Source organism: Centropristis striata, chromosome 11 (assembly GCF_030273125.1).
Source record: "Centropristis striata isolate RG_2023a ecotype Rhode Island chromosome 11, C.striata_1.0, whole genome shotgun sequence".
NCBI lineage: Eukaryota > Metazoa > Chordata > Actinopteri > Perciformes > Serranidae > Centropristis > Centropristis striata.
This window is the reverse complement of record NC_081527.1, coordinates 11,034,589-11,166,713: the sequence shown is the minus strand read 5'-3', so window position 1 is coordinate 11,166,713 and position 132,125 is coordinate 11,034,589. Positions and strand designations below refer to the sequence as shown.

At 37.7% G+C, this 132,125-nt stretch overlaps 9 protein-coding genes across 11 annotated transcripts; 4 read left to right on the top strand and 5 right to left on the bottom strand.

Annotated features, from left to right (window-relative positions):
• The first annotated feature begins 3,661 nt into the window (after nt 1-3,661).
• Nucleotides 3,662-8,785, top strand: imp3 (IMP U3 small nucleolar ribonucleoprotein 3). The gene is made up of 7 exons (XM_059344522.1): nt 3,662-3,956; nt 5,334-5,441; nt 6,966-7,040; nt 7,152-7,231; nt 7,341-7,392; nt 7,634-7,706; nt 7,843-8,785. Exons 1-7 carry the CDS (start codon nt 3,820-3,822, stop codon nt 7,867-7,869), a joined length of 552 nt encoding a protein of 183 aa, XP_059200505.1. The 5' UTR covers nt 3,662-3,819; the 3' UTR covers nt 7,870-8,785.
• Nucleotides 8,786-18,978: 10,193 nt separating this feature from the next.
• On the bottom strand, nt 18,979-26,544 carry LOC131980529 (Y+L amino acid transporter 2-like). Its single transcript, XM_059344783.1, has 9 exons — nt 26,034-26,544; nt 23,881-24,006; nt 23,656-23,800; nt 21,936-22,059; nt 21,724-21,827; nt 21,544-21,640; nt 20,698-20,847; nt 19,549-19,732; nt 18,979-19,434 (listed from the first exon to the last, which is right to left on the bottom strand). Exons 1-9 carry the CDS (start codon nt 26,542-26,544, stop codon nt 19,340-19,342), a joined length of 1,536 nt encoding a protein of 511 aa, XP_059200766.1. The 3' UTR covers nt 18,979-19,339.
• Nucleotides 26,545-28,636: 2,092 nt separating this feature from the next.
• Nucleotides 28,637-42,370, bottom strand: LOC131980528 (receptor-interacting serine/threonine-protein kinase 2-like). Its single transcript, XM_059344782.1, has 11 exons — nt 41,824-42,370; nt 40,070-40,223; nt 39,526-39,681; nt 38,668-38,825; nt 37,348-37,397; nt 36,701-36,862; nt 36,019-36,104; nt 33,979-34,080; nt 32,204-32,306; nt 31,734-31,922; nt 28,637-31,649 (listed from the first exon to the last, which is right to left on the bottom strand). Exons 1-11 carry the CDS (start codon nt 42,066-42,068, stop codon nt 31,267-31,269), a joined length of 1,788 nt encoding a protein of 595 aa, XP_059200765.1. The 5' UTR covers nt 42,069-42,370; the 3' UTR covers nt 28,637-31,266.
• Nucleotides 42,371-43,427: 1,057 nt separating this feature from the next.
• LOC131980518 (sorting nexin-16-like) lies at nt 43,428-49,027 on the top strand. 3 transcript variants are annotated; one of them, XM_059344767.1, is made up of 8 exons: nt 43,428-43,559; nt 43,635-43,970; nt 45,035-45,121; nt 45,370-45,518; nt 45,610-45,679; nt 45,771-45,907; nt 46,828-46,984; nt 47,624-49,027. In XM_059344767.1, the coding sequence occupies exons 1-7, from the start codon at nt 43,452-43,454 to the stop codon at nt 46,976-46,978; spliced, it is 1,038 nt and encodes a 345-aa protein (XP_059200750.1). In that variant the 5' UTR covers nt 43,428-43,451; the 3' UTR covers nt 46,979-46,984; nt 47,624-49,027. The 3 variants fall into 3 exon arrangements, with proteins under 3 accessions (XP_059200750.1, XP_059200749.1, XP_059200748.1); XM_059344766.1 differs by having other exon boundaries at nt 47,129-49,027; XM_059344765.1 differs by having other exon boundaries at nt 46,828-49,027.
• An 11,812-nt stretch (nt 49,028-60,839) lies between these two features.
• LOC131981094 (agouti-signaling protein-like) lies at nt 60,840-78,705 on the top strand. The gene is made up of 3 exons (XM_059345393.1): nt 60,840-61,122; nt 77,192-77,265; nt 77,525-78,705. Exons 1-3 carry the CDS (start codon nt 61,014-61,016, stop codon nt 77,690-77,692), a joined length of 351 nt encoding a protein of 116 aa, XP_059201376.1. The 5' UTR covers nt 60,840-61,013; the 3' UTR covers nt 77,693-78,705.
• A 1,412-nt stretch (nt 78,706-80,117) lies between these two features.
• On the top strand, nt 80,118-89,957 carry LOC131979751 (V-type proton ATPase subunit d 1-like). The gene is made up of 8 exons (XM_059343762.1): nt 80,118-80,238; nt 82,476-82,647; nt 85,001-85,179; nt 86,705-86,784; nt 87,015-87,092; nt 87,184-87,360; nt 87,468-87,545; nt 89,646-89,957. Exons 1-8 carry the CDS (start codon nt 80,118-80,120, stop codon nt 89,808-89,810), a joined length of 1,050 nt encoding a protein of 349 aa, XP_059199745.1. The 3' UTR covers nt 89,811-89,957.
• Nucleotides 89,827-101,095, bottom strand: LOC131979750 (uncharacterized). Its single transcript, XM_059343761.1, has 13 exons — nt 101,036-101,095; nt 100,767-100,957; nt 100,583-100,675; nt 99,498-99,702; nt 96,005-96,192; nt 95,150-95,247; nt 94,300-94,484; nt 93,079-93,278; nt 91,853-92,021; nt 91,638-91,756; nt 90,918-91,043; nt 90,377-90,503; nt 89,827-90,283 (listed from the first exon to the last, which is right to left on the bottom strand). The coding sequence occupies exons 1-13, from the start codon at nt 101,040-101,042 to the stop codon at nt 90,273-90,275; spliced, it is 1,719 nt and encodes a 572-aa protein (XP_059199744.1). The 5' UTR covers nt 101,043-101,095; the 3' UTR covers nt 89,827-90,272.
• Nucleotides 101,096-102,362: 1,267 nt separating this feature from the next.
• LOC131980237 (uncharacterized) lies at nt 102,363-124,526 on the bottom strand. The gene is made up of 22 exons (XM_059344448.1): nt 124,379-124,526; nt 123,809-124,032; nt 122,780-122,944; nt 121,767-121,844; nt 119,297-119,683; nt 118,188-118,541; nt 117,311-117,646; nt 117,094-117,225; nt 116,462-116,614; nt 116,183-116,299; nt 115,136-115,309; nt 113,266-113,470; nt 110,786-110,940; nt 110,598-110,710; nt 109,623-109,704; nt 108,146-108,283; nt 106,482-106,644; nt 105,468-105,583; nt 105,208-105,354; nt 104,063-104,176; nt 102,830-102,988; nt 102,363-102,551 (listed from the first exon to the last, which is right to left on the bottom strand). The coding sequence occupies exons 1-22, from the start codon at nt 124,524-124,526 to the stop codon at nt 102,363-102,365; spliced, it is 3,849 nt and encodes a 1,282-aa protein (XP_059200431.1).
• On the bottom strand, nt 124,514-128,122 carry LOC131981085 (uncharacterized). The gene is made up of 9 exons (XM_059345384.1): nt 127,989-128,122; nt 127,743-127,902; nt 127,539-127,622; nt 127,044-127,181; nt 126,758-126,874; nt 126,593-126,685; nt 126,165-126,385; nt 125,422-125,615; nt 124,514-124,613 (listed from the first exon to the last, which is right to left on the bottom strand). Exons 1-9 carry the CDS (start codon nt 128,099-128,101, stop codon nt 124,534-124,536), a joined length of 1,200 nt encoding a protein of 399 aa, XP_059201367.1. The 5' UTR covers nt 128,102-128,122; the 3' UTR covers nt 124,514-124,533.
• Between the last annotated feature and the right edge of the window lie 4,003 nt (nt 128,123-132,125).

The following is a 132,125-nucleotide window of genomic DNA, read 5'->3' as shown; positions in this document are numbered from 1 at the left end:
GTTTGGACAAATATAATGATAACAACAAAAAAGGCTTGTAAGAGTTTGATTTAAGAGATGATATCTAGCCATTTTCCATGGTTTTCTTGATAATGATTTTGGTTATTATCCAGAAAACCATGAAAAATGTCTAGATATCAGCTTTTAAAATAAACTATTTTTTGTTGTTATCATTATTTGTCCAAATAAATGTTGCACCAGGCATTAAAATGAACAAGAAATTGAAGGAAAAGGGTGCTCTAATATTTTTTTCCATGACTGTATTTACCTTCAGTTAAATGGGACAGGAGCCCAGATGTGGTAAACTTTAAACTCATAATTGGAAGATCTGAAAATGCAAATAAATGTAAAACAGGTCATATCAGCACAAGCTGTTCAAAAGAGCACCATAGAGCAGTGGTGGAAAGTATATGTATCCAAACTGTAGTTTAAAATGGTAAAAATCTGTTCCAGATCACAAATACTGGAAACAGCTGCTGACATTGTGATTTTTTCTAACAGCTCCTAGAAATAAAGTCCAACACTTCTTTTTTGTTGCAAATGTGTTGTTGTCCACATTATGACTTAAAGCTCCTCAACACCACAGAAGAACAACATCCCAGCTAGGCAAGAATCCTTGGCTTTCTTTTTACTTTTTTACCCTTTTATTTTTCTTTTCTATCTCTAACTCTGTTTTAAGATTGAGTTTTTATTACTATTTTATTGTTTTACTGTTTTTGGTATTTTATTGTTTTCATTGTTTTTATTTATACCCATTTGTGTATGATTTATTCTATTTTAATAACTGTACAGCACTTTGGTCAACTGAGGTTGTTTTTAAATGTGCTCTATAAATAAACTTTGACTTGACTTTGACTTGACATACAAGGAGCATGTGAATGCACCATTGGCCTTGGTGGAAGTCCTAGCTCTCTGAATGACTGATGTTTAGTCTTGTTATACATTGATAGATCCAAGAACATTCACATGAATACAGTCCAGTAAGTTTATGAAACTGCAGTGGTAGAATGTAACTAAGTACATTTACTCAAGTACTGTACTTAAGTACAATTTTGAGGTGCTTTACTTGAATATTTCCATTTTATGTAACTTTTTACTTCTACTCCATTATATTTTGAGGCAAATATTGTACTTTTTACTCCACTACATTTAGCTGACAGCTTTAGTTACTCTTCAGGTTGAGATTTTTTTTAATTAAACCTTATATTAACAGTGTATTAAGTAGTTAAAATGAGCATTACCTTTACGAAACTAAAACACTGCTTACATAAATGCATCACTACAAATAATATTCTAAAATACAGTCCATTCTGCATAACGAGTACTTTTACTTTTGATACTTTAAGTACATTTTGATGCTGATAGATTTGTACTCTTACTAAAGTACATTTTGAATGCAGGACTTTTACTTGTAGTGGAGTAATTTCACAGTGTGTTATTAGTACTTTTGCTTAAGTAAAGGATCTGAATACTTTTTCCACCACTGTGAAACTGAAGTATGGAATGATCTTTAGAGACTTTTAAGCTTTAATCACATAGAAGCTTTGGCAGACATCAGTATACTCTTAAGCAGACACCATTTGTTAAAAGTCTAAAAACATTATATTATGTCCTATCACAAATAAAGAGCATGGTGGTTCTATTTACGCTCTGAATACCAAAAGTGATTGATTTTCACAGAAGTTTTCCTGGAGGATTTGTTACTCAGCCCTGTTGCAAATCCTGAATCATGGTAGCACATTTTACAAAGCTGATGTAGTATCAGATAACATGCAGAGGGCGGGGCCAGGATTAGGTATCAAAACACTATTGTGACAGACAGGAGAAACTGTTCATGTCTAAACTATCACGCTGACATTTTTTGGCATGTTCTCTGAATAAACTGTGTAATAAGAAAACCATCTAAGCCAGCTGCCTACTGCTGGTGACGTGGATCTGTACAGTTCTGATTGGGCTGCAAATCCTCCGAAATCTCATTTGTTTTACTGGGAGTTGACTTGAACAAATATTGATAAACAAAACCTCATCAGGATGTGGATCCTTCTCAAGCCACAGTGGGAACTCCTTCTCACTTTTCCTTCTGGATGAATGAATTAAAGTTTAAACAGTTTGCCTCTAAACCCACATATCTATTTAAATGCTCATCTGAAAGTTATTAGTTACTTTCTATAGCTATTAATAAAGTCGAATTTATTCGAACTGTCTGAAGAAGAAGAAGAAGAAGAAGAAGAAGAAGAAGAAGAAGAAGAACAAGAACAAGAACAAGAACAAGAACAAGAACAAGGAGAAAAAGCTGGATGTTACACACTAACAAATCTATAACAGATGTATCTGCAGACAGGAGAAGATAATAAATCTGCTTCTGGGTAGTCTAACTTCTCCCTCCATGGCTGAAAGAGCTCCTTCTTCCCAAACTCTCCATCATACGGTGACTTACCTGTCAGACTGCAGCTCAGCTGAGGACGTGGATGAAAGTGTGCGGATAGTTTTTCGCTGGTCGTCCCCTCCTCTCTGCTCTCCTCTACACACTCACTGTACCAGTCGTAAAGTGAATCCGATCGCTTCTTGTAGCCGATCTGTGGCCAGCACACAGACAACTCTCTGCCAGCTGTAAGATGGAAAAAGTTGCGGTACACACTGAGTTTACTGCAGCAGGGTCTTGCCCTCTCTGAGCTGAATGAATGAAGACGTGCGACCACAAATTCCTAATGTTTGGTGACTCCTGCTGGAGAGAGTAAATACTATGGTTATACAGTAAAATAAATAAATAAATGCATGAATAAATGAATAAAACCATGCATTTTTGAAAACCTATGTAAAAAAAGAAGAAGAAAAAGAGTAAATGCGCACAGTATTAAAATACCGCAAATGTAATAACTGTTTTGACATAAATATTTTTAATTATTATTATTAATGTTATTCTATTTTCAACTTTTTTTAATTATTATTTTGTTTTTTACTATTCTTATTTGGGTTTTATTTTTCTTTCTAATTTTACGATGATTATGGCGTTCTATTCCTGTTTTTATATTCATTTTATGTCAATTTTTATACTGAAACAAAAAAACAAATAATGTAATCTAAAAAACCCCCAAATGATGTCATCTAAATAAGAATGTAAACCCTGATAGCATGTAAAAGAAATAAAAGACCCCACAGAAGACAGGATAAGATAATTCGGTCGTCTATTACATTATAAATATTGCTCATTAGAGTATTTTGTATTGCACAGATATTTCTAGATTGTTGTATATCGTTGTATGTTGCAATATTGAGAATAAATAAAACATATACATTTATGTAAACGCAAAGATAGGGCCAATCCTTTATTTTATCCTTTATGATTTATTAGGGCCACATTTAGAGGAAAAAAATAGTGACGAGTTTTTAAAGTCGTACATTTTGAATAAATTGCGAGAATTAGGCCTACGTCGTAAATATTGAATTAATTACGAGAATAAAGTCGTAAATATCGCAAATATTTAATAAATTCGAGGAGGAGAGTTGTTAAAATGAGGACCGTGGAGCCATATTTCAATATATTTACGACTTCAATGTCGATATTATTACTTTTTTTTCCTAAATGCAACCATTATTAATGCATAAATTTGTCCGTATAATTCTCATTTCATGTCTCAGTGAGTGTGTATGTGCTGTTTAGCGCTGACAGGGGGCGCTGTAGCCCTCGTTAACTTGACGTTCGACTTTAATTATTTCCCCGAAGAAGAAGAACACGTGTTTCCTGTGTTTCCCTTCGTCCTACATGGGAACGAGTTCTTTCTGTAAATAACTAGTTTTCAGCAAGCGAAACGTGTAAAAATGGTTCGTAAATTAAAGCACCATGAACAGAAATTGTTGAAGAAGGTGGACTTCATTAACTGGGAGGTGGACAACAACCTACACGAGGTCAAAGTGCTGCGGAAATATCGCATCGAAAAGAGAGAAGACTACACCAAGTAAGCTACAACATCTGTAAAATCATTGTTCTGCTGTCTTTAAACGAGTGTTGTAGTCAAATTAGGATGGGAACACTGTTCATTTTGTTGTTTGGAAATGTATTTCGAACATATAAACAGAGATATGGTCATAGAAACAAGTTATATTTACAGAAAATGATAAACATCAAGCAAAATAGAATGTCAGCCTTGGTGTACATGTTCGAAAAAAGGATCTCAAACTTATTAATTGATATTTAACCACCTATACACCACTTATATTTATTCCCTAAACAATTTGTATAAATATAATAGCTATTGATTGAGTCTTTTTTATGTTTGTTTTTTGTTGTTTATTTTTTCTCCTGTTTTTTATATTCCTATCATTTATTAATTTTGCTTGTATTCATGTATTTATTTTTAATCTTGCACTGATAAGAGTGCATATATTTTTTTCTATTCTATTTTATTCTCTATTATCTTTTATCTTTCACATAAAAATATAAATTCACTACTTATAGTTGTATCCTTATCAAAAATGAAAAAAATATGAATCAAAACAATACAATGCATCAGTTGTAAATGGATTTTAGTCACCATACAGTTTTATTACTTATATGTTTATCTTAAACATATTATCTAGTTATCTTTTGTAGATGAGTATGCTATTATTTATAATATGCCACTCAAATATGTTATATAATATACAATTTAAGTATAATATACAACAAGAAATATACTTTTTAAATATTAAAACTCTTTCTCTTGTTATTTGACTTTGAAGCTTAACATTTAAGACGGCTAACACTACATGAAATTGCCAAATACTAGGTATCATAAGCATGGAAAGATTATTTACAGTCTTGTTTTCATCTTATAATTTAAGTGAAGCTCCTTTTTATATATTGTTTGTCAAATTCTACTGGCTTTATGGGAAGCAGCTGACCAGTGAATAGTATAAATGTAGAAAAAACAATTATTATTTTTTCATAGCAGTGTATAGTAGGGCTGCAACTAACCATTATTTTCATTATCGATTAATCTGTCAATTATTTAAACGATTAATCGATTCGTTGTTTGGTCAATAAAATGTATAAAAATATCAATCAGTGTTTCCCAAACCACAAGATGACATCCTCTCCAATCTCTTGTTTTGTCCACAAACCAAAGAGAGATTCAGTTTATTGTCATAAAGGAACTAAGAAACCAGAAATATTCACATTGAAGAAGCTGAAATTAGAGAATTTGGACTTAATGTCTTTAAAAAACTGCTCAAACCGATTATTCGATTATCAAAATAGTTGACGATTAATTTAATAATCGATTATTGTTCGATTAACCGAATAATTGTTGCAGCTCTAGTGTATAGTGATATTATTCATGTGTCCTGTGTCTCAGGTACAACAAGCTGAGTCGTAACATCAGAGACCTCGCCCAGAAGATCAGAGACCTGGATGAGAAAGACGGCTTCAGAGCTCAGAGCACACATCAACTTGTGGAGAAACTGTGAGTTCACCAGTGTGATGTTGTTTGATTTAACACAATCAACTGTTTCCTTTGGGCCATGCTGTAATCAAAATATTTTCAACGCTTTACCTTAATGTCAGACCGCCTTTACCTATAGGGAACTGAAGCCATTATACACTCACCGGCTACTTTATTATCTAGCACGGTGTACCTAATAAAGTGGCAGAGTGGTCTTCTGCTTCCAGGTTGGACGTGTTGTGCATTCAGAGCAAGGTTATTATAGTGAACGAAAACTAAAAAAATAACAAACACGAGAATTGAAAAAATATTTTTGTTAACTGAAATTAAAAAAAATAAAAAGTTTAAAAACAACTATTACAATGGTTACAAAACTAAAATTATAGTGAAAACGTCGCATCCAACAATTTCCCCATTACAAAAAAACTAACTCTAAAACTAATGCAAAACTAAGCATTTTCAAAAAAAATAAAAACTAGCAAACTCACTCTAAAACTAATTAAAACTAACTGAATTTGAGAACAAAAATTCACAACATAAATAAAACTAATGAAAAATCAGAGATGCTCTTCTGCATACCTTGGTTGTAACAAGTGGTTATTTAAGTTACTGTTTCCTTTCTATCATCTCCATCCAGCATCAAAACCCTAGAGAACATCCCAGTAGATCAGCAGTTTGTGAAATCTTCTTCCCCATTCTGATGCTCAGTTTGACCTTCAGCAGCTCGTCTTCACCACGTCTACTAGAGGTGTGAATCACCAGAGGCCCCACAATACGATTTTATCCCGATACTTGAGTCATGATATATTATTGCAATTTTAAGCATTTTGCGATATGGTGAGTATTGCCATACAATATATTGCAACTTAACTGTTTAACTGCATTTCGTGTCCACAAAATTAAATTCAGTCAAAAATTACTTTGTCAAATAAGAGACAATTCTCAGTCTATTCATCTCATTTCAGTCTTTTTATTTCTCCACAATGAGAGTCAAACCCACAGACTGACCAACAAAGTATTCAGTCAAACTGAACTGAACTGATATCAAACATGTATGGACGACAACAACTGCAGTATTTTCTCAAACTTTCCTCAACTTTAAGCTTTACTGCTCTGTATTTTTTTTAATGAAACATAAAGCCGAACTTTGCAGCGTTATTTTGACAACTTCCCGACACGATATCCTGACAAACATGGATACACCTATAGGTTCATTAGATCTTTTAGTTTCATATGATACCGAGATATCCTAGTATGTTCCTAAAGGTGAGCTCTCTACAGCCACTGCCATGTGATTGGCTGACTAGATATTTGTGTTAACAAGCAGTTGGAAAAGTGTCCTTTATAAAGTGGCTGGTGAGTGTATTCATCTACCAGACTCCATTGACAAAACAGTACATTTGCCTGAAAGAACACAAGAATAGCTACTTGACATGCACCAGGCTCAATATACCTCACAATATCATCCTGTACTGACATAAAATGATGTTTGTTTTAGTTTGTTGTTCTGGTCCCATTAATATTTTCTTTTTTTCTTTGCAACAGGTACAGTATCGGTCTGATACCCACCAAACAGAATCTGGCCCTCACAGAGAAAGTAACAGCTTCTTCATTCTGCAGGTAAATCATCCCACAAACATGTTGCACTCTACTACTACTGAGTCCTTGGATGCAGTAATATATCACTCGTCTGTTTTTGTGTCAATAAATCCACCTGTGTGACTCCTGCAGGAGGCGGCTGCCCACCATCATGTTGAGCCTCCGTATGGCTCAGAACCTGAAGACGGCCATCACCTTTATTGAACAAGGACGTATCCTTCAAGTTCTGTGTCTTGAGTTTCCTGTCAGAGATTGGTCAGTTTTGTCTACTTCCAAGTTTAGATATTTTGTTTTGCAGTGTCGTCCTTGACTCAGTCTCAGATGTGCGTGTTGGCCCAGAAGTCGTCACAGACCCAGCATTTCTCGTCACAAGGTCAGTGTCCACATTTTGTTTTGTCTCCTCATTATTCTGGCATTTAGCAAATATAAATATATTTGGTAATCCTAACTGACCTAAAACAGGAAAAGTTTAGTCTGATTTAAAATCAGACTAAACTAAAAAAAAAGGTTTTGTCTTTTTATACAGTATATGTTAACTTCTGGCTTCAACTGTGTGTGTGAAAAAAGTGTCTCAAATGATAAAATATTGACACTATTACTGTGACTTTTTCCAGAAATATGGAAGATTTTGTCACTTGGGTGGACTCCTCCAAGATCAAGCAGCACGTCATGAATTATAATGACGAGGTGAGGGACTTGTATCCATATCTGTTTTGTTTCTATGTCAATGACCGTCTGGTGAATCAGAATCTGAAAACCTTTGAAACTGAGGATTGTTTTGGGCCAAAGCCTAATACTGATACAACTCCTGTGTCTTTTTCAGAGGGACGACTTTGATCTGTTCGCATAAGCCACTTGTCCACTATCCATCCACTACCCTGGAGGCCAGGAAAGGGACAAGAACTCTGCTCACGTAACAACCCAGGAGTCCAAAGTTTAAATATCCTATAAACTTGGACATTGTGGGAAGAAAATCAGCGCTGTCACCTCCTCAACATCTCTCTTTTGAGGTCAAAATTTGCAACTCAAATCTGCTCTATTGACGGTTGGCTGTCTAGTGGTATCTGGATTCATGTGAGACTGTCAGTAGCGGTGTTTTCCATTCAAATGTTTGCTTGAGAACTGAAGGGAAACATGACTACCACCTGCTCCTCCAACAGCAGCACGAGAGCACAGAGCCTCGGTTGTTTCCTCCTCCTGTGTCATCGCCCCGTGGAGGTGACTGCGTCTTCTCCTGTAGCTCAATGTTGTTCGCTCTGCATAATGTGTTCTTTGTGTGAACATGAAGGTGTGCACTCTATGTATGTATGTGACTGTGGAAATACTGGTTTGTAAGTGTGTAAATACCGTGAAGAGTAAATTAATATCAAAGGGATAGTTTAGTGTATTACTACAGTAATACAGCATGCCCCCAGTTCAGTTTTATCCACCTGTGCTCTCTTTAAAGCCACCAGACTCCACTGACAAAAACATTCATTTTACCAAACCGAACACAGGAGATGCTGGTCTGCTGCTGCCTCGTTCGATTAGTTTGTTTGTGTTATTGTATAACTGCGGTGAATCTGAACTAAAAACACCAAATTCACACAATCAAAACCTCATAAAACCCCATTCTCACTTGTTAAACTATCCCTTTGACATCATTTGTGTCATTAATGCATCTGAAAAATAAAGAAATTAGAAACTGCAATTTGATAAATATTTAACATTTTCAACACGACTTTGTAACAATGTAAACTTTGAACAATAAACATTCTTTTATTACATTTTTAAGAATGTTCTCTTTACCAGACCTCTGCATACTCATACATGGTTTCTACTCCATTTCCAGTTTTAAATTATCAAAACCCTGCTCTTTTTTATTTTTTGTAATTCAAATTTGACTGTTTTTAAAAAATATATTTTCCATTAATGAACGAGCGAAAGTGTAATAGTAAAACAACAACAGGACCAAACAAAAAACAAGAAATTAAAAAGGCAGGAAACATAACAGACATTGAAATAGACAACTAAAATTGGTTTCAAACACCCTGCTCTTAATATTCCAGTAAACAGAGACACTTGAACTCCTCATGAAGCCTCAATACATAGATAAGTGTCATTACAGACTCATGGCTCAGGTTACACTGTGTAGGTGGCAGAAGTCAAAGCTGGATAGTAATAACAGCAGGATTTCTTTCTAAAATTATTTATTTTTTATATGGAATTTATATTTCCCATTAATGCAAGACTTCATTATTTGATGTACTAGCGCGCCCTCGTGTGGCGGTTGCAGTATAACAGTGTATAAAGTAACTTTGAGACATCAGCTTGTTTCTATTGCTTCCTGACCATCTCTGAATATAACAGCTGGAAATGGAAAGAGCTGTAAAATAAAGGTGACATTATGAAATAAATAATTGTGGATTCATGCAAATAAAATCCCCTGGAGTAATAAAAAAGTAGGCATCTGAGAAACGTCTTTTTTCATACTTTTTATTTTTTTCAATTTATATATCCCTATTTACATTGTACCCTACTGGGCAGTACATAGCCCAGAGGTTAATGTATTTTGATATGTGATCCAAACTTTACTAACCACGCACATTCTTGTTAACTGACCATTACAACTAATAAACAAGTTGTAGTTTTATTAACATGAAGCGCAGCTGTCTACCAAATGTCCAATATACTAAAAAGAAACAAAATCATGTTCATTGTTTTTTGGAGGCGATTATTTTAACAGGGTGACGATGTTGATTTTGTCAAAAAAGGCCAAATTTTAAAATGCCTAAAAAGGCTAGAAATGGCCCAATTATAGTCTGTTCAAAAATAGCAGAAAAAGCACCATATTATGGAAAGTTGGTGGTTCAATCCCTGACCATGGCATCTCCTATTATTGCGTTCATCGATTCTGAAACATGGCAGCCTACATCCACTCAAAAAAAGTTGTACTATAATATGTTGATATTTGTCAGAATCGGTCAAATTTTAAAATGCCAGAACATGCTTAGTATGGGTCGATTTTAGTCTGTTGTTACATGTAGTAGTATAGTTTGTCCAAAAATAATGGAAAAACACCATATTATGGGATGTCCAAAAAATGACCCTCACTAAAAAAGTAATACTATCACAAGAAAAGGGACAGACATGAGGTTGCAGAGCAGTGACCTTTGACCCTTGAACACCAACATTTAATCAGTTTCTTACCAAGGTTATAATAGTTTGGGATTTTTCATTAGTTTTGGTTTTTGTGATTTTTTGTTTTTAAATTCGATTTTTAAATGCTTAGTTTTAGTTTAGTTTCTATTAGTTTTAGTGTTAGTTTTAGTTTTTTTTTGTAATGGGGTATCTGTTGATACATGTAGTGGTATAGTTTGTCAAAAAATAATGGAAAAACACCTTATTATGGGATGTCCAAAAATGACCCTCACAAAAAAAGTCATATTATATACGTAGTAGTCAATTTTTGTCAAAAAATTGTCAAATTTTAAAATGCCTAAAAATGCTTCAAATGGGTCAATTATAGTCTGTTGATACATGTAGTAGTACTGTATAGTTTGTAGAAAGATGACCCCCTCAAAAAAAAAGTCATATAGTCTGTCGGCTGTGGATACATTGGTAGTTCGGTCGTCCATTGATTGGAAGGTCTGTGGTGAACATAAACTCCTGCTTCTTTGATTATCTAGCTGTTCTCCATTTACTTTTGTTTTGTCTCAACATCACACTTCTCAGACATGTTTGTTCACGTCACCATGGATACAAAGGAGTCTTTTGTCTGGACTCAGTCACAGTATCGTGTCATGCTCTGTGACAAATGCTGTTTGTGTTGCGCTGAATTTGTGTCATGGTATTAAAACAACAACACAAACTGATTGTAGTCACTGTGAGAACAAATCATATCCAGTGGATAACAAAACAGAACACTTCTGGAATTTACCGTGACAATTTGTAATTGACATGAATCTAGACCAGTGTTAGGGAGGAAGCGACAGCACAAGAACTTTCATGATTAAGATTTAATGGTATAATGTGTAAAAATATTTGTTTTCAAATGTCTAAAAAATACGGAACCAGTTCATCCTGAGTGCAAATTGATGTTTGTGCCAAATTTAGAGTAATTCCCTCCAGGCATTCCTGAGGTATCGCATTCACAGAAATCAGACAGACTTGAGGTCAAAGTGCCACCAAAATCGAATCAGTTAATTTTTGTATCCATGTCGACATTTGTGCCATATTTGAAGAAATTCCTTCTAGGCGTTGCTGAGTTTTTGCATTCACAAGAAAAGGGAGGGACATGAGGTCGCAGAGCAGTGACCTTTGACCCTTGAACACCAATATTTAATCAGTTTATTACCAAGATTATAGTTTAGTTTTAGTTTTAATCTGGTTGTGATTTTTTGTTTTCAAATTCAATTAGTTTTACTTGAGTGAGTTAGCTTGTTTTTTTTTTTTTTTTTTAATGCTTAGTTTTAGTTTAGTTTCTATTAGTTTTAGTCTTAGTTTTAGTTTTTTTGTAATGGGGTATTTGTTGGATGCGAGATTGGTTGGAGATGATAGAAAGGAAACAGTAACTCAAATAACCACTCGTTACAACCAAGGTAACCCACTAGTTAGGGCCCAAGCAGGCAACGACCTGCGAGGCAACGACCTGCGAGGCAACGACCTGCGAGGTCCCTACAATATTTTTTTATTAAATTATTATATTGAATTATTATTATTATTTTATTTTTTTTATTTTATTGAAAAAAAAGTTTTTATTTAAATGTTTTTTATTGTTTTTAAAAAAATTTTTTTTAATTTTTTAATTTTTTTTTAATTTTTATTTATTTTTTTTTTTCCTGCGCTTCTGCGCATGCGCGACCTTTCAGCGCTTCTGCGCATGCGCGGCCTTGCGGTGCTTTTGCGCATGCGCTGAAAAGCCGCGCATGCGCAGAAGCGCCACGGGGCCGCGCATGCGCCGAACAGTTGGAAGGCCACGCATACGCAGAAGCACAGAAAAGCCGCGCATGCGCAGAAGCGCCACGGGGCGTCAATTTATAAAAATGACCTGAAAAGTAACTTAAGCTGTCAACTAAATGTAAAATGAGTAAAAAGTACAATATATGCCTCAAAATGTAGTGGAGTAGAAGTATAAAGTTACATAAAACTTATACATATAACTTATATATATCAGTTAAGAGTCCTCCTTCAGACACTGTATGAGGATTGAAGGGATAGTTTGTGCATTATTATACAAAACCCTCCTGAGGATAACCCTTTAAGGTTTTATTGATCTAAGTGGCACTGTGGTGGCAGTTTAATTTCATACGGCAGCATGCCCCGACACGCGTGTACTGCGAGGGCCTGTTCAGTACTGCTTGCAGTCCTAGTTTTATTTATGTTGTGAATTTTTGTTCTCAAATTCAGTTAGTTTTAATTAGTTTTAGAGTGAGTTTGCTAGTTTTTATTTTTTTGAAAATGCTTAAAACTAATGCTAACGCTTTGCATTAGTTTTAGAGTTAGTTTTTTTGTAATGGGGAAATTGTTGGAATGCGAGATTCAAAAAGGTCACAATAAATCTTCTCTTTATTTCCTTTTATTATCCATCTCAGCCCCAATTAGGTTATTAACTCTCTTGCAGCTCCAGGTGTTTAGAATTTTGGTTTGAGTGAAGTGCTGAACTTTTTGAAGGCAATCGACTCACATAGTCGTGTAACGTCCCAGTCTCAATAAACAGATTCAGTAATGTGTTCCTGCATGTTCACTAACCACCATTCCCATTTCATGTAACTTTATACTTTTACTTCACTACATTTAGAGGCAAATATTGTACTTTTACTCCACTACATTTACAGTAGCTGACGGCTTTAGTTACTTTACAGGTCAAGATTTAACATGAAATATATAATCAATTTAAATTGATCTTGACTTTTTTTTTTTAATTGAAAACAGTATATTAAGTAATTAAATGAGCCCTGTCTTTACAAAATTAGAACACTGCTTACATAAAAGCATCAATACAAATAATGTAATGATACATTTAGAATATATAAAACAATCTGAGGGCCATTCTGCATTACAAGTACTTTTGATACTATAAGTACATTTTGATGCTGATACATTTGTACTTTTACTTCAGTAAGTTTTGAATGCAGGACTTTTACTTGTAGTGGAGTAATTTCACAGTGTGGTATTTTACTTCAGTAAGGGATCTGAATACTTTTTCCACCACTAAACATATGACATAAATCTAAAAGTTTGTTATTCAGGCTTATGGTTACACAATGCAAAGTTTAAGGAGTCTAATTATTATAAAAAGTTTCTTCTGCTATATCTTCAGTTTTCTCTCTCTCTCTCTCTCTCTCTCTCTCTCTCTCTCTCTCATGCTGTGGTCCTTGCAAATCAATGCTTCACTGTCCCCTTTTTCATCGTTTCCCACATGACCTGTGTGCTGCTCTTTTAAGCCCTCGGGACCGAACGGGACGACACTCAGAAGACGCGCACACACTTGACCACACACTTGACCACACAGGCCTGATCTACCTGCTCAGCATGGACCTCAGACTCTTGTTTCTAGCCTCTGCTCTGCTCCTGGGGGCCACACTCACCATCTCACTGGCAGACCGCAACTCGCAGTGCAAAATTAAATGGTAATGTTTTTGTTTTTTCAGTATTTGTGGATTGTATTCATTGAAATTGGTTAAATGTGGTTAATGTGCATTTAAGGTATCCTTTAGTGAATTATTTTCTCTATTTAATTTGATTATTTAAGTCCAGAGTGCAGCTGTTAATGTTCACAGGACAGATGTGCATCATGTGACCAGTTAGACATACATTCTGTTTTATGTTGGTGTTTTGGTTGCATGAAATCCCCTATGTGACAGGGTCAAATGTGTGTTAGACATGGACTACAGGACTCACAAGACTCACATTAGTCACGTTTCTGCAAAGAAATATAAAGTTTTGATGATTATCTCAATGTAAAGTTATTTTTTTATTGATTTTTTTTAACACTGCACAAGCCTTTAACTGAGTATAACAAATCTAACGCTCGCTGTTCTGCAGGTTGTTTGGCATCTCATGCGACATTGTCACTGACAAGCTGGTGAGCCAGATCAAAGCCTGGCAGATCAGTCAGAGCTGTCAGTATAAAGGGGAGCGATGCTCGTACGAGGTCAGAATCATCTCAGTCTCAACTACTGCTCAAGTATAAAACACAAGTTATTCATGTGAAAAGAAGCCACATTTTCAAATAACATTTAAATGTGAATCAGAGTGATTGAAAACAGCAGATGGATGTAAATTATATTAGAAATAAACGTGAAAAAATGTTGATTATTCTAAATTCATGCCTTTGTCCACTTTCTGTAGAAGGTGGTTAAATTTATCCTTTCATATATGCCAAATAGCAGAAATGTATGTAGAGTCATGGAAAAGATTATTAGACCATCTTTTTCTTCAGTTTCTTGTTCATTTTAATGTCTGGTTCAACAAAAGGTACATTTGTTTTTGACAAATATAATAATGACAACAACAAAAATAGCTCATAAGTTTAATTTAAGAGCTGATATCAAGACATTGTTTTCCTGATAATGATTTTGGTTATCATCAAGAAAATCATGGAAAATGTCGAGATATCACCTCTTCAATTAAACTCTTATCAGCTATTTTTGTTGTTATTATATTTGTCCAAACAAATGTACCTTTTGTCTTACCAGGCATTACAATGAACAAGAAAGTGAAGAAAACAAGGGTCTAATAATTTTTTGCATGACTGTTTTTAATGTATATAATGTGCATAGAATATATGTATATTCTTTTTTTTAATATTCTTATTCTGTCTTCTATATCTATGTGTTTGTATCTTGAGCTGCTGCGACAATTAAACTCCCCCACTGCAGGATTAATAAAGTCATATCTTATCTTATCTTATGATCATGCAACAAATATGGAAAATATTTACTTTAAAATGTTCTGCAGCTCGTGTCGGCAGCTCCTTACGTGATCATAGCTACGCACACGTCTCCAGCAACCAAAATAGCCAGCGACCTCCAGTTTCTTCTTGAGCAGTCCACCGTCTGCAAAGTTACTGTAAGTGCCTGATTTTTAAAAACTGTGTCTTCAGTTTAAAGCTGCTTCCTCTTCCTCCTCAGCTCTACTTTGTTCAACACCACAGGATTGGGTTTAATTCAGATGAATACCACATTTCATAATGATAAATATTTGATTTAATAGTGCAAACGTAAACATGTAATGCTCTGGGTTCAGATATTTTAATAAGGCATCTTGTGGCTTTGATGAAATGTTGAAACGAGAAGAGAGAAAATGTGTGTGATGTTGTGACACAGTGAGTATTTTTCTGACTTTAAAGCTACTCGAAGGAAAATTAAAGAGTTCAGCCGACTTCTAAGCTACAGATAGTGACTTTCCTGACATATTGTTTCAGGGAGAGGCTGTATCTGAGTTCATCAAAAATCCAGCTGATAACAGCACAAACTACTGCAGCCTGCAGAACCTGATGGACGGTAAATATTTCATCTGATACAACAAGAGTGGATTTTATTGTATCTTCTCACCAGTAGTGGAAAAAGTATTTTCTACCTCTTAAGTACACTGTAAAAAAATATGTTTAATTCACGGTAAAATACCAGCAGGTGTGGTTGTCAGAACTACACCATAAAAAGTATAGTAAATGGGTTTTTTACTGTCAATTTAAATATAAATATCAGCAAAAACTGTAATTTAAAACTGAGTAGTCGCTTTATTTTTAGGGTAAAATTGTGTCCTTGTGACAATATGGTATTTCTCCTTTCATTTTAAATGAAACAAAATTGTGCGTTTTCTACAGTTTAAAAAAATTGTACTATTCCTTGATTTACAGTAATTAAAAGTGTATATTACGGTGATATTCATTTTTTAATTTTACGCTCTATTTCTGATGCAATTTGACTGTGTTTTACTGTAATTTCTTCAAATTTTTTTTTACAGTGTAAACATACTAATACCACACTGTGAACTTTAGATTTATGTCACATGTTCAGTGGTGGAAAAAGTATTCAGATCTTTTACTTAAGTAAAAGTACTAATACCACACTGTGAAATTACTCTGCTACAAGTAAAAGTCCTGAATTCAACACTTACTGAAGTAAAAGTACAAAAGTATCAGCATCAAAATGTACTTAAAGTATCAAAAGTAAAGGTACTCGCTATGCAGAATGGACCCACTCAGACTGTTTTTTAAATTCTAAATACATTATACATTATTTGCATTGATGCATTTATGTAAGCAGTGTTTTAATTTTGCTAAGATAGGGCTCATTTTAACATCTTAATTTTATGAGGTTTCAGTAATAAAAACAAGTCTAATCACTTTAAATTGATCATGTTTTTATGTTAAATCTTGCCCTGAAAAGTTGCTAAAGCTATCGGATAAATTAAGTGGAGTAAAAAAAATACAATATTTGCCTGAAAATGTATTGGAGTAGAAGTATAAAGTTACATTAAATGGACATACTTAAGAAAAATACAAGTACCTCAAAATTGTACTTAAGTACAGTACTTGAGTAAATGTACTTAGTACATATATGTACTTATATTCCACCACAACTTCTCACTACATTCATTAATTCACCCCCTCAGTGTTTCTGTCCAAAAGGAACAATGATAATGAGCCTGTGTGTTCTTCTGTGTGCAGGAAGTGATCTGATCAGTGCTGAGGGATACAAACAGTTCAGCAACAAGTGGATCTGTCCTGGGTTCGACACTGTCAACTGCACCTTATCTTAGGTGGAGCTCTCCCTCGCTTCAAATGTCATTTCATGTGTGGAATAATTTCAAGACACGATTCTTGATAAATAATTGCAAAATTTCCTCTGAAACCAGTTGTTTGTTTTACATGAATGCAAAGATGTGAAATTGCAGGATGATTTAACAGCTGATTCCCCTGAACATTGTTTAAATGCCTCATTTGATTGGCATATTGTTGTTTTTTTTCCTTCTAAATCAATTCAATTAAAGACAAAATAATACAGCTTTTGGTGTGTTTTACTGTTCTTACATAGTGTAACATATACATGATGCATGCTTTAAGGAGAGAAAAAATGCTTTTGAAGAAGAGGAGAGCCTAGATTCTGAGAGTGTTTCAAGTTCAAAGTGTATTCAATTAATTTGGCACTTAAACATGTCAAAAGTTGTCAAGAAAATTAAAGATATTATTTATTTAAATCCAACTGATTTAACTATTTTCAACCCAACTATAACATTTGAGCAGGAAGTTTGAGCTTCTATCTAAATGTTATCTGGCTGTTTTCTAATGAACATGTTATAAATGGTACACATTGGTCAATTATCATTTCACATCTTGACCTGCAGTGTCTCTTTAACCTGCACCGCCTACAGGCAAGTAACAGCAACAGCATGATGTGCACCATCTCTTGCAGCCTTATTTATACAGGCTATGTTTGTAACTCTGCTCTCCTGGAGGAGGCTCAGGTTGGCTGACAGTCATGAAGCAGCTCCCCCTTGTGGAGAAACCGCAGCCTGCTAAAGGTGAATGTTACTCAAGCTACAATAAAGCCTTGTGTTGCAATTTTGGCAGTCATTTTGTTTTTGGAGGGCCTGATGTGACCATATTTGGATAAGAGGATGGATCTGGTGAGGTGACATATGTCAGGTCAAGATGGCAGAGAAAATGCTTTGTTAACAACCAAAGCTAGTGCTAGCTAACTATCTTGGTTATTTGTAATACACAATACATGTTATATTCATTGGTATGCTAATTAAGGCAAGCTGAAAACACAATGTACTTACCTGAAAATATGAACAGCCGACTCCTTAGAGTGTATTTTAGCACAACCAAATGCTGAATATGACTTTTTAGGTGACCAGAAAGATACAATTACACAAACAAACCTCATGAATCGAAAATACACAGTAAGAAGGGTCAACATTCTGAGATTGACACACAAAAGTCCACTGCTATGCTGTTCAAAAAAACGGGGTCAAAGTTATGAGACTAAAACTGGTAAAAATCCTTTAAAAAAAACAAAACTTTTTTGACACGTTGCCGTGGATACACATTGCTTTTCTTCTCTCCTGATGACGGCTCGCCTTGTTAGCCACCTGTCAATCAAAGGTAGCCACGCCCCAAATCATATGATTCTTTATCTTCTATTTTCTTGTAAATGGGGCCATTATTTACACAATTAACATCATATTGTCTTGAAGATTTTTGACTAGTGAGTGAGACCATAGTATTGTCCTTAAAAAAAAATCTGAGGTAATAAATCAAGTGAGAATTTTTCTCATTTTGCACTGAGATTGATGGACCAAAATCCTTCTGCAGCCGCCGTCACCGCCCCCTGTTGGAATTTTGGAAGAATGCAGCTGAAGGCACTTCCAGGTTTGCCTCACTACTCAGACCCGGAGGTTACTGCCTTCGCATACTCTGCTTAGTTCATTTTAACTCTTCTTACTTCTATTCAATCAGACTTTTTTTTTTGCAGTCGCCTCCTACTGGCCATTACAAAGAATGCAAGTTTAATCGCAATTCCGCATTGGCATTATTTTCAGACCCAGAGGACTCCCTTTAGCTACAACACAGTTGCATGAATCTTAACGTATGAAATCCTCATTGAAATACTTGAAAATTTTAACCCAACCAAGTGTTACTGGAGGATATTATATGACTTTTACTTTTTCAAAATGTTTCATTTTTATGTTGCAAATCAAGGTCAATTGAGTTGTTGTTGCTGTAATTATTATTATTATTATTATACTCATTGGTCACATGCCATGGTGTCACTATCAGTGACTTCGCTGAATAGCTGGGAGAAATCCATGTGGCTCTATATTAATAATAATTCCAGAATATTGGTTGAAATTGACATTTTTATGGTTATTTACATTAGCACAGTTATTTACATATGAATAAGTAATCAAACTAAGAAAATATCCCTGGATAGATTGATAAAACTCCAGTCACAAAAGCATTATTCAGTGTATATTTAAGACAGAAAGTATTCAGTTTACATCTTCCCACAAGTCTAAGAAGTAAAATGTGAGCTCCATATTTCTTCCACAGTTTCATGAGGGCCTCATAGAAAATATATTCCTGGATCTCTGTAGAAAAGTGAGGTGCCTTTTCAGAAGAAAGCAACAGTTCATAGTCTCTCAAGAATGCTCTTTCGTGGAGAGTCATTTGAGATGTCAGGCCTTTTTTTAACTTGACCTGAGAGAAGTAATCCTCACGAATGTTGCAGGCGAACGTCTGTCCATGCAGGGCCTTGTTTCTCAGCGTTCAGGGAGTGATGAACACGTGGACAAGACTGAAAAAAACTAAACGACGGATTGACAGCAGCTCACTGCGTTTTACTGGCAGCTTGTGCTTCTGTCTCAGTGTCGAATTCAGTCAGACAGCAGTAGAGCAGCATCTGGGCGTATCTGGTGACAAAGGCTGGAGGAGGGGAGAAGTAAATCAACTTAATAATGTCATGCTTCATGTGCAGTCATTTTAACACATATCCTAAAATATGACATTTTCTGTAGGCGGATATTGCCAAAAACTTACCGTTTAGCTTGTGTATGAATTTGGGCCTCCTCTCGTCAGGCAGGTAAATGGCCACATAGTAGACGGGAACCCCAGACAGTGCAATGCCAATGCCTATGAGAGAATTGATGGTGTCTCCGTACAGAGGGACGATGACTAAGAAGAGGCTACACAGACAGTAGATGAAGGGGAAGAACAAGGTCAACTGTGGAGAGAAAAAGATGGGGATGTGGTTAGTTTGTTAACTGATGTCAGAGTAAAGTTTCAACACAATACATAAACTGTTGTAATGTTCATAAAAGTAGGCACAGCATGACAGACCCACTAAACTTTTTCCTCAGCGCCTTACAGTCAATGTTTGTTTATTTCACACAAAGGGTAACTGAGTTTAGGTCCAACAAGTTGCATTTTTACCCTGAAATGTGTACATTTTTAATAATAATTTGCCTCAGGTCTGCGATATATGTATTTTTACATTTTTTTATATACTGAAACATTGTACAGCCCAGGTACACACTGGGCCAAAATAAACTTAAATGTATTAATACTACCATTCTATGTTCCTTTCAAAGCTACCAGACTCCATTCACAGAAACAATAATATCTCCTTGCAGAAAATACACCTCGCTTGTAAAATACACTGACTTTGGATAAGTTTATGTTGTTATATTTATATTATATATTGTTATTGTTACCTATTTTGTTCATTGTTTTTCTTATATTATCCTATTTGTGATTGTTTTTGCAATTGTTTTGGAGGCTTTAAAGCAATCTGGAACCAGAATTTCCTTCGGGATAATAAAGTTCCATCTTATCTTATCTTATCTTATCTTATCTTATCTTATCTTATCTTATCTTATCTTATCTTATCTTATCTTATCTTATCTTGTCTCATCTTATACAACCTCTCTTCAAAAAATCCCACCTATCCCTTTAAGTCTTTTATTCCATCATGCTTCTTGCAAAATACTCCACCCTGCGGTCCATTGAATAACCACGTTGTGAGTAAAACCTTTATATATTGAATCCGAATGTAAGTGCATATGTATCTGCAAGTGATACATGTGGGGTACAAAGTGAAATATTTACAGAAATAATCACTCAACAGAGGCTTTTCCACATGCATGTAATTATATTCAATATGATCTGAACTAAGAAAAGAAGCAGCACCTTCACAGGCCTGTGTCTGTCCGGCTGAGTGATGCGCAGGTAGATGAGGCCGGCCACAGACAGACCCACGTAGAGCCAGTAACTGAAGCTGAAGTAGTTGATGAGCTGGAAGACGTCCTCCACACACAGGAAGATCAGACCCATTAACCCCTGCAGAACATGATATAATATATATTTATGTTCCAGATGTGAACAGTTTTTGTCCTTAACAGCCATGGTGGAAGAAGTATTCAGATCCTTTACTTAAAAGTACTAATACCACTCTGTGAAATTACTCCACTACAAGTAAAAGTCCTGCATTCAAAAACTTACTGAAGTAAAAGTAAAAAAGTATCAGCAACGAAATGCATTTTAAGTATCAAAAGTAAAAGTACTCATTATGCAGAACGGTCCCACTAAGATTGTTTTATTATTCTAAATATATTATTAAATTATTTTTATTGATGCATTTATGAAAGCAGTGTTTTAATTTTGGAAATAAAGGGCTCATTTTAACTACTTAATATGCTGTTATGAGGTTTAATAAAATAAAACAAAAGCCTAATCACTTCAAATTGATCATGTTTTTATGTTAAGTCTCGACCTGAAAAGTAACTAAAGCTGTCAGCTAAATGTAGTGGAGTAAAAAGTATAATATTTACCTGAAAATGTAGTGGAGTAGATGTATAAAGTAAAGTAACATTAAATGGAAATACTCAAGTAAAGTACAAGAACCTCAAAATTATACTTAAGTACAGCATTTGAGTAAATGTACTTAGTTACTTTCCATCACTGCTTAAGTGGCATGAATGTGTATGCATTTGAGGAATCTGATGTTCATTTGTATTTAAGGTTAATGATCCTCACATTGAACAGCAGTGCAGGTATGGGCGTGTAGCGCTGCAGGTGAATCAGACTCAGACTGTTGGGGAGGTGGCCCTCTCTGGCTCCAACGAAAAACAACCTGCATAGTCAACAAAGAAGGAAAGTTATTTTTAAAACTCTCATCAAGATATGAGCCTAAAGTCAGTGTTTGTTCCTGATTACCGTGAGGCAGCAATGATAGAAGCGTTGAGTCCTCCGTAGCAGGACATGGCCACTGAAATAGGAACGATCCACTTGAACGGCCCCAGGACTGCACTCCCAAATGTCTGCAGGGTATTTACAGTTTCAGAAATCAGAACAGATTGTCCTGTGCAAACCTTTCAGGACTATATTTAGCAGCAGAACGATTAATGTCTTTTAGGTTTGCCTATTACCACAGCAACGGCATCACTGGCCAGCAGAGACGGCATGTCCAGAACCACATAGTACGCCACATTGGTCAGCAAGTAGATGATGGTCACTATGGGCATGGAAATGGCAATGGCCAGGGGCAGATTCCTACAATGACAACAACAACAACAACAACACTGGAAAGCTGCAGTAAACACATTACAGATGGTTCATGTTGAGAGATGTGATCTAGCTCAATTCACCTAAACAACACAACAAAACAGGATGAAAATCAATAAGCTGCAGAATCGCATCTCGCTGTGCTACAAAATGTAAGTAATCTAAAAAAAAAAACAACAAGCCTCAAATCTTGACTTTGAAACTTGAGATCTCGACTTTAAAACTCGAGATCTCTCTACGTACGAGATAAACTTTGACGCTTATTTAGGCTGTTTTGAGGAAAGTGCCTGACGCATGATACAAAGAGAAGTGAAAGTTCAGTAAAATGCAGCATAAACAAAATGTTTTACCTTATTAGTAAAATACAAATGTCTGTAAAACATAATTGGACTGTGCATAGGTGCCGACGTGGGTTAAAGAGTGTAGATAAAAGGTCTGATGGAATCATGTTGTGAAGAGACTGCGTGTTCCACATGACTACTTAACATTCACGTCGGATGGGTGATTGTGATCATGGTTTCTGCAGGCAGACCTCAAAGAGACATTAAAAAAATAATAATACTCGAAATCTTGACTTTGAAACTCCAGATCTCAAGTTTTAAAGTCAAGATTTCAAGGTTTTTTTTTTCTCATGTCACTTCGGGGTCTCCATAGAAAAGAGCATGATGACCTGCAAAAACTCATATTTAGGCCACTTAGCAGCAGAAATCAGCTGTAAACACAAAACTAACATATCAAGCAGTTAGCACATTTGTGCCCTCTTGACAAATGTAAGTCCATTGTTCACTGTCTTTTAGCTTTGTTTTTGTCTCCTGCAACTCCTGAAGAACATATCTTAAAGAACCAGTGTGTAGGATTTAGGGATATCTATTGCAGTGTTTCCTCAAGGATTTTTTTCAGCTGCGGGGGTAAAGGGTTATTTGTCCCCTGGATGGTGTGAGCGTGTAAACATCAATCAGCAATTTAGAAAGTTTAAAAAATGGCACTCGACTGCAAAAGGCTTTAGAACCAGTGTTTCCCACAGGATTTTCCACAGGACATGCTCCCCCGGAGAATTTTTTTGCCCTAAAAGCCTAAATTTGGTGGCCTTAATTGGTTGGTGATTAATGAATAAGGAGAATAAGGATTCTTCTATGTTTTATTCAAGGCATCATATTTTGACAGTCTTCTTGTAAATTATGTGGTGGACTCTGTTAACACATCCATGTGCTCTTATTTTGAAAGCTACATGGGTCTAACACGTTCTTACCGTAACACTTAGTAAATACAAGCACCTGGAAAACAAGTGGAGGCTGACTGACCGCAGTGTGCTTTGTTCTCTTCCAGCGGGTCGCCACTGAATATATGAATAAATGAATATAGCGGAAACCCTGTATTGAATATAATAATATTCAGAGCTATGTTTCCATTGGTTTAAAATCACCTGAACCTGAAGAATTGTTTTGTTTTCAGAAGCTTAGAATGAGCCCTTTGTAGTCATTTGATCCACTGTTATATGGTGGTATATGGTGTAGCAGCTTTATTCAACAAAGACAAATGTTTGGCTAATACTATAATTTGTATGTATGTGAATGTGTGCTTTACCTCTCTGGGTTCTGAATCTCCTCAGTGACAAAGTTGAGTGTGTCCCAACCGGAGTAGGAGAACAGAGCGGAGTAGAGGGCCAAAGCAATGGATCCAGGATCTGTGGAGGACCCCTCAAAGGGACTCTCAAAGCTCTTTGTTTCTCCTGCACAAATAGAAGTCAAAGCTTAAAGCACATATTTGTCTCATTTGCACTGATACATTCATACTGTTATGTTATCTTACCTGCAGAAATTTTCATTAATCCTACAACGATGATGAGGCAGAGGGCCATCAGTTTGGTGTAAGTGAAAATATCCTGGACCAAAGTCCCCCACTTCACATAGGCACAGTTAATGAAGATGAGCATACCTGGACAAATCAGACAAATAAGGCAATAAATGAAAATTAATTGTTCTCATTTGATTTATAACTATACTATATTATTATTATTATCATTATTATTATTAATAAACATTCTCATAGTTATTTTATGGTCTTAATCGCTTGTTTCAAGTCACCATCTAAACAGGATGATGTTTCTTTTGTAAATTATGGTCCATTTAGTGTAAAATGAATGAAGCAGAGTATGCATGATAGTGAACTTTTGTGTGTCGATCACAGAACTTTGACCTCTTACAGTGTATTTTCAGTTCATGAAGTTTATTTGTGTTTTGTTTGTGTAACTGTAGCTTTGTGGTCACCTACAAAGTCATATTTAGCACTTGGTTGTGCTAAAAGACAATATAATATAGTCATGTAATCTATAATAATGATATATATAAATGGCTACAAAGCTATTTATCTAATGGGAGCCTGTCATCTCTCGGCCTCATGCCCCATGTCGCTGACGTGCAATATGTGAGCCACAGTCTGCAGGAGGGGACAGAAACAGAACTCAGTTCTGAGTAGAGCGGCTCATGACTCATGGTGTTGATGCTCTCTCACCCAAATACCAATTCTGCTAACTATATTCTCTACAGCACAAAGCTGGGCTGTAAGCACACTGGTATGTTTTACAGACAGACAGTCTAACTATAGCTGATGCCAGTTGCAGGGTTATTGAGTTTGGTATGTGGGTGAATGTATAAATGTGGCATAATAGCACCCCACCAATTCTTTTCGCCTTTGTCATTCTTGATTAAAACTGGAGCTATTGTTATCTTTTTAAAACTCCTGGGTAATAATATCTACACTAATGAGTACATTGTGTTTTCTGTGACTGCTTCACAATAAAAGCCATTTGTTTTACTAACTGAATTTATTGTGAAGAAAAGGAAATGTTGGATTTGCATATAACTGAAATACTAAAACTAAACAAAAAGGTTTTATTCCAACTTTATGGGTGACCATAAAGGGTGGGTGTGGGGGGTGGGGGGAGTCACAAATTTATGAGATTAAAATTGGCAAGTGATTAACTGAATCAAATTATACGTTGCAATCAGATTTAGCAATAAGGAAATACTTGTGCTTTTAGCCCAGAATCACCATATTATCATAAGTATCTGCACTTTGAAGCGACATTGCTGTGAATTTGGCCTATTCAGAAGAAAGCCCCGAACTAATTTGGATGAAGTGATAGCTTTCCTGCATCAGGAACTAAAACGCAATGGACAGATGCAAGGATATCGCTGGTTACATCTATGGCACTTTAATCTCATAAATTTGCGACTTTTCTCAAAATATTACCCCCCTCCCCCGAGTCTGTACTTTTTCTTTTCTTTTCATATTTGACCTTAATACGCCGTCGTACAACCATGTGGATAGCTCTTAGCAAATGATGCGTGGTTCTTGAGAAAATGGTAAGCAGCAACACCGTTAGCTGAGCAATCGGAAGGTTTCTAACGGGCATGTTTTGAATTGGAAACTGCAGTAATTTCACACAGCTCTTCTACATTTGGAGAGAGAGGCTGTTATCAGTTAGATCAACTTTTAATGGTTGCGTAGATTACATGCTGCATTGTTTTCTGTATCTCTTGTGTATATTGGCAATTTGAATCTGACTTGGGAATGGCGGCCTCCAGCACTAACAATGAAAACTACTTTATAATAAATAGTATAAAAAACACATTTTTATTTTTTTATTTACTTTAAGTGAAACTGTTTGCCTCAGCGTGTCTGTATGTGCAGCATGTGCTGACCTCTTGGGGCAAGAGAGGTTGAATTTCATCAACGTCATAAACTGGGGTGAGGCCAAAATGGGCATCAGAGTCTAAATTTTAAACACTCGATGGCAGTAAAGTGAGTTTGTCCCGCCTGTATTTTCTGCAGAGACTGGTAATTTCACAGACTTTTATGTTTCTAACTCTCTAAAAGAGATCCTGATCTCAGTGGGTTTTCATCTGGTTAAATAAAGGTTATAAAATATCATGACCTATAGACACAGGAGTGTTTCTTACAGAGGCAGGCTGCAGCGATGAGCCGGATGGCATCATATGGCGGCTGGCAGGTCGGGTAAAAAGCCTCCACCAGGTAGTTGGCGAAGGTGAGTGAAATCACAGCCTGGCTGGCCGGCTCGATCAGCAGGATGGACGTCCACAGACGGATGAAAGCGAGGAAGCCTCCGAACGACTCCAGGATGTAGGCGTAGCTGGCTCCAGACTTGGCGATGGTGGTGCCCAGCTCTGCGTAGCACAGAGCTCCAAACACCGAGAAGATGCCTCCAACAGCCCAAATCACTAGCGACAGCCCGTAAGAGCCACTGTACATAAGCACACCCTTGGGCGAGACAAAGATCCCAGAACCGATCATGTTCCCAACAATGAGGCAGATTCCATTTATGAGGGAGATTTCTCTCTTCATCTGCATTTTCTCATTTTTGGGGGCCTTCAAGTCCTCGTCAGATGGAGCCCGAGAACTTGGGCATATCGCCTGTGACATGACCCCCATCTTCTGCCTCAGATCCCCCATCAGTCCAGTGCTGGTGTGAAGATGACAGAGTGAGAATTAAAGGGAATTATTCCAATTTTAAAGTCAAAACAAACGGTTAAGAAGAACAAGAAGATTACTTTATTAATCCCACAATGGGGAAATTCAACCTCTGCATTTAACCCATCCTTTTTTACACACAAGTGAACACACCATGCAAGGAGCTGCACATTACTGTGCCCGGGGAGCTGTGCAGGTGGGTTAGTTGCCTTGCTCAAGGGCACCTCAGTCCTAGACCTGTCAGTACTGGGATTCGTACCGGCGACTCTCCAGTGACAAGCCCGATTCCCAACCTGTAGGCCACGGACTGCCCCAAATTAATTAATATTGTATTTCTTAAATATGCTTTTAAATGTCCAGCTACACTTCTTAAGCCTGAAACATAAAACCAAACATGTCCATTATGCAAGAAAAGGTCACACATGCTGCCAATAAGGTTCCCTCACACAAACATGTTCCACCATAGTCCACTCTTTATTTACCCAGGCAGTAACAAATCTAAGACATAAAAGGCATAAAGGACAAAATGTGAACTTACTTTCTCACTTATAGAAGATCAACAGGTATATTTGTTCCTGTGAACATGTAGCGTCTCCCTCAGGTCAGCACTGCTCCTCCGAACCAGCCAGTGGGACACTGGTGAGATCACATCTGAGCGGTGGCAACAGGGCGGTCGATGTTGCAATCCCTGCTGCCCAGCACAACCACCAAGGGTGTTTTTCCAGCACCAGGCCGTCCACACTCTCGTGTTCCCCCCGTGCTATTTTCAGAGACAAGCAGACGTCGTCCTTGGCCCCTGGCAGCACTCAACTACTAAGAAATAGGGAGACGAGCTCTTTCTGGGTCAACATTCAGGAACGGGTCAGTAGGTGCTGTGACATGTACTGTCATTAAATACCATCTAATGCCCAGCAGTGGTTGTCTCAGCAGCTGCTTCTGTATCAGTCACTCAGACAGGTTGCTATACACATATATGAGACAAAAGGTCCTGGGCAGGCATCTAACAGTCCCCCTACTCCTTCCTACATATGATCAAAGACAGCTAGACTGAAAGAGATTGTTTGAGATGTTGATCTTTTTCTGACTCTGGTGAATTTAAGTCCTTTGTGGATCTTTTTATCTTTTTACATCACTCTGTGGCCTGCTTGATGTTGATTTTTGTATCTCATTGTATTTTTATTCTCTTTCCATCTCATTTTCCATCTCATCTGTAGTCAATTAGTATCCTCTTGTGATCATTTAATGTCTCTTTTTGGTTGTTTAGGGTTTCTTTGTGGTTATTTGGCATCTTGTTGTGGTGATTTGAGTTTCTTTCTGGGGATTTCCTGTCTCTTTGTGGGGATTTTGTAACTCTTGAGTGAGTTTGGAGTCAATTCACAACCCCTTGTGATCATTTTATGTCTTTATGTTGTTATTTGGTGCCTCTTTGTGGTCATTTTGCATCTCTTGAGTGTCTTTGTAATCAATTTGTATCCCCTTGTGATCATGTAATGTCTCTTTGTGGTTATTTTGAGTTTATTTGTGGTCATTTTTGCATCTCTTTCTGGTTGTTTTGAGTCTCTTTGTGGTTATTTTGAGTCTCTTTCTGTTTATTTTGCATTTCTTGAGTCTCTTTTATTTCTTTGTGGTCATTTTGCATCTCTTTGTGGTTGTTTTATGTCTCATTGTGGTCATTTTGACTCTGTTGTCTTCGTCTCTTCATCGTCTTTTTGTTGCATTTGCATCTCTTTGTCGGCAATTTAAGTGTATGTAGTCAATTTGCATCTCCTTGTGATCAGTTTATGTCTCTTTGTGGTTGTTTTGAGTTTTATTGTCATTTTTAAGTGTCTTTGTAATTTATTTCCTTCCCTTTGTGGTCATTTTGTGTCAGCAGGCAAAGCCCCCTGAAGTCTCAGTCAGGGGCCTGTTCAGTAATATATAGCTACAAATAAACTCTCTTGGTTCTTGGCATAAGAAACAGCAGCTCTATATAGATGACAACATTATACTAACTGTGCCGTTAGAGTAAATTCTGCCTTGTATTATTGTTACATAAGAAGAATTTCAGTGGAAATAAGAAGAAAGCACACAGAAGTAAAAACAGAGTATCCATTTTAATGAAGAGTTTGATACAATATGTGAAAAATCCTTGTTTGGGTTGAAACACATTAACTGAACTCTATGTAACATATTATATTATTGTTTAAACAACTGATACTGATAATGACATGGGCACAAAATGAGGCGGGAATTTTGCAGAAGGCGTTTCTACCGATATGAAATCATCACTTAACATAAAAACAAAGCATGGATTTTTAACAAGAGATCACAAATGAAAATGTGTATAAAAAAAGATGAAACTATCATCTACGGTACAAAATATGTTACAACATATTCAAGCTACCAAATTTGTAGCATTTTTACTCAACATTTCTTGATATGTGTGAAAAAGGCTTTTGTATGTTTCTATAGTTGAGACCAAAAGCAGAACGTGAGGCACGGTTATCAAAGACAAGGCAATACAAGTCCAACATTATGGAAACATATCCACCTCGCTCGGCCTTCCTGGAGTCATTTAAATGTGAGGATTTAACTGTGTGTGATTTCTTATAACAATGTGTCTTACTAAGAATGACCTGCTGTGGCTCATTTCTCACTTTACTGAACTGAAATTCCTTTGCACCCACGATGGGGAACAAAACAGGTTACTCTACGATAAATGACAAAGCCACAATATTGTAATTTAAGCACCTGTTTGGAGGAAGTGACGGCAGTGATGAAGACAGTAAGGCCATTAATGAGATGCAAACATGCGTACAGCATACACACCGATGCTGAAATGATCAATCAATACATTAAAAGAAAACTAATGTGCAACTATTTTGATTAGGGCTGTACTGAGTGTCATCTTTTTACAGATGAAGCTTCTACTGAAGTATTCGCATGCAGCATTAAATGTCTGTTGTTTTTATGACTTTATTTTATGACTTCTTTGAACACAATCCTCAATTTAAATTTGGTGATTCATTCATGAATCATCAGATTTATGAGCAACGTAATTTATGGGGCTGTTAAATTACTGCCAATTAAATGCCAACATGCCAACAAATACGGAGGGAAGCATAATATTTCTAAAAACAATTTTGGAAATGATTACATATTTTTTTATACAGGTTTTCTTGATAATAACCAAAATCATTATTAAGAAAACCATGGAAAATGGCTAGATATCATCTCTTAAATTAAACTCTTATGACCTATTTTTGTTGTTATCATTATATTTGGCCAAACAAATAGACATTAGACAAAACAAGGGTGGTCTAATCATTTTTCCATGAGAAAATAACTGTCAAATGAATCAATGAAAATCATTGTTAGTTGCATTCCTAGCACACACACACACACACACACATATATACAAACATGGCTGTAAGGAGGGCAAATAGTAACAATTGTGTCATTCTTTTCTTACCTACAATGCATTTTGGCACAAAAACATACAGTAAATGTCTGTATGAATGAAGTAATGACAAAAAATGTATTATTCAATTTTACTTATAAAGACAAACTGGTGCTACGGTCTTCTTGTGAATATGAGTGTTTTCTTGACAGATTAGGAAGCACGGTTACAGTAGAAAAAGTTGGATGAGTCAAGATTGATAAAGTGAGCAGTGGCTGCTTAAAAAGCCAGTAAACTAAAGGTTGCTACAGTAAAAGCAGGTTTGATCAAATATGTGAAGTCTGTGGATAAACTGTAACTCTGGAAGTATCCAGATGAGTCCGAAGTGTCTGAAGTGAACAAAATATTAACAACACTGAGAGGTGAGGCCGCTACTAAAAGACCAAAAGATCAGATCACTTTGGTCCACATTTTAATCTGGACACAGACATGCAGACACAGACACACACACACACACACACACGTCCCAGTCATTCTGAGAGTTATATTTCAATCTCAACTTCCTCTTTACTCCATGCCCCTGCTACTCTCTTTGGCTCAGCAGTAAAAAAAGAAAAAAAGAAAAAGAGGGGAGCCTAGCCAGGGACAAATACCTTTCGTACGAATATAGGTCATCCGCTCTAATACAAAGACACTGTGAGGGCCACACACTCGCTCTCTGCTATCAGAGCAGTTCACCTGCTGTGACTACATGATACAAGATTGCTTTAATAGGAATAAACCTAATTTTGGCTGTAGGTTTTCCAGCATGTTAACAGTTCTCCTGTCACTTACTCAGATCAACTGAGTGTGTCGAGGTTGTTTGCACACAAACACGCATGCATGCATGCATGCAGGCACGCACACATAAAGAATACTGGGCTACATAAATACACTTTAACATAATGGTAACTGAGCTTTGAAGACAAAAGCATAACGTACCGAAAGGAGAGAAACGCTGCGATACATCCACTCAGAACGAAGGGATTATAACTAAATCACCTCATTATATTCATAACATTTTTAAATAAAATCAAAATCTGTCAAAATCTTTTCAGATTATACAGAATACAACTTTTTGTCTCTTGTGAGTGGATTTTGTTCCAAGCCAATAGGTTAGTTTTGTACATGTGACTCTTTTCGCTCACCCAGCGATCCTCTTTGAGAGAAAGACTGACAGAAACCACGGTAACCACCTCGACGACAGCGAAACCAGAGAGAGTTGTAGTGTAACGTTGGCACAGTTTATAATCTGGATTGTTTCCACTGTTTTGCTGTGACTGCTGCTACATGTTCCTGGGGTTATTGTAGGACATGGTCAGCGGCGGTGCGCCGGGGACGAGGGTAGGGGAGCCGATTTCAGACGGGAACGGCTGCAGACCCATTTGCCTATTGTCACGCAGCTTGCGGACGACGATGCGGCAGAAGTCTTCGTTGTGTCGGTGACAGTGGTCCAGAAGCTGGCGGACCTTGGCGGTGCGTGTGGGCTGGGTCCTGACCAGCTCGTAATCCTCCCGCATCAGCATGGTGGCGGCCAGCAGGGCGTCCAAGCTCTGGTTCACACAGGCCTCCGTCATCTGGGCGACGATCTCCTCGCGACGCGACGCAATCCACTGAGCAACCGGACCTTGTGATGGAGGGGAGTGCTGCAACGGAGGAGAGTAATCTGCTGCAAGTGAGGAGAGAGGAGTTATTCAGATTAATTCAACCTTTCAGAACTGCATCACACATTTTGATCCAGTACTGCTTGTACCTTGTATCTGCTGGTGAGGCTTGAGGGGGAAGTTATTCAGCTGTGTGGCATATTCACTGACAGGCGGTTCTGGTTTGATGTTCATGGGTCTGGCACTCATGTAGCCGTTCAGATTGTTCATTCCGCAGGGGTCCTTCAAAGACTCAGGAGACTCCAGATTATGAGCTAAAAATGACGATGGAGGGCCCTCTGCAGCAGAAAGAGTAGAAGAGGCGTGAAAAAGCTTCTAATGTGTGCAGATTTTTTATCTGAATTTTAGTTCTTCATTAAATGTAAGCCATAATCATTATAATTAAAATAAATTAAATAAATTAGGACATGAAATGTTCCATTCTGTGTGTATTGAGCTATATAATGATATAATATTTCCACTTTTTGAATTGAATTACTGACATAAATAAACTTTTCTATGATATTCTAATTTATTGAGCTGCACCTGTATATGCATACATAAGTCCTGTTGTCATTACCTCTAGAAGGCGTTGCATTGCTGCTGGTGAGGGGGCCTGGTAGAGATATGTCTGTGTCCGCGGAGGAACAGGAGCCCGAGCCTGAGCCTGAGGTGGAGCTCTCCTGTGGCAGAACAAACAGTGATGTTTAATTCACATTTCCACACAGACATCAATCCTCTGAATGCCACAACCCATCGGCAGGGTTGAAAAGCAAAAAATAAATACTTAAAAAAAAAAAAAATGCCTGTTAACATGATACCATTTATCATAGCCAGAAACTGTAGAAACAAAAATTCAGGTTTCACATTTCATGTGATCCTTGAACGAGGGATGTGAGATTAATGCTTCTGTCAAAGTAGTCCATTTGCATTAATTAGACCATGTAAAAAACATTAAATTGTGCTTACTGCAGCGCAAATGGGAAGACATGAATGACTCATCTGAGACCAACAGCCACATGACAAAAAATCTGTAATATTAAAACTGAACTGCAGGCTGTTTACACAGAGCAGAGATGACAGGTCAAGAGAAGTTGTAAAAAAAATAGTTCAATATGTATAGCATGTGGAGCCTCATGTTTTGCCAAATATTGGTAACACTTAGAAAAATGTTGTATATTCGGGTTTAATCATTTTTTTGTAAAATAATTATCAAATAAATTAAACTTGCATTTTGCTTAACGATTTATGGCATATTCATGAGTGCTCTATACTGCACTCAAAGCATTTCTGAGTCCTTCCTACTTCTAGCCATGATAGCGAGTTTCTATAGTGGTGCAGGACTTCTTGAAAAACGAGGCCACAGTAAGATAAACGTGACTGGAAGTAAAAAAAGAAGAAGAAAAAAAACAGAATCCTTCAATTGCCCAAATTCCAAGGCTGCATGTGTGTATCCTCCGTGCGCCCCACGTACCCATAAAGCATTGTGCACATCGGTCTGCCGGGAGATTTTAAAATGGTGAGTGTAGAAACAGTGACGCAGTGAATCGCTTTATGAATTTAAATATATATAATAAATAAATAAATATAATAATTAAGTATTTTCAGTTTACACTGAATATTTGTTATCACATCACTAATAAAACTTGTGTTCAAAGTCAAGCAAAAACATATCCATAAAGAAATGCCAGAATATTTAGCTAAAAGATAATAAAACATCATCTTGATACATTACCAGTTAAGTTAATTGATGCCGTCTCAGTCGCTAAAGTTATTAATTGTTCATTCATAAGCGTCAGATGATGATGTACTATGTGCAAAGTATACGTAGCTATGCCATTCAGAAGGTTATGCATTTGTTTATTGTGTTAATAGGGACCGACAGTCCGCTATTATCCGTTATTGTTATTTATTGTAACTGTTATTGTACTGTACTGTAAAATAAAATTTAAAAAAATCACAGAACACATTTCCTTGGTGAGTTATGCTCTGTTGCTTTTATGAAACTAAGTAGTGGCCAAATTCAGCCAGGATAAGTGAAATATTCAGGTTTAATTAACTTTGTGGCTTTTACTTGCTAAATCGTGGAGATTCAACCTTAAAGGATCTTCTTCCATTTTCACAAAATAGGAGAAAGGATCCTCCCAAGGAAGGATCCTTGACATTGGGATACAGCCACAGTCTCATTCACTCCTACGGGCAATTTAAAGTCACCAAATAAACCTATGTTTTTGGACTGTGGGAGGACCCAGAGAGAACCCACACTGACATGGAGAGAACATGCAAACTCCACCGTGTAGCCCTGTTTATGATTAGATTCATCTTAATATTGTCAAAGACATTTCAGTCACTGACCAGCCAGGGACTGGGCCTGTCCTTCAGAGTGTTCAATGATCCCTCCTCGCTCCTCTTTTCACTCTCTGACTGGGCTGAACAACAGCTGGGCCTCCGCAGCAACTGTGGAGCAACAAGGAAGAAGAGAGAGAAATGAGTCATGTTGACAGGAGGATCAGTGGGGAACAATGACTTGTTAAGAATGTGTTCTATCAGATATACTCACTTCAAATCAATCAAATCTGCTATTAACCCAGAGAGACACTTTATTTAGCGACCTTCATCAATGACTACAAACAATGTCAAACAGCTTGTCACAGTTAAATATTTACACCACTAGTTCCTGGTAGAATCTTGGCTGTGTTGTCTAAAAACTAACCACCAAAAACCACTTGTTGTGTATTTCAGTTCTTATCACACAATTTAAATATAAGAATGTGCACTTACTCCCAAACTAACTGACATCTTTTTAAATACATATTAACACAATATCACAGAATACAACATAAAAAACAATAGCTATTCTTCTAACACAGCAATTGATTTTTTTTATCTCTTCCACTTAACCAGATAACCACACTAGGCCCTGATCCAACTTAAACAATGGTCTCACTCATGTGCACATACCCACATACACATACACACACACACACACCAAGACTGAAAAGAGGAAGCACACGTTAAGGGGAAATTATGAAGTGAATTTTTGACCCATCATCCTCTCTGAGTCACAATGAAATTCAAACTGTCCCATATTACACACAGATCAAGATTTATCCCCGTCTTTGTGTGCAGACGTGTTACTAGCTATGTATTCCTGAACAGGGGGATTCCTTCATCCAGATACACAGTTATATCACACCTATAACACCTGACCACTAACCACTGAGACGTAAGGTGAAAACAAACGGGTGTTTCAGTGACGTATTAATAACTTGTTTGTTTGAAAATCATGTTTCAGAGGAAACTAAGAAAATGTTTTGATCGATTGTACAGTTTCACACATTCACAGCTTTGACTGAACAGTTACAGTCGCACATAGCTGCAACTGTTGAGTGTTTAACACAAGGGAACTCTTACAGTATAGGCTGAGGTAAAATGCCTCCTGTAACAGTGAGTTGGTTCATTAGCAAAGAGAAGGGAACTAAACCATTCAAATCTTGTTGACTTAAGGCGAGACACTACAGGCGTAAAACATAATTTTTTCATACATTGGTCAATTTTGAGGTTTTGGGCTACCATAACATGTTTTCTTTTCAGAATAGTGAACTGGAAACATCCAAAACAAACATTTAGGTGTCTATTTCACTTCTAGATTTCTCCTAAATTCATTAAAAGTTACCGTTCTATTTCAGTAAATAGGAGCACAAGACAGTCTCGTCATCACAGGCATCGTTAGAGAGCTCCTGCTCTCCTGCACAATATTTTGTTTCTACATGTTCTATGTTGTTGTTGCTATGAATTAAATTCAATATTTTGTCTTCAAATAGTAATTTCCATTAAGAATGTATTAAATCTTTAACAGCTTTTTTTTCCCAAAATGAGTTTTTTTCTCCTGCTCTGAGCCATAAATCTCGACTTCAGTTACACTTACACACACCAGACTTACCAGTTTTATTCCTGACTATATTCTGAGGGTTTTTATAGAGGGGTTTGCCTCTTTATCATTCACACACTGATTTATAGAACATTTTGTTCCTAAAAACATAACAGAGATTTATTTTATATGGCTTCTGACAGTATTTTCTGATTTATCAAATGATAATAGGAGAGATCCCAATTTCCTTCTGTAAAAAATAAAAAAATAGCTTTTAAATTTGCTGTATCTAATGTTCAGATTTATGTCCTGGAAATATATGCAAATTAGCGCATCAAGGCGATCAAATGAATGTTACTTTGATTAGAATCACAGCTTTCTCTGGGTTTGAAAATTGTTGGAAGCACCAAATACTTTTTTTAAGTACACAACTCAAAAAGGTCTCATCATTTTAGACATCTAATGCAGAAAAGTGACATATTATAACTTTAAAAAAAGGAATTGGGAAAAGTCACCTGACTAACCTTTGACCTCTTGATCTCTAACACGGCCTCCAGGAAGTCGATTTCGTCAAACTTCCTCACCATGGGCTCCAGCTCAATCAAACACTCTGAAATAGCAAAAAGACAAATCGTATCATAAGATAACATTTGTGAACATTTATTCAGGGTACTTTTATGTACAGATGAAAGGAAGCTGTATGGTCAAGTGCCAACTGAACTATTACACTAAAGTTCTTGGTTTTACGGTTTCAATATCACAAAAATGTACAGATTTACTTTTAAGGATCTACATAATACACAGTATGTAATGTGACTGTGTTGCTGTGACCGATTGCATGCCAAAGATCACCATCGAAACAAATGTCAGCAAGTAGTTAATGTCTGTGCTCTGGCCATGAGATTAACAATTTCCATAAATATCTGAATGGAAAATAACTTTGTTTAGAAAATGAGTCGGTGCAGTCAGCAAAGACGGTTTCAATACGTGACAGGAAACTGATACTTAGTCAGTGCTTAGTCATGGTAAAATATAGCACTGATTTGAAGGACTTTTCTGTTACTCAACATAAAAAAAGATGTCATTCCAAACTGTAAAATAGGTCAAACCGGTTCAACGGGAGTAATCCTTTGAGAGGGTGGAATTTGTAATCTTCTGCCAGAATAAAAAAAAAAGTCTGCAGTTCACTTTTTTGTGTGAGCTTACTGAGGAAGGAAGGTCGTTCATCAGGGTTAGCGGTCCAGCCGCAGGTCATTAAACTGATGAGGGTTTCTCTGCCGGGGATATCAGCAGGCAGACTGTCCCGACTCGTGTCAGGACGCATCCCACGGAGCACACTGAACATGATCTGCATGGGGTTGGTCACCTCTGTTTAAACAAACACAGATCAGAGGTTAATCAGTAAGCACAGGGAAATCTCACGCAAACTGAACAGAATGAGTAATGACTCTAACTTGGACATACAGGTGTATCTCAATAAATTAGAATATCATAGAAAAGTTTATTTATGTCAGTAATTAAATTCAAAAAGTGAAAATAACACATTAAATAGATCAATTATATACAGAATGAAACATTTCATGTCTTAATTTAGTTAATTTCTTCATTATGGCTTACATTTAATGAAGACCTAAAATTCAGTGTCTCAAAAAAATGTTTAATATTACAAAAGACCAATTTTAAAAAGTATGTTTAACATGGAAATGTTGGTCTCTGAAAAGGATGTCCATCTATATGACTCAATACTTGGTTGGGGCTATCTGACTTGACTACTGGAAATGGACTTTTCCATGATATTCTAATGTATTGAGATGCACATGTACAGGAGAGCAACAAAATAAAAACTGTGTTACCTTCAAATGGAATCTGCCTTGACAGCACTTCCCACATAATGATGGCATAGCTTTAGGGTAAAAATGCGGGAGAAAAAACAGTTAAGAAAGATTTGTTACATCATCCTGTTCAACTGGTTTTCCCCTTCAGAGCGGAGGGACTTTACGATAAGCTAACCGGGGAGGCTGTTTTCAGGAACAATGACGATTCAACCTGTTGCAGCAATCCAAACCTATTGCCTAAAAGCTAAAAGACAATACGTCAGCCACAATCCAAAAGAGATTCATATTCAGCCATTATGATAATATGTAATAGTAATATAACAGTCAAAACTCCCTGTCTGACAGATTCCTGAGATCAGACCATTTGCCTGGTATGACTGACAGAATTCAAGGTCTTTCTATTGTCACTGGCACAAATCGATGCACTGTTCTGCGATGGTATGTAAACTATTCAAACAGCGGGCCAGCACTTTGTCACACCTTGACGGTAAAAAAGACAGCCTTCCTTCCCATAATGCCGATAGTGCTCAACAAATATTTACTTTATCAGTAGTTTAAAAATGTGCAATGATGTCATCAAGAGTTCATCCAGTTCATAAACAGTCATGGAAATAATTATTTGACCATTTGTTTCCTTTAATTTCTTTTTCATTTAAATGCCTGGTACAACTAAAGGTACATTTGTTTGGACAAATATAATGATAAAAAAAATTTAAATAATCAAAATCATTATCAAGAAAACAATAGAAAATATCTAGATATCAGCTCTTAAATTAAATTCTTTTGAGGTATTTTTGTTGATATCATTGTATTTGTCCAAACAAATGTACCTTTAGTTGTACCAAATCAAAATCAAAATTACTTTATTTACCAGGCATTAAAATTAACAAGAAATTGAAGAAGACAAGGGTGGTTTAATAATCTTTATAATAATTATTATATACATAATAATAATTGTATATACAGTACATAAAACCAGTGTTTTCCCTGAGTTTGTGGAAGACTTAGGTGCATGTACTTGGTTCCCACCACCAAGAAAATTTTAGGATTGTCCTTTCATAAAATATGCAATTTCACATAACTTCGTATCAATTTTGAATTGGAAAGGCTAGAGCAGTTAATAAATAAATAAATAAATAAATAAAACCCAAAAAGCTTGAGGACAAAACTTGCTAAAGAAGACACTGGGGAACAACTACATCAGTTTGATCTGGGAAAAGTTATTCGCTACTACTGATTCTCTCAACAGTACATTCATTCAGTTTAGATGCTATTCAGAACAGTGTGGGTGCTGTGCTGTTGTATTTCTAACAAGTGGTAATTGAGGTTCTGTCTCACCTGTACATGTCGTGTTTCACGTCAGCCCGGCGGCTCTTTGATGGTTCGTACTTCTCTGGGGGCATGTAGATCACCGTGCCCCCCATCTCTGTGGGCTTGGACCCTGAGCCTTTACTGACGGACAGCTGCCGCCACTTTGAAAGGCCAAAGTCTGCGATCTGGACAGAGCAACAGAATTAGGAATTACTTGATAGTAGATATTTATATGTTCTTTTTTCTCATTCAGCTTATACAATTATCAATTAAAGAAAACTGAGAAAACTGTGCTATGTCGTGAGAGAACTGTCTGTTTTGTTTTTTTTAAGTGGGAGCTAAGATGACACTCTGTTTATTAGCAAATCATGCAACTGAAGAAAGCACTTTTTGTACAACTTCAATTCATCAAAGGAATAATAATTATGTCTGAAACTAACAATCATTTTAATTATCCATTCATTTGATGATTATTTTATCGACATTTAGTCTAAGAAATGTGAAAATGAATTGTGAAAAATATTGAAAAGTGCTCATTGTAGTTTCCCAGAGCCCAATGTTGCACCTTTAGACTTCTTATTTTATCAGAGTGATAAATAATAAACAATAAAATATTAATAAATAATTCAGCAAATCCTTAAATTGAAGCACCATAAACCACAATACTTTTAGCTTTGTTTTATACTGTATGCTTTATGTGGTTAACATGGGAATTCACTGAACATGTGATATCTGTGAGATAATCTGTTCCCATGCACCCACACATGTATACGTTGCAATAATGAAAGTACAGATAGCCACAATGAATGACACCCACTCTCGAATGTTGTTCCTTTTCTTCAACATACAGTACATACTGTAACAGAGTCTCGCTGACAGACATACCTTAACATGAAATTCCCCATCCAACAGTATGTTCTGCGTCTTTAGGTCATGATGTAGGAGGGGTGGGTTCATGTTGTGAAGAAAATTAACCCCCAGGGCGATCTCATACAGGATCCTCAGCCGCAATGGCCAAGCAAGCCCAGGATACATGTCTTTCTGTAGACAACAGAGACAAAAATAAATGTCAATAAAAATACCAGCAAAATGTGTTTTGGCAGAGGCAGGGGAAATGTTAATCTGTATTTCATCTACAAAGCAAAGCAATACAGGAGCACAAATTGAAAGTAAAGGTATATTTATGACACCAAGAGGGAATCCCCCCAACTTTACTTGTCTGCCATTAGCTTTCCACCCCCTTGTTCCATCATAGCATGTGAATACTTGCCAGTTTGTTTTGGTTAAATACAGACTACTTTATTTTTCCATAAGGAAAGTCAAGGAAACCTGCTGTTTTTTAAGAGCCTTGGATTATGATGTCAGGACTTGATCTGTTTCTAAATAAAGACCTCTTAGTGTTGTAGCATGACTGATGACATATAGCTACCTCGTGGAGCAACAGGTCCAGAGAGCCATTGCTCATAAACTCCGTGACTATGCAGAAGAACTCGGGCTCATTGCAGATGCCAAAGATCTGGATGATGTAGTTGAACCTGGCTTTGTGGAGCACCTCGGCCTCCTTCAGCAGGCAGTTCCTCTCTCTGGAACACAGCCAGTTTCACAGAGTCAGTATTTACTCTCACACAAAGAGATAAAAATGCCAAAGCAGTGATGACATTTGCTCCGTTGTGGGTGTAAACAGATGCACAGGAAACATACCAAAATAATTAATCTTGTGAATCTGTCTGTCATCAGAGCAGAGGGTTGGAATTATTATTATAATAAGGTATTGATATTTATCATTATATGCCAAGTATATACTAAATTATGTATAAAATGATCAATACAATGACCTGTGTCATGTGGAATACAACTAAGTACATTTACTCAAGTACTGTACTTAAGTATAATTTTGAGGTACTTTACCATTTTATGCAACTCTATACTTCGCCTCCCTTTACATTTACATTTACATTTAGAGGCAAATATTGTACTTCCCCACTACCTGAGTGGATCCATTCTGCAAAGAAGTACTTTTACTTTCGATACTTTAAGTACATTTTAACGTGGTAAAGCAAGTTTTAAATGCAGGACTTTTACTTGTAGTGGAGTCATTTTGCAGAGTAGTATTAGTACTTTTACTTCAGTAAGAGATCTTAATACTTTTTCCATCACTGCCTGTGTCCCACTTTTTTGTTACATAAGGCCAAATCCTTTATGTGTGTCAAACAAAACACTTCAATAACAAATTTCTTATAAGTTCTTAAGTAGAGATTACTCAGAGTCATTCATTTGGATCACAGACATTTGGTGGAATAATAATATTATTCATATAATAACATGGATCATATCATCACAACACAATCCAGTTGAAGTTCAATAAATATTGCTTTATTGCCCACAATTAACTTCCATTGCATCAAGGAGGTTACTGTACATTTTTTTTCTTGAAACCTCCTGCTCATTAAATATCCTGGTCAAACCTTTTTTAACAACATAAATAATTATTTATTATTATATGTTAAGCTATCCAGCAGTCTACAAAGTAATTAAAGTTAGCTCCACTTTTAGCCGCAAAATTGAAGTTATGAACACATAAATGTATCAATATTTATAATCCAGTAATATAATGTATACTATTATTGGGTCAATCTGCGCAATGAGTTGTTTTACTTTGAGTATTTTAAGTATATAAGCATTAATGTTACTTTAAAGTGTCATTGATGTTCATGACACATCCCATGTCATGTTTATGACACGCTTATGTCACTCTTATGTAGACACCTTAGAGTAAAGTGTTACCAATATTAGTGTCAACGATAAAACACTGATAAACTAAACTGATAACTAAACAATCTCCCTCTAGCTCTTCTTTGCTGGGTTCTCATCCGATGCCTATGAATGTGGCAAATTGTCAAAGAAGTGATGATCTTAAAGGGGTAAAATCACATGATCTGAGATCATGAGATGATTTAGGCAAAAAACAACAACTATTTTGACAAAAATGACTTAGGCGATTATTTTAACAGTGTGACGAAGTACTTCACCCCCACTGTGTTTAGGACCCTATGGATACATCTGATCTGTCAGTAGATGCCAACTTTTCTGTAATTTATCTCTAAATTCACAGCAGTTAAACTATCTTCCACAGTGTATATGGCCTAAATTGTAACATGGAGAGATCACATTGACCCAGGGTACCTTTCTCCAACAGGACAGTCGAGTTTCAGGCACTTGATGGCCACAGTGGTCCTCCAGTCGGAGTGCTGCGCCTTGAACACGGTGCCGAAGCCTCCTCTGCTCAGGTAGTACAGGTCTGTCAGCTTCTGGTAGGGGATCACCGGCAAGGTGCTGGTCAGACTGCCAATGTTCATACAGCCCATAGCCGCGGACGGCTCCATAGCAGTGTGTGAGCCTTTAACGGAAAGTCTCTGAGGACTTATCATCCACTAAGTTAGATACTGAAAGCAGAACTGCCCTTTATGGTGAACGCAATGAGGAAGAGCTCTCCCATTTACACGCATGCCATAATGTCGCTGGTGCTAGCGGGCTAAGCTAATGTAGCGGAGGAGGAGGACGGCTAAAAAATGGCTTGCACGTTTGCTGACGAAAAACGCCGAACAACTAACGTTAGAATTAAATGTGTGCGCCAACACCTGCCTGTTTATTCATGTAGTGCTGGCAGAGCGCCTCTTAGCTTTCTCACACGCTGAGTGAAAAGAGAACAACAACAGCGAGCTGTCATTTAAGGCAGGTGGGTTTGTTGTTGCTAATGACGACACGCTTCCGGGTTTTTGCGAGGTGCGTTCAGGTAACATATGCTTCATATTCAGAAAGTTGACCTCGATTTTATTTTATTGCGGGTTTGATTTTCCAAACAGCCTCCTCAACACTCAGCAGTTAAAAGAGCAAATATAGATAGGCACAAGCCTAAATATGAAGATGAGGTGTTAATGTTGACCACATTGTTCAGACTTTATGTTCACATTTTTTGTTTCACTTTCACTGGAATGAAAAATTTCTTCTGTCCATGAACCCAACAGTTCAATTTTTAACATGCTGGAATTTCCCAAACATGGGGTTTTCCCTCACGTGTCGTTCATCTGACGACACAACAGAGTAACACAGTAAAAATATATTTTTTTCCAATAAATAAATTGTATAAATGTTTGTATTGCAATAATGTTCTAGCAAAATATAAGACTATTATAACAGATAAGTTGTTGTAGTTGATAAGCTGTTTTTCTTTAATTAATATTTTTTATTGCTTTTTATAGTTTTTCCATTATATTTTATGTTATTATTTTTATTAGTCTTTTTACATTTACTATTTACTGTTTTTCTTAAAAAGCACCTCCCAGTCTTCCAAAGTATTCCACACAGTTGAACACACAAGTCCTGTGGATACAGAATAAGCAAAATTATGTTAACTAAATAATCAATGAAATACCAAATTCCATTTTATCAAATATATGTCACTAAGGGCTCTCCATACCATCCTATAATGTTGTAATCAACTTATTGTATTATCAATTTACAGTATGTATCTATATTAGAATTTAAAAAACGGATTAAATATATTTCTAATCATAATATTATAACCAGAGTAATGTTCACAGGGTGTGACTTTCGTTTGTTGTCTGTGCTTTATGAAACAGGAAGAGAAACTTCCTGTCTGGGGGGTGGGAACTGGAGGCACACTGAAGCACATGACTCACTGAAACACGTGTCTACCTTGTCCCCCTTGTAATCTGAAACCCATGTGAGGCAAAGGCCTGTCAAGAAATAAGTTACCACATTACTAGTGCTGCTTACGTGGAGCTCACACAATGTGCCTACTGTTTGTGATGATGCAGCTAAAATATCAAGAAGCCAGACTCTGCACAGCTCAGATAGGAAAACATTCTTCCGGCTCTGACCAACAGGGACAATTTGATGTAAGTACAGTCACCCTGTGTGTTCTGTTTATATGAACTAATTCTGGTATTAAAAGCTCACCAAGTCCACCACAGATGGCTGCCCCCTTTGTTCCAGTCCCATCCCCAGTGAACTGGACTGGAGCGTGCAGGTCCAGGACCAAAAGGTCTCCCATACAGTCTACTTCTTCTGTAACCTGTGAGCCCTCACCTCTAGGCAGTATTTCTGGAGTGACAGGAGTAGGACCCTCAGGTGTTGAAGTTCAGGCTCCTACCCCATATGACCCATGGAGTGGATCCAGGGGAGACGTTTTGGATGGATCCTCCACACTGCTGGAGGGTGAGAGGAGCCTCGGGGACAGCTGGGGGGAGAGACCCATCGCCCCAATACTGCTGGGCTATGAGATCCTGGAGGAGAGGGCAAAGTTCACAGTAAGGATTTAATAGGCTCAACTTTATACTAAATCCATCAATGAAAATAAGAAGAATTAACTCAAATTGACAGGTTTCCAAAATTATGTGAAACACTGTATTTTTAGCTTTAAAAAAACTTGGATTGGTGTGCAGTTTAAATACACATGGACTTTGTATGTATGTGATGTCTCACTTACATCACATGACTTCTTCTCTTGAAAGCTTAAATAGCTTGTGTTTGTGTTCCAGTGGTGGAAGAGGTATTCAGATCCTTTACTTAACCCTCGTTATGTTCCTTGTTTCAGCAATAATGTTTGTTTACAGCAATAATCCGGGGCATGTTTAATTATCTAGAGGTGTCAGAAACCAAAAAATCCCAATAAACATTGTTTATACTTCGTTATCAACTCCATTACTAACCCTTTCAATCAATATTTAGTGCAACAGTGAACTTTACCTCTCCCAGATCAAGGATAATTCACTTGTTTTTCATAAAAAATGCATGTTAAAACTTTTTTTTTAATGTAAATTGGAAATACCTACTTATAAAATACAATAGTTTAACATGACATTGATTTTTTTTAATTACATTTTAAATTTTTGTTCTTTTTATAAAGAAATACTTTGAACTATTTTTTTTACATTTATTTTAAATTTTGAAATGGGTCAATTTAACCCGCAACACAACAGGATGGTAAAGTAAAAGTACTAATACCACACTAAACAATTCAGCTTATAACATGAAAAATGACTGAAAGGATCAGTTTATTTTATAACAAACCATCATGTTTGTGAACGTTTAATATGTTTTGAGCGCAAAAAAATCTTAATCTATAAAGTAACTAAAGCTGTCAATTAAATGTAGTGGAGTAAAAAGCACAACATTTTCCTCCAAGATGTAGTGGAGTAGAAGTGTTAATAAAAGAAAAGCCCCAACTTAAATATAAGTACCTCAAATTTGTACTTGTAGTAAATGAACTGAGCTGTATTTCACCACTGTTGTACACACAGCTCACCACTCTACTGCTGCACAGACGCTCTCAGATATTACAGCTCATTGTGTGCTGATTTCTGTGTTGTAGGTTTATAAGATCCTGGTGACAGGGAGTCAAGGAGACAGCTGGGTGGTCTTCAGAAGATACACTGACTTCTGCAGGCTTAACGACAAGGTAAGGACCAATTATGCCCCTCTAGTACTCTAAGATGTTGTTTATGCAGCAACAGGGTGTGACATGATAAACAATGAAATTTCCATAAAGGAACTTCTTACCTTGTTCATGGACAGATGTGCAGTATTGCTGCATGCAAACACTTCAGTTTCAATGGTTTCACCCTAACTGATAAAATATTGTTGTCATATACTGTATATATATTTTTTTTCTGTGTGCTGGCTCTCTCATTCACTGCTCTGCTGCAGCTTAAAGAGCTGTTTCCCAGCTTGCGTCTCACCCTGCCCTCTAAGAGCTGGTTCAAAGACAACTATGATGAGGACTTTCTAGAGGAGAGGCAGAATGGGCTGCAGACATTTCTGCAGAACCTGATGTTGCACAATGACATCATCAGCAGGTATGTGTTGTGGCGATAAGACGTTTTACTTCAAACACTTCTCCAGAGACCGCACTTAGCCTTGTTTGATTTTGATCTATTTGTTTCTCAGTGAAGCTGTCAGACACTTCCTGTGTTTGGTTGAGGCGCCAAGTCCATTTGATAGTTTGGAGGAAAGCAGGGTGAGGCCACCTTCTTTAAAAAAAATGTTTTTGAAAGTCTCCTAAGGTCAAAACTATTGTCTGGTTACCATTGTTGTTGTTCCGAGCACAGGTTTTTTGTGAGACTCTGGAGGACACTAACCATCGTCTGCAAGGGGAACTCCTGGAAAATCAGAGAGAAGTCGACACTTTGAAGAAAAGACTGGAGGAGAAGGAAAACCACATCAGCATTCTGTTGGACAAAGTCAAGTAAAGATGTGTTTTTTGCTTATGGAGTCACAAGAACACCATAAAAAATAATAAATCTGTAAAATATATGTAGAAATAGAAATAGAAATAAATTAAAGAATAAAAAAGTAAATACAAAATATAACAATAATTAAATTACATTTTAATTATGTGGAACATGTGACAAGTAACAAGTAACAAAATGAACAAAAAAACTAAAACCAATAGAGTAATTATTTTGAAAAAATAAAGGAAGAAAAATAAATAAATACATTAAATAAAAATAAATACATATTTTAAAAATAAATTATATTATAATAAATTATATTAATTATACTAATATTTTCCAGTACATTTTATGTATTTATATTTTCCTACATATAGCTACATATTTCCCTTCCTCTTATATTTCACTCAGTATTTTGTTTATTTTAAATTTTCACTTTTCTTTATTCCTTCCTTATGTTTCCACATTTATTATCTTATTCTTTTACTGATATATTTGTTTTTATATCACACTCATGACTCCATACCAGAAATAAAGAAATACAAAATTATTAGACCAAGCTTGTTTTCTTCAATTTCTTGTATATTTTAATGGTACAACTAAAGGTACATTTGTTTGGACAAATATAATGATAACAACAAAAATAGCTCATAAGAGTTTAATTTGAGAGCTGATTTCTAGACATTTTTCATGGTTTTCTTGATAATGATTTTGGTTATTATCAAGAAAACCATGGAAAATGTCTAGATATCATCTCTTAAATTAAACTCTTATGAGCTATTTTTGTTGGTATTATTATATTTGTCCAAACAAATGTACCTTTGTAAATTGTACCAGGCATTAAAATGAACAAGAAATTGAAGAAAAAGGGTAGTCTAATATTTTTTCCGTGACTGTACTGTTCACTGAACTGAAGTGATTTCCTCTCACACAGATCCATGTCACTGTCTTCTGAGAGGCCTCGCCAGCAAACAGCAACAACAGCCACAGACACCAACACACTCACAGCAGGAGACACAAGCGCGGCTGATGGATTTAAGCAGAAACACACGGATGGAAATGAAGAGGAGGATGATGACAGATGACAGTCTGTAAGTGACTAAGAATTGAACCATGGGGCAAAGTAAACAGCCCTCTAGTCCCGTCAGATTTACTCTTTATGCTTTCATCAATTTTAAACATTGACCGGCATTTTCCATGTTGGTGTTTATGATGCTTTTACCTTTGGTTTCTAGGTGACAGTCAATAATTGATTCTGCTCTGAAGCATCTGAAGAGCACAAGATGCACTGTGCCACCCACTGTGTGTGTACATGCAGCAATAAGCTATTTATTTTGTGAGGATATAATACGTAAATTCACTTTTTCATGTCTTGTTTCATGTATAGGTGCGTATCAACCCTAAATACCTCAACATGTCCAACATTCTATTCACAAAAAGTGTATGTGTATTATGTTGCTGTGACAAAGGAAGTGTCACATTTGACCAGAAGGTGGCAGTGTATTAGCAGTTTACAGAATTTAAGCGGCTGCACCCGAATTACATGGTTTCTGGGAACTTGATGTTCTGTTCTTATCGCAAAAAAAAGACATCTCTCTTTGTGCGTGTGTGCATGTGTGCGTGCGTCAGAGCAGTCCCATCCAAGTGAAACGTCATTCATACTAGCCTCATTGTCAGACTGAAGAGCCACTTCATTTCATTTCACTTCATTCATTCTATTTGTGTCACAGAACGAGGACAGACGTGGGCAGTGAATTAGAGATCTGGGACCAGGCTGCATTCATACTGCCACACTGAATGCATTTATACATAATTGTATTAGTTTTGTACATTTCAGAAATACACTGCTGACAAAAACAACTGAATGTCAGAGAAAGAGCCCAAGGAGGCCAAAGCAAGGATGAAAATAAACATACAGTGTTAAAGCAGGAAAATCATATAGGCTTGTGTACTCACTATTTTTGAAAATCTTATTTTTTAAAGCTGTAATTGGCTGATAAACTCTATAATCTTTGGCCTTAAAGGTGACCTATTGTGCTTATTTTCATTTTCACGTTCATACCGGTTGGTGTCGACTAGAACATGATCTAATATAAAAATAATAATAATAATTTAAAAAAATAATAAAAAAAAACACATTATTTTTCTCATACTGTCTGTCCGAGTATTCACCCAGTGTCTAAAATGCTCAATTTTAGCACTTGTCTCTTTAAGACCCCCTCCCAAAAAAGCCCAGTCTGCTCTGATTGGTCAAGAGTTTCCTGTTTATCTGCTGTTCTGCACCATCATTGCAGCTGGGGAATGACTGTGATGGCGCTGTAGCAGCACTTTCTACTTATATACAGTTAGGGGTGTTGTGATATACCAATATTGACAATAATCATACACAAATTATATTCTCTGTAAAAATCATAATAATAATAATAATTGTATTTTATTGTGTTTGTCGATAATCTGATATAGTGACAGCCCTAGTTGGGACATCACAACCTTTCAGAAGTTTCTCTATGTGTTGTGTGTATTTGTCAGCATTAGGATTCATTTACAATATTTACATAACAACTGAAAAACAATTTAAAAAAAACTTTTAACAATAAGAGCCTAACCAATTGAATATTGATTTGAAATGGACAGAAGTTAAAACAACTGTGAAATACACTGATATATTTCATAATAATAATTATCATAACATATAATATTAAATTAAATTATTCACCATGTCCATTTCTCATTAAAGTGTGTCCACATCACAGATCACTACATTTGGTTAGATTTATTTGTGTCTCAAAGCATAATCAACTGTAATGGAAAAATGAAAAGCACATGAACTGTCTTTAATAACCTTCTGTGCCTCATTTACATATAAAGATTGTTCTCATGTTACTGAACCGTTTTTAACCTTGAATAGAGAAAATGCATGTACTTGTCTACTACTCTTATCTGTCTTGCAAGTTGTTACTCCGAGGCTGCAGTTAGGTGTGCAGGTGTTCTTTCTTGAACAATGACTCAAGTCCCTTCTCTCTTTTCTCACACAAACACTTCTGTATGTATAAATGACAGTGCTTGAACACAGAACCTCAGAACGATTTTGGAGAAGTTGTACAAGTTGTTCTCATCTTGCAAAATTCAATAAACATACATAAGACAAACTGTTCCTCTCAGGTATTAATTTTGGTGCCTTCTCATCGAATATTGTTTCATCAGTGACCTGCTGACAGTGTCTGGAAGACATTTGACAACTAAAAAGATTTTTACTGAGATACCAATGACCCATGACTTCACATGAGCCTCTTGACTTGGAATAACTCCTCATGGCTAAAGATGAAAGATTACATTGTAAAAACAACAAAAAAGTGCAATTAGTCATATCGTCTTGGCAACAGGCAATACTTTAAATCAAACCCACAGCAGCCAATCACATTGCATGAGCAGAAAGAAAAGGTGCATATTTAGGAAACACAAAGTTTAGGACTTGACTTGAAAACAATGACGCTGTCCCTCCCAGGTAAAGAAACCACGAACAGAGTGAAATAAGACATCACTCAGACTCAGTCTCATCTATGATAACAATAATGCCTGTTAATACACTGTGTAGTTACAGCAGGATTCAGTTTGTTGTCAAGTGTGATCGTTTGTTAACATCTGGATCACAGACTGTGTCTCTGATTGGACTCAAATTATAAACAGACCTGGGCATATTTTACTCCCCCCATACAACCTCATACTGTAGGTTGTTTGTTCCTACCCCCTGATACCACCCAGAGGAGCATTTCTGGAATAAGCACCCCTGCTGTTGGCAGAAGATCAACACATCCTCACAGTGACAGTAGGTGTGTTACCACTGAGTACTTTTTGGAAAGCGGCTGAGTGTTCTGGCTACGGCCACTCATTAGTTCCCCTCGGCCTCTGTTCCTATACAGGTACTTTTGTAGCGGCTAACCAATGGAGTTTGAATGTGACGTGAATAGTTCTGCGACACTTTTGACCATGACGTCAGTGACATGATGCTGACAATGGACCGACGCGGTAAGTCCAAATTGTCAACCCACTTGTCGGTGGTCTTTCTTTTTCCTTTGTCCATCGTCTTCTCTTCTTTGGTTTCTTGTTCTTGATTCTCTCGTCTCAGTCTGCTCTGCTTATTTCTTTTAAAATGGCGCTGTTATTTTGTGGTCATGTCGAGTTCTACTCACGTCATATCCCGCCTCAACCGTATCCAATCAGCGTCCACTAGTTAGTAGCGGCTCAGAAAAGTACATACCTGAAGAAGGTACTTTCCAAGCTGCTACCTGAGCCGCTAACTGGTGAAGTTGGGCGGATCTTGGGTGGATCCCCTCTCCCAAGCCACACCCATAGCGGCTCACTAGAGGGAAAAGTACCAAATGGAAACGTGCCTAATGGCAGTTTTAAACGTTAACATTGTGGAAAAAGTTCAGTTTAGTTTGGGCACCAATACCACTTATGCTGAGGAAAAGATCATAGTTTGTGTTTGTTATGTTACTTAAGTTATTTATATGAATGAACATTAGTTAGGAAGTAAAAAAAACAACTCAATGTTGACTTTTGGATCCAGCAGTTCTTAAACTTTTTCATGTCAAGAAGCTGACCCCCTGGAACCTCTTCAAGGACCCTTGGGGGTCCCCGAACCCTACTTTTAAAACCAATGTCTTAAGTCCTGTGTTTGCAGCCACTAGAGGCCTAGCAATAAATATGAATATAGGTTGTAATAAGCAGCTTGAACAAACATCTGTGGGGTTGTTTGTAGGGCCTCACCTATATTAATAACTAAGCGACAATCTTGGAGACGACTCAGCATGTTCTGCTGTGAAATGAATCACAAACTCACCCAAGGCCAAGAACAACAACACTCCAGGGAGAAGACAAACTGACCATAAGCATAGATTACAAGGTCAGTGGGGATAGAAGTACTTGATCATAAGCTTAAATCATGTCCAAAAAGTGCCAGAACTCGAAGATCTATATACAACTAAACAAGGATTATGTAACAACCTCCTTACAGATTACTCCAAAGGGATTCATCGTTTATAATGAAAACAGAGATTTTTCAACGCATATCTTAAATAATTCATCAGCATGACAGCAAAGGTCTCCTGTATTATTAATATAGGCCTTACCACGTCCATTGTCATGTAACCAAACAAGAGCACAGGCAAAAAGTAAAAAAAAAAAAATTAAAAAATCCAACCTGGAAAACCTTTTTTTTTGCTTTCAACAGCTTGTGGGTTGAAACGAGGCTAACAATGGAGAATTTCCTGGGGCCAAATAGAAAACAGTGGGACCCACAGTTGGACATAAATCACGAAACACTGCTTACAGTTTTTTTTGGGTCTTGAGACACATACTAATCATTGCTGTGGCAGTTTTTGGGTTAGAATTTCTTGTCAAGCTCTGAGTCAGTCTTTTATCAGAACACAACTGGAGGCTGCACAATATAACAGACACCTTCAGATCACTCAAGACTTCCTCTGATGCACATGCTTTTTATTATGAAGGAGTTGTTTAGCCCAGTTTGCATGGTGGGATCAACCCAGAGGGAGGCAATGGAGCACATTTGTTTTGAGGGCCCCTGCAGACCCCTTTGCTCCTTCCACATTCTTTGCATTAATATTTGCAGTATCCTGTTGCCTGAAACATATCATGTAGCCCAAAAAGCACACTGTACATACCACACTTAATTTAGTTTGACTCAAGCCACATCAATGGATTCATACTCCTATTTTGACTAATATTTGTTGTTTTTAGACTTGTTTTTGGTCTTATGCATGAAATAATAAGGTCTTTAAGTTAGATTTTGGCCCCTCAGGCCCCTCAGTGGATCTTATTATTTCAGTTTATATCTTGCTTTAATGCAGGTTCTCAAACACATTTGCAATAATCAGTAAACTACCAAAAACTAACAGGAGGTTTGTGGCCCCAGGGCAGTGACCTCCCAAGTTCAGAATCCATCCTCGCTGTTCAGCATATTGTATTTTAAGATATTTTAGACTGGTCGGTAACATTGGGCCAGTCTTACTTTTGCTCTGAGATCAATGCAAGTGAGACAGCTTCAGATGAATAAAACCAGACTCGTTTTCAGACTAAAAAGTTTTCCAGCCAACCAGCAGACTAAGACTTCAGTCATACATACCTGAATTTAACAGATATTTGCCTCCAGATATTTTTTTTATTCAGTGTGAGCAAAGAGGCAAATTAAACATTTGCTTCCGGTTAAAAAGCAAATATTTGTAAGCCTTTGAATCCGTGAAGTCCAACTGTGGTGAACTTTGACCAGTGAAGTTGCAGCAAATAATAACAAAGAAGTGTGTATATGTGTGTGTGTGTGTGTGTGTGTGTGTGTGTGTCTGTCTGTCTGTCTGTCTGTCTGTCTGTCTGTGTGTACAGTCATGGCAAAAATGATCAATTTATTGTTAATTTTAATGCCTTGTACAACTAAAGGTACATTTGTTTGAACAAATATAATAATACCAACAAAAATATCTCATAAAAGTTTAATTTAAGATCTGATATCTAGACATTTTCCATGTTTTTCTTGATAATAACCAAAGTCATTGTCAAGAAAACCATGGAAAATGTCTAGATATCAGCTCTTAAATTAAACTATTATGAGCTATTGTTGTTGTTATCATTATATTTGTCCAAACAAACGTAAGAAATTGAGTAAAAACAAGGTTAGTCCAATATTTTTTTCTATGACTGTGCATGTGTGTGTGTGTGTGGTTGATCCCACCTGGCTGTCAAATGGACTACAAACCAGCGCCCTGGTCAAAGGGTACAGATGACCCTGATCGACAGCCTTGTGCGGCCCCTGTAAAGGTCTACGGTGCTGGAGTGGGTGGATAAAGGGCCCAATTTTGCATAATTCCTAACAGTTGATTTTGCAACACGTAGATGTAAACGTCTACCTTAAGTCTTGCAATCAGACTTATCTGATTAGACCTAAGCCACAGTCCAGGTTTTAATCTGTGAAACCAACCTGGATGCCCCTGAATCTGTTGTTGAAATTGACTGGCATATGATCTATTCCATGATTATAAAGAAGTGCTCAGATTCTACTGATTCCACTCCAGAGAGTGCATTGTCTATGATGGTGAGCCAGAGAGTATAAATATTTTTGCATGTTTGCAATATTTCAGAAACGCAACTACCTTTCCCCCCAAAAGGGGAACTGAGTCCACTTTTTTTGGCACAGGGCTGTAAATTGGGACTGGTTCTTGTGGAGATTGGGCCGTTGTCAAAGGGAGAGGCATTTATTGGATGAGGTCAAAAGCAGCACACCAGGCAGCCTTATGGGAGAGCCTGAGGATTAACAGTGGGTCGGCATTAGTGACTTACTACTGTTTTTCTTTTCCAACATTGTACAACTAATCTTATTTCCCCTCACTCACCTTTAGTGCTCTGTCCATATGGCTTGCAATTCGATTGATGTTATTAGTCTTTGCACTAAAACACTGATGGCTTTTAACAAGGTTTGACAGTAGTTTTGAGGGCTTGTCAGCGTACGGAACAGCCGGAACTTTTATCTCACGAACATTAAATTGACTAATGTAAAAAAAAATAAGCCCCCTATTGGCAAACAAGCAGCAATTTTTCAAAGCAAAGTCATGAAACCTGTCATTACAGTTGATATACGTAGAGTTATAAAATTCCTAATACCCGGAATAATGTTTTTTTAATCACCATAAATCCAACATCTTGTAGAATGATCTGAAAGTATTTCTTCTCTTTTAGAAAGTAAAACCACTCAGTGCAAGACTATTACCTAAACATTGCAGCTGGGCAGTCCTGTTTCCAAATATCTACTGTGAGGAGATCGTGCATGAAATGAATCCTGCATTAAAATGAGTTATCATATCTCTATTTCAACTCCACTTTCAAAGGAGTACATAAAATCACCAGCTGTGATCGACTCATCAGGGGGGAGATCAGAAGATGGTAAATCAAATACGTCAAGATCATATTTTAGAGTGGTAACATAAATCTGATTTTCTTTTTTTTTATTTGACCCAAAAGGAACATTCAGCGATTATAAACTTCTCAATCCAAACACATTCTTTATATGAGCAAGGTTGGATTACATAAAGCGGAAAATCTGTCCCTACTTTTTATTCGTGGATTTTAAATGACATTTCCTGTCAGAAAACTCCTGCAGACTCTATAAACAATATCTGAACTATGATTTAATATGAGGCTAAACCTTTCCCACCCATTCATCAATATCAGAGAAAATAATAAAGAAAGGAAAATAAAGTACAGGTCCAAAAAGATCTGTCTACTGGAATCATCTTTTTTTTTCCTGCTTTGGCTCTAGTTTGTTCTCTATTTCAGAAGCTGTCAAACAACAGTTTGAAACTAAATAAAAACAAACAATTCATTTTGAAGGTACCTATGTGCATCTCAATACATTAGAATATCATGGAAAAGTCAATTTCCAGTAGTTCAAGACAAATAGCCCCAACCAAGAGTGAATATAGATGGACATACTTTTGAGAGGCCAACATTTCCATATTAAACATTTTTTTCAGTTTTTAAAATTGGTCTTTTGTAATATTCAAATTTTTTTGAGACACTGAATTTTAGGTCTTCATTAAATGTAAGCCCTAATCATTATAATTAGAAGAAATTAAATAAATTAAGACATGAAATGTTTAATTCTGTTTGTAATGGATCTATATAATGTGTTATTTCCACTTTTTGAATTGAATTACTGACATAAATAAACTACTCTATGATAATCTAATTTATTGAGATACACCTGTAAATACAGCTAACATTGTTCATAGTCAATGTAAGACAAATACCAAAACCGAATTGGTCAGAACTGGTTTATTAGCTCCATCGAGGAGGCCATGTTTCAGTGCTGCTTGTTTGTTTATAAGAAGGATTACAGAAAAACTACTGGCCTGATTTTCATTAAACCTGGTGGAAGGGTGTATCATGGGCCAAGAGGAACACCTTACATTTTGGAGCAGATTCAAATCATGGGTTGGATGCACAGATTAATTTTCACTTTCTTATGCTATATTCGTGTGATGTCGGAATAATCGAACTGAGTTTCTTGATCATATTCCATGGCTCATTTGATGTGTTCCCATGTCCGGAAATACTGGAATCAGCAAATACACTGAGCCATAAAATACAACACATCTTCTTTGTAGTGGCCATAATGTTTCCACATTATGACTTCAGAAGAATAACTTCTGATCTCAGGAATGGGAGCATCCAAGGACTATGAGTTATTCTAGTTCATCATAGTTTATCATAGTTCATGTCTGTAGTGCTGGCCAGTTGATGTCACTATGTCATTGATCTATGCGCTGACCACAGCTGGTGCAGCTATGGAAGTCGCTTTGTTCCTCTGATGAAATTTTGTGGATGTCCTTAATTTTTTGCCGGTTTTTGGAGAGTTGAGTGTAGCTCCTTAGGCACTTCGGTGCTCAAGAACTGGGTGTGTTCTTCTGTGCGTAGCCCAGACTTAAAAAGCACAAGTTTGTTTGCATCTTATGCTGCAAAGTTTCTCAATCTCTGACTTGTAAATGGACCATGGGTCACACTGTAAATCCAACAATGTGTGATGTTTTAGTCTATCATCAACAGACTGACGTTTTATTTCAGAGATGCTAGTCCTTACTTCAAGCCAGAAAAACTCAGCGATGTTGCGTAAGATCAATGTCTCCCTTTGACTTCTGGTCATGAACTGCTGGCCTGTTCCAAAAGTCTCGAAATGTTTTATGTCCCGTGTCGTTCTTGGCCAGTACCACTGCCTCCTCTGCTCCATCCCTTGCTGTGTGATAAATAGCCTTTTGTGCATGGTATGCTTATCCAGTTTTCTGTTCTCCCTCTGACTGACACCATATCTAGAATATCATGTCTAATGGGCCATTAGTGTGTCAACTTCTTTCCTTTATGAGCGCCAACCATGTCTGTGTCTTGTAACAGCTACAGTGTTTCGTCAATAAAAGACTATCTTGTTAGTAATGTCACATCTGGTATGTGTTGATGTGTATGACAGCTTGTGAGAGTGTTTGCCATCAGATCCTTGCCCAGTGTGTAGGTGACATTAAAGTTAAAACGCTGTAGCGGAAGTTTTATCTCTGCAGTCTGGAAGGAACTGTTTCCGATGGCTTCCTCTGGATGTTTTCTAATGGCTTTTCTATTTGTAGCTCCATTCGTAGTTCTTTCTGGTCTCTGTCAGTGCCTGTCAGTGGGAGAGACCACTGTGGGAGGACTGGGACGCTTGTGAGTGCTTTGGGACGGCGCCTACTACTCGTTAATAAGAGAAGGAACCAGTCTCCAAAGTCTCCAATAACACCAGAAAGAGTCGCTAGATTTGTTGCTAGTCGCTTTTTTGAAAAAAAGTTGCTAGAGGGGTCTGAATAGTCGCTAAATATAGCGACAGTCGCTAAGTTGGCAACACTGCTTGCCATGTCGGTCTGTTGTCACATTTGAACTCCGTTGGTTAGCCACTGCAAAAGTACCTGTATGGGAACAGAGGCCGAGGGGAACTAACTAGTGGGCGTAGCCAAAACACTAGACCGCTTTCCAAAAAGTACTTAGAAAGTACTCCGTGGAAACACGCCTTTGTGTAGAAACTGTCTCAGTGGTGCTGTGGCCTTATCATGGATGAGATGTACCTGGTATCTAGAGCACTGTGCTCTAGGTACTCGGTACATCTCAGCGATGGCCTTGACTTTTACCTTATCTGCCTTAACCCTGAATTGACTATGATCCATGAACGAGCATGCCTCCTATTCATCTAGCAAACCTAGGTCCAAGCTAACCTGTCATTTACTCTTCTTTTCAACGACTAGTGGCTATTTACCCATGGCGTCGGATCAGTCACCTCTACAATTACATCAGCTTACAAAAGATCATCAAGAATGGCTTTGATTCTGTCCATTACTGACAGTAGTATTTTTCTGCAGCCAGTGTATATGACTTTGTATCCTTGGAGTCTGTGTGGATGTGAGTTTTGTTTAGGTATCCCTTCTGGCCTCAGGATCTTCCCTCCACCTACCAACAGCACCTGCTTTGTCATTGTAACTGCCAGAAAAAGAGGTAGTCAGCAAGGCTATAATAGTTTTGGATTTTTCATTAGTTTTAGTTTTAATTTCGTTGTGAATTTTTGTTTTCAAATTCAGTTAGTTTTAGTTAGTTTTTAGAGTGAGTTTTCTAGTTTTAGTTTAGTTTTTATTTTTTGAAAATGCTTAGTTTTAGTTTAGTTTTTATTAGTTTTAGTGTTAGTTTTAGTTTTTTTGTAATGGGCTATATGTTGGGTGCCAGATTCAAAGAGGTCATAATACATTTTGCCTTTATTTCCTTTGGTTTATCCATCTCAGCCCCAATAAGGTTATTAACTCTTACAGTTCAGGGTGTTTTGAATTTTGTTTCGAGTGTAGACATCCCAGTCTCAGTAAACATATTTACCATGTGTTGCATGTTTAAATAGAAACACTGAATTATGAATGAAAAAATGAAAACTAAGGACATTTTCACTATAATTTTAGTTAGTTTTGTAACCACGCAATACAGTTTCAGTTAGTTATCGTTTTTTTTAAAAACTCTATTATGTTATTTCGTTAGTTTTCGTTAACTATAATAACCTTGGTAGTCAGTTAGGTGATCTTAATACTTCAAATATCTCTGTTATGTCACTTCTGTCTTGGCATCAGTCAGGTTAACTACGGCCACTTCAGTGCCCCACACACATTTCTTACATGTTTTTTTTCTGACTGTTTTCGTTCTTCATATCGACTTTCTGTCCTTTTCTTTAATGCACTGCACCCACAGCCCTCTCTTACTGTTAATCTAATTTAAGTCACTGGTCATTCATATGAAACACAATCTTGATCCGATTATGTCATTTTGGAATGTGCCAAATTCACAATCTCTACTCTTTTGCCTCAGTTCTGTCACATATTTCTCAATTATGATGGATTCAAGGGTGAGCCCAAAATAGACGTACTTGTAAATCACTGCATTTTTCTTGAGCTGACAACAGGTTCTAAAAGCTGCCAGAATTTCTTCCACAGTCTGATCTACATCATAGTCAGTGTAAAGCATGTCACGCTTCCTCACTTAGTGTGTGCATTAAAATCTCTACTTTGATCTTTCCCTCTGTACCATCTGCTCCACTCACGGTCATGAAGATTTGGCAGCTCTGGTCCCATCGTGTCCAGTTTTCTCCCAAACTGCCAGTCAGCACCAGTTTGATGATAATCTAAACTGATCTATCTTGTTCTTGTTCCTATGTTTTGAATGAGGAATGCATCTGACAAGCTAAATCCTCAGCTTGCAAAAAACGTGCTTGTCTATCAACTCTGGCAAAATGATGAAGTGGACCCACTTCTGACACCCTGTTAGAACTTTTAAGGGTCTGGCTTGGTCTATTGGATTATCCAGAGACATGTTTTTAACTGCATGTGCTCAAGACTCACACATTAGGTGTAACACGAACTCTGTGTTGTTGCTCAATTGAAATTGAAATTGCTCAGTCAAGTGTGTGTGTTTTCTAAGAGAATAAATATTAAATAAATTAAGCAAATGTGTATTAGTGGTTGTTGTTTTTTAAACAAGAGCATTACACAAAATTAATCACTCACAAAAACATGATTTAAAATGGTAGCTGGTAAAAAAACATAAGTAAATGGTCAAATTGTCCTCCATTAATTGCCATTTTGTACAGCTGCAACAAAAAAAAGAGAGCTGGGCAGCACTTTAAAGGCCTGAAACCACGTAATAATCCATCCATGTCCCACAGAAGCATCTGTATCCACTTATTTCACCTAATTTAAGTGCAATGAGGTAAGTGTAAGTTTGGCAACCTCACATAAACAAAAGACACTTCACCCAACTACAATATGAGCAGACGTGTAATTACCCTGAATAAGTGAAAACACCTGTGAGGGACAAAAGGGGATATCAGGATAATTTCTCCAGGCGCCTCATTTTGCCATCATGATATTGAATGCTTAATTTTATTACATCCACTTCCTGAGGTAGCTCTACGCATTCACACAGAGACCAAAACAACAGCTGCAGTCTGAGTGTGAGTCAAATCAATAAGACAAACATATGTTTTCCGCCAGAGTTCATTAAAGAAAAATAACTTTAACTAACTAAATGTCAGTGGTCAAGTTGCACTGTGGGTAACATAGGCGCACAGTTTTGACGAGGAGGAATCATTATTCCCTTTCAGACTGCCGTTTTAAGACGCAATTTTTACACCTCTGTAACACTTTCAGAGGTAGTAACAGAGGCGTAAAATTGGCAAGACTGTTCCAGGTGGGATCAATTGTGAACTGGTAGAGCAGGTCGAGACATAACATACTTGACTATCATCATAATCACGCTGTCACTTCAGTCCGACTGAAATCGAATCATGTTCAGCAAAACGCAGAACAACTTCGCTCAAGTAAGTAGAATCTCTACAGCGAGAAACAGCACAACAAGCAGTTCTTCCACCAATATTGTTATAAATGCACTCGTCCTTAGTGTACAGACACTGCCGTCACTTACTGTACCAATACTGTTGCAGCACACACATACTGTACTGTGCTACTGTGCTGGACTGCAATGTGAATGGATGCCAATATTACACTGTTGCAGAATATACGCCTTCCAAAAGGGGCTATAGACTGAATAAACCATATAAATCCATTGGTTTGTGGACTACAGTTTCCAAACCTCAAGCTTGACATTTTGACCTTTGCCTTCTTTTTTTTTTTTTTTTGCTGGTCATTAGAAAACACACAGGTGTAAGGGACCCAGAGGTTGCCTCTTGGGAAGAATGTGAAACAAGTGCAAAGCTGAGGGTCTGTTTACAAGACAACACGCTCGGGTGAAAACGACAAAATATTTTATCAAATGTGCCTTTTATTTAGACGGTGGCTGTGTTTTTGGGGCTTAAAACACAAAAGTGTGCTCTGATCAGCTCAAGCTGGCTCTCGCTGCGTACGCGTTTACGTAACATCCATGTGCAGTCCAGACAAACGGCAACAAACATGTCGGACTATTTCCATCAGTCAGACATTCAAGTTGACCCAGCAGCTCTGATAACTATCCAGGAGTCATTTCAGCAGTTAAGCAGCATCACAGATAATATAACAGAACAGAGAAGGCGCATTAATTATAGGGCAATTTTTTGATACACCAATTCGGCGGAGGCGAAACAGACAGCTTTGGACAAGACCCGGGAGAACCAGTCAATGATGGGACAACTTTGTTCAAGATGTAACGCTACTAGGAAGAGAAGTACAGAAGAGAAGTGTCTATGCATGTGCGAGCTCTTGCTGGTGTTGTGTGGCAGTGCTTCACAGTAACGCCACATGGCGTGCATACTACATCAAATTTCACAGACTTTTGCGTCACCGTATGCACGCAGATTTCCCCCTAAAGACACTCTTCTAAACTTGGAATAAAAAGTGAGAATACACCGCCACTTTTGCATTCCTGTCCAGATCGTCTTCATCTAAACAGGGCCTTAATCAGTGGAGTACTTCTTTGATTCTTCAAAAATGCAACTTTCACACATAGGCTATCACTTTATAGCAAACAGAAATACTTCCAGCACTTCACTGTTAATATTGGCTGTGATAAAATTCTAGTGTAATGTCTTGAGTTAAATGGCTTCAAATACATTTAAACCTTGGTGTCTTTATTCTAGAGTTAACTTACAGGAAAGGCATCAGCTCGTATATTCCATTGTTGCAGAATCTTCTCTGCTCAGTGTAATATTTTCCGAGTTAGCGCAGTTTGCAGTAGTGAAGTGGTTGGGGCCCAATGTGATATTACTTCATGGGGCCCTAAATCCTCTTACTGACCTGTTATGTGTTGCCCGGGCAACAGTCCTCTCCTGCCGTGCTCCAGGCCCGTCACGTGGGGGCGCCACGTGTTGGTCTTTGTCGTCCATCCAGCCTGCGTTGGTGTCAGAGACAATACATCTCCTCAGAAAGACAGAGAGCCGAGGCAGCTAAAGTGAGGTTTAAAAGGAGAAAAAGTAGACTACGTGGGTCATTATTTATTTGCCTCTCATAGCAGCCGACGGTCTGGATTCATTCAGTTCCCGTGAGACTCATTTTCACCGTGTTGTCAACAGAAATCATCATGAGGAAGATCACCGGCAGACACTTGTTGTGCTTCCTTCTGCTTAGCTTCCCACTGTCCTGGGCAGAGGACATAAAGAAAGATGTGAGGCGGACTGAGAATGACACAGGTGAGGATGCACAATTTATTTTAAATAGATTATTTGTTTTGCTCTTAGAAGTCGCTGAAAATGCGTTTAATTAAACGAAAAACGGTGCAGCTCATAATATAAATACATTATGACTGGATAAAATAATATATGCTGCTGTTAGACATTGGTATGGGGTCTTTATATCATATAGTACACAAAGTATTTAGTCTTAACCAGATTATTCGTGGGCTTGTCTTGCAAAGCATAAATCAAATAAATAAACAAATTTGTAAGAAGCATAGACAGATTACTTGTTAATTGTTCGTATTTCAATTAGTAAAATTATTTTAGGTTTCGATCTGATATGAAATACTAGGCCTTAATCACCCATATCCTTACTTTCTATTAATAGACTCAGTTGCCGATTATAGACTATGCATGTAGCCTAAATATAAGAACCCTTCACCTTTCATACATATTATTCTATTCAGCCATTTCAATTTATCAGGTGGAGGCAGATGTATATATATAAATGTATTTTCAATACTGTAAAAATAACTTATTTAGTTTAAGTTTCAATGGCTTAAACATTTTTTAATATCTGAATATAGTCTGCTATATTTGATGAGTCTGCAAATTATGACTAACTACAGATTAAATATGTAAAAATCACATTAACATATGCTGACGATATGATTTGATTAAAATATGAATATCAGCCCAGATAGTCATTGCCTGAGATCTCTGAAAAGATGATGTCAGTGAACGCTCTCTGTGTCGGAGGTCTGATCAGTGAGGCATTTCCTTCCTCCTCCCTTTGTTTCTGTTGCACATCCAAGTTCTCTTCCTCTTGGTTGTTTATGTGTCAGGTTTCTACTGTTGCCACATGTTTTGGTATAAATTCTTAGTGTGATGCCAGAATTGCCAGAACGTTGATATTTCGCAATCCAGATCTAAAAATCATTGGATCGATTATGTACATGGGAGGTTTTACAGTAAAACTTTAAAAATTTCTCATAAATACAAACTTTTAAGAGAACGATTATTCTTGTCCAACTCAAGCTGTCAACACCTGGTCTCCCTGAGGATGGGAATATGATGAAATCTATAATTGGTCTCCAGCTTTTATTATGGGTTGTAGAAATGTCATCTCAACCAGTTTGATCACAGCATGAGTTTGCAGAGCCTTACTAAAAAAAAAGGTAATTTAATTCTTTTAAACAGTTGAAAACTGCCTTCTATATCAAATAATATATTTCCCTTTTATCCAGTCTCGCCAACTACTGTTCCAACATCTGGTATGATTTTAGAATTTCGAAAACAAAAAGTTTCATGGTGAATCATTGAACAGCTGAATTGTTTTCCTGATGTTTTAATTCCGAGATGGTGACAGCTTAATTTTGGGCTGTATATTGGTTTGATTTAGTTTATCTGATGGGCAAGTTGCAACACAGTATGAGTAGGACATGTGTAGAGTCTGTCACAATTTAAGGCCCAATTCATCATTTTGGACCATAAAAAGTAGTACATGTGCATTGACAAGAGACTGGATTACTGATACAACAAAACACATTTTCTGTTGTGTTGCAGGGACGGTTCACGGCAAAGTCAACGACACATATTTTATCAATTTAGATAAATTCGGTACGCGTTCCTGAGTGTTGAAGATGTCAGCTGTAGAGGTGTCGGCTCTCTCTTGAATATAATGGAACTACATGGCACTTCATTTCGCTTTCCAGAAATTATGATAACTCAAGATAATTCACAGACCTTGTTATGAGCAGTTTTGTGTAGGAACTATGCCAGAAACATGCTATCAGCAGCACAAGCCGAGAACCATGTAGTTCTATTAGAGAAGGATCTATGGCCGAGATCTCCAACACTCAGCGACTCACGCCGAAATAGAAATAGATTGATAAACAGCCCTAAACATGAGAGGAAAAATATGTATTTTTGAGCTAAAACTTCTGCTATAAACGTTGCTGACAAACCTCATAAATATTATGACATTACATTTTGTAATCGTTTTCTGTTGGCATGTGTATTGAAAAAACTTGGTGGTCAATTTGATGATGATATCGGTAGCAAGTTTCAAACTGGAGATTGGAGAGTCCGTGCCGGGGAAAATGTTTGTTTACAGTTGGAACGTGTTTCAGAGGATGTGTTTCTTTTTGACGTCTTTAGCTCCCGTGGATGCCAGCGTCCTCAGGCAATCCAAAGTAAAATCATGAAGTACAAATGAGTAATTTCTCCTTATTCCATAACATGTCAGTTGAATATTTCCATATAATAAACAGTTTTCGAATTGCATGAACTGGGTCCAGGACCTGTTGTGACCTCTAGGATAATCACAGCCTCATTAACTTAACAACCACAAACTAGAAACCTAGAAGCTGTGTGGCTTTCCTTGGCATATTGACAATAAGCGTTATTTTACAGAAGTTAACAGAACAGAAGTGTTCACCATCGGATCGCAGAAAAATGCCGTTCTTAGAGAAATCTACAAATGTCAAATGATTTTAAAACCGAATCACAGCATGGATTTTTATATGGTGTTTCAAAGGTCTTCTTGTATTTGTGTGTGTATACTTTGGAGGGATTTTTTTTACCATTTTTGACCAATTCTTGTGCAGTCAGAAAAATGGGTAAATTAAGCTCCAAATCTGTGGAACAAATGATATCAACCAAAAAACTTCTGCAACAATTTCTGCAACATAATTGAGCATGGGATATAACAATGTACTAAACCCTTATACACTCTAAACTTGAACATTTGAATAGAGGCCTACCCAAAACATGTTTATGACGGATTTGACAGGAAAATTTCAAAGCTTTCACCTGATCCATACCACTTCTCTTTGGCATCTAGTGTTGACCTGCTACCTGCCAATCAAGAAGCAACACCCCCCCTAAATAGACAAAAATGGGTCTATACTCAGAAGGGAAGAGTGGAAGAGTTAAGTAACTTAACACCAGCTGAAAGTCTTGAAGATGATATAATGAAAGTGTTAGCAAATGGTTGACACATGTCCAATACACACAGAACAACATCAGCATTCATTTAGAGCTGGGCCTCTGGCTGGCCACTGATTGAAGGTCCAATATTTATTCTCCTTCATCTCTGTGTGTTTAATCTCCGCCACCTCCTGAGGCATTTACCTGACTCTTTAGCTGCAAAATGCCTCACTGTGTTCACTCACCGGTCGGGGAAAAACGCACTGAACAGTTACAGTAATTACAGCAGCAAAAACACTAAAAGATGCTGAAACGCTCCATAGAGCTGAAGGAATCTGCAGAGCCTGGCAATTATTTTCTGTGGACGTAATGTACTGTTTTCAATTGGTAGTATGAAAATATTAATTGATGCAGCTATAAGTTCTTGCTGCAGCGAAGCATATATATTTTGAGAGAGCACAGCATGCTGGGCCAAACGTACATATTTTGGCTGTTAAGTTTCTCAGATGTATTTTTGAGTGAAGGCAGAAATCTCTACCATTCGGCAACTCACACCAAAACAACCAACAATCAACGACAACTTCTCTAAGTACAATGTTCAACTGCTCATTAACACAAATATCTAGTCAGCCAATCACATGACAGCATCTCATGCATTTAGGCATGTTGCCATGGTGATGACAAGCTGCTGAAGTTCAAAGCGAGAATCAGAATGGGGAATAAAGGTGATTTAAGTGACTTTTGAACGTGACATGGTTGTTGGTGCCAGAAGGGCTGGTCTACAGTCATGGACAAAATGATTAGCCATTTTCCATGGGGTTTTTTTTTGTAATGATTTTGGTTAATATCGAGAAAACCATGATAAATGGCTAGATATCAGCTCTTAAATTAAACTCCTATGAGCTATTTTTGTTGTTATCATTATATTTGTCCAAACAAATGTATCTTTAGTTGTACCAGGCATTAAAATGAACAAGAAACTGAAGAAAACAAGGGTGGTCTAATCATTTTTTTCAATGACTGTATATATTTTGGCCATTTTATAGCTTAATTGATAGACGAGAGATTCAGAGTGAAAGGGGGAGACATGCAGGAAATGGCTCCAAGCCAGATTCTCACCCAGGCTGCCTGCTTGTCAGGATTGAGCCTCTGAGTTATGCTCTACCAGGTGTAACACCAGGACGCACGTAGAGAAGTAAATTGACTGTGACATCCCCGTTAAGTGTGTTTACAGGTTCAAGAGAGCACACATGCTGGGCCAAACGTAATGGAGACTTGAAACTTTCAACTGCACATTAGTGGAGCGGCTAAGTGATATAATCTTTCAGTTTATGATACAAGCGTGAAATGTGGCATGAACACTCTCCATGGGTCACTTGACAAGAAAATTGTCCGAGACATTTAAAATTTTAAGATGGCGGCCATTTTTCAAGATGGCCGACACCTAAGTGGAGCAGTTAAGTGATATAATGGTTTATTTGGTGATACAAGCATACAAATTGGCATGAGCAGTCTCTGTTGGTCACTTGACAATAACCCACCCACAGTTACTTGAAATTTCAAGATGGCGGCCATTTTTCAAGATGGCCGACACCTTAGATGAGCAATTGAATGATATAATGGTTTATTTGGTGATACAAGCATAAAAATTGGCATGAGCAGTCTCCATGGGTCACTTAACAAGAAAATTGTCCGAGACATTTGAAATTGTAAGATGGCGGCCATTTTTCAAGATGGCCGACACCTTAGTGGCGCAATTAAATTATATAATGGTTTATTTGGTGATACAAGCATAAAAATTGGCATGAGCAGTATCTGTGGGTCACTTCACAATAACCCACCCACAATTACTTGAAATTCTAAGATGGCGGCCATTTTTCAAGATGGCTGACACATTAGTGGAGCAATTGAATGATATTTTGGTTTATTTGGTGATACAAGCATAAAAATTGGCATGAGCAGTATCTGTAGGTCACTTCACAATAAGCAACGCACAGTTACTTGAAATTCCAAGATAGCGGCCATTTTTCAAGATGGCCGACACCTTAGTGGAGCAGTTAAGTGATACAATGGTTTATTGGGTGACATACCAAAAAAACTGGCATGAGCAGTATCTCTGGGTCACTTGACAATAAGCCAGCCACAGCTACTTGAAATTTCAAGGCGGCAATTTTTTTTTCAGGATGTGGCCACGTGGACCTTTAAATTATGAATTTTCTCATAGAAATGTATTGGGTTCCTCAAGAGAGGTTGTTTGACTGTGCTTTGACTCCTTGCCCACGACCTGTCCAGTTTGGTAAAACCTGACAGGAGATCCCTCCCACCGGCATAGCTCTCTGGGTTCACCGAGGTACACAGGCTCCCTTACCATGAGGGCTTTTTTAAATACTTTTTTAAATTACTTTTTTTTATAACTAACCATTACTACTGCCATTAAACATGCCAAATAAATACTGAGGGATTGGGAAACACAGTTGTGGTGCTGAACGGACAGTGCTCCAAAATAATAATTGAGCAATGGTTAATACTGAATGGCAATAATGACAGATCCAGAGGCAACAGCAGCTCTGGCTGACGTGGAACCATGACAAACAGTATCTGAAACTATACTAGGGAACTAAACTGAAAATGTGAAAGCAATGTTACAAAGTAAAAACTGAACATGTCACAGTAATAGGCTGGTGACAAAATAGAACATAATGCGCCGATGTGGCGAGGGGAAGCCGAGCCATAGGCCTACACTTTAAAACACAAAGGACAACAAGGAATAACACTGGCAAAAGAAACAAGCAAATAAGTTCTAGCAGGGGCAACTGAGTCCATATCTGTAGCACTTACACTTTCCAGTACAAGCCTTGGTGCACCCACATTTTGTCAACTCCCAACAACTCTCCGCAATGGGTGGAAGTGGAGTCCAGACGACTTTCCTCTCCTTGTCCCGTTTAACCCATCCCCAGTCGGACGGGCTCAGCATTTGTGGGTGTCTCTTCAATGCCTGTCCCCACACATATCCAGCCTCATAAGAAGCCTGAGATCTTCTTGACCTCTTGACATGGATATCTTTGGTATCTTTAGTGTCTTTAGCAGCAGTAGATGCCTTTTTTTGTGCCCTTTCCAGCTGTGTGTTGTTGAACATAAGTTTACAGCTTGAATAATATTTTGCTCTGTTTCTTGTCAATGTGCTTTCTATGCCATCACCTTCATCTAGTCGGGTTGGACTACGTAAGATAGGCAGAGCATTTATTTTATGAAATAATGGAACATTTCTTGCAATGGTATCATAACCAGTATGATCTTGGTGTCCTGCTGTTTGTTTTCTCAACTGTTATAATGGCTTCTGCAATGTCTGCAGCAAATTCAAAGGCAGAGGCCGAGGGTTTAGCCTTTTACCACCTTTTAATAAGCACTTTGATGTATGGGATACAACTAAGTTCATGCCTTAACCCTACACTTAGTCCAATCGTTCATCCAATGCCATTTTTACCCTGTACGATCTGTACACCACCCGGTTAACTAAAACTACTCAGAGATTTGTCGTCTCTTCTTTGACTAACTTTACAATTGGCTGACATTGAACACCACTCTGAGTTTAACAGCAGTCATATATCACCATTGTGCCCTGGTAGTGCAGATACTCACTCTTGTCTAATCTGTCCATGATCAACAAATCAACACAACTGTATTATGATGTGTTAAAACTTGTTTTGAGGATCCAGGGGGCGGCCATCTTGAAAATAGAAATTTCAAGTGGCTGGGAGTGTTTTTTTGTCAACCCAAGTAACTGTGGGTGGCTTATTGTCAAGTGACCCATGGAGACTGCTTATGCCAATTTTTATGCTTGTATCACCAAATAAACCATTATATAATTGCTCCACTAAGGTGTCGGCCATCTTGAAAAATGGCCGCCATCTTGGAATTTCAAGTAACTGTGGGTGGGTTATTGTCAAGTGACCCACAGATACTGGTCATGCCAATTTGTATGCTTGTAAACCATTATATCATTCAATTGCTCCACTAAGGTGTCGGCCATCTTGAAAAATGGCCGCCATCTTGGAATTTCAAGTAACTGTGGGTGGGTTATTGTCAAGTGACCAGCAGAGACTCCTCATGCCAATTTGTATGCTTGTATCACCAAATATACCATTATATCACTTAACTGCTCCACTAAGGTGTTGGCCATCTTGAAAAATGGCTGCCATCTTGGAAATTCAAATAACTGTCGGTGGGTCATTGTCAAGTGACCAACAGAGACTGCTCATGCCAATTTGTATGCTTGTATCACCAAATAAACCATTATATCACTTAACTGCTCCACAGGTGTCGGCCATCTTGAAAAATGGCCGCCATCTTAAAATTTCGAATGTCTCGGACAATTTTCTTGTTAAGTTACCCATGGAGAGTGTTCATGCCAATTTTCACGCTTGTATCATAAACTGAAAGATTCTGGCAAAAATGAGCACTTAGCCGCTCCACTAATGTGTGATTTACCCCATATGCACATATTTTTGCTGTTAAGTTTCTCAGATGTATTTTTGAGAGAATGCAGACATAGGCCTGTCACGATAATTGCTATATCGACTTATCGTTTGATATATAAAAATGGACACAATTATTTTTTTCTGGACTCAATATATTGACTTTTTGTGCTTTTTTGTGTGTTTAAAGTTTAACCCTAACCCTAAATGCTGCAAATGATTGACAGGCAGTACGAATTGCCAAAATAAAACTATATCTGCCAAACAGCCATTCCAGCTGTTTATATGTTATTTGAATGATGAAATGATATAATACATAATGATTATCTCATTGCAATGTTTTGTTAACAGAGCCTAAAAGTCTATTTTATTTTATTTGGTTGTAGTTTATTTATTTATGTTTTATTCAAATGATATATCTCGGCTAAGTCATGGTCACCTAACATATATATATATATATTTGAAAAAAAAAATGCTCTTCTTCTTTTCTCTTCTTCTCTTCTTTTCTTCTTTAACATATATCACTCCTGTAGCGATGACAGTTGGCTCTTAAAGTTATGTTCTTACTTGATTCCTGTGGTCTAACTCTAGTACATTCAGGTTGAATGCACTTATTGTGAGTCGCTTTGGACAAAAGCGTCAGCTAAATGACATGTAAAAAGTGTTTAATATTCTCGAGATTTAAAAAATCATTGCTGTGGAAAAGGACTTACTTTTTATGCTCTAATATCTTTATAATACTAAAACAACATCAGTACAACAATACTATTGTTTATCGTGATAGTTTCTGGGAATATATATCGTCCTAAAAAATGTGTTATGGTGACAGGCCTATGCAGACATCTCTACAACTCAGCAACTTCATTAAGTACAATGTCCAACTGCTCATTAACACAAATATCTAGTCAGCCAATCACATGGTAGCATTTCAATGCATTTAGGCTTGTAGACATGGCAAGGATGAGCTGCTGAAGTTCAAAGCGAGCATCAGAATGAGGAAGAAAGGTGATTTAAGTGACTTTGAACATGGCATGGTTGTTGGTACCAGAAGGGGTGGTCTAACTGCTGATCTACTGGGATTTTCACTCACAACCATCTCTAGGGTTTACAGAGAATGGTACGAAAAAGAGGAAATATCTAGTTAGAATGCCTTGATGATGCCAGAGGTCAGAGGAGTATGGCCAGACTTGTTCAGGATGATAGAAGTAACCACTCGTTCATCTCTGAACACACAACACGTTCAACCTTGAAGCAGATGGGCTACAGCAGCAGAAGACCACACCGCCACTTTATTAGGCTCAGACACACGCCTCACCTAATAAAGTGGTCGGTGATTGTGGATTGGTAAATATCACTACAGCTGAAAGGAAAAATATGTACTCTTGATTTTGGGAGGAACCGTCTCTTTAAATAAGGAAAAAACAGGGACAAAGGCGCTCATTTCGGCAGAAAACCAAGCCTGTAGTATGTAAAAGTCTGCAGAATGGAAGAACAGAAGGGAAGAGAGAGTAGTTCCATTGCAGTTTGTTGAGAAGAAGACAGATGCTGCTTCCCCAGAAAATGCTGTATTGCAAATCAAGAATCAAACGTGGCCTCAGCATCAGCAGGAGGAGAGGTGTGAAAAACGGAAAATAATGAATGAAGTCTGAACATCTGGCCAAAGAGTAGTGGAAGGTGTTGAGCTGGATGGGATGGGAAGGTGCAGCAGCCAGGAGTCAGGGGGCAGCAGGAAAGATGTCAGAGCCAACAATATTGCCTTTTTGAAGTTTCACAACATCTAGATTATAACCTCTACACGTGTGCCTGTGTCTGAGGTGAGAAGTTTGTCTTTGATGAAGGTTGTGTTCGTGATGATCCACACAGCGGGCAAAGAGCAGGAGTCGAGCCAAATCATGAATTTGAAATCTTTGATTTCCATTGGAACACTGACATTTTTAGCTACCATTTTTATTAGCTGCTATTACTTCAAAGCTGTTATTATAATAAACTATAAACATCTGTGCAGACGATCAGACACGATGAATTAATTAACTGGGAATGAAGAAACACTCTTCTTTTTGTATTCTATGTAGTTTTCTCATCGTGTTCTTTAATATGTACCACACAAAGCCACTGATCTGATCGCAATTTATTTCCAGTGTTTGAAGCTGTGTTCATTTCAAGCCAGAAAACCACTTCAGAGATGTGCCTGTAGCAGATCAATGAAAAAAGAAAGACCAGCAGATAATCATCAGTGACTCAGCTTTCAGTCAATGGGAAAATCAAAGGGCATTTATCATGGCAGTTTGATTCAAAAAGAGGTCCACTTACTGGGCCTCATTCATGAAACGTTAGTAGATTTGTGTGTAGATTTGCACATAAAAGCCTACGCTACTAAAAACCTACTCCGGATTCATGAACGCCGCGGGAAACTCAGATCTGATCGTAAACACGTGTGTATGATCATGAATGCCAATCCATCGTAAGGTGGCAGCGCGCTCCCGATAATCAGCAATTAGCATGAACCCCGCCCATGAATTGCTAATGACCACCATATAAGGAGGTGTGTAGAGGCATCCTGTCGACCTGTCAGTCATGGCACAAAGAAAAAAAGAACGAGAAAGAAAAAATAATTTTTCCGAAGCGGAGATTGAAGTTATTTTGGGAGAAGTGGAGTCCAAAAAAAAAAATGTATTTTCATCTGTTAGTAGTGGTGTGACAGGGACAGGCAAAGCGAAAGCGTGGAGGGAGGTGACGGACGCAGTAAATGTGGTTTCTGTAGTGCAAAGAACTACGTCCGAGGTTAAACGTAAATGGTTTGACATTAAACTTGACGCAAAGAAACGCATTAGCGCACACAAAAAAAGTACATCTGCCACAGGAGGAGGACGCTCAGAGTCCAAATACCCCGTTGGTGCGCTCTACAACGGCCCGAGTAGCCGCGTGCGCCTCATTGTATGCTCCTGTGGTGTCTGCGGGCTGGCCAGTGGGGTCATAAGCCACGGCGTCAGTGGGTAACCCCTATCCCCTATGGATATAGAAGGGTAAGTCCATATATAACACACACATGTGATTATGCAGGCTATATTCTTACCAATGAGCCAGCCGTCTCTCACAGCTCCATCCTCCAAACGCGTGCCAACTGCGCAATTACGCAGGATGAATGCGTCATGCGTCCCACCGGGCCACCGTGCCACAACGTTTAACAACACACACTTTGCGTCACAGATCAGTTGCACATTCACGGAATATAAAATTTTCCGGTTAATGTAAGCAAATGCATCACCGGATGGAGCCTTGATGCGTACGTGTGTGCAGTCTATGGCACCGATAACACCTGGCATGTTTGCAACTGCGCTGAACCCCTGCATTACTTCTGTCTGCCGTTGTGCGCCGTATGGAAATTGGATATACTCTGGCATTAATTTAATGATACCTCTGAGAACTGCAGGCAGGATGCGTCAATTTACATAGATAATTCACAATTATGAGTTTAATCTGAATCTTAATCCCGCCAATTGCCAACTAATTTAACTAAATATGTTATATTTTTAATCGTTTGCCATGTTTATATCACATGTTTCAAAGGCATCTGCGTATTGTGTACATAACAGAACGCATTATGAATTAAAATTGTAATTTCCAACAGTGACGAGCATTATTTATATGCGTTCTTAAATTTACACAAGCACTACGTGTGGTCAGCAGCATGTGTAGATTTTGTTAGTAGCTACGAAAAGATCAGAGCTACTAAAATATTGATGAATGCGGAGATGCAAGTAAATTTCCGTCTGCGAACGGTTTACACACAAATTTGTTCTGCTCACGTTTCATGAATGAGGCCCACTGTCTCCATACTGAGAGGATGGACTCACACAACACATGACCTAAAAAGGAAACTTCGATCTTTCCTTGGGTCACCTGTAGAAAACTGAGATGTCAATGAAAACCCCAGAAAGAGCTAGTAAGTGACTCTTGGGTCTATAAAAGTCCAAATAATCTGCCTTTTATATGGACCAGGCCCTGACAGATATGGGAATTTTTGTGACCAGTACCAATTTTAGATTTTTAGATACACTACTGGTCAAAAGTTTTAGAACACACCAACTTTTCCAGAATTTAATTGAAAATGATGCAGTTTAATGTGTCAGTGTACTCTGAAATTAATGCACATTTGTAACATTTAAAATTCTTTATTGAGCATGATAGTGTTTTGAAAGTAAAAAAAAGATTCAAAATCACATTTTATGTTGGACTAAAGGACAAAAAAAAGACACAAAATGACCAAAAAAAGACACTAAAAGTCACAAAATGACTTATAAAGACATAAAAAGAATTCAAAAATGGACAAGACTCCATAGAGTTAAGTTGTTAACCCATTTCTTGTTCCCTGGGAAAAAAAAAGGCCTACTTGTATAATTCTGAAATGTACATTATTTTTCAGTTTTGGTTAATCTTACCTTTTTTTATTTACCTCTGGCAGTTCACCACTTACCTCTGTACCATTTCAAGCTGTTCATTTGACATGAACTGCTTGAATTTCAATAAAAAAATGGAAAAATTGGGGTGTTCTAAAACTTTTGACCGGTAGTGTAAATTATTAGAGACAAATAGGGTGATGTAGGGAATTTTTGAGCAGGTATGACAATAAGGATTCTTTCTCAAACAAATAAATAGCTAAAACATTTCTAAATCACCCCAAGCATTGTTTTCTACATTGTGTGTTCATATAGTGTAATATATATAATATAGTATGTAATAATATTGGTCAACTGATAAATCAGTCAGATTCTATTGTTATTTGCCTTGGTGACTCCCACCTGTCCTACTAGTACAGGGGTCGGCAACCTTTACTAACAAATCTTATTTTGGGCCTTATAATGAAGAAAAAACAGCCTACTAAGTCTAAAGTAGCCTACCAATATTAATAATAGGTCATAATGAGCATTTATTAATATGATTTTTTCAGAATGCAGCGAGGAGTGCAAATGAGAGGCTGGACACCAAAGAAATGTCTCAGGAGATTAAGAATCGAAAGGGAAACACAAAACAAGCCATGAAGTTGGCAAAATGTAGAGGTTAAGGCACCAGGCCGTAGTCTTTGGTAAGCTATGATGCACATTTTAGTTGTTGAAAACATTTTTTAATGCTTCCCTAGTGCTACACAGTTTTACAACTGTAGAATATAAATTGCTTTGGGCCTACACCAATGATGAATGAAAATTGAAATGTAAGGAATTAATTAATTTTATTCATTAATTCGTTTCATTTCATATATTTTCTTTCAGTCACTGCCACAGGGAGCCACTACACATGTGGCTCCGGAGCATGTATTATGCTCATCTAAGCGTTTAATATCGCTACTTATGGGTTCATGTTATAGTCAATGGAAAGCCTGGTTCATCTCACACAGACCCTAAAGGGGGCTGGTGCATTGGTATCATGCTGAGGGACATGAAAATGTGTCATTATCTGACAAATTGTGAGAGACTGGGCTGATTGTTTACATTCCTAGATGTTTAATCCTCTGGTTCCCTTGGTTTCCTGTTCATATGTTCTATAAGGGAGAAATATATTCAAGCACACACACACAGACAGGCCATGCCCTGTCCAAAGTACAGAGAATATGCTTATCTTCTGAAATGGATTTTAGGAAGTGGCACTGGAACATTTTTAAGGCATTAGAAAAGATTTTTAAGTATGCAGTCATAATAATATTTCACCACTTACTTCGCATTCACAGGCGAAAATAATTAAAGAATAAAAGTCTCCAGCCACGCTAGCAGCTCTGTGAGGCTGATCTCGCACGGAGGTACTTTAAATACTGAAACCAGCATGTGAAGATCCTCACGATGACAATGTGAGCATGCTGATGTTTTGCAAGTTTAGCATTTAAGAATGCCAACATATGCTAATTAGCTCATGGATGTCTGAACCAAATTTCAAAGCAATCCATCCAATAGTCATTGAGACTTTTCACTCAAAAACACAAGTGTTAACCTGCTGGCAGCGATAAAGGAAAAGTCAGGGAGTCACCACACTGCAAATTATTTGTTTCTTACCTAGATTATTATATTAAAAAGATTTAGAAGTGTTTTAAGAGTTAATTTCTTATTTTAAGTGTTCAACATGCTTATTTCTAGATTTAACAATCTTAATTCTGTCCATGCAGCAAGATAATTTCCCTCAGACTTAGTGTTAGACAGTTTAGACAGCCCTTTTCTGCAGTACAACATTTTATAGAAATCGATCCACTTGTTGTTAAAAGTTGTGTAGATGGACTTGAACAGTAGCACAAAGCATCATCCTTAAAAAACTGAAAACGTCAACTGAAAATGGAACCCTTTTCAATGTGCTGTAAAAGGATGCTATTTCAATAAGAAACATATTTGATGAGCCCTTTTGTGTGAGCCAAAAGAGCTTCCATCTGATTATCACTGCTATCCATTATGTGAGTGTGCAGATGTAAACTGATCCTGGATCCTCCTGCCAACAGGCTGTCAAGTGACGCAACATGAAGGAGGGATCACAGAGGAAACAGTAAACACATTTTGTACAAACTTGTACAAGCTTTTTAAAGATATGTTTGATTAAGTGTTGAAAACTCTTTCCGGCAGCCGGCAGTAAAGCAAAGAAAGAAGAGCCTCCAGAGGCCTTACCCCCCATCTGGTGACTGAAGGGTTAGGGTTTCCTTTGGAGACTATTCTGAATCCGTTTGATCGGAAAACACGGTTTGTTTAGAGGAAAATGTGCATCCACCGCCCTAAATTCCACATACAGTCATGGAAAAAATTATTAGACCACCCTTTTTCTTCAATTTCTTATTCATTTTAATGCCTGGTACAACTAAAGGTACTTTTGTTTGGACAAATATAATCATAACAACAAAAATAGGTCATAAGAGTTTAATTTAAGAGCTGATATCTAGACATTTTCCGTCATCAGATGGGTGGTAAGGCCTCCCCTATTAAGAACAACTAGAGGCTCTTCTTTCTTTGTAAATCCAATGTTCTCTAAGCGGATCAGCACGCCAAGTTGTCAGCAAGGCTTTCGATCATTTCTCTGTCCCTTGTGGGTTCATGGTGAGCTCATGTGGTGGCAACCCCAACTTTGTCCCATGGGTGCTCACCAGGCCACCAGCACTGGCTCCAAGAGGGGGTACTGGTGGTTTCTTTTCATTCCAGTGAGTGATTTTTCCATTCATACTCAAGTTTTTGCTGTGGGAATAGGGTCCTCCAAGGTAAAAAAAATAAATAAATAAAAAATGTACTGCGCCTCATAAATCAGCTCAAAGGGACACACCAACCCAAAGGCACTATCGCGGTTCTAACTCGACACGCAGCCCAGTTGTCTGCCTGGTTTATGGCAACCCATTGAAATGCTTCTTTAACACTGTTGCTCCTACAAGGGACAGTTCTTCCTAAAAGATGAAAAATACGGTACTGTGCAAAAGTAAAAAAGGCAGGCAAATCAATATTTGGTGTGACCACCCTTTGTCTTCAAACCAGCATCAATTCTTTGGCATTTTTTCACACCTGCCGAAGAGTTTTGCGCAGTACTGTACATATTTTTTTCCTCTCACCTGTGGTGCTATTTATCATTTAAGATTGTTCTGTTGTGAGCTTTGCCGGCTACTCAAGATAAACCACAGACCTTGTTGTGAGCATGTCTCATGTAGGAAGACATCCACCAACCATATTACCATGCAGGTAACAATTACATCTCACACTGCCATGAGCATGAGCCTAAAATTGTATTATGCATTAAAACAGAACAGGTTTGTGAGCAAAATTTTCCACTCTGCAGTAAAAAAAAACACACACATTTTTGATTTTAAAAAATGTGTTATTGCAGATCAAAAACATTTGTTTCTCAAATTCTTAAGTTTTGTTTAAAAATCCAAATAAAGATGATGTAAGGTACATTTATATTGGCCAGTCTCAACTGAAGTGACATCTTGGCAACATCCTCTATTACTAAATGGGAGGGGATATTCAGGAGTCCCAGGAGGAGATTAAGCGGTAGCATTGTTGCCAATCTGTCACTGCAATTGAAATTAGCCTTTTGAATTCAAAAGCAAAACAAATTCTATTTGTTTTGTTTTTGTTGCAGTGTTGATAATCTGCTCTAAAAGCAATGCTTTCAACCTGCTTGATTGCATGATAAAGGAACAAAAGTAACCCTGGATTAAAGTCCCAAGTGCACCTTCAGGTTATTATTATTTTTTGGCATTTATTAGACAGCCACAGAGGGAATGGAAAGGGGAGACAGAGGGGAAGACATGCCGCAAAGTCGAACCAGGTTCTGCCACAGAAAGGACTAAGCCTTAGTGGTATGCACTACCAGGGACACCCCCACCTTCAAATTTTGGTGTGGGCATGTGATTAGGGGAGGAAAACCTCCTGGACATCCAGTGGAGGTATTCTAGGTATGCCTGTCTAAAAGACAGACCAAGAACATCCATCTGGGACATTTAGCCTTATAGTATTAAATACACGTGTTGCCCTGACAGAACAAAGAAAGGGGAATAAACAAGAAGCTTGTGTGTCCGGAATTTAGGTCTTGGTGAGGGTTTTGTATTTCATTGAAACTGATTAGACCTCTGAAAAAAACGCACAGAGATTATTACAATAGGCAGTGCAAGATTGTATTTAACTGATAACATTGATTCTTCTCTTCTTTTTTTTTTCCAACTGCAGTGTTGAGTCAAGGGAAGAGCAGACGGCTGTTTGCGAGGCGAAAGATTACTCAACCAGAGGAAAGTACTACTCCTGTAAGCATTCTTTGTTCTTCTTTGAATGTCATATAATGACATTGATGGTTCTCTAACTTTTCAGTCAGGCATGCTTGTAAATGACAAGGGTTTGGCTCAGCCTTTCAGGCCGTGGGGCAGTTTTAGTTTAGGATTTGTTGCAAATGTGCATGGATGAATTTTGAATTGGGGGGTTCTGATGCCAAGGGGTCGACGGATATTTTTTACTATTTACATTACATTGTGAGACACTTTCTCTAAGATCTTTGTCTTGTTGCAGAAACACAAATCAAACGTCATGACCCCTGCGCGGCGCTGCAGCCGCCTGATGGAGAGCTGCTCCAGCCACGTCCCGTGCTGCGACCCCTGCGCCTCCTGCCGCTGTCGACTCTTCAACACCATCTGCCACTGCTGGAGGATGAACCCCCTGTGTCTGAAGAAGACGTAGATGAAGCACGAACACCCACATCCACAGACACACGTCACCTGGACACAATCAATAGACATCTACACACAGAGATAATAACACACTCTGCCTGGTGGCCCGTGGGTGCAGTACAGAGAATATTATAACAAAAACATTTGGAAAATGAAGAAAAAAATTAAAGTTCTTTCCATTGTCTGTGGCTTTAACACTTGAGTGATGGAAGGGGAGATGGAAGGAGTGTTGTCTTTCTCTCTTTCACTCTTCTGAGGCATGAATATGAAAATACTCACATAAATGTTTACAGAATATCCATACAGTATATCCAACATGCAGTGTAACAAATAAGTGACATTTGCTTTTGCATGTATGTATACAAACACGTGCAAACTGTGTATTATGTCTTGGGTATCTCCTGCACTATTGCTGCTTTTTGAATGTCTTTCTCACTTTCTGCCCTGTTAAACATGTGGGAGCTCATAATACCTAGATATATAGTAGAACATACATTTCTTTTTCTGTCTTTGAATGTGGAAAAAATAAAGTAAAATCACATGTTTGAGCTATCAACAGTTAGAAAACAGATTTTCTGTTTCCGTGCCTTGGGAAACAGACCAATTTAGGTCCACAAAATGACAAACTATTCACATTTATGTGGATTTGTGAGTTAAAGTTAGTTTATATTTTTGCTATTGATTAAATATATATCACGCCTATATAATTCCTGTGTTTTTGTTATTTCCCCAGTGGAAATGTCCTAAAATGCATACTTAACTAAAAAAAAATAATATTTCATTTAGGATTATGAAACACAGCAAGAAAACAACAAAATAGTTATTGCAAATAGTTTGCTGGCAGCTGTCTTTGGATAAACAAGAACTAAAGCTGCTTTGTATTATTCACAGACATTTTTGTTGTAAGGCAAAAGATACTACACATGAATGTTACATGTAGGAGGCCAAGTGTGGGACTTCAGGAGGGACGTGCAGACACATGTTGATGTTAAATTCCAAAATAAAGCCGTTTTCAGCTCTTAACTCCTGCCCAGGCATTCTGTGGTCCACATAATGATTAACTTTGTCTGGGACACTGTCTGCTCCACTTATGCTGAAGTGTGTAAAAATATCCATACCTTATTAAATGTAACAGTAGCTGTTGTGTCTTGATTGATAACTTATTTCACTAAGTATTTCCCTCAAATCTATAACCATAGCTGGCATTTAAGACAACAAATAGTGTTATGAGAAGAGCCATGTTAATATTTCAGGAATGTTTCCAGGACGGAGCAGCAGTTCATCGTAGATACATTCCACAGTCCAGTCCAGAGCTAAACACATGCACCATGTCTGATTGTGTCACACTTAATTAAAAAAATAGTCATGCATGTTGGAAAAGAGGACATGAGGAAAAGTCAGCAGTCTAACATTAGTTTTGTCTCCAGGGAACATGATAAATCGCAAAAATGTTATCTTCAGAAGCCACATGATCTGTGTTTGCTTTCCAGGTTTTACACACGTACAAAAAAATGTATTAACTGAGATTGATTTCACGATGAAAGCTCAGTTAAGCTCTTCTGTCTGTTACAAAACAGCTGAGTTGGCATAACTTGTTTTACTTCTGCAGGATGTCAAGCCAAAGAGCAACATGGTCTGTGATTTATATACTGTACATACAGTCAGTGGTGGTCCTAGACCAATTAAACCTTTATTTTTAACTTATTAAAAAATCAAATTTAAGTACATTTGGAAGATACAAATACATTGAATGAAACAATGAGACTTACCAACAATAACAATTATTTTTGTACAACAATGACATTCCTCATTTTGTGCATAATTACTTTTTTTTATTTTGAAAGTGCAGTACAGTGAGAATTATCTTTATATATATATATATATATATATATATATATATATATATATACATATATATATATATGTGTGTGTGTGTGTGTGTGTGTGTGTGTGTATACATAAGCTTTTATTGCACAATTAAACTAGTATACAATGTACACATTCTTCCTTTTGTCTACAATGAGATATTGTTTGAACAAGAAATAAGTAAGAATTGTTCCATTGTTCATCGTTATAAGTCGATTATTTTATTCTTAATTTGACACAGGGGCCACAGCAGGGGCCAAGGGCTTCTTCTCAGCCCTGTGTAGAACCACCACTGCCTAGGGTGTTTTTTTAAAAAGAGATATCTCTCTCTTGGGGACACAAAAAAGATCCATAACCTGAACGCACTTGAGAGGAAGGAACTGCGAACACTTAAAGGGCAGCTTTGGAATTTTTTGGTGTCAAAGAGGAAGGGAAAATAACTGCATGAATGTTAGTCACAGAGGGATTAATGCAGAAGTTAAAGTAAAAATAAACAACAAAAAGACACATTTGGGCAGAGAAACATCACTTTAACTGCACCCAGGCTTGTTGGTGGCTCATTTGGCATCATGGCAGAGCTCAGTTTCAACGTGGATCACGGCTATCTGGAAGGTCTGGTTCGTGGGATGAAGGCCGGGATCCTGACTCACACGGACTATCAGAATCTTGCCCAGTGTGACACGCTTGAGGGTAAGAATATTGGCTCACGTCGTCATTTTTGGACACATAGCAAATAACCCAGAATTTTATATCTGTATTTAAAACTCACGCTGCAGTAGCAGATGACAAGGATCATCTTTCAAAAAGATAATCTGAATCTTCCAGGCATTCCTTTCTGAGAGATGTTTATAGAGCAAGTCAGTGAAGATGAAGACGAATGAGATGTTGGGTATAACTACAGCGCTGTATATTTTTTCAAGGAATGTTTATGGTCCCACTTGCCAGATGTGTTAGTTTGTTGAGAGGATAAGTGTTTCTTGGAAAGACTGCAAAAGATTATTCTCACAAAAGACTCCAAAAATGCCATTTATATATTATAGACCATATGTGTATATAATCTTTATAGTGTGTGTGTTAAAAGATGGCAATCATCAGCAAAAGTCACAAGATCCATATGTGAAATGATTTATTTTTGGCATTAAAACCAGAGCTTGGCTGTGGAAATCGTCTAATTTGAGAGCAGAGATGCATTAGTTAAGCCATGAGGAAAAAAGACAAGTTGAAAGTTTAGACAGTTTTATATAATATTTGTCCTCTAGGAATTGTCAGTGCATACATAGCACAAACAAGGAAGACATACGAACTTATACAAAGAGACAAAGACATGGAACAGCACTCTAACACTGTAAACTGGGTGTTTTGTAACTTCAAGAGATAGCTCAGGTTGGGTTGTATGAGCTACTTTAATTTTGCCCCCATAAAGACTTGTTTTAGTTTATTTGGGGGGAACTGAAGCCGTTCTATGTGCATGTTAAGGCCACTAGTGTCAAGGGTTCATGGCACAGAAGGAAGGACTCAATTGCGATGACAGCGATCAGATCACAATAATCAAATGGAGTTTATTCCCTAAACAAGGTTAGTATACAGACAAAGACATGAACCTGAACAGAGACAGGGGTGAGTGATAATAATAAATAATAATAATAATAAAACAGGGAACAGGAAACACGAGATATGGAAGATGAAGGCAGACAGTGGCAACCATCATCATGACAACTATTGACAGAAACAGTCATTTTACCTTTCAAAACACAGGAGTTGTTCCCTTGATTGGTTAGTTTGCTACTGTTATTGTGTGATTTTGGTGATTCCATACTAACCCTTTAAATCACCAAATTCACACATAAATACTAACTAACTAACTGAGACAGCAGTAGGCAGTGGAGGTTCTACACAGGGGCCTACAGGGGCCACTGCTCCTTTGAAGAAGCCCTTGGCCCCTGCTGTGGCCCCTGTGTCAAATTAATAATACAAAGATCAATTTATAACGATGAACAATGGAACAATTCTTACCTTTTTTTTGTCCAAACAATATCCTGTTGTTCACAAAAGGAACCCAGAATGTGTACATTGTATAACAGTTTAATTGTGCAATAAAAGCTTGTGTGTGTGTGTGTGTGTGTGTGTGTGTGTATATATATATATATATATATATATATATATATTATTAAACACTGGCCCCTCCTTGGTCCCAACAGTAAAACAGGTCTAGAACCACCACTGGCGGGAGGTAAGCAACTCTGGTGTCTTGCAAGTAAAATGCTTGTCTGATGGCTTCAACAAAAGCATACAGAACAGCTTCACTTCCCCCTTCGTAAACTTGAACAGCGCTGTCTGACAGCAAGGTAAAGCAGTGAAAATATTCTAAATATTTGGATACGTGAACTTATATTATTAGGTGTCTGTAATAAAAAAAAAACTCTGCTGCCCTCATCCACATCAGAACATAGCGTCCATGTCCGTACTCTGGCCTGCTTCCTCTAACTGGGGTCATGCTGACCGCGTCTACTGTTGGTAATGGTTGAGTGGATAAAATGAGTCATTGGTGATTGTGCCAATTTGCAGATCAGAGATGAAGTGACACGATCAGATAAGGTGGTGGAAGGAATGCCAATGAGTTTGCTGTCTGAATTAGTTATTGTTAAAATGTTTTTGTTATGAGTATACAAATACAAAAGACAGACTAACCAACTAGATATTGCAGCAAAAGCAGAAGATGGAGTTGGACACACGGATGACTGTATCTGTTACCAATGCTTGTAAATGTCAATGTTATGCTGATTAAAGTTGAGGTTTTTGTCCAGTGTAATGCCAAGGTATCTGAAAGACTTTTTCCCTTTGATGAGACCAGGCCTGGCTTTGGGTGGTTGGACCAGTCTTTTTGTGTGTCTTTTTATATGTTGTGCCTTTTTTTCTTCTCTACTCAGACATTAAGCTGCACCTGCAGAGCACAGACTACGGTAAGATGCTGTCCTCGCCTGAAGAGGACCTGACGGTGTCTCTGGTGGACAGCAAGCTGAGGGAGAACCTGGTGACAGAGTTCAGCTGTCTTCGTTCCAACGCCCTGCCTCCACTGTCGACCTTCCTCGACTATATAACGTATGCTAAACATGTCCAGTCCATACTGCCCTCCAAAGACTTACTGCAGTAACTACATTTTTGGTCGAAATTGAGTTATGAACTCGAAATTGAATGAACTCCTTGATGTCTGTTTTATCTTGTGCCAAAGTTTTAGATTTCAATTTTGACAGCAGGGATTTCTGCTTTGTGTGTAGCCTTGTATTTCTTCATTGTGTTGAATAGTGAAGACCAGGATAATAGAAATTATATGTTTATTTTACAGGGAAATTATTATCTAGATAGTAATCAAAAAACACTTTTAAATACACTTCTAATAAAATTTTAAAATGTTTATTTACTGAAAACAAAATATAAAAGCTGAAATAACAAAACAATATTGTAGTTACTGCACTCTGTTTTTCTTTACGATTAGAACCTTTTACAGTGATGCAAAACCAGAGTGCAGTAACTACATTTTTGGGGTCAAAGGTCAAATAAATCGTCATGATTTTTCAGCATTAAAATTTCATCACCAATACATGTAAAAATAATACCTCCCAATAACCAATTTGGTTTGCCAGTTAAAAAACGTTTTAAAAAATTTGAAAGCAGTTTTTCCTCAATTTTACCCTTTGCGTAGTTACTGCAGTTAAACTTGGAAATATAAATTATTGACATTTAGGACAATAATGTAAGTTTGTGTAATGACCTCTCTGAAGAGGGAAATGTAAATGAAGAGACAGGACACAGTTGAACCCTTTGCCAGCTTCATTACAAGTCAAAAAACATAATTTATACATTTAACATTCTCATGTACTCATTAATACACAAGAGAATAACCTTACTGAGAATATACACACAGTATTTCTCTCAGACTTTAACACACGCGCACACACAGTACTTTCCCAAACCTGAGAATATTAACCGGGAGCCACAGGTGGCTAGTTAGCTTAGCTACTGCTACTTCACAATGCTTCACTAGCGACACACAACAAAAGATACAAAATAACACTTCCGACGACTCTCTACTTTACGTCCGGGCACTCACAAATTATGAACAAAATATACCTGTAACCACATTACACAATTACTGTGTTTTTCATACCTGAAGAGGGAAATGTAAATGAAGAGACAGGACGCAGTTGAACCCTTTGCCAGCTTCATTACAAGTGAAGCATCGATCGGCAAGGGCTCCCTCTTCAGGCCTGTAGGCAAAATGAATCAATCACTGAGAACACGTCCTCTTAACATCACTGTACACTGTTATGAAGTTTTTACCATTTAACATGTATTTTAACGCATTTTACTCAATTTTTAACCCATGAACACATATTTTTAATACCTTTAATGAATTATGAGTTTTTAACCCTTTTTAATATAATGTTACCAAACATATAAACATATTTATTCTATGTATTCTGTGTCTTTAACCACACATGAAATCATACTATCACATTAGCACAACAAAGCAAGCCAGTTGTCTGCTCAAAAACAAGTTTGTGAGTTCTTTCATTCATTCATTCCCATTAACCGCTTATCCGCAATCGGGTCGCAGGGGGCTGGAGCCGATCCCAGCTGTCATTGGGCGAGAGGCGGGTACACCCTGGACAGGTCGCCAGACTATCGCAGGGCTAGCACATAGAGACAGACAATCACACTCTCATTCACACCTACGGACAATTTAGAGTCACCAATTAAACCTAAGTGCATGTTTTTGGACTGTGGGAGGAAGCCGGAGTACCCGGTGAGAACCCACGCTGACACGGGGAGAACATGCAAACTCCACACAGAAGAGCCGCAGGCGGGAGGCGAACCGGCGACCCTCTAGCTGTGAAGCGAGAGTTGTTGTTACTTATATCTTTAAGTTGAGGTTCACAACAAGGGACAATAGTTCTGCTAACTCTTATTTCTTTGTTTATGAAATGGGGGAAAGCGATGAAATTCATTAGCGAAAGCTAGCGGCTAACTGATGCTAGCGGCTGACTGAGGCTAGCGGCTAACTGATGCTAGCGTTACTGCTTCTTACATCTACAAGAGTAGCCATTAGCGTATCAATGCTAACTCAAAATTGTGGTTGCAACATTAGCTGACAATTCATAGAGGCGTTACAATCGTGCCAATTCAGCACATTGCAGAAGTTAGCAGAAGTAAGGATTAAAAGTTATTACAATGTAAAATTATAAGTTCGTACAACTTACAGTTGAGTTCACAAAAATCTGAATTCAGAGTTGAGCAGACTCAAAAACAAAACTTTAAATATTTAGTTTAATTGTCCAACTTAAAATTTTATCAAAGTTTGTTGCCTTGAAATTTTGAGTTCATCCAACTTTTCTTTTTTTGCAGTGCAGTCATTAAGGGACATCCATTTACTCTGTTCTCTGTGTCTCCCTAGCTACAGCTACATGATCGACAATGTGGTGATGCTGATCACTGGTGCCCTAAAACAGAGAGATGTAGCGGAGCTCCTGCCACGTTGCCACCCACTGGGAGCTTTTGACCAAATGGCAGCAGTGGGCATCGCTCGTACTCCGACTGAGCTTTACTCTGCAATCCTGGTGGACACTCCACTAGGTAGGTTCATCAAATAATCTATGTTAAGCTCCAAAAGATGGTAATTTTGGTATAAACAGTTCTAATACTCTGGTTACTTATGGTTCAAGGGAAACATCGCTGAAAACTTGTAAGGGGGAAATAGTAAGTCAACAGCAGTGGTGGAATGTAACAGTAGTACTGTACATTTACTCAAGTAAAATTTAACATACTTGTACTTTACTTGAGTATTTCCATTTAATGTAACTTTATACATCTACTTCACTACATTTTAAGGTAAGTATTGTATTTTTACTCTACTACATTTAGCCAAGCGCTTTAGTTACTTTTGACATGAAAATCAAGATAAATTTAGATCTTTTTTTTTTAATTAAACCTTATAACAGTACATTAAGTTGTTAAAATGAGCCCTATCTTGAGAAAATTAAAATGCTGCTTGCATAAATGCATCAATAATAATAATCCAGTAATATATTTGGAACATATAAAACAATCTGAGTGGGTCCATTCTGCATTATGAGTACTTTTACTTTTGACACTTTAAGTACATTTTGATTCTGATACTTTTATACTTTTACTTCAGTTAGTTTTGAATGCAGGACTTTTACTTGTAGTGGAGTAATTCCAGTGCAGCATTTCAGATGTGTCTGATTTGAGATACAGTCTTTATAACTGTTAGTAGTAGTGGCGGCTTTGGTTCTGCATTCAGGTCTTTCAGCCCTTTGTTCCCAAAGGTCATGGATCCTGGAGTCATGAGGTCACCCAAAGTCACCCTCTGGTCTTATTCTCTTGTTGTATGTTTAGTATAGTAAGCAAGTACAGTAAATAAGTAAGAAAGTAAGTAAGTAAGTAAGTAAAGTTTATTTATAGACCACTTTTTACATGAAATCACAAAGTCCTTTTCAGGAAAAAAAGGGGAGCATAAGTACAATGCAGGCTGGTCATCCAGATGCCTGTCTAAAAAGATAGGTCTTACGGTGATTTTTAAAAGAGTCTACAGAAATAGCGGACCATGGGGATGAAAGCAGAGAATTCCAAAGTTTGGGTGTTACATATTCAAATGATTGATCACCACGTGTTTTCAGATGTGAAACAGACAGAAGATGTAGTGTTTGAAAACACAGAGCTGACAGATGACAGATGGGTGAAGTAATTAATCAATATATAAAGGAGCTCACTACGTGAGAGTGAGACTTTTAAACTGAATCCTGTATAGAGCGTTTTATTTTATTTACATACTTACTTATTTATTTTTCTATTTCTTATACAGCAGCAACAGCAACACATCTCATGATGCTGATACTTTTGTACTTTTACTTCAGTAAGTTTTGAATGCAGGACTTTTACTTATAGTGGAGTAATTTCACTGTGTGGTATTAGTACTATTACTCAGGGGATCTGAATACTTCTTCCACCACTGCTTGCATATTTTTATTTATAATATTGATATTGAAGTTCTGCCTTTTAGTCTCTCCTGTTGATGAAAAGTGCTGTACAAAACAGAATAAAGACACTAACTGAAGGCCACTGTGTTGTTGTGTCATAGCCCCGTTTTTTCAGGATGCCGTATCTGAGTCCAACCTGGACGAAATGGAAGCCGAGATCCTCAGGAACAAACTGTTCAAGGTGACTGCAGGGTGATGCATGGTGATGTGACTACCATAATGTTCCATGCTGCCTGCTGCGTTAGATAATATGTGTGCGTGTGTTCACATACATTCTGAATTGTAGGGTCTCCTGTTGTGACACAAGTTTTAAAATGGCATGCTTACATTCTTTGGTTGAGGTCAAGGTTTTATATTACAGACAAAGCCTTCATGCCCATGATATGATCATGCTTTTTTTTTTCTTCAAAGGCATATTTGGAGTTTTTTCACGCTTTCTGCAAGAACATTGGTGGTGCCACAAAAGACATAATGTGTCCCGTCCTGGAGGTACTGTAAGAATTTCCACAGCATGAGCTGGAGGGGAGTTTAAAGATTTTTTGCAGAAAGAACTCTGAGCGTGTCTGTTTGTGTGTTGCAGTTTGAGGCAGACAGACGGGCCTTCATCATCACAGTGAATTCCTTTGGGACAGATCTCAGTGGTGCGGACAGGAGCGAGTTGTATCCATCTTGTGGTAAACTTTACCCCGAAGGACTGCAGCAGCTGGCCAGAGCAGAGGACCACGAGCAGGTCAAAGCTGTGGCCGACTGTTATCCAGTGAGTCTGATTTCATCTTGGAGGACTCCTTTACGAGAGCTTCTGTGTTTTGAACAACAGCTGACTGAAGGCATACATGTGGTTAACTTACCTGAACTCCTCCACAGGCATATAAAATAATTTTTGATGACCCTGAGCCGGGATCAGCTTTTAAGACCCTGGAAGACAGATTCTTTGAGCAAGAGGTAATATATGTTCTCTTATCAACAACTTCTGTTGAAAATACATACACATATATACACATACTTCTGTATATATTTATATACGTATATGTGTCCATGGTGGTCTATTTGGTATACAAAAACCACTGGTATTTCATCACAACGCACCAGCAATTCATCACAACAGAAAGGGTAGGTACATATTGGACACTGATCCTCCTCCTGATTGGCTGGTTGTCTGTCTGCACTGTTAGTCAGACTGATCGTAAGATTTCGTATATAGCTTGCACATGGCATGAAGGTGTGCATCCCCGATTTTGAAGATTTTTGAATTAATTTTTCAAAATATCATTATTTACGTAAGACGTGTTGTGGCATTGCACTGTTTCCGATCGGATGCCTTCTAGGGGAGCTCCGCCCCATTGTGTGATAGGCCTACACCTGGTCAGTAAAGCAATTCAATCTGGATTTTCGCGCCTGACTCATCTCATCTGTAAGTCTATTTAGCCTACCTATCTTTAGGAGTTTTAAAGTGCGCTGCAAGGTTCGATTTTCCAAGAATATTCAAATAGTTTCAATGTTCAATGTGTATGTGCTGGATAGTGTGGTACCTTATGAAAAGTAAGTGTTTCATGGCGTTGCAGACGTTGTAGTGGTCTGCATGTAATGTGCAACTTCTGTTATTCACGATTAGCATGCATAGTGGAGATTTAGCTTTATTCCATTCTTATGTTGCATCTCCCACTATACGAATACATACTTCCTACGGGCATTGAACTAGTGTTCTAAATTACGGCCGAGATTTTGCAGTGAATGTGGCAAAGGGCTTCCAGCGATATTATTTAATAGATGCGAGGCCACCTTTTCTCTGTAACACAGTAGCCTACCTTTCCCCTTTACTGCAGATGGAGAAACTGCCGTTGCCGAACGTTATAATAAGCATTGTTAATGACAGACAGTGCAACCAATCAGGAGGAGGCTCAGTGTCGAATATGTACCCTTCCCTTTCTGTTGTGATGAATTGCTGTTGCATTGTGTGAATTGCTGTTGTGGTTTGCACTGTTTAATCAGAACTGTCTACTAACTTTATATTCCAGCTTGATTTATCCACACCTTATATACTGCAACACTGTTTGGGCCAGTACATATGCCTCCAACCTCCATAGTATTTATCTTGTTCAGAAAAGATTTGTTAGAACTGCCGCATTCATCATTTCAAAATGACTAGATCCTTCTGCTCCCCTTTTCCAAAAACTCAAGATAATTTAATTTTCGACAATTTTCAGATCAATATATACCAAATATGCATTTTTATCTTTAAGTATATGATTATTCCAAATTCCATTCCCAAACCTTTCAGTGAATATTTCCATGTCAACTCACAATTACATAATAATAGTATAATACTAGACAACTGACAAGATTTCACCCGCCTCACTATCGTGCTACCCTCGATCAGTTTTCCTTAAAATACAGAGGTACAATACTCTGGAATGATCAATTTAATAGTTCAATACAGTTTTCCTCTCTGCACACATACAAGAGCAGTTTAGTGGCTGCTCTGATTGCTCAGGTCACTAAGTAGTACACACACACACACATACACAGGCATGCATGCGCACACATTACATTTCTACACTTTTGTTTTATTTTACTTTTTAATAATATTATAATTTTGCTTTATTTTTATGGTTATATTTCATAGTAACTTGCTTTTAATTTAACTTGTGAATTTTAATATAGGTAGAGGCCCTGTATAAGCCCTTTTGGGTTTCCTGCCGCTTCCTTGCACCTTCCTTTTGTTGTTAATTCTTTATCCTTTTCTTTTTGTCTTATTATTGTGCAAAATAAAAAACTTCAAACTTCACTTCAGGGCCGCCGTATGTGTCTCCTTTCTGTCTCGTTTTTAACCTGCCAGTTTTTTCCCACCTGTTGCACAGATGAAAAAAAATGTGATCAGACTTAGAAAATGGATCACCAGAGAACATTTTTGCCTCCCAGGGCTTCAATATGAAAACACTGCAAACATATTGTAACCTTGATTCACGTGTGCATCTCAGCTGCATGTTAACCTACTTTTCTGTCCCTGAGCGGCTTCAACCCTCATCCTTTATCTTTTCCCAGGTGAAGCTGAACACACTTGCTTTCCTGCAGCAGTTCCACTTTGGAGTGTTTTACTCCTACATCAAACTGAAGGAGCAGGAGAGTCGCAACATCGTCTGGATCGCTGAGTGTGTCACGCAGAGACAGAAGTCCAAGATAGATAATTACATACCCATCTTCCAGTGAACAAATTAACCAAGCATTAAAGAGAAATGCATACGTATATTAAACATCCTGTTGTAAGACAGCACACAACAATGTAATAAATACACTTTATCAAAAACACATTTGTTGATCTCTTTATGACCAAGGTTTGGTTGTGAGGATTAGTTACTGCAGTCATAAATAATTTCAGTGTTTGAACTACAGACCACAGAAAATATAAAAATGAGGCCTCGTGCTAAAGTTAGTATATTCACATTCACATCACTGCCACAATAATTGCATGTGTCTAAACAAGACAAAAGTGTACATTACATGAGGTAAAATGATGTGTAACTATACAATAGAGTACAAAATTGAATATAAAACAAAAGTATATAAGTAATGTAGCACAAACAGTGGTATAAAAGTGTAAATTTGTCAGTTTTAGCAGCTAACAGAGGTCATTTCACACCCATCTTTGCTCTTTGTCGGCTCATCCTCCTTTCAGACTTTTACTAAAACGAGAAAAACGTAAAACATCTGTCAGATCATGACAGAACAGTCTCACAAATTAGAACACAGTATGAGTCAAACTATGCAGGTCTTACAGCACTGGACGGGGACCTCCAGAGGTATGTAGTTCTGCTGGCAGAGATGAACAAACGCAGATGCTAATCTACAGGGTGCTCTGGAAGAACTCAGCTCACAAACAGCCAAGAACTGACCAGGATCCACCTGACAACGAAAACATAAAAATGAAACTCGCAATCGATCACAAATAGATGATCACGGTCATGTCAGGTTGTTTCTCACCAAAGCTAAAAAAAGATTTGAATACACTTTTTATTAGATAATGTCTACATTTGTTTTGCATCATTTTTTTTGCCAGGACAAGTTTCATGTTTTCCATAGACACACTGCAGGAATTGCTTCATCTGATCTAAGAGTTAGGTTCGTAAGTGCAGAACGTCATGTTTGTTTTTAAACATGAAGATGAAACCATGAGCTGATTTCCTGTCTTGGTCATAAAACTCAAAGATGAATAGACGTCAGGGCTGACCAGCAGGTGATTACCCTGCCTAGATAATGTTTGAATTACATAATGCTGAATAGGAGATTTGTCATCTGCACAAGTGTTTTTCTACTCACCACCCTAAAACAGGAACTCAGCGGTGAATCGGGAGAGGAGAACAAAAAGTCACAGCTCACAGGGCTCGTGGCTTCTTTAGGAAAGTGCTCCGTCACACCTGGAGGTTTAATGCACCCCGGTTTCATCTGGAAACACAGAAAAATGATTAAACTGCAAGCATGGAAGGATTATGAGACAATGGGCCCCTGGGCAGAGACATGCATGTTTTTGTTATTAGTTTGCATGTCTTTGGTGTCATTTTGAATCTTTGTGGTTTTTTGGGTTGTCCCTGTTTCATCATCAGTCTCTTTGTAGCTGCTTTTTTCTCTGTGTAGTGATTTTAAGTCTCTTTGTGTCTCTTTGCAAGTGTTTCTGTGTGTGTCCTTGTACTTGTTTTAGCCTTTTTGTTGTCATTTTATTTTTCTTTGTGGTCAATTTGAGTCACGTCCTGTCTCTGTAGGCATCTCTTGGAGTCACATTTTGTAGGTGAAGGCCGAATACTTTGAATCAGTGACTACAGGTGAAAACTGGCTAGCTCCACAATCATGAATGTGCAGACACAAGCTTTTAGGATTTTCTTATGTATAGAAGAAGAAGATTACTTTATTAATCCCACAATGGGGAAATTCAACCTCTGCATTTTAACCCATCCTTTTTTACACACAAGTGAACACACCATGCAAGGAGCAGTGGGCAGCACATTACTGCTATTTGGTATATAAGCACTGGTAGTCTCTTACCTGTCCTACCTGCCAATTATAGAAAAAATCCTCCAAGTTTTCAGCCTGAGATCCATCAGGCAAAGGAAAATCATTCCCTGCTTCATTGTCGTTAGTCCCCAACAGACCAGTGGACATGCCTGTGTAAAATTAAACATGTTGTTACCCAGATTGAGGATCATTAATTATGATCATGGACTTGTTTATTCATGTTAAATCTTCTTAATTCTTCTTACCATGCAGCCATCCATCGAGAGTGAAGCTGCACACATCAAGTGACAGGTCACAAGACAGTGAAACTCCATTCTGATTGGACACCTGCACAATGTTCTGTCCTCTTCTGACAGCCACTCCACCGTCACTGTGGAAAGTATGAGTTACAACGCTGTTGCAGTTGGCCTTCACCTGCAACACAAACATTTCCTTTATTTACCAGAAATATAGAAAAAAAACTCTCTTGTCTAAACTGGTGTTCACTGAGTCAAGTTTTATCACCAACATTAACCCTTAGTGACCTACATACAGTCATGGACAAAATTATTAGACCATTGATTTCTTCAATTTCTTGTTTGTTTTAATGCCCGGTACAACTAAAGGTACAGTTGTTTGGACAAATATAATGAAAACAACAAAAATTGCTTATAAGAGTTTAATTTAAGAGATGATATATAGACATTTTCCATGGTTTTCTTGATAATAACCAAAAACCATGGAAAATCAGCTCTTGAATTAAACTTAAATTAAATCTATTTTTCTTGTTTTTGTTGAACAAGAAATTGAAGAAAACAAGGGTGGTCTAATAATTTTTTTCCATGACTGTAGACCTGCATTTGTTCTTTCGAAGGGCATCTTTAGGGGTCAGACAGCAGGAGGATGACACATAAAAGTGAGAAATGCAAAATATGCAGAGTGTCAAGTTGTTCTACTCATAAATCTGTAAAAAAAAAAAAAAAAAAAAAAAACATGCTTCGATGCCTATTCATAATTATGAAAGTAGTTAAAAATCCTTCCAAAACACCACATTAAGACACCAAGACCTTGATAAACACCATGCACAAATGCACGCTGCTTTGGATTTGGTATCAAAAATGTTTTGGAGATTTCTGCATAACTGCATTTTTTGGCAATTGGATTTGGAGCACTTCTGTTCTGGAAACTTCTGACAAACCCCCTTATTGTAAAGCTACACATCCTTTGAACGCTCTACATCTCTAGTTTGTGGTTTTACATTATCACAAGGCTGACCTTAACCTAGAGCTCACAACAGCTAATTTTATAAAGCGAGGTCAAGTTTCAAAATGGTCTTACTACAATGAAATATACTAACATGAATTAGATTGGGCTAGTTGAGTTGAGTCTCAGCTCTTTAGTCATACCCACCATTATGGTGTTAAAACTATAGTCACTTAAAAACAATAATGACATCTGGCGCTCCAGCGGGACTTTGAGGGTTAACACATACCTGTCCATTGTGCTGAATGTTGACAGTGCTGTTATTTATTCCTATCAGAAGGAAATGATCCAAGTCTGAACCACGCAGCAGCATGAACGACGGCTCAGCGCTGATGTCTTGAGCGAGAAGCAGCGGGCAGGAGCCTGGGAGCTCGTACAGGTGACCGTCAAACGTCACGACAAACTGACCTGCCACCAGCAGAGCTTGGTCTTATAAAAAGAAACAGAACGGGACAGACAGCACTTCAATTAGATTAGGTCCTCGAGTAAAGTTGAATCATGCATACATCTCAAAAAATTTGAATATCATGAAAAAGTTCAATATTTTTTGTTAAATAATAGTTACACAGAACAAATCAAAAATCATTCATGCGACAAGTCATTTCAGAAAGTGAAACTCATACATTATACAGATTCATTATGCATAGAGTAAAATATTTCAAACCTGTTTTTCTTGAAATTTTGATGATTCTGGCTTAGAGAAAATGAAAAAAAAACCCTCAGTGTCTCAGAAAATTTGAATATTGTGAATGAGTTCAATACTGGAGTCCACAGTCAGTGGTGGTTTGGGGCCATGTCCTCTGCTGCTTCAAAAAACACAGTGGACCATCTACCAGAACATTTTAGAGCTCATCATGCTTCCACAAGCTCTTTGGAGATGCTGATTTCATTTTCCAGCAGGACTTGGCACCTGCCCACACTGCTAAAGGTATCAAAAGCTGCTTCAATGACCATGGTGTTACTGGGCTGGACTGGCAAACCTACTGACCTGAACCCCATAGGAGTCTATGGGCTGTTGTCAAGAGGAAGGTGAGAGACACCAGATGACCTGAAGGCTGCTATAAAAGCAACATGGTGCTGTAGGCTGATCTCCTCCATGCCACCAAGTATTAATGCAGTAATTCATGAAAAAAGAGCCCAACCGTGTATTGAGTGTATAGAAATAAATATACTTTTCAGAAGCCTGACATCTGTGTTTAAAATATAATTTTTCTTTATTGATCTTATGTAATATTCTAATTTTCTGAGACACTGAATTATGGGTTTTCATTATCTGTAATGTAATCATCAAAATTACAAGAAATGCTTGAAATATTTCACTCTACGCATAATGAATCTATATAATATAAGAGTTTCAATTTCTGAAATAATTGACAAAAAATAATGAACTTTTTCATGATATTGCCTTTTTTTGAGATGTACCTGTATATTGCTGGTAAACTAGTCTTACGTGTAAATGGGCTGTCCATGATCTTCCTCTTGAGGCGATAAAGTTCAGCTGTGGGCCTGATGGAGGCGAGGGTCTGCAGGGGCCTCAGGAGCCACTCCTCAAGAAGGATTTCCACCAGTCCGGCCTCGGACACCCTGGACCAGGGGAGCGGGGGCAGCGGCACTGACGCAACCACTGAGCACTCACTGGGAAAGAACAGAGCAGAACACTAAATGGAAAACATCAGTTCAGGTCAGATTCAAACAATCATTCTTACACTAAAACGAAACTAGTTCCTGCATGAAACTGCTCACAACATGTCCGTGGATAATCTTGAGTCAGCAGGTCATGATTTCTAGAAACCCACATTGAAATTTTGTGTGTGTGTTATGTGTGTTTTGGAAAGCAGAGGTCAAGTTCCATCTAGTTCTATTATACTTGAGAGAAGGCAGGCATCTCTACGGCTGATATTTCCACACTCGCCAACTCACACAAACTAAAGCTCAGTCAGAATTGAAAATTGCACCACATGCAAGAGGAAAAATATGTATTCTGATTTGGGGTTGAACTTTTTAATCAATATCAAAAGCAGACCTCTGAAGTGTAGCTCTTGTTGTTGTTGTTTTTTTTTTCAATTTTTCCCTCTGCAATTCAGTTATATAAAACCTAGACAATCAAAAAAAAAACCTCAAGCCTCAACCAACTGTTAGCCCACATGTTGCCTCGACACCTTTTAACCTTTCTTGCTACTGAGGGGGATTGAATCACTGTCATGTTGAAGGATGTCCTTCTTTGAACTCCACTTTTCTCAAATGTACGTCAAATAGGTCGGAGAGTTTTTCTTTATGTGTGTCTAAGACATGTGCAGTACCTGGAGGAGTACGTGTAGACAGAGTTCAGTTGTTTCCTGACTCCAGAGAGAGCCATTGCCAACCTGGTCTCCAGCCAGTGATAGGTATGCTGTCCCGCCTGGTTCACACAGAACACCAGCTGTTAATACACATTAGTGAGTTTGCTTGCATGCATGTTAGTAAGATGTTTTTTGGATTTGTCTTGGCTGACCTTAGTTACCTCAACATTAGTGGATTAAGTCTTTTGTCTCATTAAAGTTCCTCATCCTATTTGATGTTTTGCTGAATAATAACTTGAGAGGATTTCACCACTTAACAACAAAAAATAATAATAATAATAATAATAATAATAAATAACAGTAATAACTATCCTACATGGTTGCCCATAAAGTTGAAATAAATATATATATTTTTAACTCTTTCCATGAAATGATTGTGACAATGTGATTTTTTTATTGACAGATGTGTAGTGTAAATCTTCTCAAAGTTTTATTAATCAATCTCTTCCAAACATATCACAATGAAAATGAAACCACAATTATCTTGAGGATTGTGTCTGAAAACTAAATTATTCCAACTTTACGGGCAACCGTGTGGTTCCCAGCATATCCGGGTGAAGCAAAACCAGGATTAGAGCTCTTCCAAGTTTTTGGTATTTGCAAATTCATAAAACATAAACAGGATACTCCAAAACCCAGATCAAAACTAGGATACAAGTGTGCATGCAAACACACTAATTAGGATTTTTTCAAAATCAGGCGTGTACACACAGTAAAGAAGATCTACAAAATGTTTTAAATTCACCAAGGAGAAATAACTATTTATTCTTATGGTGTAACACATAAGAAAAGGGCACCAGCATGCAGCTTTCTCACCACATCCAGAGCGACGCTGAGGGTGGCGACACTGGCCTGGGCCAGCGGCCTCAGCTGAGGGTTCTCTAACAGCACAGGGAGGATCTCCACCAACCCTTCAGTCCACAACGAAACAGCCTCCCTCCACAACGCCTCCAGCTTCTGGCCCTTCACATCTTGGTACACACCTGCTAGAGTAGCCAGGGGCCCTGAGGATGGGAGCACACCTTATTAACATGGATCGATCACTGCAAGGGCCAACAGGGCAAAGGCTCAGGGGCTCCCCTGGCTTTTAGCTACTAATGTCACTCAAAGAGACAGAAACACCTGCACAGAGACTCAAAACAACTGAGAAACAGGACAAAAAGCACCTACACAGAGACACAAAACAACTAGACAACCAAATAGAGACACATGGTGACCACAAGGGAACGCATAGAGACACAAAACAAGAAAACAAGTACAAAAAGACACAAAACAACCACAAAGAGACACAAAAAAACCTACATAGAGAAACAAAACAACTACACAGATGCAAAACAACTACAAAGAGACACAAAACAAGTACAAAGAGACACTAAACACCTATATAGAGACATAAACTAACTACACAGATGCAAAACAGCTACACTACAAAAACACACAAAACACCTTCATAGACACAAAACAACTACAAAGAGAAACAAAAAAACTACAAAAAGACACAAAACACCTATATAGAGCCACAAAACAACTACATAGAGAAACAAAACAACTACATAGACACAAAACAACTACATAGAGACACAAAACAACTACATAGAGACACAAAACAACTACATAGACACAAAACAACTACATAGAGACACAAAAGAACCTACATAGAGGAAAAAACTAACTATACATATGCAAACAACTAGAAAGAGACACAAAATAACTACAAAAAGACAAAAAACAACTACAGAAAGACACAAAACAATTACACTGAGAGAATATACCTACAGAGATGCAAAACAACTAGGGGTGAAACAACCACCGATCAAAAATAAAAAATTACAAAGTGACATAAAGAAACTTCAAAGAGACACAAAACCACAACAAAAAGAGTCTCTTTTGCTTTTCTCACAGTTAGGGCTCACACAATGTGTCTGGGTCAAAGTATCCTGATACAAAAAATACTGTGACTGTGCAAAGAAAAACAAGCAATGTGAAAAATATGAGATGCTTCCTTTGCGTCAGATAATGACGCAAAGGAAGAGAAGATAAGTTTTTGTGACCAAAATTAGATTTCTGACTGTGAGGAAAGGCAGGAGCTGACTGTGCTGCCCTCGCTCTAAAACTAAAGACAAAGTCTATATTGACAGCTACCAAATTTACTGTGCATTGTAAAGAAGAAGAAGAAAAAGACCAGTAGCTTCATAGTCTGTATATTCAAAGGGTTTATTTTTTGTCTTGAGGTTGTATGAGGTACTTACCCAGTTGATGTTTTACCTGCAGTAGGTGATGCACTGCAAAAAAGGGGTGTCTAAAAACAAGATAAAAACACTAAATCTGAGGGAAATTATCTTGCTGCATGGACAGATAATTTCCCTTGACAAGATTTCTTTCTAGAAATATGCATGTTGAACACTTAAAATAAGAAATTAACTCTTAAACAAGATAAATTGGTAAGAACCAAATCATTTGCAGTGTGTGTGTGTGTGTGTGTTCCCAGTTTGGAGAACCAGACAGACTGCATAACATATTTTGACCATCTAAACAAAGCCCCACCCTAAAATAGTTACACCCGTTTATGTGTATGACATATTAATGATATGTCCACCGATTTTTGTTGCTATTCACAGCCGCTTCATTTGGCACTACTTTTTGTCAACCGTAGAACTTCCATGTTCCTAAATATAAGCACACTTATGCTTTGCAAATTGCCGTAAATCAAAAACAACAAATACAAGAAAATAAAAATGAATGATTATGACAGTGGCCATGAAATTACTTTTTCCAAGGTTTTCTTGATAATGATTTTGGTTATTTTCAAGAAAACCATGGAAATTGTCTAGATATCAGCTCTTAAATTAAACTCTTATGAGCTATTGTTGTTATTATCATTATATTTGTCCAAACAAATGTACCTTTAGTTGTACCAGGCATTAAAATGAACAAAATATTGAAGAAAACAATGGTCTAATAATTTTTTACATGACTATATTTCCGACCAATTAGGAACTTGAAAATTACATAAATACGTGGCCAAAATGAACATATCTATTTGATCAAATAATCATCTAGTAATATTCTCAATAGCTTTAAATGATTCCTTGACCCAGAAAATGTATATTTTGACACCAAGATTGACCTTGTAAGTGGCTTGGAATATACATTGGTTCTCATAGCCTTTATATGGCTGCCATCTCCAATCTGCAATCTTGATGAAGTGGCTCCCATCAAAAATTGAAACCTATAGTGATAGAGAGCATGTGGAAAAAATGTGGTGCTTTTGTCCGACGTGTTCCCATTCTTCTCAAATCTGGTTCTAAGCCACCTGATTATTCTATTTGATTCGACCGAAACATCTGTTATGCTTGTGCGTAGGAACATGGACGTTCTGGAAGAAAAAATAGTGCCAAATGCAATAACAATTGGTGAACATATAGTTGATATAGCCTACACATAAATGGGTATAACATTTTTAGGGTGGGTCTTTGTCTAGGTGGTTAAAATAAGTTTTGTGACAGTCCCCGTCTGCAGTCTGTTTCCTGCCAGAGCGTGCATCTTGTTCTCCAAACTGGGAACATGCAGACCATCATTTACTGCAGGTAATACAATGGCTGCAGCTAAGTACCTCATATAACCCCACGTCCAAAGACTGACCTAAAAACTAATGGTTTCAGGTATGTTGGAGTGAATATTCCAAGATGTAAGCTCCTTTCTTTCTAATGCAAATTAACTTATTTCCGATCCATGAAATATTAGATTATCTTTTTTATTTTTATTAGTCTGCTGGTAGGATGATGGTGTTTAAAGGGTCACTCCATTTAGCAATGTACTTTCATTCCATTTCAATCTTACTCACAATCTGTGTCTTGTGAGTCCCACAATGTAATACATTGTGGGACTCACAAGACACAAGACTCACTAATGCAACTCAGTTTTTAGCAGTAAATACCCCTGCCTTTCAAACTCAAATGCAGACCGTTTCGGTTAAAAAGTCCTCAGGAGCCCAGTTACAGATCACCCTGATGAAATGGGGCAGGGGACCAGATGTCTGTTCATCTAACAGTCATCTGAAAATGTCTGGTAGATGCAACTGAAGTTTCAAGTAACAGCACCACAGCATTTCATGAAATTGGAAATTGTTTTTGCCCAAACAAGACAGCATGAGAGGGTGTTATCTCCAACATCTGCTCTCTGTATCTTTCTGGTTCTCCAATTTTCTTGCAGTGACACAAAAAGCATGAGCCCAATCAAGATTTTTGATTACTTTGCCAGTCAAGGCAGCGGCTGACATGATCGATTAGTGTCATCTCTCTGGACTCACTCCTCAGTTCCTGTTGTCCAAGCAGAGAGGCCTGCTGCAGCAGACCGAGAAAGCGAGGCAGGTTGTCAATCATGAGGCGCCGTGGCGTGCTCCTCAGCCACAGAGCCAACAGACTTCCATCTCTGAGCTCCAGCAAGGCCCGTGCTTGCTGGGACACATGAAAGGGCACAGCGCTCAGCTCCTGGAGCCACTCGCTATCCCTGGACTGCAGAGAAAGTTGGGAAGAGAAGGCACATTTTTAAAAAGGCACATTTAAGCCTTATTTAGATCCCTTTCAATAGCCCCTTTCATAAAGCCGTTTAATGCCGGGACATTTACGGCCTCCACTATGAACACGCCCAAAGCGGGATGCCGGGACCAAGTGATCCCACCAATTTTCCGCCTCCAGAGGTAGTCACAGAGGCGGGAAATTGGTGGGACTGTTGGAAGCGGGACCACTATAAATGGGACATCAGGGCGATATTTGACGCCTGACGTCTAACACACACCTCCCAATTGGTCCGACCGTCAACGAACCACTGTTTAGCTGCACAACAACTGTGATTAATTAATTAATTTTTCACAGAGTCCGCCGCTAATTGTAAACAAACTGGCATGCCAACTATACACGTGGTATCCACTGCTGATCGTAAACAAACCGCGTTCGCCAACTGTGCACAGCGTTCCCCACTTATTGTAAACAAATAGGCATGCCAACTGTACACGTGGTGTCCGCCGCTAATCCAAACCAGCTTCGCTAGCTTTGCACAGAGTGTCCGGTGCTTGTTGTAAACAAACGGAGATCGCTAGGTGAAGACTGCTGCAGCACATACATACTGTACCGCTACAAAGCTAACTGTGTAGCCTATTAGCGCTGTGCTACTGCACAACACTGCTGCTGCTCGGTTGCATGTCACTATTGTTTCTTCCCACTATTCTCCCACCTGATTCCGCGATGCCAGACTGCACTATAAAGGGCACAAATATCACGCCTTTGCGGGATCACTATGAAGCCTAAGGTGAAAAGCTGGCACAGATCGTTCCGGCAATATAGCGGGACATGTGGGACCGCACTATGAAGTATTGCTGGAAGTATTCTTTCTTACCTGGCGTCTGAATTCAACAAGGAGCTGCTGCAGTGTCCTGATTCTCTCCAGCAGCTTATTCCGTATCTCAGAGCTCAAGTATTGAATCCGTGTCTGTGTAAACAACAACATTCAGATTTAAGAGTCATGCTGTGTCGTAGCAAAACTTTGGTTTGTGGTTAACACTATGTGGTTTTGATAATACCTCCACTGCAGTCAGACTTGCCAGACATCCACTTGCTCTCAGCATCAGCCTTTGATTGGCTAATCCTACAGACACACTGCTCAGAGCTTCAGGTTTGCTGCTGCCGCTTTCTCTTCTCTGCACATCCAGCATCAAACTGTGATTTGTTCCAACACATGCCACTACGGTGATGTCCTCATTCAGACCCGGACCTGGAAATGAACAAAGTGATTTCCTTTTAATCACAGTCATTTTTGTATTAAGTTTTGCTGACATGGTTCTGTATTTACTGTTCATGTAGCCTGCAGCAGTCTGAAGACATGGTCCCCCTGCTGTCCAGTTCAGCCAGATCTTCTCTCTGCGGTCCAGTCTGGCCTGCACCTGGAGACCAGAACCCCGGGGCCAAGACAGAGCACTGCCCCCCACCTCCACACTCCAATTACCAATCCTAGACTGCACACACACACACACACACACACACAAAGACACACACACACACACACACACACACACACACAAAGACACATGTTTGTACTTGTGCATTAATTTAAATTATAAAAAAGGCATTGTTGTGGTTTTATGGGGATATGTGTTCAAACCATTTGTTGGCTTGGAACCTCAACTTTTTGGAGTCTTGCTGTCACCATGTGGTTACCACAACAGTTTTTTTTTTACATCCACATTTTTGTATACAGATTAAACAAACAAAATAAACATTTATTTATTTAGCTTTAGGGGTGCCGTTTCTGGACAGTCTCCCTGCTACCAGCCCTTATACCAGCTATGCTAATTAGCTGTAGTCATAGAAAAACAATTAGTACAGACATTGAGTGGTGCCTGATAATGATGATAACACACGTCAGCAGAGCAGCAAATTGTCTCACTAGATTGGAGACAGGTGGTTAGCTAGTTGGCTAGCTAAGTTTGTCTGTCTCTGGAGCAGCAGTTTGCTCTCTCACCAGCAAAGTTGTCTCCTTGCGGCGGGAGTGAGGCGGAGGGACAATTAGACCGAGTGCTACCGCTGGCCACCAGCCACCGGCCCACTGTTGGGCTCATTCTCTGTAACCAGTGCAACATGAAAGCTCAGTGGAATTAGCAAGCTAGCTAGCAGACTTGCTAGTTAGCTTCTTGCTACTAAAATAGGAATGTTCATTCTACTCTTATTCTATTTCTATGGCTGTAATATTTACTGCCAAACATGAGAGTTGTTTCAACCCTCTCATCCACCCATTAGAAGGAAGCTTATTTCCCAAAACTATCCTTTTAAACTATCCCAAATAAATGCGTCATTTAATTCTAATGTTAACCTTTAGAAAAGTGAGGATCGATTCTTTTTTAAAAACTTTCCTCACAATCCTGTCTGCAAAATTAAGCTGGTCCTCACAAAGATGTAAAAACAAAAGCAAGCGCGTGCGCGCACACACACACACACAGAAGCAGCACTAACCAGCAGCATGAGCCACTGTGTATAAAGTGCTTTTTAATCCAATTCAAATAATGCCATATCAAGTCATAAAAAATCCTGGCAGCAATTTAATAAACCCATCATATCCAGTAATATAAAAGTGACATGACGTAACCTTTACAACTACAGTTCTTAACTGAGACTTGTTATTGTTAATGAATCCCCAGAGGGCTGTTCACCTCAGAGAACAGAGACATGTTGGACCCCTGAGCTGCAGAGGAGTTGGTCAAGGCGAAGGTGAGGCTGCAGTGGTGGGGTCGTCCTGTCACCGAGAGGCGAGACTGAGAGTAAAACAGCTCCTCGCCTGAGTTCAACCTGTGGGTTCCTGACCACGACAAAGTCTGAGAGACACACAGAGAGAATATACAACAGCGGGAGACATGAAACAGGCACCGGGGAATCCAGAATCCTGTCAGATAAGAAGGCAATTAAAGTTACAAGACATTTAAATAAATCACAACCCCCACACAAGCAAACCATTTCTCATGTATACCAACAGAGCAGCTACACAATCTCCATATGTCTTAAAATGTGGGAATGTGGGAAACCGAAACTATAAATCATTGCATGACAAGAAAAGAAGCCGCAAGAAACAAATGTTGCAGCTGTGTGGACTCACGGGCTGCGGGGGGCAGAGGCCCAGGAGCACTGTGTGATCCAAGCGGTCCCTGAAGTTGGTCTGAATCTTCGTTAGGAGTGTGTGTGAAGGACAGGGGGCAGGAGACACTCTGTCTAGGCCGACATTCAGCTGGAGGCTGTGCATTCCCCGATGACCCCTCTTAGAAACACACAAACACAAACATCAGCCATATGTAAACACACACACACACACACACACACACACACACAGAGTCTAAGTCGTAGGAATGATGAGTTTTAGCTTTCAGAGCACCTGGTACTTCATGCCTTGCTTGATGCTCCTGTTGTCCCATCTTAGCTCTGCGTTTTGTGAATACGTGTTTCCCTCCTGACCCACTGATACACAACCTTTGACAGAAGAAACTGACATCTACACAGAGAGAGAGAGAGAGAGAGAGAGAGAGAGAGAGAGAGAAGTCAGGTAATAAAGTTTCAATAAAGGCTTATAATACATAACTAAATGCCACATGAGGCTTTTTTTTGGTCCTTGATGCCAGTATTTTTGAAGTCGGGCTATATGAGCTACTTATCCATAGTCAATGTATCACCGGCCCAATTTGGAAAAACAGGCAAGTGTAGCAGCACCGATCAAAATCAGATTTAGAATCTGAAATACTTTATTGATCCATGTGGGGAAATTGCTTTGTTGAAGTTGTTGCTGTATAAGAATAGAATAGAAAGAAATTCTGTAAATAAAATAAAGGTAAAAAAAAAAAAAAAAGTGCTACACTAAATATACAACAATATATATAAAATGCAAATCTAAAGAAAATAAAGACATATAAAAAATATGACAGTAAAAAAGCCAGCAGCCACCAAAGAGCCACCAGTGTTAACGGATTGGTTAAATGTGATGCATGAGATCTTTGCAATGGAAAAATTTACGTTCACATTAAGACTCAAGAGTCATATATTTGAAAAATGCTGGAAAGGATGAGTTTATTAACCCATATAGAACCAACTTTAGGTAAAAAGTATGAGGTCCCTGCTACACAGTGGATTATTGTATATACATTTGCTTGTACATTGTATTCTTTCTATAATTTTTAATTTGATCTAATTGATCTATTTTTTGGCTTTGTTTTGTGGCATAAGTACTCTGTACAAGCTAAATTAAATTAAAATAAAAGGTTACGTAATAAAGACTCAATAAAGGCTTATTATACACAACTAGACGCCACATATGGGGCATTTTTAACCTGGGTGTACCAACCTGTTGTGTTGAGAACAGAGCACAGGCCTGCCCCCTGCTGGAGTTGCTCTGCCACTGTTTGTTCAGGTTAATGGAGACATTGACAGGGACTGCGCTGCCCCATGACAGATGGGTCTGCATGAACATAAAATATAATAACAGCAATAAAAGTTAAAATCTTTAAATTCAGTTATAAACCCCTAACCAGAAATGGGAATTATGAGCTTCTCTGGCAATAAAATAACAGTGAAGGTAAAAACAATAATGAAAGTTAAATCTTTTAACTCAGTTACAAATCGTTTAGCCAACTTGCATCCTCAAAAATTGATTTTGACGGACACATTTTGCCCTTAAAGATTTGAGTGTCTGTTTTTTGGCAGCACAGTTTATTACAGACTTATTATTGGAGCAGATCAAAACAAAAGCAAAAAAACAACTTACCAAAACGTATGCCATATGCAATACAGTGCATATTCAGTTAAAATGTTTGTTAAAATGAATTAAAAATAATCAAAAGCCAAAAATGTAATCTAACGATTCACAAGGTTTTAATATTTGAGCCTGAAAAACAGCCATTTGCTTGTTTGCGGTGATAGAAATCGAGGTAAAAGATCCTGTTTCATGAGAACATGAGCTGTGTCTAATGTGTCCACTTAACAAAAATGGTGAGACTTATTTCTAGGTTAAATGACTGGCTGAGATAATATATACAGTCAAGGAAAAAATTATTAGACCACCCTTGTTTTCTCCTTGCTTTCTTGTTAATTTGAATGCCTGGTACAACTAAAGGTTTTTTCTTATTGTAAGTCGCTTTGGACAAAAGCGTCTGCTAAATGACATGTAATGTAATGTAAAGGTACATTTGTTTGGACAAAAATAATGACAACAACAAAAATAGCTCATAAGAGTTTAATTTAAGAGCTGATATCTAAACATTTTCCATGGTTATTATCAAGAAAACCATGGAAATTGTCTAGATATCAGCTCTTAAATTAAACTCTTATGAGATATTTTTGTTGTTATCATTGTATTTGTCCAAACAAATGTACCTTTAGTCGTACCAGGCATTAAAATAACAAATAATTGAAGAAAAAGGGTGATCTAATAATTTCTTCCATGACTATATTATAATAGTGAAATGAAGAGGTAAAAGTGTGGCAGCGTACTTGGTGGCTGCTGCGCTGTTCGCTCTGTGAGCTGTGTGACAGCGTGTGAAGAGACATCCGGCTCAGAGTGGAGGAGAACGGCTGTTTCAGCTCCAGTTTGGTCTCGTTTGTCTCCTCTGATCGACTCCACGAGCTCAGAGCTCTGACCTTGACGTGACCAAACCACAGGGAGAAGAGATTAACTTCAAAGGCGAGACATTTCCTCAAAATGTTCATTACATTTTCACTACTGAATTAGAAAAATCTGTCTGCGGTCGGACCTGCTCCAGTCGACTGTGCCTCGTCCAGCCCAGTGAGACGCTGTCCAGCCGGCCGAGTAGGGAACGCTCGAGATTTACCTCCAAACTCGTCCAACGGGGAATGCAGTTAATCTGAACTGGAGTCAGGAACAAGAGAACGACATCATCAGACTGTATTTTTTACCCCTCATGTAGGCTTCTAGTGGGGCAGATAAGCAAACTAAATGAGAGGTTGTTGACCTCAGTATTGCATTTTTCCACTTTTTTTAGTTTAAAGCCTCAATTTGGCTCAATTTTGCAAGGGGGGCTCTGTACCCTACAAGTATATGGGTATTTTTTTCAGGTATAAAAGGTAGAGACTTGGACTTGTTACATGGAATTTTATGATCGTTGGTTCGATATTATCAAGTCAAGCCAATCAAGTAAGTGCTTCTATTCTATTAAAAGATTAAATATGTCTCTTAAAGTAGAATTTTTGCAGAAGGTCTATGTGTAATAAGAACACATAAATAAAACATAATCGATGTTTACCACTTTTCTGCAAAAAAAACAACAACACAAAATTGAAATTTAACAGCCTGAAATGTGTTGCCTTCTGCCTAGTACCAGGGGCCAAATCTGAAATGCCTCCACGTCTGAAATAAAACTTCACGGTCTATAGAAACCATGGAGGAAGTTTCATGCTTTAGTCATAAAATGCACAATACCTTCCATATATGAGCTTATCCGCTCCACTATTCCTGTTAGATGCGACAACCGTGGCTGCATTGTTCTGCAGAGTTGATGTATTGATTGTCAATCAATATGTGCTGTGTGTGAGTCTGAGTGTGTGTTTGTGTGCGTGCATGACTAAATGCGTGTGTGTGCATGTTTGTGTATGTATACATACAGATGTGTATGTGGGGGAGGGAGGGGTGGGTTTTGTCATTTTTATTGTCTGTTTTTATTCTTATTTTTTGTAAAGCACTTTGTGTTGCATTTTTATGTATGAAAAGCGCTATATCAATAAAGTTTGATTTGATTTGATGTGTTTACCCTTCAGAGTCTGGTTCCCCATCTCCAGAGCTGGAGGTGCAGAGTAGAGAGCAGACAGGATCAACTCCTGACTGCCCCACACAGCTCCATGCTGAACCTGGTAGCTCCAGTTCCTGGCCTCGTAAACCGTCCTCACTGCCACAGTCCTGGGGAGAGGCTTCAACTGCAGAACAAAGATGATAACTGAAACATTTAGGAAACATTAGGACGAAAGTGACGGAAGTGAACTTTTATTTGCATAGCACCTTTTAACAACAGGGCAATTCAAAGTGCTTTACACAGACCATTAAAAGCATTAGAAGACATATACAGTAATGGAAAAAATTATTAGACCATTGTTTTCTTCATTTTCTTGTTTATTTGATCAGTGATCTTAATGAGAAAATAAATAAATATATAAAAATAATAATAAAATATAAAGACATAGACTACAAAGCTGCAATGAAATCTCCCCCCTCCAGAAATCCCATAAATGTGCCCCAAATATTTACAAAAGTGATATATTTACCTTTCACAACATACAGTCATGGAAAAACGATTAGACCACCTTTGTTTTCTTTAATTTCTTGTTTGTTTTAATGCCTGGTACAACTAAAGGTGCAATTGTTTGGGCAAATATAATGATAACAACAAAAATAGCTCATAAGAGTTTAATTTAAGAGCTGATATCTAGACATTTTCCATGGTTTTCTTGATAATAACCAATACCTTATTAAGAAAACCACGGACAATGTCTAGATATCAGCTCTTAAATTAAACTCTTATGGGCTATTTTTGTTGTTATCATTATATTTGTCCAAACAAATGTACCTTTAGTTGTACCAGGCATTAAACTGAACAAGAAATTAAAGAAAACAAAGTGAAGGTAAATTAAAAAAAAAATTCTCATTAAGATCACTGATCATATTATGAAGGTTGGAGCATTCTGTGTGTGGGATACAATCTGAGTCCATCTGTGCATGTACGTGTTTGTCACTCCTTATTGTTGTTCCTTTCCTTACCTAAAAGCTATGATGAGCCACTTTTACAAGCTCTAAAAGACTCTTGCAAACCAAATTGCACTGTGTACAGTCAACTACTGTACACTGACTGTTCTACACTGTATACATCTTGTATTTTTTGATAGACCTCATTGTTTATACTGTAAATTATGTTTATACTGCCATATTTATATTTATATGTATACTGATAATTCTGTTTATACTGTGCCATATTGCCATATTGAAACTATTCGCCATATATATATCTTTAATCTGTTCATACCGCCATATCTATACTATTTATACTATTTACATCTTCCAGATTTGCCAAGTCTTTTTCTTGTATAAATGTTTTAACATTTATATTTTATATATTTGACTTATAATTTATATTTCATGTTTATTGCTGTTTACACCGGGGATAAGAGGGAAACACTTTTTTTTTATTTTCTGTTTGTCCTGCACAAATGGCAGCATTGATAAATAAAGTTGACTTGACTTGACTAGAGCAGCATAACATGCCACTAATATATCTATATTTGAAATGTCTTCAAGTGCCTTGAACGTATTTATGTGCCTTGTTCCACTTTGTGTCTTTGTATTGTAATTGAAAAAGAGAATAAAAACATTTCTTAAAAAAAAATGCTATATTCCTAGTGAAGAACCATGTAAGCTGAGGGCTACCTGTGGGTAGGAGTGCTTGAGCTCTACAGCCTGTCTGTATCCACCATCTATAGCTGCTAGTTCTCCCAGCGCCCACAGCCTCCTCCTGCCTGACAACACCTCCACCAAACCTGCCACACTGGACTGAGACTGGTTCAGCTGGAGAGAAGAGGGAGGAGAGATGGCAAAACATGTTGTGACTTGTCATTCCCATAAAATATTTAACTGCTAGAACAAATGCATAGAAACAAACAACACAACAACAGCACAGCACAGATTGTGCAGAGCAGGTTGCTTCAATCTTGTTTTTAAATGATTAACCCTTAAGAACCCAGACCCAGTAATCCTTAAACGGAAAATGATGGGGGATATACCACAGACCAAGTGGACCACATAGAACACATTTCTGTTCAGAAAGATAAATGTATTAAACTGTGGTCCAAGTGGGTTGAATATGTTAATCTGGAACAGACAGAAGTACTCTATGGATGACCCTGTAATGCTAATTTGTACTTTATTATTATTTAATGTTTTATTGGGTCTAATGATTAGAAACTCCCTGGTGGATAATTTCTTTCTCTTTTCTTTTTTTTCTTTCTATTTGCTCTTTTACATATGCTTACCTTTCCCAGTTTGTTCAAAATTCTCAAATGTAATACACATAACTTTCTGTATCTTGTTTGTTGTTTTGTAAACTAAAAAACCTTGATTGTGAGTGGCAGAAATACTATTGTATAGTGTCTGAAAGTAAGCACTGTATTATAATGCTCTCACAAAATAAAAATAAAAATGTAAAAAAAAAAAAAAGTTTAAAAGTTAAAAAAAAAAAAGAACACATTTCTGATGTTTTTAAAACAATATTACCCAAGATGTCAAAGATCTGTGATGTGACATATACGATACATTGGGCGTTTACTGTATTTAATGTTTATGATATTTAATGTCTAAGATATTTCTTGTTTTAATATAAAAAAAACTAGACACATTTTCTGCTTACAGAAACACAAATGTGCCTTTTTCTTTCCATCTCCACAACATTTATCAAAAGTGTGACATTGATAGTGTTGTTAAACAACAAATTATTTTTCAGATTTGTTTTTAAGTAACAAAATAAGAATAAATCAATAATAAATAAAAACAAATAACCATTTGCCTTTTTGTTTGCATCTCCATAACATATATCAAAATTGTGACTTTAATTTGTTCACTTCCCTATTAATGGATAGGAATTGTAAAATGGGTTTAAACTTAGCCTCGTAACTAAAAATAAGCTTTTTGAAATTAGCTACTTTTTCACATTTATGTTTCCAGTCACACACATATTTTGGAGAAGTCCCTTCTTGTCAAAGTCACATGACCACCACACCAGTATGCGTCGCTTAGGATTTAATGAGTTAATGTCAAGCATTAAGCTGAATATGGGAGATTCTAGAACAGTTAAAGTGTTTGTTACACGGGTTCTTATGGGTTAAATAACATAAGAAGAATAAGAACCCACCTGGGAGCGAACATTGAGCTGAGGGGGCAGGTGAACCAACATCCTGGGGATATTGTGGACCACCTTCACCATCAGGTCCTTGCTGGACAAAAGAAAACCTGTCACTTAACCCTCCTGTTATGTTCGTTTCTCAGGAACAGCAAGAATGTTCTTCAGTCAATTTGACCCGGGGCATGTTTAATTATCCAAAAGTGTCAGAAACTAAAAAAATCCCAATTGTTTATATTTAATTAATAACTCCATTACTAACCATTTCAAACAATATTTAGTGCAATAGTCAACTTTACCTCTCACAGATCAGGTTCAATGAGGATAATTCACTCGTTTTTCATTTAAAAAAATGCATGTTAAAACTTTTTTTAAGGAAGATTGGAAAGACCTACATAGAAAAAAAATGGTTTTACATGACACTGATTTTTTGATTTTTAAAAATGTTTTTATTTCTATGAAAAAATACTTTTAACAATTTTTTTTTTTAGACTTTTAAACTTTGAAATGGGTCGATTTGACCCATTTGATAAAAGGTGCATCTCAATAAATTAGAATATCATAGAAAAGTTTATTTATGTCACTAATTAAATTAAAAAAGTGGAAATAACACATTATATAGATCCATTACACACAGAATGAAACATTTCATGTCTAAATGTATTTAATTTCTTCTCATTATAATGATTATGGCTTACATTTAAGGAAGACCTCAAATTCAGTGTCTCAAAAAAATGTTATATTACAAAAGACCAATTTTGAAAAGTATGTTTAATATGGAAATGTTGGCCTCTGAAAAGTATGTCCATCTATATGCACTCAGTACTTGGTTGGGGCTATTAGACATGAACTACTGGAAATGGACTTTTCCATCATATTCTAATATATTGAGATGCACCTGTAACAGGAGGTTTAAAGTGTGTGAGAGTGTGCATGTGTTTGATTGACAGGAGTTTTTCTGATGTGGTTTCTGTGTGTTTGCAGTACCTATGAGGCAGATTGTGACCCTGGACTATGAGAGCCAGTGAGGAGCTGAGTTCAGGGTTCACAGCCATGGAGCACCTCAGCTGTGAGTCTGTGAGTCTCCCCCACGCCTCCACCTGCAGCCACAGCCACACAGATGGTTATCACTGAGTAGCACAGTTATGGCAGTTATGAGTGTTTTATCCCCTTACCTGTAAGGTGGGGCTAGTTTGTCCCTGCACAGTGTGTTTCAGTGTGACTTTGGCCTCCTTGGATCCTCCACGTGCCCCCCAGCCTCCTACGTCCCCCAACACTCGGAGCCTCCAGTCGTGAGAGTGAATGTCTACTGAGGCGCTCCGCAGAGGACCTGCAGAGAATATCAATCCAATCCAATCCACTTTATTTGTATAGCACATTTAAACAACAAAAACGTCTCCAAAGTGCTGTACATAGAATCAACAATAAAACAAACATTTCCATATACCAATCAGCAATAAAATAATAAGTGTATAAATCTAAAATGATGCTATAAATAAAACAATACAATCATACGGATAAACATAGTAAAATAAATAAAAGACGTAGTTAAAAGTAGTAAAATAAATAAAAGACACAGAGGACCACAAAACTCACGCAAAGTTAAAAAGCCAGGGAATAAAAATGGGTCTTAAGACGAGACTTAAATATCAGGCTGCTGTTAACAGTAATCAAATCAAATAGCCTTTATTCTCATTATATAATCATTATATGATAACTATACAACGGAATTGGGAGTGCCACTGCTTAAGGTGCTTAGTTAAAGCAATCATGACAACAAAAGAAACAAGAGTAAAACATTTAACCCTTTATCCGGCGAAGAACTATATTTGGTAACTTCAGTGGATATCATAATGGAGTCCCCATGTCTCTCTGTTTGGTCGTAGAACCACATGGACTTGTACGAGGAGAACTTGACTATGACGGCATGTTAAGGCCAAGTATGAATAAAAATTTACTAGAAAAAAATTTGCAGATTTAAGCGATTTAAAGTGGCAATTCTGCTCGAAAAAAGTTGCAGATTCACAAGATAAAAGTGGGGAAAAAACTACTTTTTTCTCGCAGATTCACCACTTTAAATCTCATAAATCTGCACATTTTTTTCTCGTAGATTTGACACCTTAATCTCGTAAACTTTTTTTCTCAAAATTACCCTCCCCCGGGTCCGTATGTTTCTTTTACACATTCTGGCAGTATGTAATATCCTCCAATATTCTCTAGGGTTGAAATTTGCAAGTATTTCAATGAGTGCCCTATTAAGGGTTAAAAACATTTAAAAATATGGTCGAATACTGAGCTAAAACAAGGACAAAAACAAGGACAAGTGTTGTCATAAATTAATATAACAATAAACAAATGATCGCTGAAAATACTGCAAATGTTATAGACAAGGTAGATAGTGTGTCTTGCACATATTAATCGTATTGTACATATCGGTTTTAGTGCACAATGGGCTTTTAGAATGCAGTTTCTGTATCATGCTTTTTTCTTTTTTCTTAATTTATCCTGTGGGTGTTGAGAGTTTTCACAGCCTCAAATATTAAGAGTGAAAAAAATGAAAATTAAATAATAAATACATAAATTAAAAAGTGTAAATAAATCTAAAAAGAAATAAATGAATAACTACATAAAGAAGTGTAAATATAAAGAGCAAAAATTAAAAAGAATAAACACATGAATAAAAAGATTTACATAAATAAAATAAAAATTTTACAAAATAAAAGCAGAAATACATATTTTACTGCATTTTTCATACTGTATTACTATCATACTTATTATATAGTAATATTGTCGTACTTTTATTATTATTATACTTGTACTTGTACATCATACTAAAAAGCACATTTTATATTTTACACATTTGCTGTACAGCATACCTTATAAATATCCTTTGTTTATATATTTTTATATATCATTACTACATAAAACAACCTATTTAACATGCTAATCCTTTTATCTAATGTGCAATATCTGTGACATATAAAAAACACACCTTTATAAGGTGTATATAATGTATTTATATCTCTTAATTTTTGTTCTTTATTCTTTATTTTTATATCTTTGTAAACCCCTGTATGTATTATGAGCTGCTGTGATGACAAAATTTCCCCACTGTGGGATAAATAATATATAATATAATATCTTATCTTAAATGTGTAAACACAACCACAATTAAAATATAATATAAGAATTATAAGAAATATCAGTTATTTTCAAATTAATAATTATTTTATTTCTTTATATTGTATAGTTTTATTTATTTGATTATTTGATGTACATTACTTTGCTATATATACATTTTTTTTCTATATCATGTAATTTATTTGTATCTATTCCTTCCTATGACTCCATACCATCATGAGAAAACAAAGTGTCTAAACCATTTTTGCAAAGAGACACTGAGAGCCGTTTGTGTTTAAAAATTAAACATCCATGACTTTCACTTTGCGATATGGAAGTGAGGTTTAAAAAACACATGAAGTCAAATAGCGACATCAAGTGGTCAGTTGACAAAACTGCAGTTGAAAGGTCAGATATAAGGCAAAACCTCATGACAATATAGAGCGGGGAAACATATACTTGAAAACAATAATTACGATCGCACTGATTATATGAAATTTGAATGTGTGACATCCAGCTGTTTAAACGATCTGACCTTTGAACTGAGCAGCCAGGCTAGTGTCCAGACTGGGCTGTGTCCCTGTTTGATTAGAAGCTGGTGGCGAGTAGGAGAGCAGCAGGGCCAGACGTCCATCAGCCGAACTCACATTGAGGCCGGAGGCAAGCAGCTTGTGTCCGTCCACAGTGAGCCGAAGCCTGGACTGAAGCTGAGAAAACACCCCCTGGATGGAACACAGACCCTCGGAGAAGCAAATCATCAGAGAGGTGATTTTATTTTTCCATCCAGTCTTTGAAATAAATACATTTTAAATAGATATGAGATATGGGTGCTTTAAAGCAGTCACATGCACTGTGCTACAGGCAGTGTTGGGATGGTAACAATCGAAATGTAATAGGTTAAAGACTAGATACCCTATTAAAATATCTAATCTAATATCTAATAACTAATGTAACTATTTGAATTAAGTCATGTTACCTATTACATTTGATAATTTTTTTTTACTTTTTTCTAACAAATGTGTTATTTTGGTCCATTTGAGTTCATATAGATAACCAAAAAGCTTAAAGAAAACAATTGCTATAGTTAAATAATTTAAAAAAAAAATATTTACAAATACAGTGCTTAACAAATATATAAGACCACCCCTCATAAAAACAAAGAAAAAAAAACAAAAACAAAAGAAAACATAAAAAATCTTTCAAAAGCTTGCTTAAAAGCTAAATTGTTATTGTTATTTATTTGGCAAATAACAAACTGAATTCACCTTTTTATAGGCAGATTTGAGCCGGCTCACTGGGCTTCTGTGAGAAGTAAGACATTAATCATAACAAATTATATATTATTATTATTATCATTATTATTATTATTATTATTATTATTATTATTATATCTAGCATAACTTTCAACTACTAATACTATTTTTTTCTGTTCAGGAATGCAAGTAAATAACTGAAAGTTGACATCTTATTTAAGAAATACTAATGTGCTTTACTATTTTTACTTTCTTTTTCTGTAAAACAGTAAATTTGAAAATGTATGGATACCAATAATAATTACATTTTAGCATTAAAAATATAATTTTGGTTAAAGAGCTTCTACATACTGGTGTATTAACCATTACAGAAACATAAAATGATTTTGGTCATTTCTAATGCTGTTAATTTAGGACAGCTGTGGCATAAACCGGTGGTCTAATACATTTGTTAAGCACTTTGGGTAAAATAATATTCTGGTAGTACATGTACAAATATCTGGGTTCGTACACTTTAGCAGTGGTCAAATTCAAGCATTTTTCTAGGACTTTCGAGGTAAATTTTCAAGCTTTTCCAGTATCTTACACCTGTTGTAAATTGCATGTTTTAGATGAGTACTTTTATACTAAAAGGGGGAGATTTCACTTAACCATACCAACAGCGATGGTGGAACACTTTTAGGAGGAACGGTCTTCATTTCAGATAGGCTACTCATTATTTTTTACATTGAACATGTGATTATCTATAGTCTATAGATGGATATAGTCAGATTGCAAGAGAAATACATTAAGAATTTCAAGCATTTACAAGCTCTTCAAACCATGAAAATACATTTAAATTCAAGCATTTTCAAGGATTTCAAGCACCCGTACGAACCCTCTTTACTATTTTTACTATCTTTTTTCTGTAAAACAGTAAATTTAAAAATGTATGGATACCAATAATAATTACATTTTAGCATTAAAAGTATAATTTCGGCTAAAGAGCTTCTACATACTGGTGTATTAACCACTACAGAAACATAAAAATGATTTTGGTCATTTCTAATGCTGTTAATTTAGGACCGGTGGTCTAATAAATTTGTTAAGCACTTTGGGTAAAATAATATTCTGGTAGTACATGTACAAATATGCTTATGTGTATCCTGTTACCTCTATATTACGTGGCAGTCCTCTCTCCTGTAGCCACGCCCAGCTGTGCCACATGCTTCCTGTCACCTCCTTCATCACTGGGAGACATTTCATCTTAACTGTCACTCCTGCCTTCTGTCCTCCGAACTGGGACTGTAACATCAGAGCCTTCCCCTCAGCAGAACCAAACTCTACCTGCACACACAGTAGAGGTGTGAATTAGCAAAGGCCCTACGATACGATTTTATCCTGATACTTGAGTCACGATACGATATTATTGCAATTTGAGGCATTTTGCAATATGGTGAGTATTGAGATACAATATATTGCAATTTAACGGTTTAACTGTTTTTTTGTCCACACAATTAAATTCAATCAAGAATTGTTTTGTCAAATAAGAGAAAATTCTCAGTCTATTCATCTCACTTCAGTCTTTTTATTTCTCCACAATGAGAGTCAAACCCACAGACTGACCAACAAAGTATTCAGTCAAACTGAACTGAACTGATATCAAACACGTATGGACGACAACAACTGCTTATTTTAAGCTTCACTGCTCTGAATTTTTTTGAATGAAACATAAAAAAGCCTAACTCAACTTTTATTTACCCTTTTTTTTAAATTTTTATTTACTTTGTATTTTATTTATTTAATTTTTATTTTCTGTCTTTGATTTTTGTTGTTTTTTTTTCCGAACGTATATATGTCTGAGTATATTATATATATATATATATAAGTACAATCTTGTTTCTTAAAGTAACCCCCTATATATGTTTTTTTCATACTGAGATATATTAGTTAATATAATTTAAACAACACTTATATGTGATTGTGTACATGTAAATGTGTATAGTGGATGTGTGACTGTAATGTTTTATGTTCAAAATGAGAAAATTAATAAAGAGAGTTGAAAAAAAAAAAAAAAAGCCTAACTCAGCATTATTTTTGACTTTTATATGATACCAGTATCTCCAGGACAGGTACATTTGTTCCCCACCTCACTGTGATATCAACCATCTAAGAGTCTTTTTACACCTTCATCAGCTGTTAGTTTTGATGGTTTCTAACCTGGATGCTGTTGTTCACAGGGACTCCCACTTTCCTCAGATAGTTCACTGAGTGTCTAAAGTGGCTCTTCAAGCTGACTGATTCAGACATCTTTGCCACTGTCATCTCTTGAGTTAGCTGTAAAACATTCAGAGCATCAAATGCAGCAGCTGTTTGGTACGGTTATAAATGTATATACAGTTTATTATTATGGTCCTAGACTTTAGACTTGTGTGACTCAAAAGGGCATTTTATCTCCCAATAAACCATCTTTTTTAGAGTTTTAATGTTGCCTCCTACCTTTTGGCTTCCTGCACTGCTGTGTAGAAGGTAATAGTACGAGCCATTGCCATGACTCCCAGAATTAACTGTCACTGCAGCACTTACAGGGAGCCCCAGCTTCTTCAACAGGGGCACAGAGAGGTTCAAATTGAGCGATGCTTCATTTTTATCCTGAGAAACAAACAGCACTGAATTATCATCATCATCAAATCATTCGTCTCTGAAATAGATCCTTTTAGGGACATGGATGGATTACTGATCAGGCCTTCACCTTCTGGCCTTAACCTGCAAAATGTAATTTAAAGACACACAATCTGACCACAAGAGATGCATAGTAACCACAGAGAGACACAAAAAGACACAGAATGACTATGAAGAGACACCAAACAACCACAAACAGGAACAAAATGACTCCGAAGGGACAGAAAATGGCTAAACAGAGACAACAAAACAACAACCAAGTGTCTGTGTGTTTTGCTGCTATGCAACAGATGGTAAAGCCTTTTGCATGTCTGTGCCCAGGGGATCTTTGTCTCATAATCCATCCATGATTAGGGCTACATCTTCGTATTGCAAGATAAAATGTAAATTTAATTGGATTTTAAATGCATTTTTTAATATAAAAATCTAGTTTGAATGTATTTGCACACCTTTGTTTTCTTTAGAGCCACTGAAGCCTGTAACTCTGTGTCATCTATTGCCATGGACATCTGAGATTCTGCAAGATTTGGGGAGACAACCAGCAAAGCGGATGAGTGCATCCTGTCCGGACTGCCCCACTCCTGCAGACACAATAAGAAAGTGATATAGTGCAGTTATTATTGATTCAGCAAGCAGGCAGATGATTATGTGGTCTGTTCCCTCTACCTGAATCATTGAGCAGTTGTTGTGATACACCAGCAGCCCCTGCAGGCCAGGCTGTGACATCACAGCTCCCCTGGCTCCGACAGCACACTCCTCCATCTGAATGATGGCTTCGGTGTCATATCGCTGTTTTCCGGCCCTGCAGACGACTCTCAGTGTGCTTCGCTGTGGTAAATCTTTGAGAGCAGGGAGGTTGTGACTGAGCTCACCCTCGACACTCAGCTCTGGCCAGCCCCTTGCATTCAGCCTCAGGAAACCCCTTTTGCCCTCCAGATCGGTGTCTACTGTCGCTGTCCAGGTACCCTGAGGGTCCTGCCACACTGAGCCATTCAAATGAGCCTAGAAAGGACAGAAGAACTATGCAATTATGAATGTTAGTGGTAGCAAATTAAACTACACTCACCAATGCAGCCAGCCACCAGCCTGCTGTTCCTGTTTGTGTTTATGTTTATTTATTTTTGCACAGTTAGAAATCTATCCATAAAAGCAAGAAGCGTCTTTGTCTGTGTGTGTGTATGTGTGTCTACGGCATATCTTGCTGACCGTTAGTCAGACTGACCTAAGATTTCGTATGTGACTTGCACATGGCATGAAGGTGTGCATCCTCGATTTTTGAATTAATAAAAATATCATTAATCTTGGAGGATGAAGATCTAAAGATGGACACGTTGGATAAGAGTGAACCTGAGAATTTAAATAAGTCTTAAAGTGCTCTGGAAAGTTTTCATGATCTGAATATATACCTTATAAATAAAAACACTTTTGAGAGATATTGAGGTCATGAACAGTAGTATCTGAAGTTTCTGAAAAAGAGGTACATGCGCATTCCTGCTGGAATATCTGCTCTAGTTTATTTTTCTATGACAAAAACCTACAGTACCTGTAACATCGGGCACTCTGACTCCAGAGTCCAGAGCCACTGTGATCTTCCTTTGGCCTCTACGTCCCTATTGGCTCTAAGGAAACATGTCCCCGCCTTAATGAACAGGGCCCCGGGCTGCTCGGGACCTCCAGGAGCAGCCGTCTCTATGCTGATCATCTGGGGCACACCTCGGCTTCTCAGCCCAACAAAGGAGTGTGTGAGGGTCCCAGAGAGACGTGGAGGCCTGCAGGACTGACTCAGCTGCAGGGAGAGGTCCTGGTTGTCCGCCCTCAGAGATGTGGCCATGGTGAGCTGGCAGGGGACGACTGACAGGAGGCCCCGAAGAGCCAGGGACACTGGGAGGACCGTTCCCTGCAGCACAGACATATGTGGAGGATGTTAGTCTGTGTTTAGAGGAGAGCTGACTGTGTCTCTCTACAATGGTAGCAAGTAGGGATGGACTTTTGGAAGAAACCTGCCAACTCCAGCATATATAACGTTAACGATCAATTACTCGATTAACCACTATGTTTTTATACATACTCCAGTATAATAAAAACATGCATACATAGGCAAAATAAAAGACGTTATAACAACAGAAGATGAATACACAGTACTATGCAAAAGCATGTTTTGAAAACGGACGCTTTTATTTTGGAAATGGACGTTTTTACGGCCGCAGAACTGAACACTTGGCCGTGTTTCAGTTCAGTGATACTGATACACAGTCAGGGATCAAATTAAAAAATACACAGATCGATTAAAAATTCCACGTGATCGACCAAATTCTTAACAGCTATTAATCGTTAATCCATTAATTGTTCCCATCCCTTGTAGCAAGTCATAATAATCTAGCAGCTGTATTGTGTTAATCTGCTCTGCTGCTATAACAAATAAACTGCAGCTTGCCCTTCTAATGAGCTGGAAAGTGTATTTCAAAGGAAACTGTGTTATCGTGGACATGGGTGAATCATGTATGAAACTGCATATCTTCTAACTGTGATGAAAGAAATGAAAATGTATGCATGTGTCACAGTAAGAGGTTGCAGTAATATTTACAACTTAAACATGTCAGTTTATTCAGGTTTGCACAAGCAGCATTACACAGAGCTGATTGATTGTCTGACCTGTAGAGCAGGACAGAAGTTGGTCACATTCACAGCGTAGGAAGACTCCTCCTCCTCATTCTCCTCCTCGTCTGTCTGTGAAGCGTCCGTTTTCCCCAAATGACCCCTGAAATAACAACTTCCCAGCTCCAGGCCAACCTCCACACCGGGCAGATGTGCAGATGAGACATTTAGAATTAATGCTCCGTGGGCAGGAACTCCCAGCATCTGCATGGCCTCTACAGAGTGCTGCACTGATGCTCTCAGACTGAGGTGGGGGTGACAGGTTAAATGCAGATTGATGGTGCCTTTGTGTTCCCCGTCAGCCTGGAGAACGGTACTGAGGTTAGTGGAGCAGCCGGAGCGGCTGATGGAGATGTTGGCTGAAGTCTGCGACGGCAGGAGAGACTGTAGAGGAAATATTAAAAGGGAAAGATTAGAACCGGGACAAAACAAATAGATATGGGTGCTTTAAAGCAGACACATGCACAGTGCTAAAGGCAGTGTTGGGATGGTAACTTTTGAAATGTAATAGGTTACAGGCTAGATACCCTATTAAAATATCTAATCTAATAACTAATGTAACTATTTGAATTAAGTCATGTTACCGAATACATTTGATTATTTTTTAAACTTTTTTCTAACAAATGTGTTATTTTGGTCCATTTGAATTCGTATAGATAACCAAAAAGCTTAAAGAAAACAATTGCTATTGTTAAATGTTTTTTTTTTTTTTTTTTTAGTTATTTAAACATACAGTGCTTAGCAAATATATTAGACCATCCATCATAAATACAAGAAAACATAAAAAATCTTTCAAAAGCTTGGTTAAAACTAAAATGTGATGTTATTTATTTGGCAAATAACAAACTGAATTCACCTTTTTATAGCCAGATTAAACTAAAGTTACATTTGTTTGGACAAATATGATGATAACAAGAAAAACAACTCATAAGAGTTAATTTAAGAGCTGGTAGCAAACCATTTTCCATGGTTTTCTGGAAAATGATTTTGGTTATTATCAAGAAAACCATGGAAAATGGGTAGAGGTCAGCTCTTAAATTAAACTCTTATGAGCTATCCTTGTTGTTATCATTATATTTGTCCAAACAAATAGCTAAAGTAACTTTAGTTGTGCCAGACATTAAAATGAACAAGAAAGTGAAGAAACCAAGGGTGGTCTAATCATTGTCGATGATCATGGTAATCAATCAATGATGATGGTGCAAACATTCATATGAGGAACATGAATGTTGGCATCAAAATTCATGCCAATCCCTCAAATAGTTGTTGAGATGTTTCAGTCTCTTTGGTCCTTCACTCATGCATTGTTGTTGTTATGTGCAACTTGTACTGTAACAGAAAGACAAGAGTCATCTCCAAAGATGAAGATGTTTCTTTTGCTTTCCTTCTGTTGGGAAACAAGTTTTCTGTCACTTGTTCTTGTTTCCTCTCTAACCTTCAGTAAGACACATCTCTGATGAATAAAAAGGTCCCAGCTGCTCCTCCTGTCTCCTCCTCCCCTGTGTTGATCGGCCAGGAGACGCATGCAGCACAGATTGCTTTTCACCTCCACTTCAGCTCGACCTGCCTTGTTTGACATGTTTACAGTGAGCTCCCGTGGTGTACCAGTGGTGGTCAGGTTTTGCTGAATCGTGACTCCCAAGGCGGCGGATCTCTCCCAGGCAGCAGTGGCGTGGATCAGAGCGGAGCGGCCATTGAAAGACACCCGACCGCTTCCAGAGAGGGAGGTGTCGCTGAGCTCACCTGAGCCCTGGAGGTCGACTTTGTTTGGGATGATGGAGGTGAGAGAGGCCCAGTGGTGCTGGAGGGTCCAGCCTACTTCAGCTCTCTTTTGGCCCTTCAGCAGGACAGACAAGAGGCACTGACACGAGTCCTGCTCATTCTCTAAACCCAAAGAACCTCTGAGTCCATCTGTCCCTGCTTGTCCATGTGCTGTTAGAGAGATCTTATGTAGTGTGCCCCCCTCAACTCTTCTAACCTGCACCCACGTCAGCCTCCCCACCCCTTTACATCGCACAGACACCAACAGTCTGGAGGTGACTGAGTCCCATTCTGCACTGACATCACCCCAGATGTGACACCAGCTCTCCAGCCTGACCCGCCCCGTCACATCAGCCTTGTGCGTAACGCTGCCTGTCCCCAACTCAACATGCCCATGCCAGCCATACAGCCCGGGCCTCTCCAATCGCAGTCCCACACTTAAGTCCATTCCCCAAGGGCCGACAGCCAGCCCGATTCCCAGGGCCCACCGCTGAGGCCCGGGCCGGAGCAGGAGCCTGAGACTGGACTTAGTCGGCACACCTAGATACGTCAGCAGCAGCGTGGATGAATGAGTGAGGTTAGCTCGGAGCTCTTTTTGCCCGTTGGAGCTGTAACAGCCTTTAGCTTGAGCGCTGAGGCTCGAGTGAGCGAGCGCCAGGCCGAAGCAGAGCCTGCTGTGTGGTCTATAGGAGCGAAAGACTCGTACCTCCACAGGGCGACCCGCCACGTTTCCTGAGCAGTGGGCTGAGAGCCGGTCCGCGGTGGCGTCCCCTGTGCAGTTCATCTGTGAAAACAAAAACCCCTGTTGGCAAAGTTTGTTTTCCAAAGAAGAAACTGAAGGAGGAGACGGAAGAATTTTTGAGGAATTACTGAACTTTAGACCAGCCACATCAGATTTTGTGGTACACCAACATGCTACTCTGAGTCCTTAGTGGTTCATCTGATACTATGATCATCAGGGGCAGATTATGAGACAATGGGCCTCTGGGCACAGACATGTAAAAGGCCCCACCAACTCTCTTTATAATACAACTTTTTAATATATTTGTTTCTCTTCTTGTCATTCTGTGTCCGTGTAGTCATTTTGAGTCTCTTTCTAGTGGCTTTGCTTCTCATCACTTTGTTTGGTTTCTTAACAGTATATTTGTGGCTCTTGGTAGCTGTTTTATGTTACTTTGTGGTCATTTTGAGTCTAGCCATGCCTGCTGCGGGTCCCTTTTAATTTCACTGCAAAAAGGGGTGTCTAAAAACAAGATAAAAACACAAAATCTGAGGGAAATTATCTTGCTGCATGGACAGATAATTTCACTTGGCAAGATTTCTTGGATTAAGATTGTTAAATCTAGAAATAAGCACGTTGAACACTTAAGTTAAAGAAATTAACTCTTAAAACAAGATAAATTATCTAACACTTCTAAATCTAAGTTTTTTTAAAATCTTGGTAAGAACCAAATAACTTGCAGTGTACATCTTTCAGGTGGCCCCTGACACTAGCCCATTCAGTATCATGTGATCATCATGTGCTACTAACTGTACATGCTGGAAAAGTAGGTCAGCTTCTTTGAGGGACTATTTTGGAAAATGTGCTTTCTGGCATGAAAAGACTGATACCACTCATGTCTGTATAATAAACATGAAGCTAGAGGCCAGAGCCAGAAGCCAGAGGTATTTAACTCCCAGTTCAATTAAATTAATGTGCGTTTATCATGTAAATTTTACCTGTAACAAAGTGGGTATAACTCCTTCTAGCAGCTTCATCTGTTGCCACAGAGACAGTGTAAATATGGCTGCACTGTTTCTGGCTCCAACATTAAAAAGGATGTCCACCGTCCTCTCGTCTCCCATGAGAAGGACCAAGCTGGTGTCTAGGCCTTCTGTTTCTAACTAAGAGTGGGCAGAAAAACAAAGAAATACAGGAAAATATTCACATATTCACATAAGATAACGCACTTTCACTATTCGATTACGAAAGGGAGATAAATATTTGAAAAAATTGGACTGTTACAACCATGTAGATCTATAATATATATATATATATATATATATATATATATATATATATATATATATATATATATATATATATATATATATTATATATATATATATATATATATATATATATATATATATATATGGTTTCTACTAAACCCCAGGGGGTAAATGACCTGTACCTGTACTTTTTCTTTTGGCTTATCCTTATTTTGTACAGTCACGGAAATAAGATTAGACCAGCCTTATTTTCTTCAATTTCTTGTTGATTTTATTGCCTGGTAAAAAAAAAAGGTACATTTGTTTGGACAAATATAATGATAAGAACAAAAATAGCTGATAAGAGTTTCATTAAAGAGCTGATATCTAGACATTTTCAATGGTTTCCTTGACAATGATGGTTATTGTTATTAAAGAAAACCATGGAAGATGGCTAGATACTGTATAAGCTCTTAAATTAAACTCTTATGAGCTATTTTTGTTGTTATCATTTTATTTGTACAAACAAATGTACCTTTAGTTGTACCAGGATTAAAATGAACAAGAAAGTGAAGAAAAAGGGTGGTCTAATATTTTTTTCCATGACTGTATATGTAAATATTTCAGACCTCACCCTTTCTATGTTCACATAAAAGCAAAAAAATAAAAATATTTAAAAAAAAAAAAAAAAAAAAAGATAACACACTCATCCAAAGTTTGTTTTTCTAAATATGAACTTTTTAGTGATTAAAAAAAAAAAGAAATGTAGTCCTGCACCTGGTAATGTGCTTTGGCCTGTATTAAGCTTGAGATGCCTCTTCTCAGCAGGGCTTGGACTTGATGCTGCAGCCTGGAGGAGAACTCCCATCTAACCTGGTCCGCCTTTCCTCCGTTAAACTCCGCTTTTAGATGTTCTGGTCCAGCCTGCAGCTCTGTAACCACTGACAGTCGGCCGCCATCCTGAGCCCACCTCACCTGGCCATAACTGCTGGCAGGAACACCTGTAATCCAAAGGACACACTGAGATCCAAGGAGAGATTATAATGTATAAAATAAGAATTACAGTCATGGAAAAAAATATTAGACCATTTTTTTCTTCATTTTCTTGTTCTTTTTAATGCCTGGTACAACTAAAGATACATTTGTTTTCCATTTTGGCTAAATGTCTAGATATCAGCTCTTAAATTAAACTCTTATGAGCTATTTTTTGTTATTATCATTATATTTGTCCAAACAAATGTACCTTTACTTGTACCAGGCATTAAAATGAATAAGAAACTGAAGAAATCAAGGGTGGTCTAATAATTTTTTCCATGACTGTATGTTTTGTATAAAGTAATGACTTACCTGCAGCACTGAGCAGGTGAAAGGAGTGAGACAGACTGCTGTAGACCTCACCAGTCCCACCATCCCCCAGTCTGCGGCTCGCATTCACACACAAATGCTCCGCCCCCGACCAAACACACAGCCAATCATGGGCCAGTTTCTTTCCCATCATGCCTTCATCTTCTCCTCTGTCTCTGGTATCCTCCTGATGTCTCAGCTCCACACTGTACAAGGTCTCCATCACTCTGACTCTCAGCTGTCCTACAGTCATATTAAGTAAGTCAATGATTCCCACTACTCATGTTTACATGTTTTCATGGAAAGGACTAAACCATAGATTTTAATATCAAGTAGGGATGGGAATAATTCATAGATTATCGATTAATGGTCGTTAAGAATTTGGTCGATCATTTGGAATTGTTAATCGATAGGTGTATTTTTTTATTTTAATTTTAACTCTGACTATGTATCAGTACTCACTGAACAGAAACACGGCCGAGCGTTCAGTTCTGCAGCCGTACGTCAATAAGCCAATGAGCTTCGAATTAAGTTGGATAAAGCTACAGTTTGCAAACTGAAAGTTGCAATAACAATTATAAAATACACAGAAATACAAGAGTGTTCATTTGAGCAAAACTAGCTTACTGTATCAAACCTTGCTAGCATTAATAACTAGGTTTAACTTTATCCGAAACGTATTTAAACACAAAACACACTTAAATATGCAAGATTACTGTGAAAACTAACCTCATGCCTCAGGGGCTAAAACATAAAAATTGAACTCCTTGACGTTATCTTTACAGGATAATCACATTTGAGCTTTACGATCTACAGGAAGTCTCTTTTCGTCCTTTCAAAATAAAAGTGGCCATTATCAAAACAGGCTTTTGCATACTACTATATATATATATATATATGTATATATATAGTAGTATGCAAAAGCCTGTTTTGATAATCGAGTAATTGATCGTTAACGTTATGGATGCTCCAGTTGGCAGGTTTCTTCTAAACACCCATCCCTAATATCAAGCTACTACAATTAGTCTTTTCAGATGGCACTCTACCTTCAACAAGGGTGTCAGACCGTCCCAGCGTCCCGTCCAGTCCCAGGACCGGAGGCAAAATAGCAAGGCAGGTCATGGAGTGCCTCAGGTCCCCAGACACAGCCAGCTGGAGACCTCTGGTGTCTTTCAGAGAGCCTTTGACCTGAGCCAGCAGAGCCTCACGCCCCTGAGTGTAGGAGCCATGTAGAGACACGCTGGAGGAGACAGGGCACATTCATTCAATGAAGTCCATAAAAAGACATTAAAAATTGTTTATAACATGATAGATAGACAGACAGACAGACAGACAGACAGACAGACAGACAGACAGACAGACAGACAGATAGATAGATAGATAGATAGATAGATAGATAGATAGATAGATAGATAGATAGATAGATAGATAGATAGATAGATAGATAGATAGACAGACAGACAGACAGACAGACAGACAGACAGACAGACAGACAGATAGATAGATAGATAGATAGATAGATAGATAGATAGATAGATAGATAGATAGATAGATAGACTTAAACGTAACCTATAAATAATTAACCTATGATAAATCTAAATTTACATAAACATTTTGGCTAATTATTAAACATTTGCAGAGGACTTTAATTGGGAAATTGAACACTGCAGGAATTTAAATAATGTGCAGATAAATTAAACATTTGCAAAGATGACCAAATATGATATATGATTGAACTGCATATCTGATAACAAAATGATGCATTTAGACAGTTTGATAAAACACACACCTGTCTGACGACAGGTTGGCCGCCATGTTTACATGCAGGTCGGTGGCAGATGGCAGCAGGCTCTGAGATGCGTTCACTGTCAGTCCCACGGCTCTGTGTCCCCTCTGGTAGGAGTGGGACATCTGAGCGTCCAGCTTCACCCTGTCCTTCCCATCAGCCCTCACATGTACTGAGCTACTTCCTGTACCAGGAACTGCAAAAATGTCTGCAGTGGCCTTTACCTTAATATAAAAAAAAAGCAAAATTGAGAAGCAGTGGTGGAATATAATAATGCTGATAAGTTTGTACTTTTACTTAAGTAAGTTTTGAATACAGGACTTTTACTTGTAGTGGAGTCATTTCACACTGTTGAGAAGATAGCTTGAGAAGATTTTACTATTTAAGGACAGGTGAATGAAATTATTGGACAAAACACAGAAGCAGCCCACCTCTAATGTCTTGGGAATCTTTGATTTGAATGGATGGCTAAGCGAGGAATAAAGGCCGAGTCTTCCCGACGTTCCATTGAGCTGAACAGAAACCTAAAGAAAAAAAAAAAATCATCAGAAATGCTAAACGAACAATAATTAAAAAGCTGAGCTGGTTTTACTCACTTGGCACTCCTGTCGCTCTATTCTCAGTTTCCCTCTGGCCTGATAATCAAACTCGCTGTTGTTTTTGGGGTTCCAATGTATGTTTCCTTCCACTATAGCGGAGGCGGGGAGCTGCAGCTGTAACAGTAATAACAGTGAACTGGTCACACGTTTGGCCTTTTCTACTGTAAACTATACTGTACGCTGTTGGAGCTGGACTTAACATCACATGTTACAAGGCTGACTGTAATCACCATACATCATTCAAATCAGCACTTGGCAATTTTGAGCAGCCAGGTCGGTTTACCTGGAGCTGATGGGTGAAGTTGGCTCTGACTTTTATCGCTTTGTGACTTGAGTGCAATGGGTTCAACTGAACTTGACCGAAGAAAGTAAGTCTCTCCTTGCTTCCAACACGTAACCGGCCTCGTAGGTCTTTCTGGGTCTGAAAAGGAGTTTTCCAATTTTAAAACGTACAGTCATGGAAATATTAGACCATCCTTTTTTTTCTTCAATTTCTTGTTCATTTTAATGCCTGGTACAACTAAAGTTACATTTGTTTGGACAAATATAATGATCACAACAATAATAGTCTGTGAAAGTTTAATTTAAGAACTGATAATCTAGACATTTTCCATGTTTTTTTTTTATAATAACCAAAATCATTACCAAGAAAACCATGGAATATGTCTAGATATCAGCTCTTAAATCTAATGTTTTGTGTCACTTTATACATATTTTTCTGTAATTCACTTTAATTGTTTAACTGTAGTTTAACTGTAATTGCAGTTTACATGTTTACCTGGTTGCTGGTGATGGTCACACAGATTTCCGAGTCTGATGGAATAGTGTCGGAGCTGAAAGGATGGACAAGTGCAGAACAAACCTAAATATGGAGGAGAGACACAAAAAATGAAAATCTCTGAATACAGTAATTAAAACACTCCTTCACTTTCTGTTTAAGTATCATGTGTTGAGGGAACAAATCGACTCACACCAAACTTACAAAAGGGCTCGGCGGGCGGTAGCCGAGGGTGAGCGTGTGGATGGCCTCCCTGTTGCCGTGGAAACCAGCTTTGGACTCCAGGATGTAGAGACCTTTGAGGAGGTCGACGGTGAAAGTCTCCCGCAGGAGGAGAGTCTGAGGAAAGGTCTGGAAGGGCTGTCTGTGCGAGATGATGTCGCTGTTAAAGTCACAAACCATCTTAAAATACATCAATTCTACTGAATTCACTCAGATTGAGGCACAGACCTGAACTGGAGCATGGCTGTTTTCTGATACATCTTCTTGTCCCTCCTCAGCTCCTCTACGACTCCCTCAAACTCCAGCTCTGTGGACGGACTCTTTGGCTTCGAGAAGGTCATCTTCAGTATCGCTTGCCTCTTTTTCAAATTCTAAAAGAAGTTAGAGGAAGTTAGTCATTTAAAAAGTGTTAAAAACATTCTTCTTCCAACACAAACCAGTGTTGGAAGAAGTATTCAGGCCCTTTACTTAAGTAAAAGTACTAATACCACACTGTGAAATTACTCCAATACAAGTAAAAGTCCTGCATTGAAAACTTACTGGTATAAAAGTACAAAAGTATCAGCATCAAAATGTACGTAAAGTATCAAAAGTAAAAGTACTCATTATGCAGAACTGACCCACTCAGATTCCAGGACTTATTTTAAAATATTTTTAGATTATTTGGACTGACGATTTATGTAAGCAGCGTTTTAATTTTGCAAAGATATGGCTCCTTTTAACTACTTAATACACTGTTATGAGGTTTAATGAAAAAAATGTCTAATTGATTATGTTTTATGTTGAATTTATGTTGTTTTTCACACTGTGAAATTACTCCACTACAAGTAAAAGTCCTGCATTCAAAACTTACTCAAGTAAAAGTACAAAAGTATCAACATAAAAATGTACTGAAAGCATCGAAAGTAAAAGTACTCACTCAGATTGTTAGAAATATTCTAAATATATTATTTGATTATTTATATTGATGCATTTATGAAAGCAGTGTTTTAATTTTGTAAATTAAATTTAGAATTAGATAATAAATCTAATTCTATCTACTGTTTATATACTGCTATGATATTTAATAATAAAAAAAAAAATGTCAAGTCACTTTAAATTGATCATGTTTTTTATGTTAAATCTCGACTTGAAAAGTAACTAAAGCTATCAGCTAAATGTAGTGGAGTAAAAAGTACAATATTTGCCTCAAAATGTAATGAAGTAGGAGTATAAAGTAATATTAATTGGAAATACTTAGGTACCTCAGATTGTTTTATATATTTTAAGCATATCGTTGGATTATTATTATTGATGCATTTGTGTAAGCAGCATTTTATTTTAATTTTGAAGAGGAATAAAATAATTAGAGGAAAATATATTTTTTTCTCATTATGCAGTGCAAGAAAAACGTCAATGTTGAGAATAAAGTCAACTTTTTGTGTAGGGTAAATGTACTTAGTTACATTCCACCACTGCAAATAAGTATTAGAACGTTTTGGTTTCATGGTGGGGATTTTATTTGTTAGCACTAGAGCTATCAGCTAAATGTAGTGGAGTATAAAGTACAATATCTGCCTCAAAATGTAGTGAAGTAGAAGTATGAAGTTAAAATGGAAATACTCAAGCAAAGTACAAGTACCTCAAAATTGTACTTAAGTACAGTACTTGAGTAAATGTACTTAGTTACATTCTATCATTCTGCTGGAGACACCCACCTTCTCCACGGTGTTGAGGGCAGCAGTGAGGCTGGCGTTGTGCTTGCCGTAGGTAGAGGCCATCTGCAGGGTGTGGCTGAATTTGGAGGTCTCCAGGGAGACGTCTCCTCTCAGGGGTGCAGTCCACAACGAGCTCAATGAACCAGAGGCCTTCACACTTCGCTTCCCCACCACGCCCCAGCCTCCTGCCTGGGAGGAACGGAGGAGTTAGAGGAGCAGAAGGCAATGCACATGTTAAAATTTGAACCATTTTGCTAGTTTTTTTCTATTCCTAACAAATAAAATCCCCATCATGAAACCAAAACTTCACTGAGTCTAATACTTATTTGCAGTGGTGGAATGTAACTAAATACATTATACAAATATTGTACTTTTTACTCCACTACATTTAGCTGACAGCTTTAGTTACTTTTCAGATCGAGATTTAACATGAAAAACATGATTTATTAAAAGTGATTTGACTTTTTTTTTTTAAACTTAATCTCATAACAGTATATTAAGTAGTTAAAACGAGTATTACCTTGAGAAAATCAAACACTGCTTACATAAATGCATCGATAATAAAAAACAATAATGTATTCAGAATATATAAAACAATCTGAATGGGTTCATGTATATGGGTTAAGTAGATAAAATAAGTCTTTTTATCTAATTCTAATTAACTTCACAAATTTAAGACACAGCTTTCATCAAGGCATTAATAGAAATAATATATCTATAATATATTTAACAATCTGAGTGGGGCCATTCTGCAAAAAGAGTTCTTTTACTTTTGATACTTTAAGTACATTTTGATGCTGATACTTTATAGTTACTTTTCAGGTGATTTAACATAAACATGATACAGTTTATGCATATTTTCTTTCAATTAAACCTCATAACAGTATATTAAGTAGTTCAATTTAGCCCTACCTTTAGAAAATTATAACTCTGCTTTCATAAATGCATCCCTAATAATAATAATCTTATAATATATTCAGAATATATTTAACAATCTGAGTGGGTCCATTCTGCATAATGAGTACTTTTACTTTTGATAATTTAAGAAAATTTTGGTGCTGATACTTTTGTACTTTTACTTGAGTAAGTTTTAAATACAGAGCTTTTACTTGTAGTGGAGTAATTTCACTGTGTGGTATTAATACTTTTACTTAAGTGACATGAATGTCCACCACTGCTGATATGATACTTTGAATGTTCCTTACTTGTATGTAGGTGGCAGCTGGACTGTAGAGCTCCAGACGGGCCTCCCTCTCTCTGCCCCTGTCCTTGTAGAAACCCTCCAGCATGAGGTTGCGGATGGTCAGCCACTTGCTGGCTGTCAGCTCCGAGGTGAGCTGGAGCGTGTGGCGCTGCTGCTGGCTCAGTTTGTGGGTGGTGTAGATGTACAGCCACGGCGTGTCCATGTTAAATGTGCCTGGATGATAATAAGAGAAGTGATGCTGACCACTGCCTCAACACCAGAATGGACTCGAATACGAACTTCAAGTTCCCGTGTTGTAAAAAGTGCGATTGCTTTATTATATAGCTACGGTGGCCCTGAGAACTCACAGCGCTGCAACTTAAGAAAACACATGCAAATACACCAAACACAAGCTAATTGAGAAAACATCTTCATCAATTTGACATCACAAGCGCAGCATTTAGAGAACGCGCTGCAAAGAGGCAGCCTACGTGTCGAGGTATCCTTGAGAAAATTCCTGACGCTGCGTTCATCGGTGTGAGAATGAGAATGAATTCCCAATGGTGGCTTGTGGCACCGTTTAGCGTAGCCTCTGCCACCAGTATGAATGTGTGTGAACGGGTGAATGGGCGCAGTCTGTAGTGTAAAGTGCTTTGAGTGGTCGCAAATCGACTAGAAAAGCGCTACATAAGTGCAGGTCCATTTACCATTTACCATTTACAACACAACACAATAAGAAAATAGACCACAACACAACAGAAGTGTTTCCAGAGGACACTTAAAAGTGATGCACACGCCTTGACACGCTTGATATTATCATGTTATTTCAAGATAATGAAATTTTCATGTAAAATAGTGTTTCTTAAAGCATGTAAACTAGTAGAAACCTAAATCACAAGTATAGACCGTAAAATGAGCATAATATGGCCCCTTTAAAAACTTTATATGATTACATATAAGCATTTACCTTCCCATTTTTTCTGCAGGGTGTCTTTGGGAGGGCTTTTCCAGTGTAATCCAGCCACCAGCGGCATCAGGTTGTTGTAGTTGACTTTGAGGTGAGTGCTGCTCTCAGAGCCGAGCTGTCTCAGGTGAGAGTGCAGAAGCTGAGTCCTGTAGTTTAAATTCTTCTCTGGCACCTGCAGACTGAACTGGAGTAACAGGACAGACAAAAAAATTAAATATGCAATCCATGCTTGGAAAATGTAAATACAAGGACTCACAGACCACAGATGCAGCTCTGGTTACCTCTAGTGTGTAGCTGGTGTGATCTTGAGTGGATTGGTTTTTGAAAGACTGGCTCAGAAGAAGTGTGCGTTTGTTGTTGATCTCATCCCAGTGTTTGCCATAGCTCACGTCCAGGGAGGATTTAATGTGGCTGGGGCTTTCCTCATGCCTGAGATGGATCTGAAGAGAAACCAAAGAACTCTTCATCACAGAGAAAACCTGTGCTGCTCAGTTGCACCCGGCTAGGAAATAATTAGT

Excerpts from the sequence above, each read along its gene's own strand:
- imp3 (XM_059344522.1), top strand. The coding sequence starts at position 3,820 with ATGGTTCGTAAATTAAAGCACCATGAACAGAAATTGTTGAAGAAGGTG. Across the intron at positions 5,442-6,965 it reads CATCAACTTGTGGAGAAACT|GTACAGTATCGGTCTGATAC; the intron begins GTGAGTTCACCA and ends TCTTTGCAACAG. Across the intron at positions 7,041-7,151 it reads ACAGCTTCTTCATTCTGCAG|GAGGCGGCTGCCCACCATCA; the intron begins GTAAATCATCCC and ends TGACTCCTGCAG.
- LOC131980529 (XM_059344783.1), bottom strand. The coding sequence starts at position 26,544 with ATGGGGGATCTGAGGCAGAAGATGGGGGTCATGTCACAGGCGATATGC. Across the intron at positions 19,733-20,697 it reads ACAGACACAGGCCTGTGAAG|TTGACCTTGTTCTTCCCCTT; the intron begins GTGCTGCTTCTT and ends TTCTCTCCACAG. Across the intron at positions 19,435-19,548 it reads ATTCATACACAAGCTAAACG|CCTTTGTCACCAGATACGCC; the intron begins GTAAGTTTTTGG and ends CCCCTCCTCCAG.
- LOC131980528 (XM_059344782.1), bottom strand. The coding sequence starts at position 42,068 with ATGATAAGTCCTCAGAGACTTTCCGTTAAAGGCTCACACACTGCTATG. Across the intron at positions 37,398-38,667 it reads GTGAAACACGACATGTACAG|CTATGCCATCATTATGTGGG; the intron begins GTGAGACAGAAC and ends TTTACCCTAAAG. Across the intron at positions 36,105-36,700 it reads TGAACGACCTTCCTTCCTCA|AGTGTTTGATTGAGCTGGAG; the intron begins GTAAGCTCACAC and ends TTGCTATTTCAG.
- LOC131980518 (XM_059344767.1), top strand. The coding sequence starts at position 43,452 with ATGTGCCTACTGTTTGTGATGATGCAGCTAAAATATCAAGAAGCCAGA. Across the intron at positions 43,560-43,634 it reads ACCAACAGGGACAATTTGAT|ATGGCTGCCCCCTTTGTTCC; the intron begins GTAAGTACAGTC and ends AGTCCACCACAG. Across the intron at positions 45,680-45,770 it reads ATAGTTTGGAGGAAAGCAGG|GTTTTTTGTGAGACTCTGGA; the intron begins GTGAGGCCACCT and ends TTCCGAGCACAG.
- LOC131981094 (XM_059345393.1), top strand. The coding sequence starts at position 61,014 with ATGAGGAAGATCACCGGCAGACACTTGTTGTGCTTCCTTCTGCTTAGC. Across the intron at positions 61,123-77,191 it reads GCGGACTGAGAATGACACAG|TGTTGAGTCAAGGGAAGAGC; the intron begins GTGAGGATGCAC and ends TTCCAACTGCAG. Across the intron at positions 77,266-77,524 it reads CAGAGGAAAGTACTACTCCT|AAACACAAATCAAACGTCAT; the intron begins GTAAGCATTCTT and ends GTCTTGTTGCAG.
- LOC131979751 (XM_059343762.1), top strand. The coding sequence starts at position 80,118 with ATGGCAGAGCTCAGTTTCAACGTGGATCACGGCTATCTGGAAGGTCTG. Across the intron at positions 86,785-87,014 it reads TCAGGAACAAACTGTTCAAG|GCATATTTGGAGTTTTTTCA; the intron begins GTGACTGCAGGG and ends TTTTCTTCAAAG. Across the intron at positions 87,093-87,183 it reads TAATGTGTCCCGTCCTGGAG|TTTGAGGCAGACAGACGGGC; the intron begins GTACTGTAAGAA and ends TGTGTGTTGCAG.
- LOC131979750 (XM_059343761.1), bottom strand. Across the intron at positions 91,044-91,637 it reads ATAATTGGCAGGTAGGACAG|ATGAAACCGGGGTGCATTAA; the intron begins GTAAGAGACTAC and ends CTGTGTTTCCAG. Across the intron at positions 90,504-90,917 it reads TGAGTTCCTGTTTTAGGGTG|GTGGATCCTGGTCAGTTCTT; the intron begins GTGAGTAGAAAA and ends TTTCGTTGTCAG.
- LOC131980237 (XM_059344448.1), bottom strand. The coding sequence starts at position 124,526 with ATGGGAAAGAAACTGGCCCATGATTGGCTGTGTGTTTGGTCGGGGGCG. Across the intron at positions 121,845-122,779 it reads TTATACCCACTTTGTTACAG|ATGAACTGCACAGGGGACGC; the intron begins GTAAAATTTACA and ends TTGTTTTCACAG. Across the intron at positions 109,705-110,597 it reads GGTCACAATCTGCCTCATAG|CAAGGACCTGATGGTGAAGG; the intron begins GTACTGCAAACA and ends TCTTTTGTCCAG.
- LOC131981085 (XM_059345384.1), bottom strand. The coding sequence starts at position 128,101 with ATGACCTTCTCGAAGCCAAAGAGTCCGTCCACAGAGCTGGAGTTTGAG. Across the intron at positions 127,182-127,538 it reads TGACCATCACCAGCAACCAG|ACCCAGAAAGACCTACGAGG; the intron begins GTAAACATGTAA and ends ACTCCTTTTCAG. Across the intron at positions 126,386-126,592 it reads AGATTCCCAAGACATTAGAG|GTAAAGGCCACTGCAGACAT; the intron begins GTGGGCTGCTTC and ends TTTTATATTAAG.